The following is a 144,179-nucleotide window of genomic DNA, read 5'->3' as shown; positions in this document are numbered from 1 at the left end:
GATAAAGGCTTTCAAAATTTAGATTTTATTGAAATTGAGCTCGTAAGCTAAGTGAGTGCAGTGAGTATGCACTTTTGACTCAGGCGATACCGCTTGGCACGATTGTTCCTAAGGTCAAACACAGCTGATTTGGCGCGGTAGCCACGATATCGTACCGTGCCTACCCCCCAAAAAGGGAGGGGAAAGGGTCGGATCCCCAGGTCCAATCTAAGCTATATTTCTTCCTGCTCTTATCTAAGAAAATATCTTCTTCTTCCTTGCGTTATCCCGGCATTTTTGCCACGGCTCATGGGAGCCTGGGGTCCGCTTAGCAACTAATCCCATGATTTGACGTAGGCACTAGTTTTTTCGAAAGCGACTGCCAACTGACCTTCCAACCCAGGGGAGAAACTAGGCCTTATTGGGATTAGTCCGGTTTCAGGATGTTTTTCTTTACCGAAAAGCAACTGGTCAATATCAAATGATATTTCGTAGATAAGTTCCGAAAAACTCATTGGGACGAGACGGGGGTTTGAACCCGCGACCTCCGGATTGAGAGTCACACGCTCTCACCGGGCCACCAGCGCTCGGTTTACCGCTAGGCCACCATTTATTTACTCATATGAGCGGCACATTTATATTAAAAATACTTAAGGCTGCCTATAAATGCGATCAAAAGAACGATTCCGTCAAGTGTTTTGATCTATCAATTACCAGTTACATCATATCAAAATCGAGAATCCACTTTACATACGAAACCTTCAACAAAGACCCGTTCAAAGCGTATTTGCAAACCAAGTATTCGCACCGACACGAGGCTGGTCAGACAGTGGGATCGATTATTTGCCGATACAGGGGACAATCAACACAAATTTGCATGTGAGCCTTATTGAATTGAGACAAGCGACCGTTACGAGCGATCGTGATGGGGTGCCAGGATTCGGAAATATGCTGGAAGAGGCTCTCGTTTTTAATAATGTTTGATTAACCTTTCATATGTGTTTGGTGGTTTAAATCGTGAGTTTAAACTTCGTTCGTGCCCTAAAGAGCCGAAAATATCGTTTTAAATAAGCAATCTTTTTTATATCGGGTGACACAGAATGAGGGACTTTTATGCAAACGGGGAATTGTTTAGGCTATGTACTTTATTTTTCACTTTTTTTGAAGTGAAAACTTCTTTAGCGGCGCTGTGCACTTTTTGTGATGGGAAAGAATGTTAAACTCGCGATAGGTCACGTGACCGTAAGATTCGTAAGACGTAAGACGGACACGTGACCTGATCGAAAAACTGTTACAATGTCATTGAGTTTTCACTTCTGCCGGCACTCCCGGACTGCAACCCGTTGTTTTTTTTTTGGATCATCATGTTTTTATTCTATATTCTTATATAATATAATTATTAAATAAATATAAATAATACTTATTATATAATCACGTTAATATTTCTAATCGTTTGTGAGATACAGTTTGTTAACCATTAGTGCAAAAATCTGCATGTTTCAACCCTAGCAAGTAGATCCGAGCATTGAATTTTTACTATTTATAGTCTTTTAACCTATAATTATCTTTAAACTATAATTATTCTTCTAAGTCGGTATCTCACTGCTGAGGATCGTGACTCCGCTTGCTAATTTTCCTTATGGCAGCTCTCCACTTCTCCCTATCGTTTGCTTTGTGGAAAGCGTTGCTTAGTGTGATGTCCATCTAGGCGGATATTTGGTCACTCCATCTCGTTGGACTTGGGCCTCTGGGCCGTCTGCCGTCCACCTTTCCCATCACCACCAGTCTCTCTCCACTAAATTATAATAGGATCTCCATTATAGTTTAAACTAATAGACTTCACAGGTATACTGACTTAGTTGTTCCTAGTACTCGTACGTTACATAACATATTCCCTTTACTCTGGCACCGCTAGTAGCTTTATATCTTAAGATCCCAATTTGCAATTCAGTAATTTAGCGAGAAAGAGAAATATAGAGGTTTAAATAGGAGTGCCGCCATTTGAATTTAAAGCACTTAATTATGTCGTATTAAGTATTGTGATTTAATTAAATACAGCTGCAGTAATGTACTTACTGTCAAATAAATCTTGGGCCAATAATTATATCACGTTTATAAATACCTAGTACGTTTTTCTGGATAGTCAAAGTAAATCATCTGTGAAAAGTTGGTTGGCAAGTGAAATTCGGACAATAAGACTAGCGAAAAGTCAGAACACCGAAATTGAATTCAACCTCCGGTTTTTAAGTAAGTTGCACAGCTAACAACTCAGTAATAGCTTAAGTGGCATAATTCAGTTTTCCAAATTGTGTCTTAAAGTAGCGAGGTACAAATTGGCATCCCAATAAATTTTACTACGCTAAAATAAAAGCAGTAGCGTTTATAGCACTCAAGAGGAATGGATACTAAAGTTTCGTATCAGAGTTTGACAGCAAGACCTTATAGTTCTTTGCTGTTTTATCATCGAAAACATCGTTCTAAATTTAAATACTTGAAAAGGCATTTACTTTATTTCAAAAATTCCAGTCTTGAACAAATTAATTGATTTTTAGTTACAAAATTTACTAGAAGCAAACTATATACAGTTAGTATAACTTACGTATGTACAAGGAATATGTAGGACTTATTGTAACAAAAGAACATCAAATCCGGGTAAATTATTATTCAACAATATAAAATCGGGCAATCTAATAATAGTATACTGATTTATTTTACATAGAAATTTTAGTTGAGTTATAAGCTAACTAAACTCACTCACTACTTATCTATATAGTTTCTCACTTATTTAACGAAATTCCCGAGTGACGTCTCGGTAGTAACAGCATTCCATTTTATTTGCCAAAGTAAAAGGGATTCTGGCAGTTGTGATCAAAATGTAAATTGTATGAGCTCGCTCGTTCGTATCTCTCCTTATAAAATATTTTTGTCATAATAATATGTTTCCTGGATGTGCTTTTCGTTATGTACAATGTGTTGTATTTTCTAGCCCTCTCTTCATTTCACCTGTCATAAAGGAACATATGAGATTTTTTATCACACAATACGACGTATTTTTGTAAGCTTTCAGGTGCCTTTTTTGACGAAAATGTATTCGTCCTAAGCGGGCGCTTTTGCCAAGCACATTAAGCAGTTCTACCAAAATAATGAAATGCTTATACATATTGTTTATGCGATACACATGTCTTTTCATTGTAGGATTTTACTTTACAAATTAAGCAAAAGGTGACAAAGAACATAACATATAAATCATTAGCTAATAACTTTTAAATATTAATTTTAGCTAAAGAGTCATCATAGAGTCATCATACCTAAGGGTTGCAAAATTGCAAACCTTGTTATACTTTCAGCATAGATTCTTTGACAACATTGAATAGATAACAGACTTCATAAGGACGCAATCTTGCAGCGGAATATGAGATTTGTTTCCAAACTGGAACAAAATTATATTAGAGTTGGGCCGAGTTTACTTTGGCATGTCTCCAGGCATTTAGTTAGACCGACATAGTTTCTAGGCGCTTTTCGTTGGTTCTGATTTGGATACCTTTTATGAGATTTATGAACTTAATTTCTGTCCAATTTCCGGTTCCAATATGGAATAATAGTCATAGCATAGAAATGCTGCTAAGATGTATTGTATTGATTATTAGGACGAGGTCGCAAAAAATGTTGGATGTGGGCAGCGAAACAAAAATGCTTGTGGAAATGTTTGAGGAAGTCCTTTTTTGTATACATTGTAGTACCTACTTACGTAAAGGTATAATTATGTAGGTGCGAATTGTATAATCCATTCCAAATAATCCGCTGCATATTCATTGCATATGAATATAACTTTAGCGCAGTATAAGATGGGGCTTCGGACATGAACGGAGATGAAGATTATATCCGGAAAGCTCATCATAATCAACCTTGGATGCGGCTCTTGGAAGCCTCCAACCTCGAGAAGAAACAGGATTAAGACTGTCGTGCAAACTTGGGTCAATAAGATTGTGAATATTGTGATTGAACGGTTATGAAACAGCGTTAACCGAAGTACTAAGAACATTTTCGTTATTAAGCTTCAATATAATACCGTCCTTATTTTGGCGCTTGTGATGCATGAATGAAAAATACTTGGCCTCTTACAAGTTGTGTTTTATACAATATAATACAATACAATACAAATACTCTTTATTGCACAGCTAATTACAGAAAACAATAAAAAAATTACAGAAAAGAAGAGGCGGTATTAAAATCGCTATCCCGAGGGTTGCGTATCGGTTTTCTTCTTCTTCTTGGTCGTGACCTCATGTCTGAGGAACGTGACTCCTATGGGGTATTCTTTCTATCACTGCTCTCCAGGCCTCTCGATCTTCGGCCATCTGCATTGTGGCCTAGAGCGAAGTCTGGGTAAAATTTTGGACCACATCTGACCATCTACTGGGTGCACGCCCTCTACTCCTTCGTCCGTCGACACTCCCGGTAAAAATGCGCCTTTCTTATCGTGTGTGTGTGTGTATCGGTTTTATGTGAATAATATTACCTATATTACGAAACGTCTGTGACGACGGCCGATGTGGCTACGGGGCTACAAACATTTAGCATTCGCTTAGACCGCAGTAATCTTTACTGCAGGTTAACTGCGTAATTGTACAAGGGCTAAAACCCACGCATACGTGCGTGCCTACCACAAACCACGTTCGACATGTTGGCCCCCTGTCACACTTACGTACGAATTTACTGGTGCGCCAGAGAGGCAACACGTCGAACGTGGTTCGCGGTAGGCCCTCAGCATGCTCCGCACAGAAAATTGCCATTAAAAATGTAAATACAATACGGAGGCCATGGTAATGTTTTAGTCTTATAAAGTTACGACTTCTCCTTTCTATGGTAATATTTTTTTATGATCGTCCCTCGTAAAGTTTCGATGAATTATGCCTAAGATTAAAATAGGCATGCTTATATTCTCAGTTTCAAGGGAAACGGTGCTTTTAAACTTTTAACGTAAGTGAGCTTTTAGTTTGACGATATCCAATACTAAAACAAAGCCGTTAAATAAAAATGCGTCATAATTTTTTTGTCGCTGATATCAGCGACAAAAAAACGTATATACGTACCTACAAGATAAATACGTTTAAGTAAACGAAACCTTCAGGTTAAAAACTGAAAAAATAAAAAAACATTTAGATCGCCGTCTATAAAAAAGAACACGCTTGATTATTACTCGCTATTTATATGATTATGTGAATGTTTTATTTATCTACTAAAAGTAGTTATTCTTATGTGTTCCACGGTATCGTCGAGATTACAGCCTAGCTAATATAATTATTCTTGTCCAGCTTCAGGTGACACAGACTACATTCTTAATCGACATGGGAAAAAGATACTACGAAACAAATGGCTTACAGTTTTCAAAGTTATTACTCATTGTTTTAGAATGCAAGCTTCTGTGCTAGTCTTCATGACTGTATTCTGCTTAAAGCGCATTTTGACGACCTGTTTGGCCTAGTGGGTAGTGATCCTGCCTGTAAAGCCGATGGTCCTGGGTTCAAATCCTGGTAAGGGCATTTATTCGTGTGATGGGCACGGATATTTGTTCCCGAGTCATGGTTGTTTTCTATGTACTTAATAATTTATTTTATATTATAATATTATAACCTCTATATATTATATCGTTGTCTAAGTACCCACAACACAAGCTTTATTGAGCTTACCGTGAGACTTAGTCAGTTTGTGCAATAATGTCCTTTAATATTTATTTATTAAACGCTGTACCATTTGCTACCGTGCTGATGTCAATTTTATTTTAATTTAGACAGGATCCCGATTGCAAATGTATGCAGATTATTTGCGTGGGCCGCCCGACAGCAATCAAATTAAGCGTCGGCAAAAAGACCAATAGCGTGTTAAAAAGTTTAAAAACGTTTCTATTTTATTAGTAGCGGCTTTATCTGTTGCTATTATATAAGTACTTTAGCGTGGTAAGTGTACATATTATATTGAGAGGTTTTTACGTGTAAAGTATTTCTTATGGAACACTGATATTTTATTTTAATCCATGATTGTCTTGTACGGACAGCAACATACATGTGTATAAAGTTTTATAATTTGTATGAATAAATAGTTTACAAAATATATCTTAAATAATTGCTGCTGACTCTATGAATGTTAAAATGATTTAATATAAATAATTCCATCGATGTAATGCCATTAGTTTGTATTGTTTTTTTTTTTATAAATTTATGGTGGTTAATATTTTTACAGTCTTTCTCCAGCTTCTAGACCACGCACGTGGAAACATATGGAAATATATAAGCGTTTTTGTATTCACTAGAACCTAACAAGTGAAATTTTGGGCTATTTTGGTAGAAAAACCCATATTACCGTAGGTACATTATTTTAGTAGAAATGATTAAGCTACCTACGTATTATTCAGAAAGTGCACCCCGGTTACAGTGAAGCACTACCTAAAGTTAGATAAGTACACACAAATTCTATGAAAGTAGAACCACGGGTAAAAGCTTCTTAAAAGAAAACAACGCAAAATACTTATAAATATAAGCATAAAACTTAGAACAATTAGAAATACAGACAACTTAATCAGTTTAAGAGGATAGCAACGGCGACAAGCTGACTTTATTTACACGCCCAATTTAAGTAAAGGAAGTAATATTTTAAATTGGATTATGAGACTTAGCAGCACATTTCGTGAACAACCTAATTCCGGGTACAGCGACACTCAAAACAAACGAAAGTCTGATAAATGTTGCTATTAATCTCCGCGCGGCCTTGCGAGAAAGAGAACGAAACAATTAATATAAAAATCTGGATTTAGGTCAGAATATGCTGAGGGGGTGAGTTGGGTAAGTTATGCAAGTGGTATTAAAGGTATAAAGGTATAATGAGATTAGGAAGTCTGGAAGCTTAGTCATTATTATAAAACGCAAAGTGTCAGTGAGGACGCCGGCTCAAAGCTAAACCAACGATATATCTACAGCTTTTTTATCAGCTAATTTGTGACCTACAGCCAAACATTGGCATTTCCCATTATTATACAGAAGAAAAATGTTAGATGGGTAGATGTTTGTTGGAAGAAATGTCATATTATACGTTTTACTATTTATGCTAACTAGATGACCCATTATGGAAAGGTGTTATAACTGCCACAAAAAAGTATGTTTAGTTAAATAACATTAAACCAGTTTCATATAATTTATAAGTGTCCCAGGCAAACGGTTGCCTGGCTACAGAACCATGGCAACGAGTAACAAGAAAAAGTTGGCTCACCCAGATATGAACAAAATTATTGGCGCAGAACTCATAAATTTCACAAATATATAAAAAGAAACAAAATCTCTCACCAAAAAGAGGAAACAAGAATCACAAATTCTAGTAGGTAACAAAAACACGCATTCAAATTAACCGCAAAACGGATGCTCGTTAGGTAAGGAAACAAAAAACAAAAGCATCACGGACAGGTGAGGGAAACGCGGGGCTGGATATTATAATCATATTTCAGAGGGTTCTTCGTACTTGTTGCCAACCCTGTGCGATTCGACCTGACTGCCGCTTTCATATCATTTTGGGTTAATCATGGTTTTAATTTCACCTCGTTTGTAACCTTATTATGGAGGGTAGACTTTTCAGTAGGTAAATCAGGTGAAAATAAGAGGGATTTGCAGGAGGAATAATATTAAATTTAACCAACTTCCCAAAAGAAAGACTGTATTTTCGAAAGTCGGTTTTATTAAATTTTAAATTACTTATTTTATTTTTATTGTTAACCCTTAAACAGGCCTGACGCATTTCTTACTTTTGATTACTGATTCGGGTAGGTAATAGCTTAAAAAGAAAAGTAATTTCTTGATTTTTTTTATTACCCCTAATTCAATAAAAAAAACCCGGTGGTTTTTATACGCCCACTGCTCGTGACCAATGGTCCTACGTGGTCCTTATATGGCCACTGCCTTGTTAGCCATACAGAGTAGTTTTAAGGGCAAGTCATGTGCACATCACATTTGCACCTGCGTCACAAATTGCACTAACTGCCAGCACTTTCTTGGCTCGCATGGATGTCGTGGCTCGTAAGATTGACCGTTGAATAAATATTTAATTTAAAAACCAAAGGAAAATATATTACTTTTGTACTATGAGGGTTCATTCATAGTAATGAATCTTACCCTTAAATGTGATGTAAACTCCCTGCAGGGCAGAGGCCACTTATAAACCACTCGAACGTGCCCCAGACGCGCGGAGGTTTCATACGAACCACAAACTTTTAGATCGAATATTTTATCAGAAAACAATAACTAAGGTAAGTTATGACTACATTATCTAATAATCTACCATAAAAATACAAAACAAAATACTTACAGTACTTTTTTTGGGCGTAGCGAACTTAAACAGCGGGAGAAACGTACAAAAACTGCCATTTGCTGTCGATTTGAACTTGACAACTAAATTTAAAAAGAAATTTGTTTTGACACCTGTCATTTTTTACGTTCCGATATCACCCACTTAATAGACTTTACGGCAATGACATTTTGCGGTCGTTGTATTTACTCAGCTCGCCAAAAAAAGAAAAGCTATCCTAAACTTGTATAATAGTAATGATTTATCAAATGAATGGAAATGTTAGAATAAAATCGTATAGGTATTCTAAAAATTGTGTTTGGCCTGGCAGTTATAGTTCATTTGGAACATTGGCTCGCTTAAAAAAGGTGTTTGGTTTTTTACTTTCGTAAAATAAGCTGTAGATGGGTAAGTATTTAGATATTTGAGCCTACTTACATACTTTCGTATCATCTCGCCGTGTCATCAGAATTCGAGCCCAAACACAATCTTCCCCCGATAAGGTCAGAATATCAGTCGTTCGCTCTAAATGCAAATATTACCGTACCCCGGAGAGGTGTTATGGCCTCGGTTTTGAGGTAAAAAGGACGAAAACAGCGCTAAATGGCAAGAAAGCGCTTTTTATGCTGACGGAATTGGGTAGTTAAAGATAAAGAATGGATAGACCGGGAAGACGGGACGCTTCGTGTAATGTTTTGTTTATCCGAGATTCTACAAACATACGGAATTAAAAGCACGTGTGTTTGGTTTCAAAATTGGTGAATTCGACCATGTTTAATTTCTTAAAAATGCAAGAAATTCTCCTTTATGCGGCAAATAGCGTTGAATTGACCCCGTACCGCAGCAGTGTAAATATTTAGAGGTCTTTAAATATTGTTTTATATCGGTGGGTTATATAAGCTAAAACACTTATGCGTCGTTTTGGGGAAATTCTATATTTTATTAATTTTAGGACTAGGTACTAATACAATATTTTCGCTAAACTGAAGACAGTTTTTTGGCGAATAAATATGTTATTAACTGCGGATCTATATGTAGGTTCCTTTGTTTATAAATGAACTAAGAGATATAGGGATTCAAATAAAATTGTTAGCCATCGGTTAGTAGGAAAATGTATCCCATACTACACTTTACAGCCACTGCCTCGAACAATCTATGAAATGATTTCCCACCCATCTCCCGCGGAAACGCACAAACTCATCGGGACTTAATGAAAGCTGCGGGAAAAGTTCGCCTAACTAGTCTCAGTTAGGGCTTAGTTCCGCATTTTAGTGGGCTTTCAGCTACTCGCTACCTTCACCGACGAACGAGCTGCTTCGGCAATATTAAAGTTAGATGTATGAAGAATATTTCAGATCCTGGTAGATAGTCGTGGGCGGCTCGGCTAAACATCAGAATATTTTGCGTAAGGGCTTAATGCTTTCATAAAGTGGTTTAAAAACAAAATTTAAAAAATGCCGGATTTCTTTTTAGGGCTCCGTATTCACTAGGAAAGGATCCTTTATGGTTTCGCCGTGTCCGTCTATCTGTCCGTCCGCGAACATTAGTACTCCGTGATCGTTAGTGCTAGAAAGCTGCAATTTAGCATGGATAGGTTTAAAAATCAATATTGCCGACAAAGTGGTAAAATACAAAACAAGAAAATATAATGTTTTTAGGGTATCTTCACTTACACGTAAAGTGGGGAGATTTTTTTTTCGCTTCTACTCTAAGGTGTGGGGTGTATGGTCGAACTCGAGATAGGTTCTACAAAATGAAAAGGGGTCGACAACAACCATATTATTATTTTGAAAAAGTAAATAATTTTGATATTTTACAAGTGTATGTGCAATGCATAGTTTGGGTGCAATAATATATGCAGTACCACGCAGTACCTATTCGAAACGAGTCTCCCAGTTTTGGGGTTCCTATACTATTATGTCCTATTGGTAACGGTTACCGGGTCTGAACTTTGGTCCCACAAGGAAGAGCACTATAAGTACCTATAATTAATTTGTACAAAAGGTAAACGTGTCCAATGTTTTCGGTAAATAAAAAGTTTTATATATTGTGATTTTGATTCCTGTGCAATTGTGCATTGCATGAAAATTTAAAACCTATCGTTACGAATTCCACCTCTAAAGTTTTCGATTGAAAATTTTTCTCCACAAATTCAATTTTGCACGCACCGAGCGCTTCAGTGTAATTTATCACGAGTCCGCCCGAACACGAACCATATAGCAACTTCAAACTAAACACGGGAATGTCGTCTATTTTCTAAGCCATTGTGCTCTTGATAGAAGAAACTTCGAAACTGCAGGGAACAAGTTAAATATTGGAGTTGACAAACAACAAGTCAAGCCAGTCTGTTGGGCGTTGGATCCAATTTGACTGGTTTGCCTCAAAAGTTAAAAGTTTTAATAAGCACATAAATGAAGCAAGTAATTGGCGTTGTTCTTGTTTAGTTTCGAGATTTATGCTGTAGCTAAGTAGAGCAAAGCAACATACAGGTTCCGTAAAAGACGATTTCTGATATAAGTAAAATTAATTGGTAGTCCTGACTTCGTGTGTCCTTTTATGAAATTCTTCAGTTTACAAGTACTTTACCCATTATTTGAAGGACCCGGGTTTTTTTAGTTTTAATCCAAATATTCCATATAACAATTAAACAAAGTTTCCTAAGCCTTATGCTCGTTTTCATAAAAACTCGTTTTTGTGTGTTCTACTCATTATTTCACACAGTGAAGTTTTAGGTAAAAGTAGTGACAAACCCTCTTATTCATAAAAGTTTACGGGCCTGATTTAGTTAAATTATGTTTTATCCCTTTCTTATAAATACATAAGTCAATATGTCAAATAAGGACAAACGATTATTAGAAATTGAGATTTGTAGCGCGTTTATGAATAAGGGGATAAATATATAGTAAAAATGCTCATTCTGTTCGTGTATGTATTTCAATGAAGTAGATTTGAAATTGTTGAAAACTCTCTAATGAAATGTATTTAACGTTAACCTATTTTCCATTTGGCAAATGCATTTGTTTGATAAATGGTATTACAAATTCATAAATTAAGTCTCTCTGTTTCAACGCAGATAATTAAATAAATACGTTAGATTTTATGACTACACAATTAATGCACAAATGCTTTCAAGGGTTATACAGTAACTAGAATAATTAATTTTTATTTACACTAATAGTCGTTGTATCTGCACTAATTTAATGCCGCTTATGTACATTTCGATCGTTTGTTTAATTAAAATACATATTTACAGTAACAAATAGTTATATTGTCTATATACATATAATACAGTCTCATTGCTTTGTTACTGGCAGATAATGCACAACCATGAACATTCTTGTATAGTTATTATTTTCCGAGTTTAACCAATTATTTCTGTGAGTACACTCAGCTCCAAAAGTACATGGCCAGTTTGTGAATGACTTCCATGCATTGAAGTGTCCATGAAATTTTGCAGCTTGCTTTACATTGTACACACAGCTGCGAAAGTGCATACCCACTTTATGAATGGAATTATTTCAAAAAGTGGGTAGGTATGCACTTTTGCATCTCGCTGTACAAGCCTAGCCTATACTCTGTATCTTTAGGTATTTAAATAAAAGTAAACAAATCTACCCTCAAATGGCTCCTTAAGCCAGTTGAGGGTAGATGAAAACATTACATGATCAAATAATGTAGGTTAAAGTCAGGTCGTTCAGTGACAGATCCAGGCGGTTCGGTTTTGGTTGGTTAACTAATAAATGTTATAACTACCCGAAAAATTACAAATTGTTTGTTTAGGTACTTTTTAGGGTTCCGTACCCAAAGGGTAAAAACGGGACCCTATTACTAAGACTCCGCTGTCCGTCCGTCCGTCCGTCTGTCACCAGGCTGTATCTCATGAACCGTGATAGCTAGGCAGTTGAAATTTTCAGAGATGATGTATTTCTGTTGCCGCTATAACAACAAATACTGAAAACAGAATAAAATAAAGATTTAAGTGGGGCTCCCATACAACAAACGTGATTTTTGACCGAAGTTAAGCAACGTCGGGCGGGGTCAGTACTTGGATGGGTGACCGTTTTTATTTTTTCGTTTTTTGCGTAAGGGTACGGAACCCTTCGTGCGCGAGTCCGACTCGCACTTGCCCGGTTTTATTTAAATACATACCTAAAAATACAGACTTATAGTCATCATCATCATCAGCGTAGGCGTAGGATGATACGAGAGTAGTCTCGTCCACTGCTGGACATAGGCCTCTCTTATTGCACGCCATTGAGCACGATTTGCGGCAACTCTGATCCAGCTCTTGCCAGCCGCCTTGCGAAGGTCATCGCTCCATCTAGTCTGAGGGCTTACAGTATTTAACACTAAAGAACTGTTTATAATAATTCTAATATTTAACACTGTGTGACGGTGTGTATCAATGGTGAAGTTTAACTATTCATTCGGCACACATGACAGTAAATTACAATTTGTGACCGGGCGTTAACTTTCACGACAGATTTATTATTCGCATACACGTCCTACTTTATGTCACAGCTCATAAATATGTCATTAGATTGAGTTAATGTTATGCTTTGAATTAATTTCTAAGTAATGATTGTATCTTGGATCAGTCATGATTATTAAAAACATTAAATAGTGATAGTTTCCATTATTTATCACGGTAAGTAGTCATATCAAAGCAAAATCCCATAAAATACATATAATTCTCAGTATATATTGTATTGAATATGAAATCACGTTGAAGAAAGATTCCAACTTTTTTAATTATATAATAAAAGTGGGCACGTTTATAAATACAGGTACGAGCAGGAATATGGATATTTTTTTTAATATTTGGTTTTAATTATAGGTACTCGAGCATGAGCATCGGTATTCCTGTAACCTATTAAATATTAATTTTGTAAACCTAAGAATGAAAACTCGGTAGGTAGATCATAATAAACGTCTAACACAATGTAGAGATTGTAGAGCAATCATTAGTCACTTAATAAATGATTGTTAAGAAGCTCCCTTCATCTGGATTAAATTCATCTGTTAGAATAGAAGGTGAATAAGAAAATGCTTCCATAGATTCTGAGGAAATTAACTTGAGTGAGGATTTGAATTTTTCATCAAACCGACCTAATTAACTTCATAATTAAACTTGGGAATCTACTCGAGCTTTATTCCTCTATAGAGAATACGTTCGTTTGTGAATATCTATGTAGTTACTTTTACGGAATATCTTTAATTTGATTTCATTTCGGTATTTCTTAGTTGGAAATTGCTTTGAAGTGTTGAGAATAGTACTGGATTTTACTCGTGATTGTATTTCAATGCGAAAATTTGATATTAAGACTGGATGGAAAGCCATTATTTTTATGTAGGTACCTATATTTTTTTAATAACTATCGAAATCGTAAAATCCTGAGTAGATGCGTGAAAAATAGTGCAAAGCAAAGCCTTGGTCCCAGTTGACACCGTGAATGTTAACTTGTTGTCTTGCCATAAAACGTGGAGCTGGATCCATCGTACTGGGTTAACTAGAGATCAAGATCAAGACCTAAATGTTTTTCCAATCCCAATGGGCCATAGTCATCAGACACCAGATAAGATGTGAAAGAAATTTCAAAAAACTTGTCTGGATGTCTGGCGACTTTCGTGCGGGCGAATATTTCGCTCAGCGGCTAATAAGTCTGGCAATCCAGGGTGGAAACGCACCAATCGTCCAGGGGACGATGCCCAAGGCAACTTTAGGTTTTTAATGTTTAATATTTGTCTTGTAAAATTCATCATCATCATCATCATCATCATATCAGCCAGAGGACGTTCACTGCTGGACATAGGCCTCCCCCAAAAAATTACTTTCAATGTTAAATAACAGAATCTTTGAATCAAATTCCACAGCGTGAAATAAAATAAATCGGATTTCTTTAATTTAAAACATCTTGTAACAATCTGTTTTACTCAGAGCCACCGCGATATCACAAAGCCTTGTTAGAGATAAATGCAGGAATAGGCAGGAAAAGACCCCTCAAAATAAGCATTGTTAAATCTTTTTGAAGTCCCGACTTTCTGCCATTATGTACAATATAAGTAAAGAAGTTAAATGAAGTGGAAAAGTTGACCGACCAAGATCACCTCATCGGCCTAAGGGAGCACTTAAAACATAATTTCGGCGGCCCTTTTTCATTGAATGCGACATAGTAGGTAGATTTTAAGCTTTGGGGCCTGGATAGGAGTAACTTTTATTTTGGTTTGGTTAGAGCAAAAGGTAATACCGTTCCTATTCGTGTTTTTTTATTGGAAAATGTAAGAGCATTTGGTTATTTGGAATTAAAACACTAGTAGGATTTAGCTTTTTCAGCACGAGTAAAACAGGTAGGCACATTGAACGCTTTTAAACGCAGTTTGACAAACTGGCTCCCAGAGCGTTGTTTTTACAGCGTAAAGTCATATCTCGAATACCAGATACCAATATTCAAATTAGTGATATTTAGTTATTAATTGTATTGTGACATGCCTATTATGTTAATTTTTTCAATTATTTCAATTTGACATTTTATATTTATTTAAATTTATGATTATACTGATGAATTTGCACGCTTAGGTACATGATCTGTAGGTAACACTATATATTGTAACATCCCCATACTGTATCAATGCAAATAAATGATTTCTGATTGCTGATTTTGATTTTTCTTTGTTCATACAACTAGTGTGAAAACGACCTTTATCAGGCGTAATTACGAGTTGTTAAAAGTGATACTTACAAGATATCCACGCAGATGATAAAATGTTGACTAAATACAATTACAGGCAGCGGTCGAGATTAACGGCCCGATTCGAACTTTAAGTTACGTCAGTTAATAGATCTAGACGTTTCTTCAAACAAAAACATCACTTTTGACACTGACACATCTAATCCATATCGTTTCTAGATCTATTTATTGACGTATCTTAAAGTTCGAATCGGGCCATAAGACGTAAGAAAAATACCTACTTAATTTTATAGTAGGCACCTACCCTCGATTCATTCGTTTCACGGCCGCAAACAGCAGTAAAACATAATTTAAATGGAATATGAATATTTGCGCGCAATAATTTGTAATTGAGTGCGCCATACTATAGGCGTAGGCTGCTCGCAAAGTGAAAATCGGACGCACAAAACTGTCTATGGACTATTTGATAGTAAACTGAACATTTATTTCATATATAATAAGAAAAAGTGACCAAGGCCTCCGGTGCCCCAGGCTGGAATCGAACCAGCGTCCTCTGCTATGTCGCTCTGTTATTTCAGTTTATAATTTATATAGTAGTGTTTCTACTTGATAAAAACAAATTAAAATATTTTTCTGAAAAATAATGTAATTTGTTCAAATACTTCTAATAGTATTTGATAGTAAGCATTGAAAACCCCTTTTTTATCATTTAGCTAAAATCTGATATAAATAGCATAAGTAGACATTGTCTTCAGTTTTTAATTACTTATCATATAAAAATGTCAAAAACTCAAGAAGTTCATTTATGATTTCAATGTTGAAATTGAAATGTCAGTTTGATTTATTTGTAGCTACCTAGCAATTACAAAAATTCTTATGACTGATTTCAGAAATCACAAAATATTTAGCCGCTGCAAATTTAATTGAATAAATAATAGCCAACATTAGAATTAGCCGTTATTACACATGCAAGTATCTGCCACAGGCGATTTAACCCGTCCACTAATTGCTGCTAGGAAGTAGGTCATATTAGGAGTGTGCACTGTGATAGTTGCTTAATATGTCAAACTATGTTGACAAGGGTTGCAGAGGTCACGCCAAGCGCTTTATGAGCACCTTAACCGGAAACTTTAGTCAGCTAGGTATTAAATATGCATTAGCCCTAGAATCGGGAGTTTAACTGCGCTTTGTTGAAACGTGTCCCCCGGGACGTGTCGACTGGCAAACTTCATCTTTTAGCATCTAGTACAGCCATTACTGAAAGCTCTAGCTAGATGCATTGAAACGGAGTGTTTTATAATCCACTGAAATACACTCTGTTATAACATTTGTGTGGACTTTATTAATGTAGGTTAAAACCGGATTGATAAATCAAATTTGAAAACAACAAACATTTATAGGGAATGGTCCGTTTTCGGTTTAACCAGCTAGTGTTTCGTATTAAATATCTAGTGACAAATTCCACCTGTTTATTTAAACAATTTCATCGTGTTATGAAAAAAAAAATCTTCGCATTAGCTCAATATATAAAAATATTCGTCTCACACGCCACTAGCATAACATATAATCTTTACCAGAAAAAGCAGCATATTGTGTCCTTCGACACAAATCGAAATCACAATTTTTGCAATGCCATTGTAATATTAACGCAGTAGTAAGTAGGTAAACACAGTGTTGTCAAAAATGGCACGGATGTATATTCATATGGAAACTTGATGTTTGCATTTAAACGCCCATGTTTATACCTTTTCTTATTGTATAAACTTCACTGATCAATAGTAGGCTTTATTCCGTCGCAACACGGTTTACGTATGGTCAATGTCGTGTCACCTATAGTACTTTTACGTTGTTCTTGCTAGGATCGACTTCAGTAAAGAATTTATTGCACTCCCCTGCCCTGAGGGAGTGTCTACGTCCACCTTAGCAGGACAATGCTTGGCAACTACCCCCTGGTCACATTAACTTTAATTTAGAACTGAATTACGGCTCGATTCGGAAAATGAATTAGATTTCTACTAGACTTCAACAAGTTACGATACGGATAATTTATAGTACATTGTGCAACGTGGGGGGTAAGCGAGATTTTGTAAACGAGGTCTATAACTCCCAACAGCAGGCTGGAGGGAGTTAAAGACTCGAGTTTACAATATGCTTACCCCCGGAGTTCCACACAATGTTTTTCATCACACTTGCGAAGAAAAAACTAAATGTTAAGCGAAACAATTCTTAAATACGGTGACATTTCAAACATTCGTCCGCCATGTTGTCTTGTTTTGGCAGGTTAGGATTCGAAGGCACAGACCCACCCGGATTCAGCCATAATCGAAAATTGTGTAAAAAACAATTTAAACGGCTATTAAATTAATCAAATTAAATATTTTTAAACATACACATAAAAAATAATTTATAAACGTCACTATTTTCAATGTAAAACTCATTTAAAACTACTTTTATCGTATAAATTAGTGACATAATTAAAAAAAAAGCTATAACTCACGAGTGAGTTATGGCTTTTTTTTTCAGAATCTATAACTCCAGCCGGAACAATATAGGCCTTTGTCCTTCAGTACACCTGCATGAAATAAGATCTTTTTCGAGCAAGTGTGATGAAAAAGATATTTGTAAGATAGATATATTATGTCAAATTTGACGTTTCCGCGATTCTGGAGGTCCTCTTGAACGATTTCGATAAGTTATGACTTAGATATCCAAGTCACATCTAGTCGATATCTAATGTACATCTAGTTGATCTCTAAATCGTCTCAAGATCTTGTGAATATCTCGAAATCCGAATAGGCCTGATAGACTTTTTATTGACGGGATAGTACTTCCAGTTTATTTTGTAGGTAGTGTGTTGGCGGTTTTAATATTATTTGTAATTAATCTTATGTGTTTACTCTCTTAATTCATTCAGTTGTAATACTAAATTATTATTTATCTCTCGTCTGAGAAAGTCCCTAAAATATGTTGGAAAATTAACTGTAAGCCTTAAGCATAACATTATTATAGTCGAAGTTCTAATTCAACTGTCGTTAAAATGTATCTCTTTACGAGAAAGGATACATCAAGCCGAGATATATTGCGTCGAGACCCAGTAACGAAGCGGAAAGAAGATTAAAGTGAAAAGTTCGTCAGCATTAGAAGGTCATCTTTCCATAATTTATCAGAGACAGAATTACAAAATTTCAAATCCTACCGAGGAGCTTCAATTTGTAACTGACTGTAGCAGAAAGTTCCCGGCTCGACTCCTCCCTCTAGTTTCATACAAATTGATATTTACGGTAATAGCACGAGTTTTTCCACGAGAAGGCAAAGTTAGAGTATAACAGGCTCAGTTGGGTACGGTCCGGAATCCAAATGGGCAAAAACGTTGAGCTAAAGATGTGAAAAACGGATCCACAATTTTCCGCGGCCGGAATTATTCAAGATCAATTTAATGTTTTACGAGTGAGCTTCTTGTTGCGGGCTTATTTAAGAATTGAGAGTCGGCGCACCGTGGAAATTGTGTTTGCCTCGATTCATGTAAATGTAGCCGAGCAGCAAATAAAGTCTGCACAGTTGTGAACAGAGATTGAGTTCATATTAAACAGTCGCAGTTAGAAACAACCATATTTTTCTCTGCTACAATAATAATATATAGCGAAACTAGAATATATATTTTATTCCAAAACTAGATTAGTAGGTAAGTATATTTTTTTATTCTAGAATTAACAATATCATTAATATTCTGACTTGTACACAACATCTTAGCTTGGACCTAGGTATAATTCAACTATTGCAATCTAAGAACCGATTTGCAACGTCGGCACGTAAATATAAAGCCAGCAGTCGGTACAGTCGACTTAATAAATTATGCGGCCGACCGCAGCGCCGGGCGGGAGGACGCCTGTCGAATCCAACGGAAACCAATTAGTCGTACTGGAGAATATTTATTTCCGGTTTTCTCAAACAAGTGGGCACCCGAATCGTACACACTCGAGACTCGTGACTCGAATTCTTTATGTGGGATAGTGCGGTTAAGCCTTATCGATTGATGTTGAAGTGTTGCTGTTAATTAATCCTTAGGTGTGAAGACAAATGAACGTACAATTACCTAGCTACCCTCGTGCTGGGGCCATTTGAAACTAGTTTATAAGTAAAATATGTCGCTTGTTGTTTTGTTTTTAGGGGCATGTACCTAGCCCGTAAAGACGGCTCATGGTGCAAGTGGATATCAGCCAAGATCTTGGGGAGAGTAACACCTAGCAGGAAAGCCAAAATACGTTGTTATGACGATATCAAAAGAATATAGTATGAATTATCTCAGGTGATTTTTTCGGGCTCGGGCCCTAATCTGTTAAACATAAGGTATTGTTTGGTTTATGCAGTGGTTACACTGCTTAGTAGCTAGTAGCGCCGACATAAGTAACGGGAACAAGCCCGTTTAAAAAGCAAATTTACCTTTCTAATTATATGGTTCAAATTCACTAAACAGCCCATTCGGAGATAACACGTTTTGTTATCTCCAAAGCCAAGACCCCCCTGATTGTTCTCTGAATCAACTGTCACATGAATTTGAACCTTAAGACTATCATGATAGATGTTTTTTAAACGACATTGGCTGATTTGGCATGTGCTGAAGACCGCTCTTGAAAGAAACAAAGGCTTTTGTTTAACGGATTAGGGCCCGAGCCCGAAAAAAATCATCTGAGATAATTCATACTATAGCTGGATCGAAATGGCTACAAAGAGCAGAGAAAAAGAAAAGAATGGCAAAAATTTAAGGTGGCCTATATTATCTCTTATCTCTAAGATCAAAAAGGGCTGAGAAGAGAGATCGTTTTTTTTTTCATGATAGGTACTCTACCTCTACGTTACGGAGACGAATGGACGACCAGTCTATAAGTATTTCCATATATTATTTTCGTAAGTCAAGACATTATTAATGATGCTGTCCTGGGATCTTTCTAAGCTGCTAGCTCAATGATTAATAGAATATTATAAAATTCACCATCATTGGATACAATTACTGATACCTAATTGGCCGACGTTTGTGATTTAACAAATTGTATCTTACTGTAATTCTTCGGAGTCGAAAGACGATTTTTTAAAGTTTTTCTTGCAGGTAACTGTACCTAATTAGGTAACAAAGGTAAAAAAAAGGTAGTGTCGGTTTCAAATTCTCTTAATCTTGTGTTCATCTAATGTGAAATTCTGCAATGACATCGTTGTTGTAAACTCAATGACTGCCTCAATAATTGTAAAGCCAGTCGCAGAATTCCCTTTAAATTTTTTACTGCTCATAATTACCAAGTCCAAGCTATAATCTCAGTTCCTAAACATTCTCCATTTAAGGCATTTCCCTGACTATTACGTAGATAAGTACTGATTGTAATTATGCAGTACAGTGTAATTGTCTAACAGTAAAATTTAGATTTAGTACCACTATAAAACTGGATTCCTACTTTTCATTTGATACGTTATAAATGCTAAACGAACGGTTGTTTTAGTGTGTTTCACTGTACCTAGGTAGATTTATTAGAAATAAAAACTCCTATAACGAATTTATAAGACTATAAGAAATATAAAGGTGTGCAAATTGTTACGACTGAAATCTTCTAGTTGGTTTTTATACCTACCTATTTGGAAGAAGTGTTTTTAACACAAATTTTACGTTTCTTGTAAGTACATAATATTCTAATCACCTATCAATTACCTATATAAACACGATTGCATTCAGTTACACGATTATTACTGTTTCAGAGCTATTTGTGCAACGTTTTTACTGCGAGTGCTAATTTTAAGTGTAAGTAATCGAATTTTGCTCACTGTTTTAAGGCATCAAAGCTCCCTTGGTCGGCCTGCGGAGGTAATTTTTTTTTTCACCTTAATGGTGGTCAAATGGTTTGAGATCCTTATTGTCCCTGGCCTATCTAGTCCCACTCTCTGCTGATATGTATGTGAAAGTATACTGATGCCCTAATAATTATAATTATCAAACTGTGGAGAGTGTATACAGTCCGTAGATTGTGTCTCCAGTAATGGGTTGTCCACAACGCAATTGGATCGTAATCATCGCGCCATCAGTTTTGCGGTGGGCCTGGCATGTCTGGTGTCCCAGCCTGGTGCCGTTAATAATTATTATACACCTCGAAACCTTATATCGTATTAAGCTCCTCTAGATATCAATATTAGCTTACATTTCAGATTAAACTAATTAATTGAGTTCGATTAATGATCATTGATCACACACTTACGGCTACGCAAAATCGTCCGAGACGGGAAAAAACGCAATGCGATTAATTTTATTTTAATCGATCCTTATCCATAATGTCATCATTGGATTAAATTCGGATTATGAGCGTTCATAAAATCAGTTTTTTTTAAATAGGTACCTACGTCCTACATATTTAAATAGTTGTTAACGACGAAATCTTTTGTGCTTGCCTAGCTAGTTTGTAAATGTTCGTACATTATGTCAAGGTAGCAAAGTAAATGGAATAAATTTGCAACTAATTTGTAACACGCTTTAATAAAATATTTTAGGTTTAGAACTACAATAGGAGGTCTGACGTAATTCCACTGAAAAGAGTGAAAACGGAAACAATGTGAAATTCGTAATCTAGTTGCGTGAACACGAGCGCCGCATGCTATAATGATTGACACGGGGTATTAAGCTCATACAGTACAGTTAGAAGCCGTAATTGCCTGGATAATGAGTTTACTTTGTGTTGATACCATAATGAAGCCATCGCACGTTCCTTATGGTTCCTAAGGTTGGTAACAATCAATTCACAAAATGGTTTGTTAGTGCATCGCGGAAACAAATGCTCATAGCGCAACTTTAATAATAAACCAAGAAATTATTTGCCAGCAAAATGTATCAAGCAAAGTCAGAGAATATATGGTAGACCTCTTTTACATCAAGGGAATAATAATCTGTTAACAGGCAGTCAGTTTTCTATGTTCTTAATTGATTTATTTTTCTTCTATGAACTTAACTGCCGTGCTATTACAAATTCTCTGTTTTGGTTTCCACGATCCAATAACCAATACGTTAAAGTAACACTGACATTATTGACATTAAGTTACTCTAAGGTATTTATCTTGCCAACTGTAAGAGCACATATTGGTTTAACAATCGCAAAAGGATGTCGCTATTCAAGAGCGGGTCACGCATGGACTACACGCGACGAGTTCTGTATCCAGGGAAACTCTATCCCTTTTGGAATACAGGTCATAATACATTGAGACTCGACCCATGTCAGCAAGACGCGTGCTCGTAATACTATGATTGATCGTTGTTAGCACTTAGCACACACGGTATTAAAAAGTGAATTGTGACGATCAACGAACACAAAATGGGGAGATAAAACAGTAAGTAAACAAGTGGTAAAAAGCTGTGAGCTCTCATCGATCTTGTCTGTATGCGTAGTGGTCATTGTTCGTGTTATTCGTGTCACTATGCCATTCATCACATTAATCTTTCTATATGTGTATGATATTGTAATTGTAACTATAACAATCTAAGTAGAGGTGAAAACGACTATGGACATTATGTACGCTGTTATTTTAGTTCAGAATCAAGGAGTTATGGAGCTAGAAGCCCAAAAGCTATTTGATGAGGGGTCTGGCTAATAATATACTGGTCAGCTGGTGTTGGCAAGACATGAAGTGTATGGCCACTTTATGAAAGGATTTCATTCAAGAATTTCTTCATTTTTGTACTGATTCTAATGATATCTGAGGTTAGAAAGGTCCCTTTATACGAATTTGTTAAATACGGCCGCCATCTTGAATTGATTCATTTTTCTCCCAATCAAAATGAAAATTAATATCTGAGCATCTGAAAGGCAGTTTAACATAAATCCATAGTCGAAGATTATCTATTCAAAATCATTGTTATTCCGTGAATATTAGATACTTATCCGGCGATAATTATTGCACATCTGTCTTTGTAAAAAGACCATTGGCTGTTTACAACGATTTCCGAATACTGGCGATCGTCCATTAATCATCGTATTTATTAAGTGCCGCTTCATATCAATAAATACTGGACTTATTGGACTTAATTAGTCTACGTCAAATCGATGACATGCTAACTTTGAATAATGATATTTTATGACAAACGTCACAAAAGTGACAAAGCCTCACGAAGCCGAAGTAAGTCGACGGCCCAATTCGAACTTTAAGATACGTCAATTAATAGATCTAGAAACGATATTATGGATTAGATGTGTCAGTGTCAAAGGTGACGTTTTTGTTTGAGAAAAGTCACATTTGACACTGACATATCTAATCCATATTCTTTTCTAGATCTATTAATTAACGTAGCTTACAGTTCGAATTAGCGAGCCTCTTTCCGCAGACTGATGTGTAATTTATCATCGGGTACTGTAACTGTCTTATGGATCCACTCTATACAATTCTCTGGTCAAAATACTTTTTCAATTGCAAGTCATAGGGGAATGCGAGTTCTTATTTTGGGGCGAACTACTACTTTACCAGTTTATTATAATTTATAATCATTGACAACACAAATAAGAATTCCCTAAGTGTAGGATCAACTTTGCTAATCAAAGGGCTATGACTTAATTTCCAAGTTAACTCTGAATTTTAATACGGTAATATTAACATTCAATTTCCAATTTCGGGAAAGGTATTTTCTTATATTTGCGAACAACCTATTATGTTAACTGGGTTTGTAAAAGAGCGAAGTGGAGAAGAATATAAACAGCTATTTTGTTACCCCCTCTTTGGCTTTAACCTAATTTAACTTTGGCTATTGAAGGCTCATTTCGTGTTAACGAAGTTAACGCAGGGGTGGCAATCACGTTCGTTGTTCTGTCTGTGATGACGCTGTAACCGCTGTTCTTTTAGATACGAAAAACGTGAGTGCGCACTCTTGAAAATTTCTTAAATAAGGTAACTTACGAAGTGGTTTGTTATGTATCCCGTTTTAAAAAAAAACAATGAATCAACACAACAAAACTTATACCTACAACTTATTTATTAGGTGCTACAAACATGTATCATCGAATATGATTATTTGTGATTAAAATATTACCTACCAACCTATTTTTAGATGTCGAGAATTTTAAAACGAGTCTGTCTGCAAGTAGATTAAAATAATATAATACCAGTATTTATATTATCACATCGCATTAGCAGTCGATTCAGCGGGTGAAAGACTCTTTCAAAATGAGATGGCAAGTAATTTTGTGAAACCCGGTTCTAATATAAATTATTCATTGGCGACGAAACGCCTGAAGCCTCGTATTCATTTCATTTCTGAATCTGAAATTCCACTTTTCTTTTCGCCTTTTTCTGTATCAAACCTACCTTCAATAAATTTTAAATAAGATCTCCGGATTAGAGCGCTAGGGAGTAACTACGTAATGCAGCCTCGCTGGTTCACGATTTGATGTAACTGTATTTTCATAAATAATAGAAAGCTTAGTGCCCATTTAATATTGTCGACACTTTTAAAGAGTTACGGTCAAGCGCTGTTAATTTTAAATTTGATTCTTTAAATGAATTGAATTGTAAATTATTCTGATACTAAAGTACAACGACATCTGATGACGACATTAAATTTGATGTTGCAATTAGAGCATTTAGTTAGTCCTTGCGGTATCTAGTTTAAAACTGTACTGCCCGATTCGAACTTTGAGATACGTCAATTAATAGATCTAGAAACGATATGGATTAGATGTGTCAGTGTCATAAGTGACGTTTTTGTTTAAAGAAATTAAGTTAACTGACGTAGGTATCTTGAAGTTCGAATCGGGCCGTTAGTCTGTGGCTGTAACCGGTAACCTAACATTACCTGTACAAAAAGCTACTATTATGCCGACAAAAAACATTAATGGATGGAAAAAATAAATTGATGGATGAGGCATTCGCCTCATAACATCAGCTGGAAGACGTCCACAGCTGGGCATAGCTCTCCTAAGGAGGTCCTTAGGAGAGCTATCTTCAGCTGTGGTCGAAAATTAGCATTTCGCCGTTTTCTACCATTTACCGAGTGACTAAATCGAACGATCGAAATTTTTAAATCGCCACTGATTATTTTCCAAGGATTCATTAAAATATATTCGATTTGGTCACTCGAAAATCAGTGGAAAACGGCGGAATGTTATTTTTTGAAATACGAGCAATAGAAATTGGAAACCTAGTGGGGTATTGACCACGCGTTTTCAATTTTATTAGTAGAATTTAAATGTCTAGTGGAGATATTATTAAACGAAATACAGGTCGATTATTGATCCATCGTAGGGTATGTAGTATTGTATCGAGGCTGGTACTTACAAATAACCAGGTTTGGCATTTCATAAATCTTGTGTCAATAGGCCTAAAAGCGAAATATTTTTCAATAACCACGCTGATATCCACGAGCATGCATACATTTTAAACGAGAGCAAACTTAGGCCGTAAGGGTTATCGGCACTCCTAATAGCCAGCCATCGGCTCGCTTTCAAACTAAACTCGTTCATGGGATCTCAAAATATTACGGTCTATAACGTGCCTACGATAAGATAAAGCTGTGAGAAATGTCAGTTACTGTTTCGAATTGCTTTTAATAGGCCTCGGGCTATTTGGATAGGATTTAAGTGATATGTGGGGAGCACATTACAGCACGTTACGCATATTATGAAGTTTTAGTAATAAAGTAAACCGAAACTGAAGTTCTGAATTACAACTGGAGGGTATAAATCTGAATTTAAATATAATGGCAGCGTATAATCATTCATTCCATTTATATTATTGGGAATTATAAACGCGAAAGTATCTCTGTCTGTCTGTTACTTATTCACGCTTAAACCGCTGAACTGATTTAGATGAAAATTGGCACAGTGATAGTATTTAAATGTAAGCGGGATATGACTAATTCTACGCAGGCAAAGGCGCGGGCAGAAGATAGGGTAACTGCTATAGTTTTTGGCCAGTATATAGTAATTGGCCACTCCTAATAAAAAGGTTTCAATTGGCTTGTTTCTTTCTGATTTGTAAGGAGTGGCCAATTACTATATATTGGCCAATAACTATAATAGCTGTAGTCACCCTACTGTATGTACTTAATGAGATTTTATTTGTATATAAGACTTAAGAAAATTTAGTAGGTATTTATTTTATTTTACTGAAGCAAGTGTATAGAAACTGGTTAGTACGATATATTTACTTTAATAATATGTTTTTGGCATCGCATGTTTTGGACCAAAATTTGAAACAGCATGAAAATGTGAAATCATTTAGGCAGCAACAAAAACGTAGCACGTTGTCAGACATAAACATGTTCAAAGCCTAATTTAATTATTATTAAACCCGTCTGAACTACCTAACGCTACTAGTGAAAATTGAAACCATCTATTTTCTATCGGTAATTGGGTCTGTAATTAGACCGCCATATATTGTGTTTGGCATTTTGCTGTGGTTTAATTAACAATCCTAGTAACAACGGCGTTACTCAGCGGTGGCTGACGTGAATACGTGGACACAAAACTCGCAATGTTCAATATCACTGCCCAACAGCCACCGCGAGCCACGTTCGACGTGAAGCGTCTCTGTCGCACTAGTAAATTCGTACGTAAGTGTGACAGGGAGACAACACGTCGAACGTGGTTCGCGGTAGGCCCTCTGTTTCATTGCGCTGTTCCTTTCTATCGCTACGCCGTAGCGCGTAGCCAGTGTTTTCCAGTTTGTTATCTGCGAAAATCTTCGTAGCTATAACACTGTTGTGTGTCAAGCCATAAGAAAAATAAATTTAGTTAACTTTGTGTTTGCATCATTACAGGTCATTATTATCTAATCATTTTCGTCTTACAGAGAATACCTGAGACTCCTTGAAATTCGGATTTTGGATTTTTTTTAAGTACGAGTACATACACATATTGCATTACTTACGTAATGTACGCTTCATAATTATGTATACATGTAAAAAATAAAAGTGTCCGTTATTGGTTCCTGTCGGTCATTGGTGCCACTACGTTAACCATTTTATCATCTCAAATTACTGTGGCTATTCCTACACTTGATACTGGAAACTATAAAACAAAAAGTATTAAAATACATACAAAGAGTATAAACAACAAAATGGCACATCAGACAAAAGTGATCCTATCAGACAATAGTCAGCCAGCCATAGGCTAACAAAATGCAATTTCAAGTACCGAAATTATTAATTAAATTCGATGACAACAATCTATCTCATCATAAAATAGCAACTCAATTAATTAATTACCTAAAATGGAACAGCGAAATAATTTCTACCTCTATTAACTTGAACTAGCATCATTAACAATTAGGCCGACATGTCATACAAGGTCGAAATATATTACCGCTTCTGATTAATGATGGCGGTCGCCTTAGAGGATATAACCAAACGGAGTAGCCATTAAGGTGGTTCGCTTTCCATACAAAAAACAATTACGTTATATTAAGTAATTACACACTCTTACTACATAAATATGTGCGCATCTATCTACTTTCGAATGTTTATTTGCGTTAAATTGATAGTTAAACTTTGATTTATACAGAAATCACGCAAAAAACGTTATTTTGGTGTTTTTTTTTTTTTTTTTTTTTTTTTTTTTTTTTTTTTTTAATTTATTTAGGAAACAAACAGTCGCATACAAATATGTTTAAGCTTGCAGATATACAATAAAGACCTATAGTTCCATTAAATATAAAATAATGATATTGATAATAAGCAGAAACAGGGCTAGTTCGGTTCTGCCTATAAGTAGGAAGATGCACAGAAGTAACAATTGGATACACAACTCATAAAGTACCAAGTATCGATCATGCTTACAGACGTAAGTACATACATTTCATAAGACTGTAAAACTATGACTTTTTTTTTTTAAACTAAGTATGTAATAACATTAAACTAAAAAAAAATTGCATTGATAAAAAATAAAACGTTTTTTTGCGTGATTTCTGTATAAAACAAAGTTTTACTATACATTTTGCGGCAAATAAACATTCGAAAGAAGATAGATGCGCACATATTTATGTAGTAATAGTGTGTAATTACTTAATATAACGCAACTGTTTTTTGTATGGAAAGCGAACCACCTTAACAGGCGTTCCCCTCTGTCGAAAATAGGCGGGCAATGGTCATACAAATTGTATGGACTGAAGTTTATCTGACATGGCTATTTTTCCGTTACGTATACATTTGACGTGCCCCCCAAAAATCGGCAGACTGTTTTGTACCGAATTACAGACAAGGCGTCTATTGGTTATATCCTCTAAGCCGGTCGCCGTGTAGCGAAACCGGTGATATCTTAACATGACAAGGTTGACACGAGTATAATTTACTTACACACGAACCTTAAAAAACCGGGCAAGTGCGAGTCGGGCTCGCGCACGAAGGGTTCCGTACCATAATGCAAAAAACATCAAAAAAAAAACGGTCACCCATCCAAGTACTGACCCCGCCCGACGTTGCCACAGATTAATAAATAGTTACTACGTAACAGATACTTCATTCCCAAACAAAAGCAAAAATACCTACGCTATAATAGCCTACAAAACCTTAATAATAATACCTGCTGCTCAGGACAAGAAGAAATGTACCATAAGTACGCGCACAAAGAGTCGAGACTGTGTTGCCCGCCGTTCGAGTCACGTGCCAACGCGTCCTCGTAAGAATGCGCTAGGGTTGTAGCTACCCTACCTATGATTATTGTAATAAAACGAATGTTGCGAATCAAATATGTTTTAATATAATGATTTATAATTTTTTCACTTCTCGGAATTCTCTGTTATTAAAATTTTATAGTTGAAAATATGTATCCTAAACCGCGTAAATAATTTTAATAAATATCCAGGAGCAAAGCAACGGACAATCAACGGTTTTTAAAAGTTGTAATACGGTGCTACCAGGCCGATTAATTATTACGTCGTCAAAATTATTAAAAAATACTTTTTCTAACCCTTCAATAGGTATAATTATTAAACGTTTCAGGTGGGACCTTTAAAAAGATGAATTTTTATTATATTTTTCACCCATCTACTGCACAATAATTACGTGGTTTCGGCATTTCGAAGCATAAGCGCGGGAAACGCGCGGTGCAATGCGGTGCGAGCGCTGAGGCGGGCGTTCGGCGGCCCTCTGTCGGTTGTATCGTCGACGATACGCCGAGCGGTAGGCATATAGCGCGTGGCCTTGAGCGTGTGACGGAGGCCTGACGTTGCTTAACTTCGGTCAAAAATCACGTTTGTTGTATGGGAGCCCCACTTAAATCTTTATTTTATTCTGTTTTTAGTATTTGTTGTTATAGCGGCAACAGAAATACATCATCTGTGAAAATTTCAGCTGTCTAGCTATCACAGATCACGAGATACTGCCTGGTGACAGACGGACGGACGGATAGACGGACGGACGGACGGACAGCGGAGTCTTAGTAATAGGGTCCCGTTTTACCCTTTGGGTGCGGAACCCTAAAAATGTGCCTGTGCGTGAAAATGTTTTTGTCAAGTATTTCATGCGATTAGTAATGGCTTGGTGGAATGCAATTCTTTTATTAAAAGGTTGGTTTATCAATTGACATCCATAAACATAAGTTGGCTTATTTTACCACTACCTAATGCTTTGTACCACTGCAAATTAAGAATTTATTTTAACTGTACGGCTACCACCAGTTTTGACATTGACAGATTAACTCGCGTCTACGTAAATTACTTTCTATACATCTCGCTTGCACTAATATGCGAGTACGAGCGAGATGCATAGAAAGTAAGTTACTTAAACGTGAGTGAATATGTCAATGTTAAAACTGGTGGTAGTGCTTCTGATATACAGTTTTATCAGTCCGAAGTCGATTTAATTTTTTTTTTTCAAAAGTATGGTACATTTCAAACTTATATTATTAGGTTCGCCAAACTTACGTTTAACGGCGACATAATGCACTTATTTTCAACGTTAGTACCTTAATCTAACTTATACATGATTAATGGTGACATTCCATTTCTAACTGCAGCTGCAATACAGTCAATTTTACTATGGAACTTGACAATGACAGCGACGCGTTCAGTACCGGTAGTGCAGCTGCGGTTAGAAATGGAATGTTACCATAACTTACATTTCTAAGGTTAATACATAATCACTCTAAGGATCGCAAGTCAAAATGTCAATTATTTAGTTGTTATTTAAATTAAAACCTAAATTGTACGTTCGAACTGGGGAAGATTGTCGATACCTTATATTTTTAACATGTCTAAAATGCCATTTAACTTGACATCTGAACACACAGTATTTCCCGAGTGATATCATAATTTCCCAAAGCCCACTTACGTTCACCGTATACGCTTTGACGTTGTTGTCCATTCGTCACACGTATCGTCTCAGTATCGTCGTCACGTACTGCGAGAGAAAACTTTTATTACTTTTACTTGCCAGTTAGACCGCACAGGACTTCTAGACGCAGACTAAATCTTTATCCGTTCTCTCATTAGTCAGCTAAATATATTATTTGTACAATATTAAATTTTAAAACAAGACGAGCACCATGATAGATAATTTAAAATGTGATTGATCTGTGACAAAATATAATACTATATCGTGCATTTAAAAGTATCTAAGAAATATTGTTGGAGTCCTTGTTTAGAAAGTCTGCATATCGCCGCCTAGAACCTCCTGTATAAGCTTTGCTTAGCTTGGTTCGACCTAGGTCAATCTGTGTAAATTTGTCTCCAAATATTTATAATTTCATTGTTCATTTATTAAAAATAGAAATACCCTTCATTTAGGTACCTTACTGACCGCATTGAAAAAAAATTCCTAATCTATATAGCTTTAGTTTAAACATGCTATTTCAATATCTTGCGCAATATCTAAATCAGATGTGAAATGTACGACTATGCAGCAGTTTCATATCTAAGTTCTGATGACCGTGCAAACAGAATAACGCTGGCATGGAGTTTGTAACAGTATTAGTGAAGCGACCCTAGTCCCTAGGTTAGGAATGCAAATCTCAGTGCTCTCATGCTCGTTATGTATTGTTGTGACATGCTTTTCAAGTTGTCGTTAAGAGTGGAGTGCTTGTTCAAACTGCTTTAGTATGGATGTACACTTATTGTCCATTAGTGTTTCCAGTGCCACAGTAACATGTTGACTTATTCTGTGAGCATTTCTGTTATTTGTGCTAATATTCAGTGACAATCAATTCAATTTCCTACTAGTTTAACAAAGTTGCGCAATTAGGTTTACTTTGGCAGAGGTGTTGGGTTGGTTGGAGCCGGTGTAGCTTTATTTGACGTTCATAAGCGCATAGTAATATGCCTACTTGAATAATAAACTAATCTTTATCTTAGCTTTATCAGGGCAGAGGAGTAACAACGAACTAATAAACATTTAAGTTTAGCGACAGCTTCATTTCATAGCACTTTAAATTTGATAAACCTACTTCGTATTTTTTTGTTTTTTGCATATTGGCGCTTACTGAGGTTACCAAGATTAGTATTGAACTCTCAACGCCCAATATAGCCGACGATAGCAGTTGGAGAAGGTAACTGGTCTACTGGCGCCTCGCTCGAAACCGCAGTCGCCCCAGCCTACTAGATGCCCATGTGCGAAGCCCTCGACGAATATCTTCAACCGCCTCGCGTTAAGAAATAAACTATACGATTCAAAAACTGACTTTTATTTACGCGGTACAAATATAAAATACTCCTATAACGATTAGGCGGTACAGCTTCGGATCCCTCAGGTCTTCCTTGGTTTTCTTCCTTTGGTTTTCTTCCTTTTGGTTTTTCCTTTTCGGCTGCTCCTGGTGTACTGTACGATCCGAAGCGGTTCCGTCTTACTTTTATACGAAAAATCAAGAAAGAGAGTCACCTACGATAGGGAGATAAAATCATGTCTTAATTCGCGGAATTAATCGGCCTGTGATTGGTCGATTACGTCATACGGTCATTTTCGGGTGAATTTTCATTATCCCGCTATCGTTCTGCGACTCATATTACATACATCCGATTAATTACTAACTTAAAACTATTACAAATAGTTAACTACGTTCATTAGTTATAAAAACAAACGATAACAAGTTCACTAGTCCTTACGACTTGGCTTAAAATAGATAGGAAAGCGGCCGAAATGAATACAATGGATGGTTTATGGCCCTTTGCCGACTCGCAGGCCTTTGTCTACCTGTGACTGCCTTATGATTCTTATCTTTAATTTAATTTAATTTAATCATAATATTTTATTATGTAATTAGTTTTAAATGTTTTAATCACATATGGATTCACATTCTGGAATAAATTAATTTCATTCATTCATTCATTCTTATCTAACTAGGTGACTAGGCTAACGACCTATAATATCTACAAATATTGTTATGATGTAACTTTAACAGGTTACGAATTAATTAATGAAACGTGTATGTTTCTAAGTAAAAATTACGCTGTATCGGAGCGCTGAGCTCGAATTTGGTCGACCAATGAGAAGCGGTCAGTCTGTCCCTTTCATATTGAGACTTCCTTGTCTTGATCCGCCTTTCTTTGGTTAACCAATGACAGAGCCTACATTATTTTACCAAGTTTATAGTGATTACTTGGGAATTGGGAAATAGGTTTAACCATGTTTTTTCCTAACTTACTGGGTGACCTAAAACTTATTACGAACCTACGACTTAAATAACGGATATTTTGAATACTTATGACTACTGACAATCTAATCGCGGTTTTCCCTACCTATCAAATAAATCTTTATTGAGAATACAGTCTTAATCGAATTTGATCTTAATCTAACTTATAATTATCCGCGTCTTGTCGTAGCGTCGCTAACATTTTGTCCCCGCAGTCGAAGACTCCTGGTGCATGGGTTGCGACGCGATGACCGCCAGCTTGCAGCTCGGCCTGCGGGATCTATATCTGAATCCCTAAAATCTTTTCTCCTATCTTTCCATTCCCTAATATTGTTTGTCATAATGATCAGATGTCCTAACGCGCGTATTCCCTAATTTTGGTTTCCCTATTATCGAATGGGCGATTTTTTTTTGTCCTAATATCTTTTTCCCTAATGACACTTTCCATATTGAGTATTTATCCTAATGTTATGTAGCATACTTCTTTTTTTGCCTAATTATTGTTAGGCCTAAAAATTATATATCCTAAACATCATGTTACCTAATTTCACTTAGCCTATCGTTGCTTGACCTAACACTCGTATGCCCTAATTTTGATTTCCCTATTGCGTTTCGTTTTTACAATGGTCGCAGTTCTAACCTAACCTAACCCACTTTTGTGGCAGAAGTTCGTTTTTGCGAGGATCACAGTTCTAACCTAACCTAACCCACTTTTGTGGCAACATTTCGTTTTTACAATGGTCGCAGTTCTAACCTATCCTAACCCACTTTTGTGGCAGCAGTTCGTTTTTGCGAGGGTCACGGTTCTAACCTAACCTAACCCACTTTTGTGGCAACAGTTCGTTACCATTCATTATGGAAAGTAATTGTTATGATAATTGATCAATAGGAAAAGTAACTGTTATGACGATTGATCATTAGGGTAATAGCCATTAGGTCAAAACAGTTAGAACATGTTATTTTATGTCAAACATTGTTAGGGATTTCGAAGAATATGGTAAAAAACATTAGGGATCTTGATAGTTATGGTACAAATGCTTAGGGCAAATGAGTCTTAGGCTAACCATTACATTATGGAAAATAATCGTTATGACAATTGATCGTTAGGGCATGTGTCCATTAGGACAAACCAGTTAGGGCAAGTGACTTTAGGACAAACGTTGTTAGGGATTCAGAATGACACCCCGGCCTGCGTAGCGTCCCGTGCCTCGTTCTGACGTCTGCGGAGCGAACCCTCCCGTCGGGTCCATGATAGACGGTCTCGACGACTCCTTTGGGCCACACGCTGCGTGGTCCGTTGGGCTCAGAAATGATGACAACATCTCCCGGCTGGATCTGTCGCCCTCCGTCGTCGGATGATTTGCGTGGTGCCAGCAGTGGAAAGTACTCCTTGGTCCAGCGCCACCAGAAGTGGTCTGCTAGCGCCTGGGCAGCCCTCCATTGTCGCTTGTCGTTCTCTTCGTAAGCGCCAATCATAGGTAAGTTAGCGTTATGAAGTAGAAGAAAGTGCGCAGGTGTGAGACTTTCTTCGCTCTCTGGGTCGACGTTCACGTGTGTTAACGGCCTTCTGTTAACGATATTCTCGATCTCTGCCAGTAGAGTCTCGAACACTTCGGTTTTCGGTGCTCTAGTGTTGAAGGTATAGAGCATCGCTGTCTTCACGGTGCGTACCATCCGCTCCCAGGCTCCGCCTGCAGATGGGTTGCCGGGGGGAATGAATTTCCAATCCATTCGTCGCTGCACGCCGTAGTGTTGCAATTGCGGAAGCCATTGCGTGTAGGCCTCGCGCAGCTCGTTCGATGCCGCCTTGAAGCAGGTTGCGTTATCGCTATACATAACGCTCGGCCATCCTCTTCGTGCGGCGAAGCGCCTTAGCGCCAGTAGAGCGCTATCCGTAGACAGGCTATGTACAGTTTCGAGGTGAATAGCCCGGGTTACTAGGCATGTGTACAGACACACCCAGCGTTTCTCTCGTCGTCGTCCTATGGTCACGTACATAGGCCCGAGGTAGTCTTGCGCGGTGTAGGTGAATGGCCTCTGGTAAGCCTGTAGCCGCTCGGGTGGTAGATCGCCAAGGGGCTGCGCTCGCGGTGAAGCTCGACGTAGCTTACACAGCGCGCAGTCTCGCGCTACAGCTTTCACGGTAGGTCGCAGTTGTAATATCCAGTAATGTTGTCGTAGCTGATTTACCACTGCCTCGTTATGAATGTGCGCCATTCGCCTGTGTGCGCGTTGAACCATTAGTTTGGTAAATGAGTCCTTGCCGTCCAATATTACGGGTCGTACCGATGTGTACAACACTGGAGCGTTTCCTAATCTCGTCTTCATTCGCAGCACGCCGTCGTCGCACAGCTCGGGTGCTAGATTGTATATTCGCGATTTCTTGTCCAAATCGCGTCCTGCGCTTAGAGTGCGCAGCTCGTCCGGGAAACTTCTTCGTTGGCTATTCTGTAGCCACATATGCTCGGCTCGCTTTATGTGGTTCACTTGCAGCTGCAGCGTTTTGTTCTTATTTTTCATCTTGTCTATGAAAAGTAGAACGTAGGCCGTCGAATTCATTAGCCTATCGTAATTACTGAAGCGTCGTATGTCAGGTAGCACGCTCGACGGATCTGACTTTGACGTAGTAGTAGATAACGTAGTCTCTACTGTGACTCCGCTTTTCCTTTCAGGAAGGTCTTCAGTCGGTCTGCCTATTTCTTGACTCGGCCACTCCACTTCTGGTCGGTGAAGAAATGACGGTCCTTTGTACCATTCGTCGTGAGCGGTGATTTTCCTCGCTGGCTTCCCTCTCGTAGCGTGGTCTGCGGGGTTCACGTCGGTTGGCACGTACATCCACGCCCGCCGGTCCGATTTTTCAGCTATTTCAGCCAAACGGTGTGACACGAACGGCTTGTAGTTTCTTGCGTCATCTTTGATCCATCCCAGCAATACTCGAGAGTCCGTCCAGTAGATAATTTTCTCGACGTTGTATCGTTGCTCCTTTTTAATCGTCTCGGCCAGTCGAACTCCGATTACTGCGGCTGTGAGCTCTAGTCGTGGTACTGACAATACTTTCAGGGGGCAAACTCTGCTTTTGCCCGCTGCTAGGCTGACTCGTACATCTTCTTCGTTCTTGATACGCCAATACGCCACGGCGAAATAGGCTTCAGTTGACGCGTCGGTAAAAACGTGTAGCGTGTATCTCGTAGCTCCGCCCGGTGACTCATACCTTCTAGGTATGCGTAGCGCCGCTACGTGTTTCAGTGCGTTCTGCCACTGAAAAAAGTCTTCAGCTTCTTTGTCTGGTAGCGGTGCGTCCCACGTAGTGCCTTTTGTCCAAACTCGCTGAAATATCATTTTAGCGCTGATGACGTAGTGAGCGATAAGTCCCATGGGGTCGTATATGGACATTATCGCGCTGAGAAGTTCCCTTTTTCTCGGCGGCCGTTCTTGCGTCTTCACAGCCTCGGGAACTCGCAGCATTTTCGTGTTGTAGCCCAGAGTGTCCGTCCTAGGGTCCCACGTCATGCCTAGAACTGTAGGTTGACCTTCGCCCAGATGCGTCGGTCCTTGCGCTGCGTGTAGCTCGTGCTCGACGCTTGCCAGCATTCGCGTACTGTTGCTCGCGTAGCCTCGTAGATGAAAACTGCCCTCCGCGTGCGAGTCTCGCACTTGTTGCGATACTCGTAGCAGCTCATCCTCGGTCTCGTACGATGCCACGTAATCGTCCATATAATGATTATTGTGGATGTCGTAGACCGCGTCCGGATATTTGTCCTGGTTGTCGAGCGCGTTCCTATTACGCACCGAATGCGCGAGGAAAGGCGATGACACGTTGCCAAAACAAACTCTGTTTAGTTTGTACACCGGCTCCATATCTCTTCTAGTGCCGCGCCACAGGAAGAGCTGGCTCTGTTGATCTTCTTCTCGCATTTGAATTTGCAGGAACATTTCTTGTATGTCCGCGACCACCGCGAAATTCCATTCGCGGAATCGTAGCAAAATTCCTAATAGGCTTCGTAGTAGGTCTGGCCCCGATAAAATATAGTCATTTAGACTATTTCCTTAACTTTTTGCCGCGCAGTCAAAAACGGCTCTTCCTTTGCCTTTATTTAAATTAAATACATTGAAGTGCGGCAAAAACCAGGTTCGGTCGGTCTGCGGCGGCTCCATGATACGTTCCGCGTATCCTTTCTGTAGTAACTTCTGAATTTGGGCTTCGTAGTCTTCAGCGAAGTCCTTGTTGCGCCGCATTTTCATCTCCAAGTTGTGTAGCCTCGACCGCGCCATTACGTAACTCGGTGGTAGCTTCACGTTGTCCGACGCCCACAGTTGACCGACCTCGTACCGGCCCCCTGCAGTCTTGCGTACCGTAGCGTTGAAAATGTCGATGGCTCGCTGATCGCTCGGACTGACGTTTTCTTTATTCGTTACTCCTAACGCTTCAATCGACCAATGCTTCTTAACTTGATCGATTAATTCGTCGTCCTCTGTGCGGCAATGAAGTACGGTTTGCTCGATCGTGCGAATGATGCGCGGCATTCGCCCAGAACATACCCAACCCAAGGGTGTCTTCATTGCGCAAGGCTCGTCCTCTCCGCCCTGCCTGATCTCGATGGGAGTTTTCAGGTGGCAGAAATCGCCTCCAATCAGCATCTGCGGTACTCCTGTACCCACGTAGCATTCGTCGCCCAAATCTTCTAAGTGTTTGTGCTTCATCAATTCGGCCTTATTGAGTGATTGCGATCGTATGCCAAGTCCTTCTACGGTCTTCATGACGATCTCGTGCACGGTGCCTCCTCGCAGCGGTCCCACTTGCGCCTTTACAGTTTGCGTGATAGATGTGTGCTTCAGGTTTCTTATCCCACGTAGACAGAGAGGTTCGTCTTCGCCTACTGCTCCGATTTCATCTGCGACGTCTTGATCTATCATGGAAAGCGTTGACCCGTCGTCGAGGAAAGCGAATATTTGAGCCGTACCCTTCGGCCCCGTGACTGTTACAGGCAGCACCTTCAGTAGCACGTTGAAGTTTGGGGTTGACGACACGTAGACGCGCGGGTCGTTGTCCTCTCGTTCTGTAGGCCGCGACTCCGTTTCGGCCGCTGCCGCAAACGATGACGTCACTCTCGGTGAGGCGACCGCTCGATGCGTCGACTGAGCTACCGCTATTGTAGCCCCACTGCTGTTGTTCGCCTGTGTAGGCTCGGTGTGCAGCAAACGGTGATGCGTGTGCGGACAGCCTGTCACGCCGCACCCTTTCGCGTTGCATTGCGACTTCAAATGTTTCGCGTCCATACATCTGAAGCATATACGATTGAGTCTTGCCCATTCCCATCTAGCGCCTATACTCTGTGCGGCCAGCTTGCGACAATCTGTAGTAATGTGATTGCCACCGCAGTACAAACATGTGCTCTTCGCTGTGATTTGTCGAGCCGCATACGTCGCCTTCTGCCCTCCGCTGCATCGATTTGCGGCCGGAGCTGGAGTGGGGATGGGATAGCGCGGCGCGGGCGCGTTCAGGGAGAGCCACTGGTACCTCGCACGGACGCACCTCACCAGCACCAGCTTATCCGGACAACGATTTTCTGCGAAAATTGAAGCCGGAACGCGCCCGGCCCCGCCGGAGGAGAAGCCCAGCTGCACCCAGAACCCACTCACCGATGGTCGCCCTGTTCAACAGGACCGACTGGCGGTGACGCGTCGCGCAGGTCCCGCATACATGAACAAGAAGCCACCGATGTCCCCCCCCGTCCCTTCGGGGCGGGTGGGTAGACAAGAAAACGGATTTTACAATCCACCCGCAGCCACAACAGTAAAACTCGCGACCCCCCCGGTCCCCGCGGATAGGGTGGGTAGTACGCAACGCGAGTTTTACGAAGTACCCGACGACACCAAGACCCCTGAACCCGCCTACGGCTACACAGAGCCGTGGAAACCCGACTTCGACGCCCTCATCGAAGCCCTCGGACGTCCCTACGCACCAACCCCGCGGGTAGCCCCAGCCCCAGACCGACTTTCCCCTCGCGGGCAACTGGATCGTGACCGATCCAAGGTTGACGGCCTGGCGCAAGTCGGTCTCCCTGGGACAGTAGAGACGCCCCCGGAAGACGCTCAACCACAGCGCCACCAGGACGAACACCCGGTCACTCTTCGACCTTCGGTAGTTGAGGAGGAACCGGAGTGCAGCCCGCTCGACAAGCAGGAAGAGGCCTGCGACATCATCACCCCGCCACCCACGGACCCGCGACTCCGCGCCAGCCCCGGAGACGCCCCGCAGCCCCACAAAGGCCCTTCAAAGGGCCCACAGAAAAAGGACACCGCACCCACAGAGGCCCCCAAGTTGGGAACCTCCGTACCTGCTCCCCCGGACCCCGCGCCAGCACCTGCTCACGCGGACGCCGGCCCCATCCACGCAACCGTTGCAGCCCCACAGCTGCGCCGGAAAAAACCGCAGAAGCGCGCCGAACGCTCGCGTCGCTGCCACCTAACGGGCATTGCGCCGCTCCACGCGCGCCCCCCGGACACCCGCCGACAGCGCCAGACCCCCCAGGGCATTGGTGCCAGAAGCCGAAGGAGAAGACGCCGCTCAACGGGCACTGCGCCGCTCCACGCACGCCCTCCGGACAGCCGCCGACAGCGCCAGTTCTCCCCCCCGGGACGCTGGTACCAGAGGCAGAGGAAGACAGCCCACAGCAGCTGCGAGGCCCCACGGCCACAAAGCCGCTGACAGGCTATAGAAGAGGAGAAGAAGAAACCAAAGTCATGACAGGCCATTCACGGCTAGTCATGACGAAGAAGCCATCGCCCTTAGAATAAGGGCACTGAGAAGACCCGCCCGTAGTTACGGGCGGCGATTTGAAACCGCCAAAAATCCCCAAAAGGGATGGGAAGGCATCTCATGCCTCCCTTCGGGAGGCATGAAAGAAGCAAGAGAGGGCGCGTTCAGTCTAGCGCCAGGCGCGCGCGCGTACGGTGCTGTCATCGGTCCCTGCGCGCGCTTCGCTGGTGCGCGCGCGTGACAGAATGACATCTCTAGCTCGCTCTCTTCCATCAGAAAATCAGCCAACTGCAGGATCTCGGGGTCGTCGGTATCGCGATGTCTGTTGGCGTAGTCGCACCATCTGCTTCGTAGATGAGGCGATAAGCGATCAGTTACTTCCCGTATCAGCATCGGATTGTCGGCGTAGTGTCTTCTATCTATGTCCATGATAGTAGATACGACGTTCATAATCTTGATCGCAAACGTATTGAGGTCGTTCGCGCTCGGCCCCAACGGTGGCAGTCTTCGTAGGTCCTCGATTGCTTTATCCAAAAGCACCTCGCTTCGGCCAAACTGCTTCTTCAAAATACGTATAACCATGTCTGGACGAGTAGCTGTAGACAGGACATGTGACACGCACATCTTAGCGTCCCCGCGTAACGCCATACGCAGTCTTGCAACGTTCTCGTAGTCGGTGAACTTGTAGCGCTTCGATGTCTCGATGTAGGTATTGTAAAAGCTTCGCCATTCGCTCACATCTCCGTAGAAGTGAGGTAGCTCGAAGATATCTTTAGGTGCCGGACGAGCCGCCATCTGCATCTTCTCGAACAAATGCAGCATAGACTCCGCAACTGTGCCTTCCTGCGTGTGTTGCGTACGCGCCGTGTGCGGCGTACGGGGCTCCTCCGGTGGCGATTCCGATCGCCGTTGACGTTCCTCGCGGCTCGGTGAGCGGCGTCGCATATGTCGCTTGTCCCGCAGAGGCCGTCTAGGAGTCTCGTAGTCCGGTGGTGGCTCGTTGGCTAACCTCTTCTTAACTGGCTCGGTTATAGTCTTGTCATCCTGAGAGTCGTCCATCCACTTCAGGATTCGTTTCTGTTGTGGCTCGACGTCACCCGCATCTGAGACTGCGCCCGTGCTTCCTTCCGCTATAATCTGTGATTTCTGCGCCTCTAGCCTCTTCTTTATTAAGTCGGCTTCGATCCGCAACTCATTCGCTGAATTTCTGCTAGACGTTCGCTCGCCTCAAGCTCCACTTGAGATAGCCTTGCCTCGATGACCGTACTAGCGCATGAGTGCACGGACTGAGTAGGGGCAGGTGCATACGGAGTGCTCGACTCCATAGTGCTTCCCTGCTGCGTAGCTGCGACGTCCTTGAGTTTCGTTCTCGCCCGTCGCAGTGGTAACGGTGTGGGCCTCGCAAGTCGTCGTAACCGCTTGCGGAGCTCTCTGCTCCACAGCAGTGTATTTACTTGCGAGGGAGACCCCGGTGGCCTCGTGAAGTCGTCCGACCTGAGGGAGTGCTGTGGTGCGGCCGCTACGCCAAACGGCTCGGCGCTAGCAGTCGGACGACGTTACAGGGGTGAGGAGGGGGCGCGCCACTTCGGCGCCCTCTGACCTCTCGGCGTCCGCGCGGGCAGCCCTCTGAGCCGCCGCCGCGCCCTCCGCTAGGTAACGCCGCCTGTCTTCGTCGCTCTGCATCGACGCAGCCTTTCGCGAACGCGTACCGACCATTTTATCGGTCATTTGTGACGTTTCTTCGCAGCAACTGTAGACTTGAGCACGACGTCCCGGTGCGCTGACAGTAGATCCGGTTCGAAGGACCAGAAAATATTGAACTCTCAACGCCCAATATAGCCGACGATAGCAGTTGGAGAAGGTAACTGGTCTACTGGCGCCTCGCTCGAAACCGCAGTCGCCCCAGCCTACTAGATGCCCATGTGCGAAGCCCTCGACGAATATCTTCAACCGCCTCGCGTTAAGAAATAAACTATACGATTCAAAAACTGACTTTTATTTACGCGGTACAAATATAAAAATACTCCTATAACGATTAGGCGGTACAGCTTCGGATCCCTCAGGTCTTCCTTGGTTTTCTTCCTTTGGTTTTCTTCCTTTTGGTTTTTCCTTTTCGGCTGCTCCTGGTGTACTGTACGATCCGAAGCGGTTCCGTCTTACTTTTATACGAAAAATCAAGAAAGAGAGTCACCTACGATAGGGAGATAAAATCATGTCTTAATTCGCGGAATTAATCGGCCTGTGATTGGTCGATTACGTCATACGGTCATTTTCGGGTGAATTTTCATTATCCCGCTATCGTTCTGCGACTCATATTACATACATCCGATTAATTACTAACTTAAAACTATTACAAATAGTTAACTACGTTCATTAGTTATAAAAACAAACGATAACAAGTTCACTAGTCCTTACGACTTGGCTTACAATAGATAGGAAAGCGGCCGAAATGAATACAATGGATGGTTTATGGCCCTTTGCCGACTCGCAGGCCTTTGTCTACCTGTGACTGCCTTATGATTCTTATCTAACTAGGTGACTAGGCTAACGACCTATAATATCTACAAATATTGTTATGATGTAACTTTAACAGGTTACGAATTAATTAATGAAACGTGTATGTTTCTAAGTAAAAATTACGCTGTATCGGAGCGCTGAGCTCGAATTTGGTCGACCAATGAGAAGCGGTCAGTCTGTCCCTTTCATATTGAGACTTCCTTGTCTTGATCCGCCTTTCTTTGGTTAACCAATGACAGAGCCTACATTATTTTACCAAGTTTATAGTGATTACTTGGGAATTGGGAAATAGGTTTAACCATGTTTTTTCCTAACTTACTGGGTGACCTAAAACTTATTACGAACCTACGACTTAAATAACGGATATTTTGAATACTTATGACTACTGACAATCTAATCGCGGTTTTCCCTACCTATCAAATAAATCTTTATTGAGAATACAGTCTTAATCGAATTTGATCTTAATCTAACTTATAATTATCCGCGTCTTGTCGTAGCGTCGCTAACAATTAGTAAGTTAATACAATAGAAATAGAAATAGAAATAGTTTAGGCATTCTCAGAGTTTCTATCAGTAGTAGAGATTCTATCAGCTGTAATCTCAGACGGCTTAATGTTATATGACTAATAAAAGAGACAAATTATTGTCATTTGTAAATCTAAATGTACCTACCGCTATTCATATCATCCACAGAAATATCGAGACATGGTTATCTTAGGAGTTCTTTGAATTGTAAAAAAGACTGAATAGGATATCTACGATTGAAATAGAATACAGACGCACGGTTGTCTTGTGTTGAACAATGATAGAACACGAAGATTGCATGTCTCCCCTAAGCCCCTGGGATATATCCTTTAATTACTCAGCAAAACTAATTACCGCATCGGATATTGCCGGGGATCCATGCCGACCGATGAAAACACTTTACAAGATAACTTGGCTCATTGAAGATTTATGTATACTTTATTGATAAACTTCTGGGAAGGGTTCTGTAGCTTTTCCTCGGGATCAAGTTTCCCAGGAAGAGCTCGTTTTCGCGATACTGTTAATTTTATTTTCTTAGGTTCAAGTTTAGCGGTTGCTGTTAAGATACGGTATATGTTAAATGGCTTTAATTTTTTAAGTAATTTTGCTGTAGGGATTTGTATTTCGTAGATCTGAACTGAAAAAAGTCTGAAGCGTTTGTTATAATGTTTTACTCAAGTGGTTTGTTCTGTGTGTTACACCTTACCTTACCCAACCTTAACTTATATTACTGATTATTCTCGTTATTATATTTTCATTTATTACATTACGAAACCTTACTGTACGAAAGCTTTCTGTTTAGATAGTTATATATTTATTAGGTACATTATTTTTTATTGCTCACTAACAGCTTTTATAACCGTGTTCAATTTGTTATTCAGTCCATTTTCTACGAAGCCGACATGCACAGTTGAAATTGTCACATTAACAGCACAATCGCATTGTTGGAATCGATTGGCGTGTTGGTATAGACAAATATTGTCATTGACATAATGACAAAACCGCGGTCCAACGGGGACTGGCGAGCGTGCGGCCTGCCGATTGCAGGGATGACATTCTAGTCGCTAATTTAGTAGAGGAAAGTCAAAACCTTGCAGAAACCAGTATAAGAGCATTCTGTAATTATAACATAGTTGTTATTATTCTAGAGCTCACGTTACACTGGCTTGGATGAGAACTTGACTCGCCCGCTCAAACGAAATGAATGACAGCACGGCCAGCGCGAATCGGTTTATGTCGTTTGTAACACTCTTAAAGCAGTTATAGTAATGACGAGCTGATGCGATGAGGCTTTGCTTTGCATGTGAAAGCCATTTTGAGCCGACGCATCGGTATAATTCGGAAATCGTTTGCCCTGTGCTGCAATCTGATTGCTTACCCAAAACATTTTGTGCACGAGATTTTAACATCCCGTGTGTCTAAAATAAGTGAATAATTTTTGATAAATGATTATACATATACTTTACCATACCTATCAAGATATCGTTTAAACATTCGGATGGAAGTATTTTTGATCGACAATAACGAAATGTATCATCTTGCGTAAGTACCTATTTTGATTGTAAAATATGTTTAAACGAAAAATAAATTTAGGTATCTTAATAGAGACAGCCTATAAAAACAGTGTATGTAGTTGCTACTATCAAATTCAATGATTTGAAGACTTTTAATTATATCTTTAACTCGATTTTCATAAAACCAGGACGCGTTAAAAGTGTTCGATTGAACACTAATTATATTCGAGGTCCGACTACCACTTGAAAAGTTTTCGATTGGTACAATCAGCGCTCACACAATACGTAATAGGTACCCACGACGAGGGTGGCAAGGGCGGCTGGCAACTTAACGAATTGTTATTTTGAGGCGTTCATTCGGAAAAACAATTGCCGTTAGAGTTCGCAAATTGAAGAGACAAAATTAAATGTTTATTACGGTTCACGGTGAGCAGTCAAACCGTCTGAAGATACGCGGTTGATGTGATGTGGTGACCGCTTCTCATCAGGCGGCTTGTTTGCTTTACTTAACTAGAAAAAGTCAAAGTGTTCTTTGTCCAATCAAGACTAATCTACCGGACTTGTAAGTCATAGTTACAATAAATGTCCTATGCGCTTTTTTACTTGCGACGTAGGTAGGTCCCTAATAGCATTTTCTTGTAGGGATTTTGTTGGGCCTTTGTTTACGTATTAGTTGGGCAACCGTTATATTTGGCCGTACGATTTGCTGGGGGGCCCTCGACAAAGGCCCTCCCGAAGATTCCCAACAGAGGGCCATAAGAGTAATTTTTTCGTTGGGCCTATTTAAATAAATCATACAATTATTCAACGGTGGTGGTTTTGGTTGGGCCGTGGTTGGGCCTATACACATTTGTTTAATGGTTGGTTAATTGTTACATTTGGCCGTACGATTTGCTGGAGGGCCCTCGACAAAGGCCCTCCCGAAGATTCCCAACAGATGGCCATTAGAGTAATTTTTTCGTTGGGCCTATTTAAATAAATCATACAATTATTCAACGGTGGTGGTTTTGGTTGGGTCGTGGTTGGGCCTATACACATTTGTTTGATGGTTGGTTATTTGTTACATTTGGCCGTATGGCTTGCTGTAGGGCCAACTGCAAAAAAATAAAAAAGGGCAATTTTTTCGTTGTGCTTTACCCAACGGCAAGTCAGGTAGGTCGGTAGGTAGTCGTGCACCAGGTTGAAGGCCCAACACAGCTTGTCCCACAAAGGGCCAACATTGTAACTTTAACGTTGGGCCTTGTGTAGGATTCTTACAATACTACCGTAGGTAAATAGTTGTGTAATTTATAGTGTGCCTACAGTCTAATTATGTAATGGGCTTTTATTTACGAGTCCTACAGTTACCCTACGTTAAGTAAGTGGTTGTGTAATACGACGTTGGGCCTTTGCTGATAAATATTACAATTACACTACGGTAGGCATTGGTTGTATCCACATGAAGGCCCTAAGGCTAGGCAGCAATTGTTGTTAATCTTCTCTGTATCGTTCCAATTTTAGTATATGTACTGCCGAAGCAAGTACACTTACTATACACTCTAATTTGTATATATACTAACCGCACTTCGAAACTTCGTAAGCGAGATTTATGTTTTTTGAGATTTAAATTGAGAAAATGTTGGTAAAATACAATTTTTTAAATTTATGTATAAATTTTATAGTTATAGCTATTCGATTTATAAGTTACTTTAAAAAAATATTATGATCATATCCGGAATAATCGAGAAAATAACTATAACTTCGATGTTTGAAGACAGTAACGCCATCTAGTGACGCCACAAGCAAACTCAACTGGTATTGTTGGGCATCAGTACTACAGCCAATGTTGGTAAATGCGATATTTGTGCTCACTGGGCCAACGAATGTTATCGTTGTTTAGCCACCGGTACCAAAATACACAAAGGCCCATTGTTAGGCGTCAGTGCCACAGCCAATGTTGGTAAATCCGATATTTGTCGTCATTGGGCCATCGTATGATATCGTTGATTAGCCAACGTTACCAAAATAAACAAAGGCCCATTGTTGGGCATCAGTGCCACAGTCAATGTTGGTAAATGCGATATTTGTCATCATTGGGCCATCGGATGATATCGTTGATTAGCCAACGTTACCAAAATATACAAATGCCCATTGTTGGGCATCAATGCTACAGTCAATGTTGGTAAATGCGATATTTGTCGTCATTGGGCCATCGGATGATATCGTTGATTAGCCAACGTTACCAAAATAAACAAAGGCCCGTTGTTGGGCATCAATGCTACAGCCAATGTTAGTAAATGTGATATTTGTCGTCATTGGGCCATCGGATGATATCGTTGATTAGCCAACGTTACCAAAATAAACAAAGGCCCATTGTTGGGCATCAGTGCCACAGCCAATGTTGGTAAATGCGATTTTTGTCATCATTGGGCCATCGGATGATATCGTTGATTAGCCAACGTTACCAAAATACACAAAGGCCCATTGTTGGGCATCAATGCTACAGCCAATGTTGGTAAATGCGATATTTGTCGTCATTGGGCCATCGGATGATATCGTCGATTAGCCAACGTTACCAAAATAAACAAAGGCCCATTGTTGGGTATCAGTGCCACAAGCAATGTTGGTAAATGCGATATTTGTCATCATTGGGCCATCGGATGATATTGTTGATTAGCCAACGTTACCAAAATACACAAAGGTCCATTGTTGGGCATCAATGCTACAGCCAATGTTGGTAAATGCGATATTTGTCGTCATTGGGCCATCGGATGATATTGTTGATTAGCCAACGTTACCAAAATAAACAAAGGCCCATTGTTGGGCATCAGTGCCACAGCCAATGTTGGTAAATGCGATTTTTGTCATCATTGGGCCATCGGATGATATCGTTGTTTAGCCAACGTTACCAAAATACACAAAGGGCCATTGTTGGGCATCAATGCTACAGCCAATGTTGGTAAATGTGATATTTGTCGTCATTGGGCCATCGGATGATATCGTTGATTAGCCAACGTTACCAAAATACACAAAGGCCCATTGTTGGGCATCAATGCTACAGCCAATGTTGGAAAATGCGATATTTGTCGTCATTGGGCCATCGGATGATATCGTTGATTAGCCAACGTTACCAAAATAAACAAAGGCCCATTGTTGGGCATCAGTGCCACAGCCAATGTTGGTAAACGCGATTTTTGTCATCATTGGGCCATCGGATGATATCGTTGATTAGCCAACGTTACCAAAAAACACAAATGCCCATTGTTGGGCATCAATGCTACAGCCAATGTTGGTAAATGTGATATTTGTCGTCATTGGGCCATCGGATGATATCGTTGATTAGCCAACGTTACCAAAATAAACAAAGGCCCGTTGTTGGGCATCAATGCTACAGCCAATGTTGGTAAATGTGATATTTGTCGTCATTGGGCCATCGGATGATATCGTTGATTAGCCAACGTTACCAAAATAAACAAAGGTCCATTGTTGGGCATCAGTGCCACAGCCAATGTTGGTAAATTCGATTTTTGTCATCATTGGGCCATCGGATGATATCGTTGATTAGCCAACGTTACCAAAATACACAAAGGCACATTGTTGGGCATCAATGCTACAGCCAATGTTGGTAAATGTGATATTTGTCGTCATTGGGCCATCGGATGATATCGTTGATTAGCCAACGTTACCAAAATAAACGAAGGCCCATTGTTGGGCATCAATGCTACAGTCAATGTTGGTAAATGCGATTTTTGTCATCATTGGGCCATCGGATGATATCGTTGATTAGCCAACGTTACCAAAATACACAAAGGCCCATTGTTGGGCATCAATGCTACAGCCAATGTTGGTAAATGCGATATTTGTCGTCATTGGGCCATCGGATGATATCGTCGATTAGCCAACGTTACCAAAATAAACAAAGGCCCATTGTTGGGTATCAGTGCCACAGCCAATGTTGGTAAATGCGATATTTGTCATCATTGGGCCATCGGATGATATCCTTGACTAGCCAACGTTACCAAAATACACAAAGGCCCATTGTTGGGCATCCGTGCCACAGCCAATGTTGGTAAATGCGGTATTCGTCACCATTGGGCCAACGAATGTTATCGTTGTTTAGCGAACGGTGGCAAAATACACAAAGGCCCATTGTTGGGCATCGCTGCCACTGCCAATGTTGGTAAATGCGATATATGTCATCATTGGGCCAACGAATATTATCGTTGTTTAGCCAACGGTACCAAAATACACAAAGGCCCATTGTTGGGCATCTGTGCCACAGCGAATGTTGGTAAATGCGATGGTGGGCCAATACAAAATTAATGTTGGCTACGGAACGAACCTCATCCCAACGTTTTCCCTACCGTTGGCACCGTGGGCCCCAACGAAAATGCTACTAGGGGTATGAGTAGATACGCGGGCGAAAGTTGCCACAAGAGACAATTGTAAACTTTGATACTTTACATCTATACTGTTTAACTCAACTTTCATCGATATGTTTAATCATTAGTACGGAGTTTGGAGTGTCAATAATTATGTAACTACCACGAGTTGCCATACAAATAATTCCAACAGACTGGATTCACTGGAGAAACTCGGGACGGCGTTTTTAACCTTTTAAATATATTTTAACCCTCAATATCCGCGTAAAAATTGTTTCAGCACGTTCAACTGTTCCAATCCGTATAATAAAGTAATCGTCGCGGAGGGCTCTCCTCTGAGGTGCCAGTTAACGCCTCCAGGAGGGTTAAGTGAGGATAATTTCCCTTTGCGTGCCCACTCCTAATGACGGGGGGTTCTCAGGGAGAAGGGCTTTAGCTTTGCGTGACGGATAGATACTTCTGATTTTTTTTTCATTGCTAGCTGTGTATGTATTTTTAATGAGATGGATAGTTCTTGGGTACATTTAAATGTGTCGCCTCGTTGCAATTTCACAACAATATCAAGAATTTTCTACAGCACTGAAGTTTGCGGATCTGAAAATAGTTCAGTAATTTGCAAGTACATCAACTTAGTTTATACTATATAACTTATATTATGATGCGTTTTAGTGTAGCTTAGATATTTTTACGACTAGCTGTATATAAATCATTAAAAGTTAGACTTTCTTGCAAATAATATTTAAATAAATTCTTATAGTCAGACTAGTTACTATTTTCATAAATTTTTCATGCTTATAAAGGTGTTTAATTCAAGTTCGGTCTTACCTAATTTGAATCAAACTAATTTGTCATATTTATCGGTGTGGTATCTATGTAAATGCTACCGCTTCGGAGTTGTTCTGGACTTTTAACATATTATATATGACCCTGTAACTGAATAAAGTCGTAAAATGTAAATGTATAAAGTTGGAAATAACCAATTTGTTTGAACAATATAACCGACTAATAAATCCTTCGCTAACCTGAGTTGGGAACTCAAATAGCGGGCAAGTTACCGCGTTTATTACCCCGGCTAAACACCATTAGGGAATGTCCACATCCAGCCCGTGCGAGATATTCGCTTTAATTAAAACTTGGCCGAGTCCAGTTTGAGTGGACCTTTACATTGCTGGAAGGGACTGTTACGTAATCAGAAATATTTATTGTGTAAACTACGATATTTATGTGTAGATACAAAACAAGGTACATTTTTTGGTGAGTATTGACAGTTTTACCCTTTTCTGTCATAGGTACAATTTATTTTATCTTAAAATAAGTTTTAATATTTTATCTTAAACTAAATTTTAATATATATTTAGGTATAGAGTTAGGAATGGGTTTCATTTGCCCTATGTGTAAATGCAGGTTCATCGATGTAAACTTTTAGTTGTTTTAGATGATACTTACCTATTGACACAGGTAAATTATTCAGTAATGAAGACAACTTAAAAAAAATGTTCTATAAAATGCACTTCACGTACGTATAATGTTTATTCGTATTGTAGACAAATCTGAATTTTTTTTAAATAGGACGTTCTTTAAATTTTGCCATCATAATTATATATAAAATTGAAAAACCAGAACGGGATAAAAAACGAGGGAAGAAGCGAAATGGCGCCTTACAAATTTCTAAAAAAGTTTTTGACACGTTTCTCAAATACGACGCACGTATGATAAGAAAAAACTGTTCTAATCTATTATCTAAGTATGAGAATATAATTAGAGCATAAAAACTATCGCTTTCGATGCGTATTTAATTTACAATAAGCAAAAGAAATTTTCATAACATTCTTCATTTTACGACTATCGGATATTTTCGGAAACTCTCGGTTGGTTTCGTTTCGAACTTCAAATAACCAAAATTATGTTTGTTATGTTGGTATGCAGTGATTTCGGCCTTTTTACTCGAAGTAAAATAAAAAGTGCTGTCAACCTCAACCTTTTACCTTAGTTTATGCCCATACGAGTGACATGCCATATAATGACTGATAATGACTTATCAATATCAATAGTAATTTGTATTTTGTTGTTTTAAATTTCTTTTTATGTTATTCAGATTTACTTTCACAGCTTCGGCAAACAAATTCGTCCGGGGACCGGGCTGCCGAGATGGGCCAAAAATACAAAGTTGATAGCAAGTAATAATGTAGGTAGATAAAATTTAAGTGCATGTTCAGATATTTTTGAGCGAAACGACCTGGTGAAAATAAGCAAACGTACAGTCAGCAGTCGGCCAAATATCGTAATATAACTCTGTTGCTATAGAAATAAGGATGTGTTCCGATATACTGGCGGAATACCGAGAGACAAAAGTGGCTAAGCTTACATTGGCTCGGACATTTAGAGAGAATGGGAGAGGATCGTGCCGTGACGAGAGCGTACTTGGGACAACGAAATGGGAGACGCCCAATTGGACGTCATAGGTACCTACCGCTGGAACGACGTAGTTGCTCGAGATCTGCTTATCCTCGGCTATGGGGACTGGCGAGAGCTATCGCAAGACCGAGAAACATGGTGTGTTTTGTTTTGTCTTTTCTCGGAGGCCAGGATTCACATAACCGTAGTAAGTAATGTTAGTATTCAGAAAGGGAAATGGGGAGTACGTACGTTTGTACCAAAAGGCGATTTATGGGCGGTGGTCGTCCATATTCGTCTTAAGGCGGATATTAATCTAATGAACGTTTTTGCAATTAGGCTTATAAAAATAAATAATAATTTTATTTATTTATTTATTTAATACAGTTATGTTTACACGGCATTACAGTAAAAATACCAATGCGCCGAGAAACGCTTACAAAATATTACATTACAAGAAAAATATAACACAAGGTAGGTACAAGATACAACATACACAGGAAGACCAGAAATAAGCAAATAACAAATCACATCACATAACATTTTATTACCTATACACCGACTGTGGAAGGCCTGTCATCCATCGTCTCACAATACTTCAGACACTCACGGTACACAGTCATCCATCTCCAAGCAAACAAATCACAATCACAATATGTTGAAACGAGTTTTAAATAAATAACTACGTAGATGAAAAAAGTATAATTTTGCCTTTTTTTTTCAGATATTTTGCGTACTAAGTTATCCAAATAACGGGTACAAATAAGAAATCCCTATCACCGTTATGAACCCTGGCAGGGTTGACACACTCTTTATTTCATTTACGCGAGCGGAGCTGCGGGCCCGTCTAGTTACTCTATAAGTACGAGTTTTAGTTTTACGGCGTAGCATATGCTTATTAATGACGGAGAATTTTATTATTAAAACCATTAAAAAAACTATTGATTAGCAACAAAAAAATCTTTTTTACAATATGACTACGCTGAGTAAAACTTTTCGTAATAAATTGAATAAAAAGACTCTTCCGACAGTTGTACATCTTCGCCATCCGTGTCCAGTGGCTCAACAGTTTGTCTTACAACGGGACTCATTAAACTTCGAGTACCTTCGATTACGTAATTGTTCCCGATCGATTCAAATAAATGCCCGCGAGATTTCCGCTTCAAGATGGGAATGAAGGGTAATATGGAGATTTTAGAGGAATGGGTCAGTTATAAAGATATCCATACTAATATTATAAATGCGAAAGTGTGTCTGTCTGTCTGTCTGTTACCTCTTCACGCTTAAACCGCTGAACGGATTTAGTTTAAATTTGGTATAGAGATAGTTTGAGTCCCGGGGAAGGACATAGGATAGTTTTTATGTCGGAAGTCATCCCTAAAGAGGGTGAAAAGGGGGGTGAAATTGAGAGAGTTAATGAATTGCCTGATAATTGATGTAAGCTTAAGCTTATGCTCAAAATATATGATTGCTATTACACTTTATCCAGGCGCTATACTTACTCTAGTTGCTGTTACTGATGCCACGCAGACGAAGTCGCGGGCAAAAACTAGTAGTTTTATATAAATAATACACATTTTTGTAACGACCCTGTAGCACAGCTAAATTTAATAATAATACACAACATATTTAACACTAATAACTGATTACAAAATTGACGATTTGCTTTTGCAACCAATTTTACTGTCGAGAACAGGGAGGGCTGAAAAACAAATTACGTTGTTTTTTGTACTCTTTGAACTAAGATCAATCAGTATACATATTTAGGAAAGCGATTCGACAGATATCAATCCATTTCGTTTGACTCAGAATTTCTTATATGCCAGTTATCATAATAAGTCTGTCAGCGCGTTCTCCATAAAACTGTATTGGGTTTTCTTCTTTTTCTCTTCTAGACATTAATTTGATTTCATAAAGCATTTAGGTTATTACCATATCGCGCAACAATCAGCCCGTTATTAGGCAACTAGGTAATCATTACAATAATCACAAACAAGGCGAGGCTAACTAGAAAATTGCCGCGACCCGGAATAGGCAATTTATTATTTTTGACGGCCACAGAATTACTTCGGGAATGGAATACAATAATACCTCTAGCTGTGCCAGTCTGACGTTACGTGGGAAAACGGTATTTTCTTTTTCCCCTAGTGTCCCAGACCGGAAAACGCACGTCATTCGACCGTTCCGGCGCCGGGCCGGAGCCGTTAGTTCGTGCTAACTAATACATTTCTTTAATATCGTGAGCCACGAAATATTTGGAAGAATTTAGTATCTCAGGAAAGCGCTCATTAGTATAATTAACAGCGAAAATATTGGTTACCAAAATTATAGCTTTTAGAAATATATATTTTTGTATTTTTTTTATGAAAAAGAAAATTGTTTTGTCTTATATTTTTTTTTAATTTTCTAAGCTAATTATAGCATGCGAACAAGATTAAAGACACACAAGAGAAAATTATTATCATCATCGTCTTATAAGTCAAAACTCCACTGCTGCACAAATATTTTTAAAGAGACCTTCATAATATCAAGGATATTGTCCGTCCACCTTTTTGGCGGCGGAAGGCCTACGTTGTGTCAATCAGGATCTCTTACTTGACTTGTAGGTATTATGACTTGTCTTCTTTTTTTATGAATTCGGAGGCAAACGAGCAGACGAATCATCTGATGGTAAGCGATTACGTCGCCCTTGGACACCCGCAACACCAGAGGGGTTATAAGTGCGCTGCCGGCCTTTGCGGTGGAAGTCCTTTCTTTTCTTGAAGGTTCGAAGGTCGTATAGGTCCTGAAACACCGAAGGCGATTCGTCATTTGATGGGCAAGTCATTCAATTAGGTATTTAAGCGTTCATTAGGTACTAAACTTACCAACGGTACCAATGAGTAGCATAAATACGCGTTAGTTTATTATAATCGCACAATTAACGTCACTATCACAGGGCGCCCTCGAGTAGATAAGCAAGATAATTATCTAAAATAATTTCCATCACGTGACGGCACCAACTTTCCCCCCGTGCGGCGTAAGTCGTTATAATTGTTGAATAAACTGCTAAACAAGCGTTAACCCTCCTCCTATCGCGATGTATGAGCCGGCTTTATACGCCGGTCGGGTCGTAACAAACAGCGTTAGGCGGCGCCCACCAGACTTTGAAATATCACCATTTTACTAATGAAACCCTTATTAGGAATATCGGTATACTGGCACGTATTCTAAACTCCCATTACAATTATATTAGTGGCGATTCGTATTCATAATAATTATATGAAATACAAAATGATTAAATACCCACAATGTAATACCTATTCTAACGTCATGATTTTTATCGGCTACAGCCACATATAAGTTACGACTAAAAACCAATGGTATTTTTATAAATCATGAAAATCTCGCAACGAGTCATAATAATACGGGATTTCAATAAATAACTAACTCTTACGTGACTTGAAGATAAACAAGAACGTCCCTACTCAAATAATACCTACACGAACACATTACATACTAGGTATCTACATTAAGGAATGAGGAACGTTCCTTGATATTACATAAAACAAGAGAATCCGAATACGCAAATAGGACTATTTATTTGGGAGTTTTCAAAAAAAATGGTACCATTTCCATTTTTTCGAAAAACCATCAGCTTTTGGGTTATTTAGACTCAGAATCACGACTACTATTTAATGAGACAAAGAAAAAAAGTGTCCCCAGTTTTTCATATAAATTTTGGGTGTCATTTTTGTAACGGTCCATACAAATGTATGTGAAAATGCGTTATAAAACTGACATTATTTGGGACACATTTTTTCCTTTTTAAATCGATAGTCCTCATGTTTCTGAGTAGAAATAACCCAAAAGTTGATGGATTTGGAAAAAAAAAGTAAATGTAGGTGTATACGTTTAAGTGAAAATGCCCATTTATTCATTTATGTACTTGGATGGGGTTGGCAACAACTGTCAAAGGTACCACACCAGCATAGGTTTTGCTTGTTTCTAGTTTTGTTCTATGGGATTAGGCTTAAAACAAAGAATGCTGGCACCATCTGTAAAATACTTCGGCTAACCCTATCCGTGATACAATAATCCTGTGTTTTTTTTCTAGATAGTTAAATAATGAAATTGAAAATCCGCAAGTTTGACTACCCCCTCAGAAGTCTTGTCTTAAGTTATTGCCTTCTCTGAGAAGAAATATTATTTTCAGTGATTTATGATTACACACCAAAAAATTAAGTCATAATTGGCAAGGTCTCTATTCAGGCTCGCCGATTTTATTTACATTAACGTTTTTGCCTCCTTTTAACACAAACTCTACAGCTAAACCATTGGAACCAAACAAAATCTAAAACCAATATTATCGATAAGTGACTTCACTGCACTTTTTATTCATTAATAAGTCAACAGAATCAGTGTGAACGACGCCTTAGGGAGCCACCATCCATATTTCACTCGTTCGACGGGTGTGTAAGCATTCGCGACGCCACGTGGCCATCCAATGGATTAATGGCCTCAGCATTATATTTTGCTAACGTCAAAATATTGGGAGCACTTTACTGGACTAATGATGTATTAACAAGGTTACATACTATGTACATATTTATATCTATAGAGAGGACTGAAGCTGCTGCATGTTTTTTTTATTATTAGATATTAAGCACCCTTACCATGAGTCACTGACAGTGTCAAAACTGTCATAATACGCTAACGTCTACGTAATTCACTTTCTATACATCTCGCTCGCACTAATATGCGAGTACGAGCGAGATGCATAGAAATTGTAAGATAGGTACGTTCTCGATAGCGCTTATGTCAGTGCCAGATTCAGATTCAGATTCAGATGTTTTATTGGTAAAAGGCAATCATTTTACAAGTCAATAAATATATGTACAATATCCAACTGTTATTTTACATTTCAGGTATTTGCTGATTAATTATTATTACATATTGATATTAATATTATCTGAATATTATATATTTACATTAATTTTTGCATTTAATTGTCTCATTTCAAACATTGTCAGAGATAATCATATTAAATTATCTTTGTCTTACACTAGAAAAGAAAAGGATGAGTGTAGTTTTTTGTTCTTATTTACTGACAAATTTTACCTATATTTTTTGGATTAGTGATGATATTCTATGATTCGAAAAAATCATCAATGCTATAAAAGGCCATGCCTAGAAGATATTCTTTTATTTTTTTAAGAAAGATTGCATCGTTTGGTGAATTTTTAATATCTGCTGGAAGAGCATTATAGATTTTAACGCCAAACACAGCGAGCGACTTGCGAGTTTTGGCTAGGCGGGCGCGCGGCACGAGCAGCAGGTGCGGGCGGCGGCGCGCGTCGCAGCCGAGACGCTGCGCGGTGGTCATGTATGAGCTTAGATTCAGTCTGACGTATTTGCAAGCCTCAAGGATGTAAATGCTATGCAAAGTTAAGATTTTGTGTTTTTTAAATAGTTCTTGTGCCGGGTATTCAACAGGTTTTTTAGCAATAACCCGGATGGCACGTTTTTGGATTTTGAATATCCTGTCACGATCGGCTGCGGTACACCACAAATCAATTCCGTAGGTTAGAATGGAATTAAAGTATCCATAGTATGCTTTTTTTAAATTATCTATAGACAAACTGGGAGCCAACCTAGATAATGCATAGGACGCTGAAGACAGCTTATTACAAGTTTCATCTATGTGTGATGCCCACGATAGCCCCTCGTCAATTACAAATCCTAGGTATTTTACGCTATCAACTTGCGGCACAAGTACATCATTCAAACTTATATCGAGCATACTGTTGTTAGTTTTGCGCAGCTGAAAATGAATTATATTGGTTTTGTCTACGTTTAGACACATACCATTGACTGTGAACCATCGAGATATTAGTTTCATAACTTCTCTCAGTTTGGATTTTAAGTCTAATAAATTATCTGCATTAACTATGATGCATGTATCGTCCGCGAACATAACATATTCTGGGCCGATACATGCTGATGTGCCAAACTGGTGGTAGCCACAAATTTATATCAAAAAATCAAAAAATTACATCAAATTAATATGATATCTTTGTTACGTTAATTTCGACAAATTTAAAAGTAAGTTACGGTTCTGAGCTCCAAAATGTGTGCCAGAACGAATAAAAAGTGGAAAATATTGTAATTGGACGCGTGAGTCATAAACTAATAAATAAAACCTGGTTTAGTCTTGGCGATTACACAGAAATTGCACAAACGTCGGGTGTTACAAATCATACCGGTATAAAAGCGACACTTAACGAGTGCGAAATATTAATTTTAATTTATTCAGGCTGTAAACTCAGGCCACGGCAGTTAATTAAGTAAGCGGAAGAAAGCTCATTAATTTTTGGCCGGATGCGGCAAAATTCACATCCGCGTTAAATACACAACCCGGCAAAAGGCGTACTTTACCGTTTCGAGTCTTTCAGTTAAAATTTAATTTCAGGCACAAATTACTGTCTTTTTGTTGCTCGCTTTTGGAATTTTAGATGACTAGATTAGCAAGCTGGCTTATCATTAATTCATATGTTCGTGTGTAATTGAGATTAATTCATTTATTTATGAGTATCTTTTAACTTTGAAGTAGCGTATACTTGATGCGTATTTACATTTGTATTAATTTTAATAGCCACCTCCAAAGTTTCAGTAGCTCCAGTGTTTTATGCCTAACGGAATCTTAACTAATAAATATGTAGGTAGGTATTACAAAATCCACCTAGAAGACTAGGCAGACATTTCCATTTACTAATTCTCCTCATCTAATATCTTAAACTGTCTTCTCATTTATGTGACACATTTGTAGGTAATTACCTAAGTCACTCAGAAATCATATTCCACAATTTATTCTACTCCAGCATATAAATCATTCCAAGACAAAGAAACACAAAATTAAATCACAACACAGATCCCCACTAAACCCGCACTGATTAATATGACGTAACAAAGAACACTTGGAACAACAAATGTCCACATGTTGGACTATTCATTAACCCCAACGGGCGTATCGCACATCTAAAATACAGCACCGAGCCAATTAAAGTTGACCCCGTGGCTTCGTTCCGCTACTGTACTCTTAATCAGAGACCAGATACACGTTTAATTAATGTGATCCGCTTTTATGTACGCTCTGAAAATGGGATATTTATATACGCAGCGATCGTGATTGTGCATACACGCTATGGTCTTGCGTGTACCCTTTTTTCGTACATACACGTTTTGGCTGCTCATGTTGGTATGATTAAGGAATTTAAGGATACGTAATGAAGTGTCATTTGCATTCTTGGTATCGTGTAATGACTTGGCTTTTTTCGGGTACATTAATTTCGCTTTGCCGTATTTTTTGCAAGCTATTACTTATTTATGTGTTGGAAAGAATCGATAGGGTATTTTAATCGAACTTGTAAAATAATTTATTACTTCTTCTAAGTAGATGAATTTCCGTGTCTTGTAAAGTATGACTATAATGTTTATTGTACACTAGTGATTTTTTTATTAGGACGTTGGCAAACAAGCGTCTGGCTCGCCTGATGTTAACAGCCACCGCAGGCTATAGGCGCCTTCAACTGTGGAATTACACTCGCATTGCCGAAGTTACAAGCTTTCAAGGATTTCTCCTTGGGAGCACTCTTGGGAGATTTCGGCATTATTATCAAAATAAATGATGAGTTGCACACAAGTCTTACTATGTCCACACTGATCACCGACGTAGTGCCCATAACAGTTTTTCAGCCAGGAGCCACTGAACAAACACAATCACGGTTAAAGTATAAATGACGACCAATTTTACTAAATAGTCTCCTATATAATAGTCCTGTACTGACCCTGAATCACGAATTTTCACCAGATTGGTTACTTTATACGAAACGGATACAGTGAGCCGAATTAAATCCAATACGTGTTCCATCCCCATAAGGTGAGTGACCACTTTTAATATAGAGTTAGACCAAGAAAAGTCTGCAGCGATTTTGATGGCCCACGTAGTGCCAGTGTTATTTTAAACGTCAAATTTCTATGAAATTATGACGTATAAATAATACTTGCACTGCGTGGGCTACCAATATCGATGCAGACTTTTCTTGGTCTAACTCTATTTAATATTATTAGTGATGTTAATTTATTTGAGTAGGTAAGAGTCCATTACATAAATAACTGGTATAATTAACTCAGTAAACATTTTTCAAGAACCTGTCACGTAAAAGAACAAAAGGAATAATTAATTATGTTATTCTCTTGAGAAGTTCTGCACTATCTCAGAGAATTTCTAAGTTAAAAATAATAATTGATGTAGTTAACTAGCTGTTATGCTTTTAAACATATTTTCCAACTCCATTAGAATTGCTAAAAATGTTTTTTAATAAGGAGTTGCTTTTATTGTATACTAGTGGCTCTGTGAGCTGTAGACCTCGCGAGCAGAGCTTTAAATTACATGGTGCTAAGAGCTTTAAATATAGATTTTTTATCATTTATTTACATACAATATATATAGTGGTACTACTAAACTAAATCAATAACTAGCTTAAATCTAAAATAGGCCCTTGAGGCATTGTACCAAAGATGCTGGCGGCATTTCCTCGCTGTATCGCAATGCTGATACGTTGTGCGAGGTAGCCGCCAGCTCTTCGGTCACCAGTTACGTCAACCAGACGCTTCGCGATTTCTGCGAACAACTTATGCGCGCTGGGACCCCATGGACCTAGAGTTTCAACTCCAAATGGTACAAAATGGTACTCTCTACCGAGGCTCTTATATTTGTTACGTTTTAGAATTTCGGCGCTTTCCGCCGCTCCGTCCGCTTTTACACTGTCCGTTGGAGGTGGGACGGTGCCAGTGTGTCTACGCAAATGTAAATTAAAAAAAACAATACGAAATTTAAGTGTAAAAAAATAAAAAAAGTTATATCCCAGCATACAAATACTGGGGATCGAACCCAGACTCTTCGGTGCAAACAAAAAAAGCGAACGTTTACAAACTGAGCCAAATAGTTCTTAGATAAGTTGACGAAATTTAGCTACTCATTCTCAAATTAAAATTAGTTAAAATTAAATATCTCAATACCTCCGAAACCAGCGAAATAAATTTTCTGAATTTTTGGCCATTTAATCTATAAACATATCTCAAAAAGAAAAAACTCTTATGATATATCTATACGACTATTTGTTTAGGAGCGAGGTATCACGACTCCGCCATTTTTTAAAAATTCGTAAAACTGGATTGACATAAAATTTTTATTTAATCATAGAATCTGGTCACAAAATTTCACGAGAATCGGTTGAGAATTGTGACCTGTAGAGGAGAACATCTGGACGGACATACGAAAGCAAAATGCCCGAGTCAAAACGTAGACCTTCGCTACGCTTCGGTCAATTAATTAGAAGTTAGGTCGTAACTACAGAATATACATGCAATATTTTCCGTTATCAAAATTATCTCACTTTCGTAGTTACCCTAACGCACCTTGCTGACCTAGATAACCGGTCAGCAAGGTGCGTTAGGGTAACTACGAAAGTGGGATAATTTTGATAATGGCAAATATTTAATAAAATAATAATAATAATTCAGCCTATATACTGCTGGGCACAGGCCTCCTCTCAATATTCCCCACACTAACCCAAAGCGGATTGGGGACTTCACATACACCTTTGAATTTCTTCGCACATGTATGCAGCTTTCCTCACGATGTTTTCCTTCAGAAAGGTAACAAATGATATTTCGTATATAAGTTCCGAAAAAGCCATTGTTACGAGCCAGGATTTGAACCCGCGACCTAAGGATTGAAAGTCGGACGTCATATCTACTCGGCCACCACCGCTCCTAATATCTACTGAACTAGAAGCTATTTCTACTGTAGCAAAAGTAAGCAAGATGCCTTAAGCGTTGAAGTAGCATAAGTGTTGCTAAAGTCTAGGTAGGGATGAAATGCTTCTGCCGGCCTAACCAAGGTTACAATCGCTATCGCTTCAACAACGAAAAGCATTATGTCTCTCTATCACTCTTCCATATTAGTGCGACAGTGACAGTTGCATTTCGATCGCTACGGAGCGTAAGCGATTGGCATCTTGGCTTCGTGGCCTGGTTTTATAGACGCCTTTTTCAAAACTATCCCGCTTTTGAAGTTACCCCAATTCACCTATTCAATTAGTGTAATGATTCAGATATTATCTAAACTGTACCTAGTACGCTGGCTGGTATTCTTAAACAAACACCTAAGTATTACTTAAAACATTGACTACGGGCTAAATAGCCACTTGGATTAATTGCTGGTATTTCTCTGTTATAAGTACGTTACTTCCTTACAAAATTGCACATAATAAATCACGATCAGAAAATTCACTTTAGCCATACCACAACATTAAATGAAGCTTATTTTTTGACGTTGATTATAAATATAAATACGGACTCATCGAACTTTTAAAGTAGGTACTCGATAGTAATCGTCTTATAGTGAGGCGACTAGATTGCCGCCACGATTGATGTCGCGATCTATCAAGGCATGTAGGCAGCCGAGGACCGTCCCAGATGGTGTTACATCGATTGCATTTCGACACTTAACGACTGTCGCTAAGTAGGTCAGAATCTTATAATCTTCTCATGGCTTGGACAATTTTAACAATCATTATGAGACATAATATGTTAAATTATTAAGTAGTTACATCGCTTCATATACTTTTTATTTTCCATCCCGTCATTTGGCTTTGGATAAATTATATTTCCGCCTTACTTTACAATGCTTATACGATTATGTGTCCAAGTTGTCCGGTCATCTCCTATTCATTAACATTGTAGAACATTAACAAATACATCACACACGCTTATTAAATACTATTAGTTCGCCCCGAACTGAGAACTCGCAGTTAACCAAAAATTATTATAGAGCGATTGACTTTGTTGCACCTACTTAGGTATCGTATAGTGCGTCATCAAATAGTAGAAAATAAATGAGAGCACCACTTTCTACATAACTGTCAAATTTTTGACGTAAAATGCTTACACATGGCAACAATTTAGTATGGACATTTTTGAGTTCCATTTTATTCAATTTCTACTATTTCATGTCGCACTATAGGCTGCAATGAATCAAAAATCTGGATTTATTGCAAGGTCTGTGGAGCCCTTGACTTTTAGATTTAAGCAAAGAGTAGTTTGTAAGTAGTTTTCTTGTCACTAGTTGCCATGGTTACGGTCTCCTGGGTCACTCTTAAAATACTAGTTATTTCGTATTTAAATGAATCAAACTTGAATTTTTTGGTAGTTATAAGGCCTTTCCATAATGGGACATCTACTAAGCACGTTTGTAGAACATGGTACAGCAGTTCTTCTAACAAACTATGCTACTATTGTCTCCTGGCTGATGGGACAGAATAACAATAAGAAATAGTTGATCGACCCGTATAATATATAGGACAAAGAGAGCCCTCTCGTGGAACTTTGCATCCATTTTGAACTGCCATCTGTAATTCTTAACCAGAAATATCAACGTCAATATAAGGGGGGGGGGAGCCATAAATAGCGTCTAAGTATGTTGCGAACGTAAAAAACTTTGACTTTGGAGAAAGGCTTCAGGATATTTATTAATACACGAAAACAGATTAGATACTTTTAACTTGACTGTTGATGTTAATAAATTACCTATCATACACGGCTGGAGTAACACACAATTGACCACGAAACACAATTACACGCAGCAGGTTGTGAATCTACCCGCCATATTTTTTCTAAATTTTTTAGTAATAAAGTTCTCAGCAACTGTGATGGCGTATGAAAACTTTGTTTCTTTTAACATTTTAAAACTGAAAGTATTTTTATTTATCTGAATTATGTCGTAGTACAGACAATAAATGGGGTGTTTTAATAACAAAACTTCCGTGAGTGACCCGTATTAATATATTTAATAAATGGGGTGTTATAATATTTTGAGTTTTATGTCACAAAGTTGTTTTTTGTGACTATCGCCTCCATGGCAACGATGTTCATAAATAATCTGTTCTAACAGATGTTTTTTTGTTTGATCCATGCCTTAGATACAAGACTTTTAAGACGTTCTGACGAATTAAGTGAAGCCATATTAAAAAAAAGTTTAGCGTTAAGTAATATAGATAGAGAATAAAGTGCTTTATATACGACTGTCCCTCCCCTGGATTTAAGTCATCATAGAAATCACAGAGATTAAAATAAACTGTATCTGTGCTAAGCCGAAATATTTCCTGTCAAATGTCAAATACCTATATTATGTTTATATTATTTTATTTTTATCTTGCTAATTATTTCAAAAAGGTAAATTTAAAAACGATATTATGAAAGTGCAAACCGAGCACTTTCATTTGATACTAAATTCGACCATGTTTTTTGCAAATAAAATTACCAGAATAGCTAGGCCTCTCACAAACAGCTTTTTGGCCTTCTGAGCTCTTCTACCTCAATAATCCCTTAATCGAGCCTGCTCATAATTTAATCACTAAAATATAATGCCCTCAACTACACGTTTATCCAATTTCATTTGAATTAGAACAAATTTACTTATGTTCTTGAGTATCAAACTATCTTCTGACAGTTCAGCTTAAAAACATCGAAATGCCGGGACGTGCTGCTAGCCAGCCGCGTGATCCAAGTCGAATGTAAGAACTTCGCTTCGCTTCGCTCGCTCGTTCGATAAGAACTTCGCTTCGCTTCGCTCGCTCGTTCGATAAACATTTCAAACTTTAAATAACCGTTGTCGTAAAAATAAACAAATATTTTCCTAGGCTATGTATCTCAGAATCTCTGAAAAAGTTCGTTGACGCGTTACCAATTGCAATATTTCCAGGGGCATGTCACGCCGTCACTCACCGCCGTTGCGTGACCGCCATCACAATCATGCCCACACTGACTAATATTTACCGTTAAAGAATACGTTACTGTGGGGGCAATCCGTGGTAGGCACCTTACGGTATTGACGGTAGGGTATAGAGTAAATATTAGGAGTAATACATGACTATTGTCATGCATTCTTTATTATTTATTATTGCACTACAGTGCAGTACATTGTAAAACATGTATAAATTACTACTCCTACCCCTTCTAAAAATGTTAGCAAACTGTTTTTAGTTGACTTCGTCCTATGCCACTTTCTTATCTAGATCTGTCACTCTAACAACAAAAATAAAAGTACTTTGAAATGGACAGATATAGTGGCAGCAACAACGACGCTGCTTGACATGTGAACGTCACCTTTATGATTATTCGACTTTTTATTGCACACTGAACCATTCTTCAAATACAGTCAGCAGCAGAAGTTGCTAAGAGGGCGAAGTGATCAAAATTACCTTGACACGCTCTTATTCTCTTAACAATAAAGTCGCGTCAAGATCATTTTGAACACCTGGCCCGCTTAGCAACTTCTGCTGCTGACTGTACAAAGTAACTTTGCAACGATTGACAGCTTTCCTTTTCTTTTCTATTTGATATACGAGTACTTAACGGTAATTAAAAGTAAAAAGTTTAGGTTCCTAAAAGCCTTTATTTATTAGTCACCCTTCGCTTCGCTTTTCACCCGTCAATATTCCCAAAAGTGTCGTGATAAACCTTCACAACATCAACTTATATGAAGGGGTCGTAATAATATTAAAGGTTCTGCATCCGCTGCATTGGGGTCTGTCACTCAATCGGTTCGTTATTGCTACGTGCTTGCAATCCCTTATTTTGACGCGACTTCTTTGACGTTGCTTCAATACACTTTGATGTAGCGGCTTACGTGATGTTTGCTTTCTAGTCTTATAAATTGGACGCGGATGTATGTTTATATACATATATATAAATTTTTGCATGTACGTACACCGAATCGATGGATCTTAAATGTAATGTGTAGTTAATTTGTCGTCATATTTACTTCAAGCGCCGCAGGAGTGACAAAGGCACATTTTTAAATCTTAGATCTAATAACTTCAAATAATTGAGGCTTCAAATATTGCGGCATTGTGCCACTATATCCATGATTCAAAGTTAATAACAAAATGTCAAAGGTCTGTTTTTGTATAAAAGTAACTACAATATAAATGTTTGTCGTTCGACAAACGATTTCGTGGAGCTGGATTTATTTTTTCGCAAATTGTTTGCGGTTGCGGCTTGCTATCGAATTTAAGTATATTTAAGTGAATTGTATCTAAATGTATGCCAACGTATTTATTCACAAATACGAGTACCTACTTTATCACAACAAAACGTGGAAGGTGGAAGTATATCTTGTTCTCGGTACTTCTTGCAACTCGGAACAACAATCAATTATAAAGTTCCGTCTTTTTCAGTAGCGTGCCTGGCTGGAAATTAGACCTCGTGCAACGATATAAAGTATTGCTTTAACTTTCTGTTGCATTGCGTCAAAGGTAAAATAAAGTTGGATCATAGTATGTTTACTTGTAGGTATCTATGTTATTATTACAATAATGCTTTTGGCAAATTAAAATACATTTTCTATAATATTGATTACAGACGTGTGAGACTTGTAATTGAGTTTTTAAAGACATTATTGGGACCCCAATTTTATCCGAGAATATTATAGAAATGGTATCATTAATGATTATCTCGATTACAATTATAACTAATCCGTTCTTGTACCTGACACAAATCCTCAAGCAGTATAATTGTCATACAGCTTCATGTATTTTTGTCTGCTTATTTAGTTTCACCTAAAACAACAGTACGACAATGCATGTAGCTCCGTGCAAGTAAACATTTAGAGGCATAAGCCCTGAAATTGGGGTAAATCCTAGTTTACTCAGGTCGTTTTTCTGATAGCGGCACAGAGAGCACAGTGCCGGAATTGGCTCAGGTCCCGGCGACGCCAAGGTTTATGCTACAGGGGAGAGCGACACAGTGCTGTGTCGGGACGTGTTGGAAAACACCATCTGTGGCAACTAGCATGCGTTATTTGAATGTGTAATCTGCATACTAGCGCGTGCCAAGGATTTCGTGGATTAGAAATATCAACGGTGTTGCATTGGGAAATATACATGGATGCTATTATTGTTAGACGTGACTTCGCATAGATGGTTGTGTTTGTGTGGTTGTATTTTGTACTGCAGCTCTGAGATAATCTGATTATTTCTATATTCACTATAATTCACTACATAATATAATTATGTATTTGAAACAGAACTACATCTGATAAAATATGATTATTTGAGTGGTTGTGTTAAAAACGTTTCGCAAATAACTACTTCATGCGAATGAGATTATTTCAGGTATAACATGTCAGTGTTGTATTTTAAAATTAGTTTCGAACTTAAATCTTTGTCGTTATATTACACTACAAACTACGATACAATGTAAAAAGTTTGAATAACAGTTTTGAAGTTAAGCCACGGTGTTTTTGAAAATGTAACACTAGTTTATTGTGGTATAACTTTTCCAATTTGTGTTGTTAAATCCTGTGTTGTATCCTATACCCTATGTAAGTGGTTTACATTGTAATTTGGTTGAGATTGCGTATTTAGATATTTAATTGAGTTTAAGTTGCTTTACCTAGGTAACTTTCGCCTACATCTAAAGTTAAGACTCGTGGACTACTCGTTGTGTTGCAACTTTGGTTTTCATTTTTATGACTGTTTTATGTTTTCTTTATTTTATTGTTTTTTTTGTAGCTACTTTTCATCATAACAAATGCAATGCAACCAATGTAATTAAATAATCAAAAGTTACATAAGCATGAGTAGTTGTATTTAATCGTTTAGTTTAGATATGATAATTGTATATTGATTATGATAATTATTCTGATTTAATAAAAAATTTCATTCCCATAAGTATAATAAACATAATAAAATCTCAACTTCAAAACTACTCCATTTTCCCTGGCAAGATTTTTTCCAAATACTGACGTATTGATGACGCCGCAACAAAAAAGTCCGAATGGCAGGCCTAAGAAGCGTTGGATAGATTGTGTAGAAGAAGATCTTAGGAAGATGGGAAAGTTTACCAGCTGGAAGAAGGTCGCCAGGCACCGCGACAACTGGAGGAAGATTGTGGAGGAGGCCAAGACCCACAAAGGGTTGTAGCGCTAACGGAATGTGAATGAATGAATGATGAATGACGTATTGATTTGATCTGTTCAACGCTTAAAAAAAATTGAAAAACATAATGGGTCCGGCTCGGCTTGTCTATAAATATATTAGACGCAACGCCACTGCAACTAAGGGTAACATTCCATTTCTGACCGCAGCTGCACTACTGGTACTGAACGCGTCGGTGTTATTGTCAATTTCCATAGTAAAATGAACAGTAGTGCTGCTGTCGTTGGAAATTGACTGTCACCTTTACCCATAGCTGAATCACAACACGTCAGCCACGGTGGAGTTATACCCGCTGTCTTCAAATTGCATCCTTCACGTTCTTACTGTGATAACTTTAATCAAGTCGATGGAAATTTGTCTTACTTGCAAGTTCCGCTCACGTCTCGGGCAAGGAACAATGAGATTTGCCTTAGATAAATTCCTCGCTTGCTACGCTAAGTAAGCGAATGTGTCTTCGGCAAAGGCAATTTTTTACTTAAAATAATTTAAATGGAAATGTTGCGAACCCCTTTCTGAGAAGTAATTTTAAATTTTATCTTCAAAATTGCGGGTAATTTGTAAGGTTGAGACAAATTATTCCAAGTAGATATATAATACCGTGTTCGTTCAAATATACTTACACGTAAAAGTAATGAGTGTTTGTTTCAAAAGTGCGAAAGAAAAAATTAAAAAATCAAATAAATAAGTACAAACAATGAAGATCACCCGTGACTAACTCGCATAAATACGAATGCGTCATGCCTATTTTTGAGTTGAACTGAATATATTACGAGCAGGTACTTGAAATTTGTGTGCATTTCGAGTTTTATATTTTAGTTTGTGAGTTATTTTGAGCAATTAATTACGTGTGATGGTTTCATATTGTGCTAAACTTCTAAATATGTACCTCCTTTGGAACCGAGATGTAACATCGTGGGACTTGAGAGATGTTATAGATATCGCAGCTCTGATTCGAGTGTGGTTGTTCCATCGCTACGTTTTTGGCATGCTCTATCTATATCCCCAGTCCCAGTATAGTACGATTTTACTTTTACCTCACATTGCTTTAAAATATTAACACTCTACTATAAACAAAATTGAGGCAGCATGTAGGTACAGTCTTTGAAATCAATTACCAACTTACAAATTGAAATTGAAAAAAAATACTTTACAAAATGTTTTAAATACAAAGGTACCGAATAAAACAAAAAAAAATTAAATTAGCTAACTGCAAAAATCAACAACAAATTAAACAAAAGCGAGAAAACAAGTGAATATTACATTAAACGAAAAGGTTGAAAAGGCCAGTTGACACGAGGCCGCGTGCAGACACCGCAAAACACGTAATTATGCACACCCAGCCTGGATAAAGTTAATACATTATAATGAAATGCCAGCCCATTCTTTACGACTCCATTAAGTTGTTGGAGAAAAAATAAAAGGGAAAAAGAAAATGGCAACCACTCAGTCCATTCCCTCGTCAAGATCGGACCGGGGTGCGAAAATTCTTTTCTCAATCGACTGACTCCATGAATACTAATGCCCTAGGGTGGGAAGCACCAGAAACATAAATGGCACTACTGATAATGGCAGTAAAGGTGAGACTCTGTTTACGAATGATTCCGAAGCGAAGAAGCATTGATTGCGGCGGGCGTGTTGACTAACTCAGGATAACAACTCCTCAAGCAGCGGGATATAAGAAATTTCAATGTAAAATAAGCTAAATATACGTTGAAAATATTTGGTCTTACGTCTTACACCATGTATTTAATTATAGTTAGTGTTGTAAAATGATTATATTTATGTTTCAAAACTTATCCACAAACTCGTTGTTATTATGTTTGGAACTTAGGAACAGGGTTTTCATGCAACAAACGACAACAACTACCTATTCTTTTTTCTGCATGGCTTAACTTGTGTAAATGTGTTAAAAAAATACGGTTTGTGTAAGTACCTATACTTTTAGCGCCCTCAAGCGACGTAAAAATAAACTAAGTTCATACAAATACTCCATTGTAGTATTTAGCCCTTAAGTCATTAACACTTCAACATAATTATTTACTTAGGCAAATTTAGAGGGATATTAAACCTGAAATTTTAAAAAATGCTATGAAAATGACATACTCTAAGATGCGGTATGCACCATGCACCATTTTACGTAAGTACCTAGTTATAATGTACATACATACATACATACAGTACAAACACTCAGCCATGCCATGTAACTATGTGCCAACCAAATAGATTAATGATTAAGTTCATGTATTCTGAATTATAATCGTACGTTCCATTTTTTCATACATAGAGTAGGACCCTACACATTCTCTACCCATTTATTATTTATACATACGCTAGCATGTGTTAGATAAATGAATAAATTTTTAAAAATATTAAATATATTTAAAACTCAAAATTGATAGTAAATATTATTTTCAAAGATAAAACTTGTCAGGAAGTTATTTATTTACTTTGATTCATAATTATGTTAAACTGCTTAATCAATAACTGGATACTATTTAAGTTTTAAGCAAGATAAATAAAATAATAAACAGAATGTAATTGAAAATAAAACTGTTTTATTAAATTGAATAATACAATTTATTCACCTTATCATCAACAACTAATATATACAACCACTATTAGTTTATAATTCAGTAAGAGATTATTTAATTAATTATTAATTAATTAATCCATCTAATTAATCAAGTAGGTACATAATTATTACAATAATTACCAACATAGTATTTACTTAACTTTCAATATTCCTTTGGCGATGATTAACTCAGTGCTGCAGGGCAAGGCAGAATGCAGAATCAGAATGATCAATAATGGATCGGTCGGTCCCTTTTATACCCATTTCTACCTGGCAACTGGTTGATCATGCCACTTGTCATTCGATAAGTGACGTCACAGAAGTAGTTTCTCATGTACCTCGTCCATTTATCGAATCATGCAGAATAAAACTATTAGAATATATTTTCAATAAACTCCGTTATACATAATTATTAATCAGTAATATTAATTCAAAATATAATTACTTCAAAGTAGTTTACAAATTTAAGTAGTAAGTTAACAGACTTACTGTTTCTCTTGTCAACGGTCGTTTCGTATCGTACCTACCCACATAAATAGCAAATTCTGTAAAATTCACGTAATGTTGTGTTAAGTGTTTAAATAGTGTAATATATTATCAACATTGAACGTCAAAGAGAAACAGGTCAGTTTTATACGTAATACAATTTGTACATAGAATAACAATATTCTAACACGGCCATACTGACGTATACTTCGTTCTCGAAGTACACAATTAATCAATAATCTTAACAATAATAAAAAAAAACACCATAGCATAATCATAGGATAGTGATTGATTAAAATCATATTAAATTTGACCACTTGCCAGATATCTAGACATGTTTGTCCCATTCACCCGCTGCTAATGAAATGAACAAACACCAAACAAATGGCCGACCAGCGGAGTGCTTTAACTAACTCAACACTTTGCCAATCATCTCGACATGTCAATCTCATTCACTCGCTGCTAGTGAGACAGAAAAACACCAAATGAAAGGCCGACCAGCGAAAGTGTTCAACTTCATCGCTACAAATCAAATAAAAAAATAATCAATCATCGAATAACTTTAATCAATCACTTTTAAGTGATTTTGACCAATAAATATTAACAATACGTATAATCTTTGCATGATCACTATTCCAATATAGATATAAATATTTACCTACATAACATAAAGATCGTTCGGCCAATCTGACGAATCATTGCACATTGTGTTAAAAATATTAATTACAGTTGCTACACATCTTTCTACTTGACCATAGCTTCGTGGTACACCAGGACTCTGCTCCACTGTCGCTTGTAGCGGGTTAAAGGTGGGCAAAGCGATGTCCTTGTTTCTTCTGCGAGCACCGGAGACAGCTTTCAGAAGGCTTCCAAATTCGTCTGAAATTATATAAGTATATATGTAGTGTAGCTGGATACAATCCCACTTCTGATGTTAGATAAATGAATAAATTTTTAAAAATATTAAATATATTTAAAACTCAAAATTGATAGTAAATATTATTTTCAAAGATAAAACTTGTCAGGAAGTTATTTATTTACTTTGATTCATAATTATGTTAAACTGCTTAATCAATAACTGGATACTATTTAAGTTTTAAGCAAGATAAATAAAATAATAAACAGATGTAATTGAAAATAAAACTGTTTTATTAAATTGAATAATACAATTTATTCACCTTATCATCAACAACTAATATATACAACCACTATTAGTTTATAATTCAGTAAGAGATTATTTAATTAATTATTAATTAATTAATCCATCTAATTAATCAAGTAGGTACATAATTATTACAATAATTACCAACATAGTATTTACTTAACTTTCAATATTCCTTTGGCGATGATTAACTCAGTGCTGCAGGGCAAGGCAGAATGCAGAATCAGAATGATCAATAATGGATCGGTCGGTCCCTTTTATACCCATTTCTACCTGGCAACTGGTTGATCATGCCACTTGTCATTCGATAAGTGACGTCACAGAAGTAGTTTCTCATGTACCTCGTCCATTTATCGAATCATGCAGAATAAAACTATTAGAATATATTTTCAATAAACTCCGTTATACATAATTATTAATCAGTAATATTAATTCAAAATATAATTACTTCAAAGTAGTTTACAAATTTAAGTAGTAAGTTAACAGACTTACTGTTTCTCTTGTCAACGGTCGTTTCGTATCGTACCTACCCACATAAATAGCAAATTCTGTAAAATTCACGGAATGTTGTGTTAAGTGTTTAAATAGTGTAATATATTATCAACATTGAACGTCAAAGAGAAACAGGTCAGTTTTATACGTAATACAATTTGTACATAGAATAACAATATTCTAACACATGCATTTACAAAACGCTCATAAAGTTTCGCGCGCTGAAACGTGTTAAAATTTTGCTCAATTTTCATGCAGAAAATTCCATGAAAATGCACAAGGGGAGAATGTTGTTCTTATAATTGTACAGGTGCACCACCTTGGTCGTGCGTGGCATTTCTAGAGCGTTCCATTAGCATATAAATAAGGGAACCCCTGAAAGCGGGAAAGGGCGACTCAGAAACCGCACAATTTTTACATTTTTATGACCGGAAATCCAATTATCACAAGCAATTATCGAGTCAGCTAGATAGAAAAAGAATTGCTTTTTTTAATGCGATGCAATTTAGATTTCAATTGTGATCGTATTTGTCGGATGTAGGTAGGTGATGCAAACGTCGAGTTTCGTCGAATTGGAGTCACGGGATGGGAATGCTTGGCGGAATTGTCGTCATAAAAGCCGAAGCTCGTGTTACTCGTAGTTGTTAACCACACAAACTAGTTATATAGTTTAGGAAATGTTTTTGTTGTGTGTATATATCTAGTTATACCTAAATATACTAGATGATAATTATATGATATGGAAATAACAAAAATGTAGTAAAGATCGTTTTAAGAGTACAAGAACATAGAGTAACGTTGACGTAAAAAGCGTGAGACATTTGCAAAAAGGGGGTGATAATCGAAATTAAAATAAAATACCTATTTAATATTTCTTGAATATTAGACAAACAAAAATCCTTCAAATATTTGAGTAAAAAGTATGTCTTTTCAATGAATTTAATTCGTAGTAGAAAGTAAAAGATGTAACACGATTTAATAATGATTTTGTAATCAAACAGTAAGTAGGTACTAAAACTAAAGTGAGCTGTCTTCAAAATGCATCGAATAGACCCACTGCACAGTGAACATGTATGTGGACGTTCATATAAGTACGGGGTAAAGGTTATTAATTTAATAAAATTTTAAAAGGATTACATCATTAACATAATAGGTAAATTAAAATATTGAAATCTAAACTATTATAGTGTTCTATTCCTAGGCGTAACATTATTTAATACCGTAATTTACGACCAATTAGACGACTTCCTAAGTTTCCGTTGGTCAATAAAGATTGAGGCTCGATCTCGTTGGCAACAAACAAAGGTACTCAGATCAAACAACGCTGAGTGGCGAAATTTGAAATTTTATAACGGTCATAAAAGAGAAGGTTACATTAGGAGTTGGTGGAGCGTTTTAGGGATGTTTCACACGCTACATTAAAGCTACTTAAAGAACTTATACAACTTTAATTTAAAGTATAACTTTAAAGTATAGTGTAAGTACCCGGTAATAGACGTAGACAAAGTCTTAAAATGTACGAAATATATATTTCAACATTTTTAAGATGTTGACACAAAGCGAACTTTACCTTTGTAAAGGGGTTTCTCAGTCTAAACGCTAAACTGTCACTGACTGACTTTTACCTTTTCATTGCTTAACTGTAGAACTGATTTTGATGTGTAATAAAGTGATAATTATGTAATAAATTTAAGCTTAAGATTTTTACATAGATAAGAAGTGATAATTATGTAATAAATTTAAGCTAAATTTTTTACATAGATTAAAATCTGTTCCGTAGAAGCAGTGAAGGATAGTGATCCAGATTCAATTCCACGTGGGCGGAACCGCGGGTAAAGTGGAGTACCTAACTTTTGTGTTGCAATGGTGTCTATGAATTGATTGCCTTTTCGCTTGTTGCTATTTATTTATCAATAATATATTTTATGATTTCAGTCTCATTGTTAATGTTGACAGCCTAAAAGCGGTACCTAAAATACGCGTAAATGCCAATGCATTTCGTTAATAACATATTTTCTTTATTTTTTCCAAAAAAATGATAAGGTATCCGAATTTTGATAAGGGTTTTTCACGCCAACGATATTTTTAGATAACAATAAACCTTCCTCAGCCCCAATCGCCGTAACGAGCCCAACAAACACACCAGTGAACTGCAAGTTGTTTGTTCCAGCTGAACAATGTGGGACTATGTGAACCCCTCCTAACCGGGTTTTATATCGCACGGGGCTGGCTAATGAAAGCAACCTTCCATGTTTTATTATCCACTTAACTGCGGATGGCGGAGTTTTAGAGTCAAAACACTGCGCAATCTTCGGCGGGATCGACAAATATGAAGCACGCGATGATGAGTTCGCTCAAATATCCCGATTTTATTGCTCATCAATTTGACGACAAATAAATACGACAATGTAGAATACAGCAGGACTTTTCCTATTTCCAATGCTCACTTTTCTAACTCGTACTATGTTCATGAAGATAATTAGAGGTACCTAATGTAATGAGATAGGCGGTAGGTGACCAGCTAGAATAGCTTTAATGAATGACAAATAGATCTTTAATTAACTATAAAATATGTTGTTTCAAACAAGTAGTTTAATTGACAATATTAAATGAAGCCCTGCCATATTAAATATGTACCCATGTGTCATATAAAGCTGCAACATTGTTCACATAGATACTTTCAATCATTTGATAGATCAATTCCTGAATATCTAAGTCAAGGATATTTCGTTTCTTTAAATAAATAAAATAAAATTTTAAATAAAAATATCGTCGATAGAAATAATAATTAATAAATGACACTAGCTCATTTGACAAACATGAAGAATTTGAATAAACAATAAACGTTATTGGCAATTTCTTAAGCTACTCTTAAAATATGACAATTGAGCATTCCTGTTCGATGTTATTAAGAGTAACGTTCCTATTATCGATGCTCCCAATTACTTTTTTATTGCATGTGATCATCGCGGTACATTTTAATAACAATAGCAGCGCACCACGTAGGCGCAATAAAGATTTCCGTGATCTCATTTTTCACGCGAAAATCGAATAACCCTTGTAATACACGTTCCATCAATATTCAGGCAAACATTTTGTTGACATGTTGTACGTAATCACCCTGAGCAAAAATAACACAATAATTCATACCTACGTTGACACGATGGCCGTATAAACTAATATTTGTATGCTGGAAAGTTGGCGCCATAAAGAAGTTTGACATCGTATCTTGAATTATTGGCGGGTCGAATAAAAAACTTCCCCATCGCGAGAGGCCGGGACTAGTTTTGTTACATTTGTAAATAAATGTATGACATCCTAATAATAGTGCTTGCAATATAAATATTACCTAAAGGTGTTCCGCAATATTTTTGCGTATAGACGTTGTCAATAGAGAGAGTATACATTGCACACTTTATTAAAAGCCGCCAAATTTCCTTTGTCATGTTACTTTTATTAGCTAATACATTTTTATATTTATAGCAGAAAGCGAAACCGCGTTTGTAAACTTACAAAACATCACTGGGGAAAACTGGTAGATTTAGCAACAACCCACGCTCACCGATTGATTGTGATCATAAGGTACAAATTATTCATTAGATAGGCTTAAATATAGGTACTTATTTTATCAGAAATATCAGAACAAAGAACAACCGTTGCTTGAGGCAGGTACTATGTAGGCGGCATTTCAAGGATTACTTAGTACATTCAACTGTAAGGATATGGATGTAGTCAACTTATTCAAAAATATATCCCATACCTAGTTCTTAATTCGCTGACATAAGAGCTATGGGACATATTTTTGAGATGATTTGTGCACCCATATTTTTACAGTTGACTGTACCTATTATGTTGTATTTCCATATATATTGATATAATCAGGTGCACAAGTGTAAACGTATCTTTGGTATTATCTGCACATGAATGCAGGCATTGCATAGTAGTCTTTACCTTTAAAAAATAGGTCTCGACTCGAACAGGTTTGTAGATTCTATTACTAGTAATATTGAATCTAACTCAACCCTTGGTATATCTTAGCACTGATCAGTGTATCTCTGTAATCAAATTAAACATGTCAGTCCTTTTATGAACTACCAAATTTGTCATTAAATAGAACTAGTATCTAGTAGGTTTACTCAAGGGTCTCCAAAATCCAGGTACACAGGTAGTACAAGTTTTGGACTGGTCGTTAAGGCGCAATTGACAGAGCTAGTAGGCATCCATAGACTACAGTAATCGTTTGCCAACAGGCACTAAAAATAGGTAGAAACTTGAATTGTTTTATGTTTGTTACATTCAGTCTCTTTCCAAGGAAATTGTATCTTTACTACGGAAATAGCTATGATTGAATGAGATAGCGATAATGTTATCCTTATGTCTTTGCCAGCCAGAATTCGAGCTCAGGCAGGTAATAACTATACGCTAACTTCAACATGGGAAAGGAAGACAAATATTGAATCAAACTTAGTTTCTTGGAGAAGACAGAGAGCCCGCACCCTGTGTTAATTAATTATTAACTTTGGGTTCAAATTAAATGGACTTCCCCTAACTTCTCATAAGAAGAATAATTCATTTAAAGCTATGCCATTTTGAACGCTATTTAAACAGAAGCTATCAATATAAAAACATGTTTACCAACATTTTGGAAATAAAGCAAACCTTTGCTGTCATTGTTACGATAAGCGGTGCAACACCTAACTTCCACGAATTATTCAAAACAAATGGATCCCAAAAACGTGAAACGCCAAACGTGGCGCCAAATCATCCGTTTGTCCAACGTGTTAACTGAAATTTGCATAGTTCGACGAAACTTCGCGGTTGGAAGTTCCCGCAAATGTTTTACAGCGACCAATTTGAATAATGTAGACGTATTTATGTTAGGTACCTAGCCGAAGGCCATAATTACGTTTCCTAATCAAATAATGCATAACTAGCGTTTCGAAGTGATTGTGTTTATGTGCGTTGCTGTCGGAGCGCGAAATGGCGGGGCTTATTGACTCGAACTCGCTCCTGACAGATTCAATTGGTATTATTTTTAGATCATGAGTACTTTTCTTGATACTCTCGGTTAGTAGGTAGGTAAAATATACCAACACGAAGTGATCTTAAAAAGTTAAATTAAAATGCGCGATGAATCAAAAATTTACAGCGGCCGACTTTCCCCCCGATTAAAGTAACATTCCATTTCCAACCGCAGCTGCACTACTGCTCCGACATTACTGCAGCGGCCTGAAAGCGTCGGTGTCATTGTTAATTTCCATAGTAAAATGGCGATACCGACTGCACGTAGCATGGTGATTTTAGCGAATTTCTGTAATGCAGCTGCAGTCAGAAATAAAGATAATATATGTAACTACCTATCTATTAATTCAGAAATAAAAAAACGGATTGCCTAAGTATTTTCAAATAAGTACCTACTTTAGGTAGGATTTTCTTATTATTGTCTTGTGAAAATTAAATGAGTACCTTTGGTCCTAACTGCAATACGAGCTCAAATTGACTTGATATTCATACTACGCTAGGGGTACGTGAAGCGGGCATATGGTTCGCTATAATCGTAAAATTTTATCGCCTTCGATGCTGAAATGATACACGAAACAATCTAAATTACAGCCCCGTCGCCTGGCAACCGGCCAGTGTTTTGGTAATCATAACTTTCCAATTTGTAACTGAAACGTAATAGATCACGTAAAGGTATCGAATTACTGATTAGGTACGTTTTAAAATCTTGGACGTGCAAAGAAAAATTTTAGTCAAACAGCGCCATCTATGCGGTGGCTATAAAATTAATCCCTTTATAAAACGATAAAGAAAGTGTATGTAGAAAATATAAATAATATAATTATAATATAATATCGAAGTTTTTGTTAAATTTAAGCTTAAGTAAGTATAATTTTGCATGGTATTGTGTATTGTTTGAGCACAAAATTATCTGCTCTAAATAGGTATTTGTAAAAACAAGCAGAATAGCAAACATATTTTACACGTTAATGTAAGTACGTCGTCTGTATTTTCATAACGGGGATGCGCAAAAAATACAAAATACTTTTAGGCACTCTGCCAAATTTAATAAAGCAGTCAATATGTTTTCCACGGCCACCTATATCCAAGCAAGCAGGGTTAAGAACGTTCATGCGCCGTCTACAATATGCCTAGCTTGTATGAAAACTGTTCCTGAGCTTATCTTCTTACTTGGTGGCTTTGAGGCTAAAGGTGCCATATTGAGCCGCAAAAGCGGAGACATTTTTCGGTTAAATTACCTTCGTGCTTGAATGTCGTCTGCTTTTAAAGGTAATCCTGGAAATTTTGTTGTGTAGGTAACACACGTTTCTCTGCGTTCTCATACTAGCTGATTTAAGCATTTTTATTTGTTTTTAGGTTAAGATTGTTTATATCGAGTAGCTATTACTACCTAAAATATTTCTCACCACACCAGCTCGGAAAGGCTTACTTTGCACTTCAAAAACTGATAGCAAAGTTGCATTTTATTCACATGTGAGGCAAAGTAATCAAATGAAAATTTTGAGTTGTTTTCTTATGTTTGCTGGTAGAATTGACTTTTAAATGATGATTTTGGATGATACATATTTGATAACATTCATTTGGATTTAATTTGGTTTTAATTTTGTTTGATATTTTACATTTAATATTTGCTTTAGGTTGGTGTGGTGAAAAATATTTTGTTTAGTATTATTACATTTTTCCAAGTAAACATATTTTTTACTCAAATTCCTTTCATTATTAAAATCCTTATTTTTATAATTTTAGATACAAATGTAACGTATCCAAAAAATATATCTAGACACATAACATTTTCGCCAATGATGAGTTGTGTATCCATAAACCATGTATGAAATTCATTTTTTTTTTACTTCAAGTACCAAGAACAGGCTGCGAAGCGACGTTGTCTTCCTTTACATCAAACAGCCCGATCTGTGTAGAATAACAAGTGCCTAATTTTCTCTCAAATTAAATAAGCAAACACAATTACGCAACCCACGAACCGCCATTCCATTACAAACCCTATCACTAACAGCAAAAATAAACCGCAACCTCTCAAATCCGTACCAATGATTAACCCTGTAGTAGCTATTAAAAATAGATAAAACAAAAATATTGTTGGAGCCGTTCTCAGGGGGCCGTCGCACGTGCCTCCGCCGGCGTCCGCTAGACTGCAATTCAATTACGTAGCTTCTGTACAATGTACAATGTGCGCTAAAATCGAATAACTGAAGCCAAGCCGGCACACCTTATCATTGGGGGTTGAAACGGTTTTATTTTAAATTGCGTGCATTACCTCCGCAAGATTGTCGTACGTTCGAAAATGCAGGCTTGCTGATATTCTTGCGCGTCTTCATGGCTCATTTTTATACTTAAATCAGAATAAGGCAGCAGTCAATACACATTAAAATTACTTCCTAAACAAGTCATTGAAATTTACCACCAGAAAAGCTTTGTAGTTTTACGAGTCAATTATACTAAGTAATCAACATTTTTCTTGCTGTATAGGAAACTGTATAATTATTTATATTGCCCATGAATAACCGTTACGTTAAAACTGTCATATTTAATGTATGTACGACAATTACTAACGGATTTTAATCACCGTTGTCTGCCAAACAGAGAGGAATTAATTTTGCATCCAGCAATCTGCGAATGCATCCGCTGCAGCTGTTCTGACACAGACTGACCGATTTGATATGCACCCTTCTGTTTATCAGACGTAGCATATATTACGTTATGATCACAAATATTAGACAGCTACATAACAGTACCTAACATAACAATACTGTTGGAGAAACAGCCGGTCTTATTACCAGATACATCAAGGCTATCTGTTTTCCACATATGTTTATGATATTTATATAAGTAAGGGGTTAGTAATCATAAAATATATTGTAAATACGGTGGGATGTTTGCGGGAAATGCTTCTGCACGTATGTATGTATATTTTATGCAGTCTGATGATCCAAATGATCATTAGTAACATCTCAATCGTATATACATAATTTATAACAAAGTCTATCTTAGGACCCACTGGAACCTCTTAAATATTAAATGATTGGTGCACTCAAAGATAATTTATTAAGTGTCAAACGACTATTTTATTTTTAATTAAAATACATTTATATAAATAGCTGTATATTTTAAAATATTCAATCTAGTTAGGTTGGTACTCGTATCAACACTTGCAAATTCGTAAGTTTTCCGTAAACAACAGTGGCAGCAAATTTACGTACCGTCGAGTGTCAGTACGAAATTAAATCGTTATACCAATTGCATTAATTCAACTGCATAAAAATCAGCCAATTATTCAAATACCGGAATGCTGTGAACCGAAGAACGTATCGATGAATATTTATTGTTTTCCACTGAGAAAAAAGTAAAGCGAGAAAGTTTTATCAACGAACCTACCCTCGGGGACAGTAGAAAATACCGATATAAACACAAAAAACAATACACAGGCAATGAGAAGCTGGAGTTAAAAAATAAAAACTGTTACGATGGTACCCATCTGTATATCGATCTACTTACTTCCTTGTATTTGTGTAGTCATCCATTTGATAAATTTAAATATTCATTGTTATGAGAATTAAACACAGGCATACAAAAGACAATTAGTAGATACAATTTTCATCAATTTTCTTAATAAACTGAGTAAAGGCACCGTTTGGATTCAGATTACCCCAGCACACAGACAAGACATCCTCCAGACTGAGCATAGTAGCTCTACCCCCTCTGCCACAAATACGGTAGTTTTACTCCATTTTCGAGTTGAAAGTGTCTTACAGGCCTATTCGGATTTGGAGATAATCAAAAGATCTTGAGACGATTTAGAGATCAACTAGATCTACATTAGATATCGACTAGATGTGACTTGGATATCTAAGTCATAACTTGTCGAAATCGTTCAAGAGGACCTCCAGAATCGCGGAAACGTCGAATTTGACATATCTATCTTATAAATATCTTTAAATTATCCGTATCGTAACTTGTTGAAGTCTAGTAGAAATCTAATTCATTTTCCGAATAGAGCCGTTAGTGTGACGTCCGTGTCTTTGAACGGACCAATCACGGCACGGAACCTCGCTCACCTCGTCCCCCGCACCACCGTATTTTTGGCAGCATCGGTTTCATGAAATAATTGCTCTAAACTCCGTCCAGAGGATTCCTAGTCTATGCCCCCGCATTACTGCAGCAGTATTGCAACACGATATCACTGCTAACTGCACTGCTGCCTTAAATGTCAAAAATCCGAGCAGCAATATCGATTTTGATATTTACGGCATAAATGCAGTCGGCAGTAATGATGCGCTCAAGTTCTTAAGTTAATTTTAATGTATTTTGTATAATTAAGAGATATTTTAGTTCAGTATAAAATGTACCGTTCATTTAATGGATCGGAAAACTTCAGATTGCTTAATACTTGGGTAAGTATATACAAAACATTTGTCGAAGATTAGCTCTAACCTCGAAATTAAAGTGATACCTACTAGCTATTAACTTAATATAAAAGGTAAAGGTAGGACCTAGCCGGGTTTTGAAAACATCAAGAAGATTTCATTAATAAAATCCTTCGAGCATCTATAGCAATGTCGTTTTCTCGTAATTGGTGACACTTACAAGATAGCAATTAAAATGATACTAAACTTGTATTGCTTGAGGGAGTTGTAATTAATTCAAACTATTCCTTTTACGTAGCTCAGCGAATTCAGCGATATAATAATGGGCAAGCAGATTTGGGTCGTATAACGGCAATTTTATTCTACTTAATTTGTAGGTTGGTGTTTTCTTAGATATCTAATATACAGTCAGTAGGAGAAGTTGTTTAGTTAAAGAGGTGTTCAAAATGATCTGAGTACCTATGTACACACAACTTTATTGTGAGATTAAGAGCGTGTGCAAATTATTATTAGTAGTGCACGCGCTTAGCCACTTCGTTGGCTGAATGTACGGAAGAAGAGCATGGCACTTTACATAAGATTACATAATTATGATATAATTGACCGTGCGTAGCAAAGGTCTCCGTTTCAGCTTAGACAAAAATACTTTCCTATGTCCGGAGGTTCTTCCCTACACGGTCGCCATCTCAACCGATTCTCGTAAAATTTTGTGAACAGGTTCGTTATTTAAGTAGAACGTAGAACTTTTTTGTCGATCGACTTTTTGGGATTTTTTTTAAATGGCAGAACCATGAAGGTCTGTACGATGGCTTCTATACGTAAAATAAAACCATTGTTCATTTTAAGTGCTTAGGTAATCGTTGGTACTGCAGCTGTTTATCTCAATTCGCGCTTATACAAGTAGATAAAATAACTCAAATAATTAAGGTACCTACCTAGGCATACATTTAATGATTTTAAACGGAATTTCCAAACCTTTACTTTTCTTTGAACACCGCACCGCAAGCGTTTGTACTCGTTTGCTACACGTGCACTAACACAGCATTCCCAAACTTCGAAGGTATCCGTATCGCTTTAAAGCTAGAACATTTAATATATAGGTACATTTGTACGTGTCTTCCGACGTATCACCTAAGCATTATCGTGTTTCCTAATGATAATGGAACTTTCGAGTGACTGTAACCCGACATTAATTTAACTTGTACTTCAGCATAATGGCGTCGGTTTCACTAATTGCGAGTTAGAATATATTGCGCGCGCATATGCCTTTAAATGGATTTCACGCACTAATATTGGGGTGTTACATGGAAATGTATTTAAGGCAACGTGTCTGTATAGTAGCTTTAAACTAAGCATCAAGGTGGTGCGATGCATTTACCGTGTAGACTTAACAAGAGCAGGCGCAGGTTAAATACAAATGACAACTGCATCAACGTTAGGTATACATAGGTATACTGCTGCAGTGTTGATCAAGATCATGTTTTTGTTTGATTGCGTGGCTGTAGTCGCCACATTGCTGTCCCGGTTAGAATTTACTTTAAGCTTCTCCGGTCTTTTAAGATTTTTATGGCTTCAAGAAGGTAGAAAAGAGAAGGAAGCTAGCTCGTCAGAATCAGTGCGGTTATTGAACCCAACAATTGTTACGTCCTGCAATACCGAAGACGACGTATGTGTCCCGTCCACACTACCTTACGAAGGTCGCTGACATCGTAAAGTATGTACGAGTGAAGTCCGAATTCGTCTTGAGGGTTGCGAAGTTGGAATCTTAATACAATGTGAATTTTAATTACCTATTTTGTGGTGAGCGTACCGACTTAACGTCTAGCGATCTTAACCAAGGAGGAGTTTTGGCCGACGGGTGTCAAGTTCTGGCGGTTCCGCAGCCGTTTCTCTGACACTGTGTAGGGTGACGTAATGGATCGCAGCCATAACGTATTTTATAGTTTTAAGATATATTTTTTATAATAAATTTTAAGGTAGGTACCTACTTGTCTATGGGCTCCTAGTTGCCTGAAATAAAGCATTACATTTACTTAGTTTCATTTCATTACACGTTATATATAGAAAACCGCCAAGGTTGGTCTGTGTACGCTATTAAATAGTAAGTACAGATATTTTTGATGGTTACTAACTGACTATTTTGCGTATTTAAACGTTAAATTGATAAATCTTGTTTAATCTTTACTAAAGGCTACTTTAACAGGTTTAATATACATAATATTATTATTTCCGCCTGGAAGGTTTATTAGTTTTATTACGGGACTGACACTTCTACGAAAACAAAATGACACTATACCCGGCTTTCTTGGATTCATACAAAAGCATCATTCTGTCCTGAATTTACGATTACGCAAAACTACATTAAGTTACCTTAATTCTTATTCGTATTATTTGTATTGCAGTATTTTTATTATAATAATAAAACATTCTTGACAGTGTGTAATGTGTAATCAGAGATTAACAATACCAAAGGGAAGCTGATACATATTCTTTTGCTTATAAGTAACTACACTTGTACAACATTAGAGTAGATATATCGCGCTTTCAACAAGTCAAAAAGTGTTAGTAAGTACCTACTAGTGCTCGTAGTTAGGAGCCTAATGGTTTCCTAATGGTATTCAATGCTAGACGGCGTAAATAGTTACTTAACTCAAATCTGCGCTGCCGCCGTTGCGCTAACTAATATGATGACAACCTTGAAAAAGTAAATTTTCATCTTGCATCAAAAACCTGTTAAAAAAATAATAATAATAATTTAGCCTATATACGTCCTAATGCTGGGCACAGGCCTCCTCTCAAGCTCGAAAGGGTTTGGGCTATAGTCTCCACGCTAGCTCAATGCGGATTGGGGACTTCACATACACCTTTGAATTTCTTCACAGATGTATGCAGGTTTCCTCACGATGTTTTCCTTCACCGAAAAGCTAGTGGTAAATATCAAATGATATTTCGTACATAAGTTTCGAAAAACTCATTAGTACGAGCCAGGATTATAACCCGCGACCTCCGGATTGAAAGTCGGGCGTCATATCCACTCGGCCACCACCACTGTTACCTACCAAAAAACCTAAAACCTGTTACTTACCAAATACCGGGATAGTTAAATAAGTCTTAATTTACTAAACTGTTTTTAGATGCTATCATTATTTTGATTTTATACCAACTTTTATACTTTGCGGGTGTTTTCTATGAAAACAAAATGAAACTTGGGTAAAGTTTCATTTTGTTTTGTCTTTCTTGGATTCATATAAAAGCATCGTTCTGTCCCGAATTACACTCGGTCACACATGAATAATCTATGAAACAAAAGACTGCATGAGAACTCAAACATTCCTATTTCGAAATTTCCGTCGATATAAACTAAGCAGAAATATTCCCCATGCTATACTTATGACAAGCAAGTATTTACTGGCCGCAACGGGCGGGAACAGCGTCTTCTGTGCCAATATATATTGCTTTCTCGCGTGACGTCGTTACACCCAGCTGTTGCAGCCTACTTGTTTTTGCTATACGTCTACTTTGCTACGTTTTGTTGGAAGTTTGTTCGGAATTGATACTGCAGTGGTATTTCAAAGTTTATAGGGATTATAATAGTTATCGTTTGGTGACACGGAAGGTTGCAGTCGAACTATTTGTGTGTGAGAACTTTGACGAGTTGTTTCGATATTCCATTATTTTTTATTCATGCGCGTGTTCGCTTTTGAAGTTGTAAATGTTTGTAAAATAATACGGATACCTAGCAAATATGAGCTTCCAGTTTTAATGAAAAATACATTACTAAGGCCTAACTAGGGTGCACAGTAAATATGTTTAATTGTTTATGCGTTTTGTGAGTAATATTAAGATATAGACATTTTTAAAAAGTGAATAGTAGAAAAATGCCCATAAAGAGGCCTAGACATTTAAGTAGGCACTTCAACTAAACAGAAGATACGATGTTACCCGAGGCCAGTACTATTAAAGAATCATTGAAATGTATTCACATCATCGCCATCAACACATATTGTGGAACTTCTATTCATTCCTTTTCAAGTTTTGAGCAAGAGCAAACATTAAACCGTCAATCCAACCGTTCGCACCCCGCGAACGTAAGTCGGCCGGCTTGTAAGGCAGATTTTCACAGATAATAATATCGCAAGCTACTTAATGTAACAAAACCCGAATCATAATAAATTGAGCGCAGGTTGAGGGATAAAGCGAGATTGACAGGGGTCTTCAACTCGGCTTGAACGCAGTCAAAACTTTGCAGTACTTTGTCTTGATGGATAAAGGGTAAAAACCACTTGACAGAAAAGTGGTCTAAAAGCAGTCTTTTTGCCTTTACCATTACGATTTTTTCATTATATGTATGTAATGCACATATGTAATTTTTGTCAACAACTTTAGGACTCCATATTTTACTTCGGTTTCACAAACAATACTTTTTATTAGTTACAATCCCTACATTCAACTGATTTTTCTCTCCCCCAATGCAATTATGGAAGGAATGGTGAATTTATAAATGAAATTGTGAACACAAGTAAAGATGTACAGTCAGCAAAACTATACAACACTACATAAATACCTACATCTGTACAATCAACTGAAACTGGATATTCAACCAACTGGGTAATGAAGGTTTGCTCCAATAATTACTGACAAAATCATAACGTTTAAAAAAGTAATTCAAGTGCAATCAACACAAAATATACCGTTTACTAACTCTCTCTTTTTCGCTTTTGAATTGTGACTGATTGAAAGTTCCATTTTGAAATCTATCTCACAAATCCAGGTTGCAATTCAAGAGGTTTTTTGTACCGCGCCATTCAGTAGTCATAAGAGTCAAATTGAAAAAGGCTATCACAACATTATTCAAAGGGAGTCCGTGTGAAAATGGGGCCTCTAATAGCAGTGCGCCGTGTGATGACGCCCCTATCTTGCCCTAAATCTAGACTATTACCTTGCGGGATATACCTAAGTTCGAGTTTGTCTAAGTATAAAGTGTTAGTCTGTTGGGTTCAGTCGGAACTTATGACAGTTTTCAGTTCAAATACAATACAGTATGTTGCACTGAACTGATAGGTAGGTAACTAATCTAGTAAATCCGTAAAACCTAGTCTATCTTATATTAAAATATATAGGTATATATATTTATACATTATTATTTTGAATGTATTATTTAGGTACTTTATGATTTTAAAATGCTTTTGAAATTTTAATGTTGCTAGTTTCTTTCAAATATGTAGATCTTAAACTTTTTTGTTTTATAATAATAAATTATTAAATATTGTCAGTTTAGAGATAAATTACGCTAAATATAGAATGAATAGGACGACATGTAGGTAGTTGACCGTCATTGAAAGTGTTCTATGCCCTAAACTAGCTTGTTTTTGTTTAAATAATGATCATTATAAAAAATAAACTTTCGTTTTAACAAAGAATCTCTACTAAAAACTCGAATCATAAATCAATTACGGGTAAATTATTCTTACATTAAATTCAATTTGGAAAGTAAGGTATGCCGTTCAATTTATTTTCCGTCCGCGTTGCCTTAAGTGAATATTTGCATGATGTTAATAAGCTTCCCAAGTATTATTAACTTTCCTACAGAGGCACTGTAGATACGATCGAATGCAGCAAGTCTATTCTGGTACACGTAATGATTTTAAAATAATTCCATCGAAAACACAAAAATAATCGAATTTTACTCGTATCGCCATTTATTGTAAGTTCATCAAGACGATGATCGTAACCATAAGGAGCACGTTTATTTATCATCGCTCTGTATTTCCCTCTATTTTGTGCTAGATGGGTCACATGGGGTAAAACATCCTGGATGGCGCCAGGCCATTGTGGATACCAATATAAATATTTATATGTATGAAATATGTACCTACCTATTTTTTCATCGCTTACCGAACTGTAAGAGTAAGTTCTCTGAATACATACAATAATATATATAATTGCAGAGTAAATGACTACAACCAAATTAATAATTCCATAATTATTGTACCTACACACAAAAATAGCTCTACAGAAACAAAATCAACTAACTACGTACATAGAGCTAGGTACATAACAAATTAACGCAGCTCTCAGCGTTTTGGAAGCCACAATGCTTTAGATTACTTCTGACTGGATCGCGCATTATAATCTAGCATTCGATGATTTGCACTTGCCTATCCCCGCTTGCTTTTATGTGCACTCATGCTGTTGTGGTAAGCAAATTGTGTAGCATGCTACTAAACGCTGCGGCTTGCGATGCAGTGTTAAATGAACAGTTAGTTTCTGTCCATAGGGTTGTGATTTCTACTTCTCATGCTGTGATGTTACAAAACTATGCAACTTGCGGTGCAGTGTTCAATAAGTGTTACCGTGCCTTTGGGATACTAGCAGCGTTACTGCTGAGGCGTGGGAACGGTCACTGTCACTGTCAATTTCCTTGATAACGAAAAAGAAAGATGTTTTTAAGTTGTAGACCAAATTTTAGATTTCACTAGCGACCCGCCCCGGCTTCGCATGGGTTAGCATATTATACACTTAAACTTAACCACTTAACTACACTCTATTGATAGGTGAAAACGGCATGAAAATCCGTTCAGTAGTTTATGAGTTTATCACGGACATACAAACACATAAACGGACAGACGCGGCGGGGGACTTTGTTTTATAAGGTGTAGGTGTGATTATTAAAAAAGATGTGTAAGTGATCTGCACCACAACCGAAAGCCGAATCATAACTTAGGGTATCCACACAACGTGTGTGCAATATAAATTACCTACGATAGTAAGGAGCCGATGTGAACAGTTGGCGTTAATGGCCGCCCTTACCCCAGGGAAATGTGCTCTTGATAATGTGAACAGTAATTTTATGTAGCAACAATAGTTCTATCTGGTTCGGAGATCGAGATGCGGAATAAATTAAAAGTGAGATAGTTTGAAGTGGGGTGCGATTTTAATTGGCGGGGTAGATACAAATTTTCATTCAACTTTCTATGGGTGCATTGTATTCACAATTTATGCTGAAATTTCATGGAGTGGACAAATTTATCTTGTAGTATACATAGGTATGTATAATAATAAGATAGGTAGGTATGGTATAACCTACTGGTACTGGTACTGGTACTGTGTTAATATAAAAATAGATAAGTTTAATGAAATGTAAGAAAAGAGAAGAATATCAACCAGAAATAGAAAACACGCTGTAAAAAAACGTATGGCGAATAAAAGAGTCTGCACCTTATAGGAAAAAAAGATTTAGATTTAATGAGAAAACATTATCGCACTTTGTTTCATTTATAACACCACTGCAAAAAAGTTAATCAACATTATTCCCTACTGAATAAAAGCTTTTAATAAAGATGAATTACCTACTGTAGCATAAATGCATTGTTTGTTGTTTTGTACACGCTAATAGGTTGACCGCAAAACGGAACATTATGTAAACCGCTGTTCAAAATTACCAGGGGAATTTAAAATATACTGGAGTTTGTTTGTTTAACTACTAGCAAATGTTTTACCTATATATTTTATTCAGGTTTTTTATACATATTTATTTAGTTTATATTTATATTTAATTTTAGATACATTTAGGTTTAGTGATTAAGTTTAGTTATTAATTAGTTTTATGTTTAGTTTATGTTAATTGTTATTTCCTTTTTGTATTTTTCAGCTAATTTGGTAAGTATCATTGTATTTTGTAATGGTTTCGTGGGTACATAAATGATTATCGGCAGATGCTCCTAATTAGAGTAGGTAATAGGTATTCATTTTGTTACAAATATGTGGTAAGTTGACTTAAAAAAGAACATTAATGGTTGCTAGTAACCAAAGACTTAAGAGTTAATTAATGCATGTTTGACACTAAGTAATATATGTAATGCAAATTAGCACGTAAGGTTTGACTCTTAGTGCTTATTGATTGACATAGATAAATAAATGATATGAAAAAGTCACGACCACGCAGTTATGAAGTATGAGCTGGTTTTAAAACTTCATATCCACCGAAGCACTCTTTGCACTCGGGCACAATTGAATCGATTTTAGACGTCCTTGCAGTTCTAGCTCTATTATTTAACATCAATAATGGCTTGTGTCAACTGCACACAATACTGCAGATATCTGTAACATGGCACCTGTCTAGAGTTCGCTGGGTAATCTTATCTCATGCCGGTTATGGTATCTTTGGCTTGTGTATGTATTGGTATTCTAGACGTAAGATTAAGCATGTGATAGGTTTTTACCCTACCTATTCCGTAAGTATACGCGGGTTTCAAAGTTGGATAAAGGCCTCTTGGAATCTTTCGTTTTAAAATCTATTTATGACTTAGATAATAATATGGATAATACAGTAGGTACCTATACACTTTTAAATTTATTAGTGTCCCTTTTGGCTGATGCCTGAGAAATTTATCTGAATCGTACTTAGTTGAAGATATTAATATTTAACAGTATAAAGAAAATTATTTGAGTAAATATGCTTTTATCTAACATACCTACAACCTTGCCCTTTTGTAAGTGCAATGATAACATACAAGTCAAAAACCATACAACATCAAACGTTTGCTCGAATAAGTACCCCCATCATAGCGCACATAGATGTCAAAGTTCAAAGATAAGTATGTAATGGTAACTTTGTAGTTCCTTTAACAATAAACTAGGAAAACATCCGGTATAGATACAGGGAGTAGAGTTCCGTAAGACAACATACTCGTACTTGGCCCTTTTTTTTAAACTTTGATTTTACGTTTTTAGAATGGAACTTGTAACTTATGAACATCTTTTTAAATAATATAAACCCAGCTGCAAAATTGCAAGGCCACTTAAATGAATTCATTTATAAATTGGCCAACCAATATTGCAGCTCGCTGTCCTTGTGAAAATTAAAATATTATAATAAATAAAGAAGCGAACAGGGGTATAAGTAAGTGTTAGTAACATGCATGTGGCAAAGTCAGGTTGATGGCGAATTAATTTTGTATAATTCGCTCCATTGGATAATTGAAATGAAATAAGTAATCTCTGGTCATATGTAGAGACATATTTTCTATGTTTATTTCTTACTTTTTCTAAGTTGTATTCCATCTTGATTATTTGTCTCACAAGAAAATGAAATCAACAGAACCACACAGAACCCTGGAAATACATGCACTCTCCACTGCAAACTTTCAGTCGAACGTGCCCCTTTGCGAGCGTGTTATCTACCCCCGCTTTGAAAAAGTAAGTACTTATGCTGAACTCTATAAATCACAGGGCTTTTTAGACATTTATCACTCTACTGTAATAAAGTCGTACGTATGTTGCATACACTCGGACGTTACGACGTTTTTCTTCTAACACATTACTATCGCGGGTCGAAGGGCGTTCACGTAACTAATGTGTTTCAAAATTCTTATTTAGGGTTCACTGGACTCCTTAATCTGTAATGTGCGCTATCCATCATGCTCAGTGTTAAGTCTGCTAAGCTTAACTCTACGACTCGTTTGTTAAAAAGTTTGCGTGTTGAAAGAAAACGCGAACGCGCAGTCACTTAATCAATTTCACTCTTACCTTTCAGCGTACTTTTCTGATTCTTAAAATAAATACATACTCGTATTAGAGGAGATTCTTAGACGCAACTCAATCTTAATAAAAAAATTGTCAATATATCGACAATATACTATTTTAAACTTTAGTCCAGTGACACCTCTCTCAGCCCTCATACCTATTGCTTTTGTTTGACCTATCTCGCTTTTTGTGGGGACGAGTCACCGTCTGCCGGAAATAAAATTGCATACCATTTAGACAAGCATTCGGTGTTATATCCCATAGCCCAGGAGTCCATCGCTTTCACCCAAAAGCCTAGTTGATTTTAGATTCCATCAATTCTCAATAGTCTTTACAATCTGGCGGGTCCTGCCTCTGCATACGTCCCAAGACATGAACATCCGCTAGGCTAGGTGTACCTTCCGTCCTACCGTCTTAGATTTAAAGTGTCGAAAGTGCCGAGCACGCCTCCCAAATGTCCGGATCCACTGTTACGTGATAGGTAAAGACATATAAATAATAATAAAGAAAATAAAGATTTTCATCAAAGACAAAACTAGGTTACCTACCTACCTACTTCTCGGAAGAATTTTTGATGAAGCACAAATAACAGTGAATAGGTTACTCATATTAACACAGTAGTAGGCATACCTATACTGTATAATTATTAGGGTCCTAAATCAAAGTTGGGTCGGGTCAAAGTTTCCGCCGGTCCTCCGGTTATAAACAAGCGCCTACTAGAGACAAGTGAACAAAAGACTTATAATACCTGTATTTCATATAGGTACGTCGTTTTTTTTTAATGATGACGATGGCAAGCAAACCTACAGCCTACATTTATATAGAGCACTACATGTAAGTGTAAATTAGAAAGGCTAGATTCATGTAGATATTTTTTGTCTGGGCGCATCTTAGCAGCGATAAACACGCCTTACATATTATATAGAACTGAGACCACGATAATGTACCGCACTTGAAAACAATTATAAAATAACGCCTCGTGGTATGTGCAGTCTCAATAATTTCGTTATCTCTGCTACCTACACATCCAAGTTGTAGTTCAAGTCTCCGTTCCGGGCGTGTCAGGTACTCAGTTACTAACACTGACAAGCTGTAACATAAGAGGGTTGTGTGTTTCAAAATTGAGATAACTAATTTACCTACAACATGTATATGTATGTATGTGTATGTTTGGTGTGTGTATGTAACAATTGGCGAGAGGTCGCACAGGACCGAGAAAAGTGGCGCTGTCTTGTGTTGGAGGCCAAGTCTCATTTTGGGTCGCTGAGCCAATGGAGTTGGTAAGTAATGTACAGTCAACTGTAAAAATATCGGTGCACAAATCATCTCAAAAATATGTCCCATAACTCTTGTCAGTGAATTAAGAACTATGGGACATATTTTTGAGTAAGTTGTCTACACCCATATTTTTACAGTTGACTAAGGAATTATTGCGATACGTCAAGTTTTATTTACTTTTATAATTCTGTAAAAGAAGATTGTAAAAATCTGTATTTGTCACCACAAAATACTTACTGTAAAACAAATCTAAACAAACGATATTAAAAGTTTTATCATTCAAAATGATCACTTAAGTCGATTCCACCAGCCACATGACACAACTGAAAAATTGCATAAAGTTACTTTGCCACTCTTGTAGATAAAAATATTTTTTCCCATCTGTAAGGTTATATGATGGTCGTTCATGTCTACGTGACAGCGTGATAAAACGATGTCCGTCACTTTCTATCCAACGGTGTTAAAAAGTGACAGTTATTTTATCACGAGGATAAAGATGGATAAAGCTATCCATAATACGCCGGCAGTTTAGGAATATAATAAAGAGAGCCTTTACGAGTATGGTAACAAACATAATTGTAGGTACCTAGTTTCCGAACGAGCGAACCTTATTTGATAAATACATAGTAATGTTGGCTACGTTTATAGTTCGTTTTTTTTAGCATTAGAAAGAACTTGTAAGAAAGTTAGGCGATCTTGACATGTCCTTTAATTGAAAAACGCTTTTTAAAAATCAGTAACTATTACTTATGAAAGTAGAAGAATATAAATGATCGTATTAGATTCATAATTGTTACATATTTGCCGTAACTTATTTTTAAAATGTGTTTTTCAATTAAAAGACACGTCAAGATTGTTTACCTTATTTCTAATGCTAAGAAAAACGAACTATAGCTGTATTATTTTTTTAGTATTACGCATGTCACAGAAATTCTTACTATTTAAATTCGATACGTGATTAAAAATGAGCGTCCGAGATTAAAATTCCTAAGCTTGAGATGCACAGCGTATAAACTGCAAGCAGTGGTACACAACAAGAACGATGTTCATAATTATTATTTATAGTTACCTACTTCGTAAAATTCTATGACATAATGCTTTATATTCTGATTTTACCTCAGATTGTAATCTAGAACTAAAGTGAAAGCGATCGAGATTACTGATATAAATAGGGCAATAAAATATAAATAAATAGCAAATAAGTTAGTGTACTTCTAAATATCCCTATGCTATAAATGGACTATGTTACACGGTGAAAAAAAAACAATTATGCAGGAAAAATAAGATCTATGCTAAGCTTAAAATAAGATCTACTGACTTTTTCGAACTTAAACATCATACTCGAATAATATAAAATTACTGTTTGTTTTCCTTTACACCAACACAGCCGTCATTAACAATTCTACACGCATAAATTAAGCTACCTACATCTTTGAAAATAATTTAATGAGTAGCTGACCTACGCATGAGACACAAAACTGTAAACAATACACAATATAATTATAGTTACGTAACTGGTTACTACATGTAAGTACCTACATGTATTACCTATCTTAAAAGTTGTGTTATTACTGGAACTACTGTTTTATGCTCAATACGGTATGGCATTAGCCCTAGACAAATAAAATAACACAAGGAGGGGCGATACTTCTGAAATTCGATACGCATTTGTGATTTATTGAAATATCTCAAACATCTTCGTGTTAGTATAAATCGCACTTAGGAGTTAGGGGAGATAAAAAAACCCCGTGTATCTCAAAGCGTGATCCTTTTACAAACAATAAATCATCGTGTCATCCGGTAGAAACAGATTTTAGGTGTTAAGTTGCACGGATGATGAGATAAGGCAGGTAAACTTAAGTTATGGGGATTTTAAGAGAACAGTGTCGGTGTTCTTTTCAAATTAATTAAAAAAACGCAGCTGTGGAAAATATACTTACTCGGCTATACCATAAAGAAAAAAATACATAGAGTGCTCATGCTCACTCCATACATCAGTTTTAGTACCAAAACGACTATTATTTTCGTAGTCGACAATCGACATCTAGCATCGAGTAGCGGAATTATCAGTACTGTTACTTGACAATAGATGTTCCGATGACAGAAAAGTCTAATGCTCAACAATTTTCAGCTAATATTATAACCGGATCAACCGGAACTCTATTAGGGTTCCGTACCCAAAGGGTAAAACGGGACCCTATTACTAAGACTTCGCTGTCCGTCCGTCCGTCCGTCCGTCTGTCACCAGGCTGTATCTCACGAACCGTGATAGCTAGACAGTTGAAATTTTCACAGATGATGTATTTCTGTTGCCGCTATAACAACAAATACTAAAAACAGAATAAAATAAAGATTTAAATGGGGCTCCCATACAACAAACGTGATTTTTGACCAAAGTTAAGCAACGTCGGGAGTGGTCAGTATTTGGATGGGTGACCGTTTTTTTTTGCTTTTTTTTTTGTTTTTTTTTTTTGCATTATGGTACGGAACCCTTCGTGCGCGAGTCTGACTCGCACTTGCCCGGTTTTTTTCAACTCCTTCTGCTTTTAATATTCGTTGTAAATGGTTATTCAATACAATTTTCGTGAGTCGCGACACTAGATAATTCTAAGTATCAAGTAGGGGCACTGATAATTCCGCTACTCGATGCTCGATGTCGACTGCGAAAATAATAGTCGTTTTGGTATCAAAACTGATGTATGGAGTGAGAAGTCTATTCTTACTATATATCTCTATGGCTATACTTATTTAATGACAGAGCTGCTGTAAGATTTTATACCATACCTATTTTCCCATTCTTTATCTCTCTCTAGAAGGCATACCTACTGATTTCGCGGTAGTTTCTCAGTCTTATGACTGGTATGTAACAGCGGACTACTAAACTGGAGCAGTCTCGCAGTCTCTGCCTCTCAAACACCGCCCCAAAGTTCTTATGAGTATTTTGGCCTCCACACATCATCATCAAGGTCTGGTACCTAAATATTTTTTTGTTTGTTTCATGAGTAAATTGAACTTTTTTTATGTAATTACAGGGCCTAAGCTAACCTATTAACATTGTATAAAACATAACTAACAATCCCGATGACCTACTCTGATTGTTTGCGCGGCCCGAAGTTGGGAAGCCATGACCGCCGACTCGTTTTTAACAGTCAAACACTGGATGTTTGTACTAACAAAGTAAGCAAAGTAGCTGCGGGCGCGATACGGGTCCTCATTATGTACCGACACGGCTGCTGTGTCCACCCTCGTCCCACATTTCAAGTATTTCGAAGCTAATAAAAATGCAAAAAATGCTGCCGAATTATCAATTATAATTAGCTGGCTACAGCGTTAATTAATTTAGGCCGCTTAGTGTGTAGAGATGTGCTCTCGAGAACATTTGCGATTCTAGGATATGGAGGTACCTAATTTACTAACCAGGCGTTCTTTGGAGCTATACAATTTTAGAAGTGAAAACTTCTTTAGCGGCGCTGAGCACTTTTTGAGGTGGGGAAAAAATGATAAAATCGAGACAGCGTAACGCGTAACGCGCTGACGTCATGTGTGACGGACAATGTTATTCACTAAAGAACTTTAGTCATATTATCATAATCAGGTCAATTATTTAAAACTGGACTTTTATATTAAGCAATAAAGCTCAATGTTCTAATCTTGTACGGGCTGAAATACGAGGATCTCACAGTTACATAACTTTATATCACTCCAATATAATTCAATAAAGCTACATCTTGATGAAATCGCTAATAAAAGTGAACTCTAATACTGGTGAATAAAACTCAAAATATCATGATCAAATATATTTGATGCGAGGTCTGCAAGGTAACTTTACAATTTATATTCGAATTTTAAACAGTTAACGCTACAAATTTAAGCTCACTGGCCAGCAATTTCGGAACTAAAGTTTTTCAATAGAAAGGAGGATGGGTCAATTATACATAGTGCTGCAGACATTTTGGACTAGTCATTGTGTTTTCACTTCTGTCGGCACTCCCGGAGTGCAACCCGTTGTTTTTTTTTTAATAGAAAATGTCATCGTAGAGTCACGTCGAAGTTCCCATCTCTAAGAGTAACATTCCATTTCTGACTGCAGCTGCACTACTAGTACTAACGCTTCAGTGTTATTGTCAATTTCCATAGTAAAATGAATGGTAGTGCTGCTGTTGTTGGAAATGGACTATCACCTTAAGGCCCACTTACACCATTCCACTAACCCGGGGCTAACCGGTTAAACCTGGAGTTACCATGGTTACCAGTACAATTTGACACTGGGTTGACGGTTAAACCGCTTAACCCCTTATTAGTGGGATGGTGCAAGTGGGCCTAAGTCGCCGTTTACCATGACATACATGTGATAACCTTTGGATAAAGCATTTTTTTGTGTAATGGCACTTAAGATACGTAGTAAATCGCAAATAAACAGACGGTCCATGTTTAAGCCTCTCGGCTCGATTCGGAAAATGAATTAGATTTCTACTATATAGACTTCAACAAGTTACGATACGGATAATTTAAAGATATTTGTAAGATAGATATGTCAAATTTGACGTTTCCGCGATTCTGGAGGTCCTCTTGAACGATTTCGACAAGTTATGACTTAGATATCCAAGTCACATCTAGTCGATATCTTAGTGTAGATCTAGTTGATCCCTAAATCGTCTCAAGATCTTGTGATTATCTCGAAATCCGAATAGGGCTGTCTATTGTCAATCCATTCCATTCGTTCATTAAATTTATCACCCTCTGATTTGGAACTCTAAAAATGTTATGAAACCAAAAGAAAGTTAATTTCAAAGAAAATACAAGTTTTATTTATCGGATTTGTGTATTACTGTCGTATTTATCCTGGGTTGAGAAATATTCACAGGAACGGGAATGTTGTGGAGCACATCACTATTACCGTATCCGTAAAATGTAATTAAAAAGTTGTAAGGGATGTATTACGGGTGTACCCACATTACCACGTTTTTAAGCAAATTAAATAAATTAAAGGCCATGTTTATGAGGCAAACATTATTGTTGCTTTAAAAAGCCTAGTAATTTCTTTTAATATTATTAGAACAAATCTGTCAAATATACATTTTAAAATACACCAGTTATATATAAAAAGTATGAAAGTACCTACTTAAGCACGTACTTAACTATTTAGGTACAAATAATCCGATTCTACAATATTCAATGTTTGATAAGTGGAATATTTAAACATATAAAGTTGACAACCAAACCTATTTAATCTATCAATACTCGAAATATTAATTCTAGTGTTAGTGTTAAAACCTCAGTGATTTTAATCTGTTTTTGATGTCACCCAATATTTTGTCACTATTTTTATGTTGGATTTTATAAATTTACCTATAAACAAAATTACTTTAATCCCGTATGTAAGTGTTATATTATAATCAATAGAGTTACGAGTAGGTAGAACTCGCAGAATCCTAACATACGGCCAGCAGTTTAATGGGTAATACAATATTGCACCACTGTTGATCGTAAGAAGATTTATAAACGATAGCAAGCCATAGCGTAGGCGAAACACAAACTGGACGTCACATATATCAATACACCTTAATAGCTCCCACTAAGGGCCAAAATTGAAAAGCATATCTAAACCTACAAGTGTTTGAACATTTGTCTCGAAAACGCATAGATTATTCCGTACCTTATGTTTGTCAAGTAGGCAAATATTTTATTACACTGTTAAGTTGTCGACAGATTACATCTACAGTGCTTTGCGTGTACAAATTATCATAGCTGTAATAATCTGTGAGTCACACAATGACGTTATCATATATTTAGAATTTACAGCTTAATTTGAGTTTATTTACTTACGTTATTATGCGTAGGTATCTTAATAATACGATCTAGTTTACTCTGGACAAGCGATTTAAGTAACTCTCTTCTCATTTGAAAATTATTAAAGTTAGTAATGAGTCGAAGAATACAATTTAATATTTTGCTTAAACAAATTAAATTACACGTGAAAATATACGATTTAAAGCATATATGCCAATTTACACTACTAATTTAATTATAAACGGGGTATTTACCATGTCCGAATGCGAATCCGAAAGAGGGTAGATTGCTATTTTGTGTACCACATGTATACCATGGTATAATAATATACTCCGCCTGGTACTCCATTCCCGTCTTTTCTAGGTCACCTAACTGACACGGGCCTACGTCATCATGCGACAGCGCTATATGATAATATGCGATAGCGCTATATATAGCGGCCATGTTGTTGTGACGAAGGCCCGTGTCACTCTGGGAATGGAAGACCATGTTTTATTAGACTATGATGTATACAATTAAAACTTGCAGTAGGTACGAGTAGGTACTAGAACTAGATACGTCAGTTAATCTGAGAAGATGTGCATCTGTGCCGATCATACAATTGTGATAGACTTCAATTATTACGAAATAATGTAACATAGCTTACAAACAAATTCCTATTAAATTAAAAAAAATAGTGGCTTCTATTCGTAAAAATTCTTCTTTATAATGGCTGCCTTTTTGTACTCTATGAAGAATAATATTTATTTCGGGACTCTCTGTCAGTTAGGGGCTACATAAATAATTGTCCTTATCGGCATATTAAAAGACAATATTTATATTTTACACAAGCCACGACTGCGTCTTTGATTCGAAATACACATACTCGTATATAAAAAGACAAGCATTTTAGATGGATTTACTCAACTTTATAAATTAAACGAAAAAATCCTCCATTTTAAATATCTCCTTGCTAAATGAGCCCGTATACTCGTAGTTATATAAAAAACAACGGGTTGCACTCCGGGAGTGCCGGCAGAAGTGAAAACTCAATGACATTGCACAGCGCCGCTAAATAAGTTTTCACTAAGTAGGTATGTATAATTGAGGTTAACGCCACCTAGCGTTATTTCGTCGCATTACTTGAAACCCCTAAGCACATCACTGTTAGTACTCGAGTTATATTATACCAGTTAGAGGGAAACTCACTATTAGATGGCATTTAAATCAATAAGTAAAAACTCAATGACACGTGACGTCACGTCTTACGTCTTACGCTCTCGCGAGTTTGACATTTTTTCCCCATCACAAAAAGTGCACAGCGCCGCTAAAGAAGTTTTCATTTCAAAAACCTAATGCGGTTTATTTGCAAATAAACAATAAAATATAAAACTCCCAAGTCTCTAATAAAGCAATTGCGCATTATCTGCTTCGCAAGCGAAACCCGTCAACCGAGGATTATTATAGCCAAAAGGAAGTAAAAGATAGCAACATTACTTTTCAGCAAAAATAAAATTCAATCTCAGGCTTCGCTTAGCATGCTTATCACAGGAATAAAGCAAGAAGGCAGTGAAGTGGATAGCATGGACGGGCAACAGGCATAGCCCACACAGTTAGGCTGCGTTTACACTGCCTCCGGGTCACGACGGGTTTCTACATTCTACACGTTGAATCAAGTTAACACACCGTTAATATAAACGTCGATCTGGCAGTTCTTGCATGAATTTCGAGTCATTTGAATAAACTTTTTTTGATGATGTGATTATTTACAATACATTTTGGATATGCGAACAGTACCTAGAGTTCGTAGCCTTTGAATTATCTTGAATTTTAGGACAGTTTTATTTTAGGTAGGTATTTATTTTAGGACATAATTGAGTAACATAGGCTAATATACAGATATAATGTACGGTTTAACTCACGTATTTTTAGATACTAGCGCGACAGACTCTAAAGGGGCCCACTGATTACCAGTCCACCGGACGATATCGGCCTGTCAGGTAAAAGAAAAATTTGACAGCTCCGAACAACTGATAGGCCGATATCGTCCGGCGAACTGGTAATCAGTGGGCCCCTTTACACACTGCACTGTTCGTGCTTGAAAATGGAGACCTATTAGGTTCTCCGAAACATGTCGCGTGAGTGACTAAAAATACGTCAGTTAAACCGTATTAATAGCTTGTTAGTATGACTCACGACAATTTAAATTAAATCATTGAATAAGTGTTTATTTACTATCAGGTGGCAGGTACATATTTACCTTAAAACCAAACGCATGTGTCTAAAATATCACAGTTTCTCAAAAAATATAGAAATGCCATAATCCTTACAAGGACTAAATAAACAAAACAATCTGTATTCCGTCTGCACTGTAAGCATACAGTTAGGCTCAATTTTAAACAATTACTGTTGAGCGAAGGGTAAATGTTTGCGTTCGACTTAGAGCGGGCCGGGATCGCCCACACGCGAGCCTGACAGGTACTCATTACGTACACGATGCATTGCCAACAACTGCAACGAAATAAACCCTTTTTTTCTTAAACGTGCGCTGAAATATTATCCTTATCGTAGGATGACAATAAAAACTCATTAAGTTACGTATAATGGAACCATGTAGGAAAACGTAAGGGTATTAGTAGCTTAAGTAGTTTTACTAAGCTGACATGTGGTCCAAATAAAAACTCTGCTTCTTAAGCAAAATGTTATATCCAGTAAGAGTTTTATGAAACCAATAAGTTATAGATTGCAGAAGAGAGGAATGTCTAGTTAGATATATTATAATATATGTCCGTGTGATGAACTTTACGCAGGCTGCAGGCTTTAATTTGTTCTTCGGTCTTTATTTACTAAAGAATTACTTAACTACTCGTACTTGCACTGTTTTTCAGGTTAGAGATTTTTTTCGCATAGGTGTGAGCATTAATTTCACATAAATTCGAAGCTCGTCGCTCGCAATAACTTGAGTCCGTCACCATACGCACCAATACGTATACATATTTATATAACTTACACCAATACGTGTTTACAGGTAAATATGAGGTGGTTATAGGTACGTGCAGCTTATCAACAAGTCCAAAGGCGCTTAAAACTCGTACATTCCATTGCTTGAGGATCCACATTCTGACAAACCTCAGCCAAAACAGGTTAATTAGTCAAAAACGTCAACATTTTACAGCTCAATTAATAGAGTTATCAAATGAATGATTATGGATAGGTATTAAATTAAAATTAGGCACGTTCATTTTAAGCCACCCGTTTTGAATAAATGACTAGTGTCCAGGCTACTAATTCGATAGTAAATTAGGGTATTGCGGGGTAGTGACGGTAGGTCATGTGGAGTATTAGTTGATTTATAATGAACTTTCCGTATATTCCAAAAGCTGACTGAAGGTGGGTGAGCCGATAACCAGTATAAATTACTGAGCGAACGCGTACTAACTTATCCTGGTTAACGTGTGTTCGAGCGAGTTCGATCGAAATAGCACAATTGCCTTTGGGATTATCAGGATTGTCATCTCTAAGCCACACTTTATTAGCTTTAAAAATGCTTAAGTGATAATTGATTCACGATCTTGAGAGTTTTGAAATTTACGGATTATGAAACGAAGGTGTCATTTATGCAGCACCGTTAGTTGGTGTGATAATCTTATAAGATGGACAAGTTTTTGTAAATTAATAAATTTACGATGTTTAATAAAACATCGTACCTACCTGTAAAAATTAAATCACGCATTCAATGGAATAATTCATTCGTCAAAAGTCCGTAGTATTAACCACATATTTATTTTCATGGTTCCTTGGTATACCTATTAAATACACATCCAACCCAACCCATCTGAATCTTTTATAAAATAGGTAGGTACTCAAACTAATCATATTATTTTCCTGTTCATAAAAGCTACGAATATATTTCTCATGAAACTCCAGTCCCAATACTGTTTCTCAAAATGAATATTATTGTAAGATAAATTTATCTAGCACATAACAAAAAGAACTAATAAAAAGAATCAGCATTTTGCCTTATAAATGGAAAATAGAACATGATCGGGGGTTGAAAAGAGTACAATACCGCGGAGCCAGCGGACCGCTTCGATTGCACAAAAGACCATTGTTCTTGCCACGTCAAATGTATCGGCCGAGAACGACGATACGTGAACTTTAGTTCTCATTAACAACGAAAAATTGGCAGGAAAACGCGTAAATAGATTCTGATTCTTTTCATCAAGAAAGATAGAAGATATTTTTGTCGCGAACATTCTATGACCGGGATAACGTATTAATAAGGCTTATATTTTACTCTTTTTTCGTCATACAACATAAAACTATAATATTTATATGTGTATAATGGGGTCCCTTTGTTGAAGTCATAATGTATTGTTTGTTAGCTTTTCAGGATTTTCGTAAGGTTATCCTATAAATAGGTTAGGTTTGTATTATAGCAATCCTGAAAAGTTACGCATTTCTGAACCAAACAAATTATGACTAACGAAAATGCGGACAAACAATACATTATGACTAAAAACTTTTTGGGAAACAATAGAGACCCGTGTATAAGAATTTAGGTACCGTAAAATGGGGTGAGTTGGGTGAAATTTGACTTTCATACCTCTACATATGAAAACTGAATGGTGTATATAATAAGTGGTTCGGACGTTTGTATTTTAGTTTGTATTTTCTTTTGGGTAGTTCCATTTCATAACTTTGACGATAAAGATTAAAACCCACCTCACCCCGTAGTGCCTCGTATTTACAAAGGTGATTTTGGAAGATTGTTGGATGGTTTTTTTTTTATTATGCGTATTACTAATAGCCCCATTTTAAATTGGAATACATTATTTTTGTAGCAGTAGCCTTAAAATCCCTTCTCACCCCCCTCTCAAACCTTCTCTCCCCATTCATAACCCAACTCTCCCCGCGAAACCTACTCACCCCGTTTTACGGTACCTACTAAATTTACCTCTATCTACTCGTCTTTGCCCGTGACTATATCTCGTCGAACTCAGGAACTCGTCTCAAATTTTTCGTCCCTAATTAACTCACGGACAAATTACGAGGTTATGGGTTTAAAAGAATATTGGTGGTAACTTACGCGAATGCTTTTTTATCTACAAGTCAACAAAGTTTTTTCAACTGTTAGCTGGTAAAACAAGATACTTGAGAGTTATTAAATTTCAAGAATCTAGTTTCTCGAGACTATTTCTTTGCCTGAGCAAATGATTTAGCGGTAGTGAACGCGTAGTTCAAGTAAGTAGGTAAAGAATAATAGTCATAATATTACTACGTAGGTATTTACTGTTGTGTTTGCTTACCTCACTAAATTTCATAACAGTATACCTACCTAAATATTTAAAAAAATTACAAAAAGTATGACTAAACAAAATGCGCTATATCGCCTATATCCAAAATATTTGTATCGTAATAAAAGTGTAGGTATTCTACTCTTAAAGATTAATTTTTAAATTATACTCGTATATATAATATTATATGCATTGTCTAACGAATTTATCGTTAGATTATTCATAAGAGACCTATAACTTAATATAACTATCTTTTTCTCTAGCCTTTTCTCATTACGCTTCAGAAAATTACTTGATTCTATTTTATTACAAGTAAATACAAAGAAAATATTATAACATTATCTTATTTGTAGCGGTATTCAGAATGATAAATGATCACTCATTTTTTGTGACAACATAAACCAGATCGATTGGCTCAACAATTCACTCTATTGATTGATGTCAGGCCAAGTTACACTCACTGATTGAAGGCTGATTAGGTTGTAATTTTATTGATATTATCCAGCTGTTGTTAGATCTAATACAAACTATATTAAAATTACAAGTGTCTGACGATGTGCTTTACAAAATTGAAGCTGAAATGTATATCATTATAACAGTTGTTTGTCTAAACGTGATTAATAATTCAACGTACCACGTCAAGTTTATTTGCTAACAAAACAATCCCTATTCATAAATTATAAATATGGAATTAAAAACAGACAACGAAGCAGCGCTACTGCGGGTCATACATCATACCGCTCTAATTATTGTTGCGGCCAGTCGAAATCAATTTAGTCCCGTTCTCGGCGGATTTACAACGTTCCTATAATAAAGCAGATTTACATACGCCAAACTATGCGACGCTATAACTTTGACTCTTAATGGCGCATACACCTCTGTTATGACATTTAATAACTCTCTAACCTTTTGCTTTAGTTGTTACAAAAATATCCCGGCTATATTCAATGGCACAATTGAGTTAGGCATACTAAATTATTTAGCTAGTATTTACCTCAGTCGGACTTGCGCAAGTAAATAATGGGTGGAATAGCGGGTGACCTACGGTCACAATTTGGCCCGGTAATAGCCGTCCTCCTTGCTTAAACTTCGGTAACATTATTACGTCGCCCCTGCCTCCCTGGAGGCGCCGAATGACCCTACATCTGTTGGATAAGTCCGACTATAAAACTGTAGCGTAGTTCACAATCCGCAATTTCATTTTATAGGTATTGCACTATAAATCATGATGAGCAAGACTTTCATTCGGTTTCTTCTTTCCGTTGTTAAGAGCCAACGGGAGTGGTCATTTCTCCATACAAACGTACTCCTCGTTTTCCTCCGTGGTTTTTGAAGCTAGAGCAATGATTTTTTCAACACAGATTAATATTGTCAATATCTGTGTCGGACCGTTTTGCTTTTTTTGATATTTTTGTTTTTTAAGGCGCTAGAGCCCTTCAAAAATGGCCAAAATGGCCTAATTGACTATGCCGCAATGAGAGGCGTGGCATTCAAAACTAATATCAATTAGCCGAAAAAACAAAACGGTCCGACACAGATAATTTTATAATCATTTAGATTTTCAAATTTGGTTACGATTGGTTAAGTTTTGGAGGAGGAAACAGAGGAGTACGAAACCTCGATTTTTGAGATTTTTACGCAGGATTTTTCGCCTTGTCCTTATCGCACTAATTTTAGGTGCCGCTTCCGTTAGCGAGACGGGTATATTTACCTAAAATATTTAAAACTCAGCTCCTGTCTCGTCTTAAGTCCGCTGTTAAGCGAAGCGAGCCACCGGCCGATTGAAATTGAAAAACTGCAGCCCCGTTTTCTTGGAGCTATTGTTTCAGCTGTCCTTGTTTGAATGGGGCTCCATTTTTAATATTGCAAATATAACTAATTGTTTGGCCAACGTAGATATCTGTATCTCGCGGTGCAAGCAAGCAAGAGGGTCGCACTGACCAGAATTACTCAATTTATCTGTGCAGGTTGCGTTTCCCAGTATAAAATGTTTTCCTATCGTCTTGCCCTCCGGCAATCCGCTCGGGTGAATGCAGCTAGTCGTCTTATAGAGTTAGCCAACGTACTGTACCCTGCGTCCCTTGGGGCAGTCTTATCCCCTTGATCCCCCACTACAAAAAATTACATTATCTACTTTTGTGGAACTTTCGTTCTCGTTAACTATCTGAAGGTGTTCTGTCAAAAAGCTAAGAGAGCTCAATAAGGTTTTAGCTGTAGGTATCAAAGCCCAGTTGTTTTCCGTAGGTGTACAATGTTGCAACATTGAACACTTTAGGATTCATAAATAATATGCTAACGACACAACTCGAATCATAAACGGGAATAACGGTTGACGTTATAGCCATGCTTTCATTTACCTATTTTCGCGAAATGTTCTCTCTAATGCGTTTCCAACAATATGCGCCATAAAGCTCGTTTTCACTTATAAACAAATAATAAATGCTAATAAAATTCGGTTAATGTGATTATTACCAATACGAGAATTCCTTGTTGCCATTATGTGAAATCAGCACGTGCCCGTGACATAAATATTCGCATTATTGGGCTACCGTGTTACGATTTTTTTGGTTCTATCGGGTGTCCTGTTGTGCATTTAGATATAAAGGGGATTTGGGCGTAACACATCGGCACGGGGAGCGTCGAGGGTGACGCGACGACGAGCGCATCACCTACTGTTTGCCATTATTTGCCATAATGTGGGTGAAATTTAGCTCGTTCCGACTAACAGTCCTCTGTAATTGTCTCCGTTCTTTTATTACGAACGCTTTTATTTATAACTTCGTGGGGTCCGCATCGAAATCCCGGATTATTTGGCTAACAAATTATATCGAATCTGTTCGGAATAGTGCGCGTTTGTCAATAAATCAAGTTTGGGATTTATTGATGAAAGAACATGATTTCTGGGGAAAAAAGCTTTTTTGACCTATACAATACAATGAGCTATGTAACTACAAATGCGGTTCCGATTTTAATCTATTACTTTTTTATTGGATTATTTTTATTTGTAAAACGTTTTTATAATAGTAAAATGAATTCAAAGGGACCTATTCACTGATTAACATTTACAATGGGTTTGCCGGTGTCACTGACATTCACTATTATATTATTAATAGGATTTTTTATTCAACCTTTTTTCCTTTCTATTTTTAGACTGCTGCGTCAAGTCGATGGAATTATAATAAAATGCTAATTAAAAAGCATCTTTATTTAATTTATTTGGAAAACTGTTGAACGTGTACCAGGTACCTAAATACCTATACTATACTATATAAAAATAATACAGACTCAATGATAGGACCTACGAATATAATTATTCTCATTTAATTTTGAAGAACAAATATTAAGAATTTCAACTTTAATTGTAAGTTGCTACAACGTTTTGAAAGAAGGAAAGTTTCGATGTAAGTAATAAACATTTGATTCACACGGATGCAAATATGAGCTCTTTGATAAAATATATGCTGTGCAGGTTTTAAATTAACTTTTATGTATTTAAAGGAACTTTATGTAATTACCTATCGTTCATGAATTGATTTCTGTATTTGTAGATAATATGAAAGCCGTCAGGAATATTATCGTCTCACAGTGATGAATGGTATGAAGAGGCTCAGGCCAAAATGCCAATTGACACTTAAATAATGTATGGAAAGCATTTACGTGTCTTTTAGTCACATGTGTCATTCCGATACATTTCTACTTTTCGATTGGCGTTTGTCGTGAAACGTTTGTCATCTTGTTTAGTGATATCACTAGGTATAATTTTTTTTATTAGCCTGGTTTAGTGTCCCACTGCTGGGCAAAGGCCTCCCCTCGCTTCCTCCACTCAACCCTGTCTTTTGTAGTTTCCCGCCAATCCAGATAAAATGCGTCCAAGACGTTCCGCCATCTCCTTCTCGGTATAATACGATATATTTTTAACTATTTTCGGGAAGTTTCGTGCTGTTTACTTTTTTTTTTCGTCTATTTTTAAGTTATAGGTCCTCGTTTCCAGTGTTGTTTACTCATATCTCCGTTGACATTTTGCTAGGACGTCAGTCATCCGTGACCCGTGACCACAGCTGTATGATGGTCGTTCTTGTCTACGTGACAGCGTGATAAAACGGTGTCCGTCACTTTTTATCCCGCGGTGTTAAAAAGTGACAGTTATTTTATCACGTGGATAAAGATGGATAAAGCCATCCATAATACGCCGGCTAGTGCAACTTAGCTGAAACGTGGGATAAGGTAAAAATAATGAAATTATATCGCGTTAGACCCGGATATATCACTAAATATGTGTACAAAACGCGACAGGTTCATGTATTATGTTTGTCATCTTTGCTGTTATCTGTTCAACTCATGATTGATTTACCTATTAATAAAAAATATCAATTGATTAAATTAGGTCACTTTCTATTTATTGGGTTTTCTAAACGTCGGTTCATAAATGCATAAATGTTGTTTTAAGTTTTAACATCAATCTACCCAGCAGTTTCTTTCTCATCCAATGAAGTCATAAAAACTAACACGTCACTTGAGATCTTTCAACCGAGCTTCCAGAATAAGGGTGCGGCCAACCACCGGGCAATGAGTTGGCATATTCCGGTAATAGAGCAACGTCACTACCTATCCGCAAGATGAATTGTGACAAATATACTGTCATTAATAATGACATTTTGTACGTAGCGAACTACATTACAAAAGAAAGTAGAAATGAGAGGTTTTGTGCGTGAATTGATGAGAATAGGAATTGTTGGAGGATTATCATGAATTATTTTGGTTACATAAGATAAAGATAAATATTTGAACGCCTTATGAAACTCTACAATGATTTTAGCTTTATCAAAATAACTCATCAAGAGCAATCAGAACAGGCACATTTAGCAATGAATGTATTATATTTTGATTTGCCATTTTTTTTGTCGCGTGTTTGGCATTGGTCCCATAATAAAAGTTGTTCAGTGTGTCCTATAAAGTCACTACGCAGAGTATGTAAGAGCAGGTGGTTAAAATTTCAGTCTGTATAAATTCATATTAATTAATTCATGATAATTTAATTTATATTCTAATTTTATAATATACGAATAAAAATCTAAATATAGTGATTATTTACAAACGCATTAAGTCTACCTTATAATCGAATTTAGTCTAGTTCTCGTATGTAGATATGTACAGCCATGGACTTGTTGAGCCATTTAGGGTTTAAACTTTCACGATTATTAAACATTATCAAACTACACAACGGGACTTAATCGCGTATTTAAGTTTTAAGATTTACCTCCGACGTTTCGAGGACGGCGTTGTCCCCGTGGTCTCGGAGAAGACTGGCTTAAGTTGACATCAACATCTTCTAGCCGCGCGAGTTTTTCGAACTACCCGCACTTGGTCTTGTTTATTAGTTTGAACGTTTTGCGCACTAGGGATGTTACTCTGTCGACACACAACACTAACGATATTCGATTTAATTCGATTTGCAATTTTAATCGGGACGAGGGTTTTAAGATCTCATCCACGTGGAATCCAGTCATTAGTAAATGTAAGCGGAAACGAATATCGACAGTCGATAAATCGAATATCGTTAGTGTTGTGTGTCGACAGAGTAACATCCCTAGTGCGCAAAACGTTCAAACTAATAAACAAGACCAAGTGCGGGTAGTTCGAAAAACTCGCGCGGCTAGAAGATGTTGATGTCAACTTGAGCCAGTCTTCTCCGAGACCACGGGGACAACGCCGTCCTCGAAACGTCGGAGGTAAATCTTAAAACTTAAATACGCGATTAAGTCACGTTGTGTAGTTTGATAACATTTAGGGTTTACTTTACATTGGACATTTCATACCGTTAGTATTGACAACCAAATTAGCTTGAACCATAAAAGGCTCAACAATTAAAGTATGTGACTGTACTCTCATGAAATTGCAAATATTATCTTGCCTTTCCTTTGATATGTCTGTGTTTCATTTCGAATATTTCAGGCTTACTAAATTTCACACATTGCCGGCGACTTCGTCACTTTTAATTATACCGGCCATGTCAGTCGACATATCTCGAGACTCTCGAGCTCTCATTAAATAATGTTTAATTTATGTATTGCCACGGAGACGATGAACTGCAATGAATCTAACAACGTCCCATATTAAAATCAAGCATGCTTGTGCAAAATAAATTAATATGCATACAAAACAATATTTGCAAGACATATCTCTTTTTATCAGTCGGGTATGAGACAATTTTGCAAGTGAGCGCTTCTTCAGAAACCGGTTTAAACCGCTTACCCTGTACAATGTTAGGATTTACTTGAAATATTCCAGTTTCCTTGCAACGTGGACGTCAGCTTTGTATTCGTGATAAATTTACAAACGTCCCGCGACTCGAGTGACACTGCCCCTGCAACATAACAAAGTAAAATGCTCCAGATTCGTACAAAGGCTGACGTGGAAAAACAATTCTTTCTCTGGTTAAATTTTAAAGCATAAGTCTCCAAAAATCGGACTTGTTTTCTAAGGAACGGAAAGCAGATGCCGAAACATGTGTTTAAGACGTGAAGTATTCTATTTTTGACCCCTGTACTAAAATTTTGAGACTCTAAGGTGCATCCACACCGCAGTTAACTTTTGTGAAGCAATACGTGTAACACGGTAGCATTAGGTAACTTACTGAGTCACTTACTACTATACTTAATGGTAACATAATGTTGATCCTTGCATTATAGCTTCTTGGCAAGGCCAACCACATGACAAGAAAAGTGATCTCGAGCTACATGGATATCCGTCATAAAAAAATCCTCAAAAGAGATCGCTCTGGAGAATAACCCCAAATAGGTGTGGAATGAGTCCTGAAGAAGAAAAAGATAACTTCTGCGCAAGTAGGGTTACCAGATACAAATTTAGAATTTCCTGACTAAACTCCTGATTTCCGAATATTTTTAAGTTTTATTAATTGTATTAATTTAAGTCAATAAAAAGGTACTTTATAAAAAAGTCCATCAATTCAAAAACTCCTGACATTTTCGTGTTCCGTCCCCCATTCCTGACAAAAGGCCAAAATTCCTGACATGTCAGGAAAATTCCTGTCATCTGGTAACCCTATGCGCAAGGGGCCGCCAATCCTTGTATTTGTGGTTGTTAGCTTACGTCGTACGTCGCAACTTCTGATTATCTTGTGGCAAGCCGTTATTAAAATAAAATATGTCAAAGTCCTTCCAAATAATAATCGTTTTCTGGTAAAAGCCATATGGTTCAAGTCATAAACTCATATTTCAAAGTTGACACCTTGAAATCCAACCTCACAGTTCATGCTCATCTTAAATTAATTTAATTCTCACAATACAAACAAAAAGGCCCAAGTGTTAATAAAGCGATCTCCTGGATAGCACTGACTAGTGATGTAACTATTTTTGAGAATATTACTGACTAAATGGAGTATTGGGAAATTTTGACCGTGTATTAACTTCTGTAATGTTTTTAACTATGATATGAGCTTTCATATAAGTAATTTAGATAAGCAAAGTTTCATATAAATATGCTGGAAAGATTTATGTGCTAAACCACCTATAGTATGAAAAGTTTTATAAAGTATTTTTGTCCTTCAAAAGCAGAAAAAAAAATCATGTATAAGTACCTATTTTAAAATTACCTCACAATCAAATAACTTTGTTCTAAATTTTATAAGAACAAAGATTTAAAAACCCACAATTTCATTATACTCGTATCTTCTTGCTAAGGTATTCAATGTTCTAATATTTGTTAGGAATATTCCTTGAAACTATTTATATTTTGAAACTATTATTTTTGGGTACATTATTAGAACGTATGGGAACAGAATAACCTCCCGCACATCACTACCGCCATCCCGTCCGCCGTAAGTCATAATGCTTCGGACGCACCATTACACAGCGAAATTACAACACAACCGGACTATATGTCACCCGGCTTTATAACGCAGATACGTTGTAAATATCCAACGAATTTAGAACTCGATAAAGTCTTGAAATAGTAGTTAATGCCATAGTCAGACTGAAATAATTAGATCTCTTAAAATTGTCTCATTTTCAACATAATTGTTCCAGAGTAAATCGATAAGAAATCTAAGAACAAAGAGCATTATAATATGTTGAATAACACTCTAACAGGTAGAGATACCTCAATAATAAATATCTTGAAATCGTAGTCTTTAATTAAGAACCTTATTCGTAGATTACGTAATACTAATAGGTATGACAATGTCTACACATCAAGTGTAGACTTTGACTTCATTAACCCGTGGAGCGCCCTAGTATCACGCGTGTGATACTAACTCAATTTGGGTCATAGCGATTCAGTATCAGACTTGTGTTACTACAGATCAATGCCGGTCAAATTGCTTTGCATCAATTTGTTTTATGATGGTCGTTCGACGGGTTAATCAGTATAATTTGCACGATTATGATTTCTTCCTAAACACGCATAGCAACTTGAAATTTATTGCAAGAAAATAGGGGAAAAAACTGAATGAATCTCAAATGGCACTTACGGGTATTCTTATTATGCTTGATAGAATAGATTTCAATTAACATTATATTATGTTTCTAACAAATGGCACATTTAGGTTTTAAAATACCATTATTATCACCTCTTATTATCACCTCTTCGTATATACCTTCATGCTAGTACACCGGAAGATTGCATTAATCTTATCTCATTCTTGTCCGACAGTCACCACGAGTCTATGTTAAGCCGTAACAATGCTTCTAAAAATACCTAATACATGTAACGTAATTCTTGAATGATTAAGAGCGCTAAAGGAAATGCCACCGTGATTAAGTAGCCGTGTCTTTATTAGGTACCGGATCTATTTCGGTTACAAGAAGTTAACATTTTATAACCCTTTCACAGTACACTTTTTATGGGCTGTGAATGACTTGAAGCATCTGCGGTAGATTTATTTCAATTTCCTTTACACTTCGAACTTCCGTTACTTTGGCCATAAATTTGGTGATAAAAAATTAACAACATACTTACTTTTCTTTTCAGGAACAATGCCCTAAAATAAGAAAATTACTGTTCTTATAAATATAAGCCATCAAAAGTGTTAGTCGTGAAATTGTATAAGTATATGTAGGTCTCAACGTACCTGTGCCTGTTAAATCCGAAGGATGATACATTTCATGACGTCGTTAAGTAACTTTATGGCTTTTATACATTTTATACTGGTAAGATACAAGGCCATGATTGGTTGGGACAGTAAATCGATATCCTAAAAAGAAAAACTAATTTAGGCGACTAAATGCACCAATTTATCCGATATGTACTCATTTTAACGTTTGGGATTTTTGGGCTAAGGTTCATGATTTTATTAGGTTTATTTATGACAGCCATTACTCGTATCATTTACATTTAGATACAAAATTATTTATATTATTTATTATATATAAATATACATTGCAGTGTTATTTTTTCGATATAGTACATACTTGCTCGAATAATTTATTTCCAAAGCAACCGCCCCAAATTTTATTTAAAGAATATTTTTTGTCCAAAAATTAATGTCAACGTTGACAAAACAATTTCGTCCAAACGTGCAACACAGTTGTCAGCGACGTCAGAACATTCGTTGGGACATGTGGGACCAATTAAAGTTCTTTCCGAAGCACCATAAAGATAACAGCTGAATAATGAGCCGTGGAGAACATTATACGACTCACTGCAAGTGACAAAAGTATAAATAAATTCGAGAGGGCATAGTTTAATTTCAGTAGCGTAGGTTATAAAACTCTAAGAGCTACTGTGTTTATATTTTTTAATGGTTAGAGAAGCTAATTCACAGTATTATTTGTTGCACGCTTCTCCTGATAAAAGCATGACCAAAAATAATATTAAAAATGGAAGGAAAAAGATAACAATCGGCGGTCTCTTCAATAAGGAGCGAAATCTTTCAAACAATTTTAGTAATGGAAAAAGAAAATCAAATGCAGTAGGTGCTTTTTGCTGAATTGTTACACTTTGTTAAGCAATTTAAAAAGTGACGCGCTCTTTACAAAACTCTATGGATTTACCAGTATGGACTATTGTTACCTATAACACTTATAACATAATATGGCAATGCAGCAACGACAAAGAAGACGACTTAACCAAAAGTTGGCATTAAATCACCACTCTTTCTATAAATATTATTCATAATCTGTATCAATATACATACATAATTATAAAATACCTGACAGTTGTACTTTAAATGAAAATATAATGAACTGTTTCTAATAAGCTTTGTAAATTAAAACAAATATAAGCACCTGTGTACCCCAAAGTTTAAGAAGTTATGTATAAATTTGTATGAATTTCTAAGCAAAATGAAGTTTAAGACGAAGGAAAAGTTTAAAAGGAGTGTCCTTGTTAGTTTACGTATTATAAGGGAAGTGAATTTGAACTTACATCATTAGACAGCCATTATAATATACGTTATTTAATATAACTTCTTCTTATTGAACTGTACTTTATCCAATGACCTTTTATGACTTTATCCGAACTTATACGCTCTGCACTAAATCCAGTGACATTAGCGTCACGACCAATAAACTTGTCAACGGCTTAAAATGAGTCGGCGTCGACATTTGTTATGAGTTAAAAATGCTACACTTACAAGTTAACTAATTTGTACAGTAGCCATGAAATATAGCGGGCAAGGTGCTCAAGAATAATGCACTTTAACGTCTTGATAATAGAGGCTTTGTTCAGATATTTGTGGACACCTTGGTCGCTCCGATATATGTATCTGATGGCGATTATACATCTATATAGGAAAATTATAGGTACAAGACTAAATTCAAACAACTAGGTCCCTATATAAAAAGCTAGTTCATTCTATTATGTTTTAATAGGTATCTACATAAATCCACAGGCCAGACTCTACCAGGCAGCAATTCACACAATGCCACCGCACTCTCAGCGATATATTTATGTATTAATCGTTCCGTGAGTAGATGACAATTGTGTTTTCATATCTCATGCTCTGAAAGTGGGTCGTTGTTGTTCTGAAAGGTGCGCAGAAAGTGATACGTTTATGCTCTAGCGCAGAAAAGTGGTGTACTCCTCTGCGTCCCCGTCCCACGAACAACTGGGTGGAAACAAAATGGAAAAATAGTGTCTTTATTTCCTCGCCTGGAACAATTGGTAATGGTTTAATTTTACTAATCCCACGTTGATCCTTTTTTTATAAAAAATGATGTACATAAATTGATAAAAACAAATTATTCTTGATTTCTTTCGTTCAATTCTATTTACTCGATTTCATAAGGCGGGAACCAAAAGGAATACACCAAAAATATTTTTTTAAACCTTACACTTGCGTAAATGAGCAAAGGCAGAATCTTATACAGCCACAGTTAAACGTTTGTACGATATTAAATTGGTTTTTAAAGTTATTTAGCACTATATTCATGAAAATAAAATAAAATACAAGATAAAAATTTCTTATATTATTAATTAAATTATTATTTAATATTTAAAATACTTTTATTATGTTATTACGTGGTGCGGCGTACCAAGGTCGCGGTGCGGTCCGGTAGTCTGTTGCGGGTTTTAAAACGAAAAAGTATAAAATTAAAAAGTAAGAGGCAATCCCGCTGATTTTCATACTATAATGAACAAATCATTTTAAAATTACTGCAGTTTGTTAAAAAATGTGTGTTTTCGTAAATATTGCAATCTAAATTATTTTCGCTAGGGGTTATTAATCTTCACACATGTAAAGTCTCCGATTGCAAGTAAGTCCTAAGGAAAAAAATCATGGCCGTAGGTCTATTGGGTACTTCAATTACTGATTTTGCGAAATTGCCTTGTCTTGTTTGGTTTCCTCGCATTCGATATGAAAAGTAGAGTGTTTAACTCGGGTGAAAGGCACCATTTCCGTCTCGGACTATTGGCGCTCTCACTGCGTTCGAGCGCCAAACTACCACGTCAGAAATGGGTGCCTTTCAACCCTTAGTTAACAATCTACTATTTCAGTATAGGAAGGTTTGTTAATAAAAACTTAGTACTTCCATACATTTTAGTCTCGGTAAATGTCACTTCGCTCACCTCAACTTATCTCTTTGTCATTGTAAGAATCGCCTGACACGTAAAATTTAAGTAATCAATAAAAAAAAGTTAGGTATCTCAAAACTTAACTCTTAAAGCTAATAATATGACCTCGAACCCCAAAGCCAGAATTCAATCAAGTAACCCGTCGCTGTCCCTATTTAGTGTAAACGCCTGCCTCTCGATGTTTTCAATTAAATTTATAATTAATTGCTCTCCCCGGAGCCTTGACAGGCCCACTGAGAACATCATCCACTTTTACATTTATGCGAAACCACTTGACAGGTGAGGAACAGAGCCCGTCACTCCTTATAAGTCGACCACATCAATCCCGGCTCCGGCTCGTTTCACAAATCAACCGATTTGTGAAACGAGCCGGAGCCGGGTTGTTGCTAAAGTTTAAGTCGTCACTTTAATTATAAAAAATCTTTCAAGCCTCTCGTTCAAGTCTCCTTGACACACAATTGGCCTAACGATTCTTGTTAGAAAATATGTAAAAAGATTGTCAAAAAATATCTCATTCCCGATCTACATACCGTAACAAAACTTATTGTTACAAATTAAATTCTTTGCTACGAGTTATTTATATATAGATAATCAAGATTGATTATCAATTAATTAATTGATTGATAATCAATCTTGATAAATGTGCCACCAAAGCTTAAACTTAAATAGCACATAACCTGGTTACAAGTAAATGAACAAGTAAAATAATATTATTTGTAGGCGCGGATTTGTAGGTGACATCTAAAGAAATTTTGATTTTCACGTCTTTAACGACTAGCTGGCAGCATATATAATTTCAGTAAAAATGCAGTGAAATATCATAAGAACATAGCCGCTGTCATACAATTTAAGTTACGCTCTCATTTTAAAACGACATTTTATTTAAGCATGTATTTTTTTAATGAGACTTGGCGGGTTCTTGAGACTCTTTATAGTTCCTCACTATTTAAATAAGAACTTAATTATTTTTAAATGTTTTGAGGTGTCTCTAAGCATAGTTATTGTATCTGACATATGTATATTTACAGCTTTAAGCCTTATAATTACGACTAAAGCCTTGAAGCTTTATAGTTATTGCCAATGACTTTTGTTAAACGTGTAATTATAAGCCTAGTGCAAGAGACGAGACCACAGCGGTCACGTTATACATTCAACAGGCCTGCATTCATGTTTATTTTACTGCAGTTTTTCATTTAAATGCTCGCGTGCAATTTTAATTATCCACCTAAATGTATGTAATGTATGTATGTTAGATTTCTTGGAAGCTTTTAAACAAATAACGCATTTATATTATGTGAAGTAAGTTGCAATTTACTCTAACAATGAAATAATTATTGATGTTTGATTGTTTATATTTTTTTACTATAGGTATGATAGTTCTTCTTCACCAAATCTTATAACTAATATTTATTAAAAGCTTACTTAAACTTCATTCCGGTTAAAATTGTTATATTTGCTTAACACATTCCATTAGGTAGTGAGGCATAGATTCATAAAATATTAAGTAACATGGATAATGTTTTGTAACACTAAATAGGATGCCATAATAAAACTAGATATATTTTGCTTGTTGGTTTAGGTACTTAAAACCAAATATTGTTAAATAAAATAATTTGATAAATACATGGGCATACACGTTAAACTAACACAAATTCACTAAATTAACCATTTTACATATTTGATTCGCACGTTTCCGACTAAACTCCTCTTTAAAGAAATCGTGACGGATCATACTCGTATTATTTATTATTATTCTCACAGTAAGTTATATGTTTTAACTACCTCTCTGTTACAAACCAACCGTTTAGGGTTTAGGGTCATAAAGCATGCTAAAATACACTGTGCAGTTGTGCATCATCCCAAGAAACTTTAATTTTTCCTTAGGTAAAAATCAACCCGACGGGAAGCAACCCGGCGGCGGCGGCGGGCATCCTAACTTGGACTCCTTTTTGAGAGGCTAGCCAGATATAACACAAAACATAGCCGAGTGGAAAAAGAGCGGGGAGGCCTTTGCCCAGTGTGACACAGTGGGCTCTGAATGAATAAATAAAATAAACATGTTGTTTACAGTAGCAGCAACTTGAATTCACTTTTATCCCGCAAACTTAGTGCATGTCATAATTTGGCAACATTTTCCAATCAAATGCTGACACACCGTTCAATAGACGTTTCATCAATTTTGCTCAGTAAATCGCTCAATCTTGTATAAAATTCATGGGGTGTAGCTCCGAGTAGAATGATAAATAAGTCGCAGCCTCGCCCGAATATTCTCATTTAATACGTGACTTGTTTTGTGAAAATATTACCCGATATGAGTATCCACGATAGATGGGAATAAGGAATATTGTTATCCTAACACACATTTATACATATTTGGTGCAGAAGGGTTCTGGCGTAGGTACTTACCTCAGGTTCTTATGTACATATATATTAGTGAACGGTGAAGCAGGGAATATAAATAAACCACTCTTCCGAAAATGCTTTACAGACCTAATGACTAACGCGTTTATAATAATTGCCCGTTTTTTTCTAACACGTATCACCTAAAACAGTCATGTATTGTAACCAAAAAGAATAGATAGTATAGAGGGGTCCTGTCATTGTAAATTTTGTAGTCACTGTAAATTTACTGCCATCTATCGACACACGACTAAAACTCAAAATGAAAACGTATAGAGTTATCAAAAAATGTATATATATGGATAAATGATTTTATTATTTTTATATCATTTTGATCCATGTTCATTCACTGATATCTATGTGTTAAAATTGTTAAATATGAAACGGTGTCGTCACGCCATCTAGCTGAGGATAGGCTAAAGGTGTGTGCGCCATCTATTCGAGAATGACTTTTACTTGAATTCCGAAGCACGTTTTTTCCTTAGACTTTATTCGTCTTATACGAAGTTACATATGTCTTTGATTGTAACTATAGGTGTAAATGAAAATAATCTCGATTTGTGATTCTCGTTTATTGTCCAAACAGAAGAATAGTTTAACGTCTTGCAACATATTTATAAATAAATGTTTTTCTATTCTATTCTATTTCGCACGCTAGATAACTAAAAGCTAATGGTAACATTCCATTTCTAACCGCAGCTGCACTACCGGTACTGAACGCGTCGCTGTCATTGTCAATTTCCATAGTAAAATTGACAGTATTGCAGCTGCAGTTAGAAATGGAATGTCACCATAAATGTGACGTCCCACGGGTAAAGGTACTTTATGGCGGTTGGCGCTTACGCTATTATTAACGTCGCTCCAATATTATTGCCGCGCTATGCGACGTAAGCGCCAGCCGCCATAAGGTACATTTTGCCGTTGAACGTCACAAATGTAGTACTAGCACTAAAATGGCTTAGTAATATCAAAGACATATGTAACTTCGTATAAGACGAATAAAGTCTAAGAAAAAAACGTGCCTCGGAATTCAAGTAGAAGTCATTCTGGAATAGATGCCGCACACACCTTTAGCCTATCCTCGGCTAGATGGCGTGACGACACCGTTTCATATTTAACAATTTTAAACATAGATATCAGTGAATGAACATGGATCAAAATGATATAAAAATAATAAAATCATTTATCCATATATAAACATTTTTTTGATAAATTTATACGTTTTCATTTTGAGTTTTAGTCGTGTGTCGATAGATGGCAGTAAATTTACAGTGACTTCAAAATTTACAATGACAGGACCCCTCTATACTATCTATTCTTTTTGGTAATATGCAACATGTGGTACCTGTTGACCCGGTTAAGTAAAATGTAAATTTAGTATAGGTACATAATACAAAACCGAACCAGTTGTTAAACTATAATTATTTACTATAGGTAAAATACCAATTTCTTTCCGGGTTTATTCTGGTGGTGAACTTTTATACCCATCAAGAAGACCCGATATTTACAAACCTAAAATAAAAATGTATTTGTGATGCTATGACAGTATTAATTACAGTTTCGCACCCAAATCGATACATCCTCGCAATGTTGGCATGGTGCCTTGTCGAAGCGATACCGGAAGTGCCAACTAACATCCGTTTCCGAAAAATGGCAGACAGTGCAAACGTGGCACGATTTTATTGTTCTGCGCCCAAAAATACATTGTAAAACGGATATGGTAAAGAAAAGATTTTATGAAAATGTCATAAGTACTATTTAGGTTTTTTCTAGTTTATATTTAGTATGGAACGTGATTTAATAGTAGAGGAGTTGTATGAAAACTTGTAGGTGAGGGACAAAATAATTCCCACAAAGACGGGGTTTGATTTTTTTAGTTCTATGTTTGTATCTTTTTGACATACTAAAAATATATCAAAATATAGTCATGCAAAACGCATTTATTGACATTTGAAATTTGAAAAATCAAAAATAATATTAAAAATCGTGTGTGGTATCAAATAACAGGAAATTACACGCTAAAAAAGATTGTGAGATTGATTTTACAAAATAAAAATAAAAAACAAAAGTAGTGGCTTAAAAACTGAATTTTTTTCAATGTTGAAAGTTATTTTCTACACTGAAAACAAAACTAAACTATTATAGTTTTACACATCAAAATACATTGTGTAAAAGAAAAGAATATTTAATTCATGAATACTTATTTTTAATTATATTATTATAATATGAAAAATATAGGCTCACAGGCTCTATATTTATTTAAAAGTTTTATCAATAAACTGAACGCACTTCAAAGGAGGTGATTGGCAGAATATAAAAAACAAAAAACGATTGTAGACTAGTCATCCGAATTTGCTCGATCGAATTCTTGGCCGGAAGTGAGATATTTGATATTAAAGGACTCTTTTTTTAGTATGTTGTAAATAATTCTTTAGTATGTTCTAAAACGGTGGCGCATAGCAAAAATGTTCTTATACATAAGTAATCTGCATAAAATTACCCACAAGAAAGATTCAGTACAATTTTTCGCTAGGATCAATATTCAAAGAGATATTAACGCGGGAAAGTTAATTATAATCACTTCTAAGGTCCCTTTTTTTTAGTTTTTCGTAAATAACTCGTAAACGGTGGCCAATATAAAAAAATGTTGTTTAATGTTAATAATCTACACAAAATCCTCTATAAAAAAGATTCAGTACACTTTTCGCAGGGATAATTACTTAAAAAGATAATAAAGAGGGAAAGTTAATTATAATAAATTCTAAGGTTCCTTGTTTTTATTTTTTCGTTAATAATTTGAAAAGTATGACTCGTAGCAAAAAAAATCTTGTACATAAATAATAAACATACAATTTCCTACAAGAAACATGTAGAACACTTTTCGCTAGGATCAATATTAGAAACGATATTAAAGGAAGAAAGTTCATAACAATTAATTCACAGGTCACTTTATTTTAGTTTTTCGTAAATAATTTGTAAAGTATGACCTATTTTGCTATGGGCCACAGTTTACAAGTTATTTACGAAAAACTAAAAAGGGACTTTTAAATTTATTATAATTAACTTACTCGCTGCTTTATTTTTTTAAATATTGATCCTATCGAAAAGTGTTCCATATGTTTCTTGTAGGAAATTTTATGTTTATTATTTATGTATAAGTATTTTTTGCTATGAGTCATACTTTTCAAATTATTAACGAAAAAGTATAAACAAGGAACCTTAGAATTTATTATAATTAACTTTCCCTCTTTATTATCTTTTTAAGTAATTATCCCTGCGAAAAGTGTACTGAATCTTTTTTATAGAGGATTTTGTGTAGATTATTAACATTAAACAACATTTTTTTATATTGGCCACCGTTTACGAGTTATTTACGAAAAACTAAAAAAAAGGGACCTTAGAAGTGATTATAATTAACTTTCCCGCGTTAATATCTCTTTGAATATTGATCCTAGCGAAAAATTGTACTGAATCTTTCTTGTGGGTAATTTTATGCAGATTACTTATGTATAAGAACATTTTTGCTATGCGCCACCGTTTTAGAACATACTAAAGAATTATTTACAACATACTAAAAAAAGAGTCCTTTAATATCAAATATCTCACTTCCGGCCAAGAATTCGATCGAGCAAATTCGGATGACTAGTCTACAATCGTTTTTTGTTTTTTATATTCTGCCAATCACCTCCTTTGAAGTGCGTTCAGTTTATTGATAAAACTTTTAAATAAATATAGAGCCTGTGAGCCTATATTTTTCATTTTATAATAATATAATTAAAAATAAGTATTCATGAATTAAATATTCTTTTCTTTTACACAATGTATTTTGATGTGTAAAACTATAATAGTTTAGTTTTGTTTTCAGTGTAGAAAATAACTTTCAACATTGAAAAAAATTCAGTTTTTAAGCCACTACTTTTGTTTTTTATTTTTATTTTGTAAAATCAATCTCACAATCTTTTTTTAGCGTGTAATTTCCTGTTATTTGATACCACACACGATTTTTAATATTATTTTTGATTTTTCAAATTTCAAATGTCAATAAATGCGTTTTGCATGAATATATTTTGATATATTTTTAGTATGTCATAAAGATACACACAAAGAACTAAAAACATCAAACCCCGTCTTTGTGGGAATTATTTTGACCCCAAAGGCTATATCCTCTCTACATAATATATGCAATAATTTAAATCAAGTATTTTGCGATCGTATCATTATATAAATTGCTAACGCCCCATGTTTTTATTTTAGTCTGAGAAAAAATTCGATTAATACTTAAATCACTGACATAGTGTCGAAAAGTGGCGTTTAGAATCCGACTCGAGAAGACTACATTGCTACCCGTCTTGCATGATTACTGTCCAGAAAGGAGCATAGAAAGTATATAGGATTCCGATTAGTATAATATTTTTTTTTAGTTTTTGGTACACTTTCTGATTAAAATAAATCCGTATAACTTAAAACTTTTTTTACTTAATTTTATTTGATTTAAATGCCATCTAGTGTGTTTCCCTCAAACTGGTATTAATATAACTGTAGTACTCACAGTGATGTGCTTAGGGGTTTCAAGTAATGCGACGATATAACGCTAGATGGCGTTAACCTCAATTATACCTAGTGCTGCAGACATTTTGCACTATATGGCGCTGTTAGTAATATTTTGAGTTACAATGTCGTTGAGTTTTCACTTCTGCCTGCACTCCCGGAGTGCAACCCGTTGCTTTTTTGTTACAAATCAGGTACATGTTATCTAAGTGAAGTTTTTATTTTATTTGTCTTAATATGTAATCCGAAGTAGATTAAATAATATAATATAATAATGTTTTTTGTAACTGTAATGCACCTATTGTACCTACCTCAATATCATTACATAGCAACACCATTTATAATATTAGTTTAATACAATTACTTTAGAAATTTGTAGGTATAAAGTTTACAAATCTATAAGATTCAGGTAGACTGTTGGTCTTGAGTAACTTGTGACTTGTGATATTAAATTAAGTCGTATCTCACGGATTATTGTCTTGAACAGATGCAGTCACTTTGCATTTTGGAGAAGTTCTTGTAGACAAAGTTGTGATTAAGAACACCGACTTAAGTTGACTGATCTCCGTACTTGAGGTTTATAATGGCGTCAGGTTAAGTTTTGTGTCAGTTGCTAAAGTGCACTCAAGAACAACATAAGTGGGTTAATTTTTGTACAAATGTAGTATAAAGCGTCAACTTTGCTTGAATAGACATAGGTATTACAAAATTATAAAGTGCCTAGTAAAGATTGTTTGAAAACACTATTTTTAGAATTCCGTATTCAAAGAGTAAAAACGGGACCCTACCAAGACTCCGCTGTCCGTCTGTCTGTCTGTCACCAGGCTGTATCTCATGAACCGTGATAGCTAGGCAGTTGACATTTTCACAGATGACGTATTTCTGTTGCCGCTATAACAACAAATACTAAAAACAGAATATAATAAATATTTAAGTGGGGTCCGGTACAAAAAAAGTGATCTTTTTGCCGTTTTTGCGCAATGGTACGGAACCCTTTGTGCGTGAGTCTGACTCGCACTTGGCCGGTTTTGTACGAATGCAGTATAAAGCGTCAAGTTTTGTTTGAATAGACATAGGTATAACAATAAGTACTTATAAAGTGCCTATTTGAATCATTGAAAGATTGTTGAAAACACAATTTTTCGCTCAATTATGAGTTCAATTAAATCATAAACTTCACGATATTTTCCGTCACTGATCATCGTTCAACGTCAACGTGTAATGAGGTAGAACGCGGAGGTAGAGGCAACATACATAAATCAGACGAAATTATTCACTCACGCCCCTATGCTTATGCATTTCGATGGATGTCGATGGGAGTCCAACTTTTTGCACGATTAAGTTGTTATCTACGCGCGGTATGAAATTGTTACGAGTTCATGGAGAGACTCCAAGTAAAGATTGAGTTTTTATGCCAACATACTGGTATGTTTCTGAACATACATATTCGCCGTTAACTCGGTGATATTTATCTAATAAGGAATGGGATGTACATCGCGCTGGTTGAATGATTTTTGTTTACATGGCCGCCTTCCAATTTTGGAGGCATCTGACAAAAAAGCAAAAATTGTATTGTATAATCAGTGGCAATGATATATTGGTGACAGTTGTAGTTTAGTGAATTGCGCCGTTGAATGATTAACAATTTGTACCTAAGAAATTTACCTACGAAACAAAATTACATGTAGAGCTAAATTCGTTTAGTTTAATGACGAAATCTGCCTTGCAAATATCATGGAAACTCAACTTTTTTTATATTTGTCTGTGTACGAGGAGGAGAGAGAACATACTTTTAAGATTAAAGGCCGCTAAAACTTTAGGTAGGTATTTATTTGAAGTATGTCGAAAAGTGATTGTTAATTGGCAGTTTCTAGAAAAGATACGTTTCAAAATCAATGATATTAATAAAATCATCTAGTCCTATGATACCAATAGTAATTGATGACTGTCGGACAATAATGAACTGATTTTATCTTGAATCAGAAAAGTCTTATTCTGAACAGGAAATGTATTTTATCTCATTTTTCTCCCCCAGAGATATACTTGTTTGATATTTCATTTTCAATGTTCCAACGCAACAAAGTAAACAATTTTCTGTATTACTTTGGCTGTAAAAATAAAAAGAATAAACGAGGATTGTAAATAGGTACCTACTGTTGTATTTTGTGGAAACATTAAAAATACATAAAATTCATAATTTGAATTAAAAATTTGTAGGTACTTTTATTTCAATATTTTTCTATCTCTCGTTCTTCCTCGCGTTACCCCGGCATTTTTGCCACGGCTCTTGGGAGCCTGAGGTCCGCTTGACAACTAATCCCATGATTTGACGTAGGCACTTCAATATTTTTCTAGAATAATGAATTTTTAAAGTACGATAATTAATCTAGCTTTTAATTTGATCAATAATTTAGTATTACTACTACTAAAGTACCAACTTTTTTTAGTGAGTGCGAACTGATATAAATAAATAAACAAATATAAATATTAGGGGACATCTTACACAGATCAACCTAGCCCCAAACTAAGCAAAGCTTGTACTATGGGTGCTAGGCGATGATATATATACAAGCAGAACTAATCCTGCACACTCAGTAACTGATAATTGATCGATCACCGTTGTATTTAGGTGAAACAACCACACTTTTTCCTATTTTTTAAGTTTTTGGTGAGGGCAAATTTAATTATCTACAATCATGGTCACCCTACAAGACCGAATTAACTTTAACCGCAATGACAACATTTTGATGACAAAGAAAATCAACTGTCAACTTGAGTGAGATACGAGTTTTCAAAAGTAAGCAGACCGTGCTGACAGTGATGACATTCAATTTGACACAGAATATGACCATGCATGTCGTAAATAAATTAATAACTTTTTTTTTCAACACAACTAGAAAATTTACGTTAACCTCACTAATACTGATACGAAACAGATGCTTATAATTTACGAAATGCGCAGTGTTAGTCCTGCTCACGTCTCCTGAATCACCCTGTATACATAGAAAACACCCATGACTCAGGAACAAATATTAATGTTCATCACACAAATAAATGCCCTTACTGGGATTCGAACCCAGGACCATCGGCTTCGCAGGCAGGGTCACTATCCACTAGGCCAGACCGGTCGTCAATGGATATGAACGTAGTGTTGAATAAAAAAAATATAAATGTCGGTGTACGAAAACTTGCTTTGATCAGAATAGGGACGTTCAACCCGTCGCCCGTGCAGCCTCGGGGCGCCCGCGATCACTGTTATTACTATCAGCTCCCGAGGTGAGCCACCGCAATTGATTTTTATCATTACGACATTATTACTAAACTAGATAAAAAATTAAACCCCGCTTATAGATTCTAAACCCACAATTTACAACGATAAATATCAAAAACCACAGCTTACGTTACGCGGTAAAATATCGTAGTTGACCATAACAGAACAAAAGTTATTGCATAAATTCCAAGTTCACGGGAAAAAGTAGTCTGGAACTGTCGAAGTGGGATTATCTGCGGGCTTCGAACCTCGGCCGAGACGAAACCAGACGTTTGACGCGATTTATACCCTAACTTTTGCGCGTTACTCGCGTTATCTCGGGCTGAGTAATCCGCGGTAATGTATGCACTCTATAGGGATCGTTGAAGCTCAGATTTGCTTAAGATAACTGGGAGCTCTTTGGCATTTTAGTATAAACTCAGACGCAAGTTTTGATGAGATAGCCGGCGTGCCTGGGATGCTAGGAGTAATATAATACCAGTTTACAGTCTGTGCATCGCTGTGGGTGGCGTTTACTCAGACCGAGCTTATCGCTAGCCGCTAATGACAGCTATTTGGTAATGGGCGCACGACTAACCCGGCGTACTTTTATGATAATTAGTACGATCCAATATTTATTCTTGTAGGTACTCATAGGGGCCGCCTTTCATCTCCCTGTTTATGAGTATTGCCAGCTTCCAGGTGAGTCAAGGGTAATTTAATGCTGTAGGTGAGTACATAGTTTTGTTTAGTTAACGTGGTATTTTCATAAGATAGCCTCTTTCGCGCACACTTATTTTATTTTAACCATTTTACTAGCTCTTTTATGCAGGCTGGTCCTTGACGTCCAAATTTTTTTTATATTTCTCACGTCAGGGTATACATACATATCAATTTGTATATGTCGGTATAATTAATTTTCATTTTTTTTCGAATTATGTTAGGTATTATAATAGCTTTGACTTGTGTCCACTCACATGTGTACCTACTCTACAAACTTCTGTTTAGCCCAATGGTTGACTGGTAAAGGCATTAAGTTCTCCTTATTGTTGAACTGTGCAGTAATTTTATTTCGATCTTCATTTTTTATGTGTAATGTAAATCGAATAAACTATTAACTAATAACTACTGATAGTATGTAGGGTATATAGAAAGGGTTAATAATCAACACCATTATCACCAGCCTACATACGTCCTATGTTCTTCCCTCACAAAAGGATCTGGGCTATGTTCCACACGCAAGCCAAATTAAATGTCCTTTGACGTACCTAATAAGGTCTTAAAATGATATAAAAGTAGGTAGTTTTAATTTTACTTTGTTTGATGCACGTCAAAAAGCACTAAGTAAGTGCCTACTATACTTTAATTATTTATTTATAGTTCCTTATCATTATAAAATAAATAGATACAACCCTTTAAATAAAATTTAAGTAAAACGACTAAAAAAGGAATAGATTCCGCCATCATCGGCCACCCGAGATTTGTTTACTTCACGGGACCGTAACGGATTAGAAACGGTAATGAAGGAATACAGATGAAGGTCAAAGCTATATCACTTTGTCTAATGTACAGTCAGCTACCGAAACAGCTAACATCACTCCGTCATTAGAGGTAATCGGAGCAATTTTTCACACATTTTTTCACGCGAGACTGCGTACACTTAGGGCATTAATTCATTCCCTTCACCTTGCAACGAAAAAAGATGATTGATGCTGCATGTCGGCTTTATCCAAAACAGGAATATGTTTTATATAGTTTTTTTCATGTTGACAAAAAATCCTTAATTCATCATTATCATCGCCAGCTTACTTACGTCCCACATCTTGTTTTCTGTCGTCGAAAACAAGAGAATTTGGACTATATCTAGTTACTATCCTTAGGGGGTAGATTGGGGACACCTTGAATTTATTGCAGATATACCTATAATTTCCAGACAATATTTTATTTTCTGTCTATAAAATCATGTGTTGGTAGTTAGTGCTAAATTAATACAAGCTTATCCACATATAATAATCTTTCAGAAATTATGACGAATATACATAACACAGTTATCTCCTTGTCAATTAATATTCATTAACATTAGTAATATCTATAGCATTTTTTCGTAATAGATTCCTGAACACGCAGTCTACTTTTTCGTTTTCTTGTGGACAACCGTACTACATTTGAGATTTATCTCCGGCTTTCGCCATCAACCAGTAAATTACGCTCCGACATCCTAACATCTCCTGAGTTTCATTTTATCAGTGCCCCGGCCAGACATCTGTGGGTAAGTCACGAAGTTCTAGCTATAGCTAATACCGCATTTTTGTACGTAATATCGTCCCGGCGGGTACCACGGAGTCGCATGCTGATGAGTGCTCTGCCGCTCTAAGAATGTGTATTCCTATTGGCACGATGCCCAACTTTTAGAACAAACCAGCGTAAGAAGATCCCAAGATTTGTTGCTGTCACGCGTACCAAAATTTTGCTCTAAAACTAAGTCATCTGAGCGATAGAATCGCCCGCGTTTGGAATGACATCCACACATTTTCGCTATATCTGCATTTGAAAACTCGTTTTATTATGTGTCTTATCATATGAGAATAAAGTATACAATTCAACGAGTTTTCATTTCAGATACAACGCACAATGTTAAGAGTGGTAGCGGTACAAACTAAGAATACGAAATGTGCAGTCTTCTCGATTTTAGAGTTGTTCCAAGTGGGTTTGATAACTGTATTTAGAAGTGCTACTTAGACGGCTGTCAAGTTTTCAGTGCTTAAAAGTACAGACACTGTAAAATCGATAGTAGTATTAGTTATGCTATGAGTTCTTGACAATAGTCCATACCCACAACGTACATCCGACAATATTGGATTTTTGTACAATTATTTTAAAGAACAAAAAATAACATCATCGTATCTGTAAGTATACAAAATAAGTCATAGTCATGTGTTGTGTTCAATAACAATTTATTCCATTAAAAAACTACATTTATGGCAAACAACCGTAAGGAAGTTTCAACTCCGAAGTACCTATGATATTTTAAATTTTGTGATTACTTAAATATATTCATTTCTTGAAAGATTCATCATAATGTTCATTCAATAAGTATAAAGGTACTAAAATACTCGCAGTTGCACAGTATACTTAAAATTTGCAATTCACAACGATATTACACACCACTTCAAACGTAGAAGCTTTCCAGTCCTAGTTAGGCTATGTAAATGCCTAGCTTACCTAATGCCTTGAAAGACAAGCTTAGCCATGCACTTAGTTCACATTTAGCGCCGTAGGCCACCAGCCTTGGGGTTAGGTTCTTAATTACCTATCCTTCGGAGCTGACCGCTTAGTAATGTGATGAGCCAGTATAGTACCTACAGCATTCAGTACAAGGGAATTCTCTTATAACATCGGAATCTTATAACATCGGAATTACGAATTGGAGTGTGCAAATAGAGATATAAATAAAGTACATAGTAGAAATAAGTACTTATAGGTACTTTGTAGCTTTATTACATTAAAACCCAACTGCATCGACTTAGTACATGTAGGTAATTTTTGAATTACCTACTGTAGGTATAATTGTATTTATTAGTATACCTACAAGGTGGTCCTGAAATAATCCAGAGGCCTGCCTACCTAATTTAAAAAGTTTTAGATGTAACAAACAAACTAGCGACAAACGTCGAGTTGACGACATAAGTATTCCTTTCCTATAATCTCATGTCATAAAATTTCTATACAAACAAATCCTAATTAAACGAATTCTTTGAATTCGACTGTTACTACGAGGATTATTATTAGGTACCTACCCTAGTTCGACCTAAGGCTCTGTATGAAAAAAAAAGTTTTATTTTGTTTTCGAAATTTGACCATAATATTTACATTTCTTCAAACATAAACGTCACTTTTGACACTGACATATCCGATCAATATCGTATCTTTAGCAAATTTTTGACGTATCTTAAAGTTCAAATCAGGCCTTAGGTCACATTGGGCAGTTGGCTACAAATACCGAGACGATACCACTTGATTGTAAAAACTAATACATATGTATACATTTTTAGGCATTTGTACAGCGGGTTTTAAATGGGCAAGCTCTTTAGCGTATCTAAATGTAGCTGTCATTTTTTTACAACAATAAAGTGCAAGATGACACAAGACAATATAAATGAAAAAAGTGCAACCACCATATTGGATTATTGGTACAAAGAAGGAAATGTTTCCTGGAAGTCTCAAAATGAGCTGTCAGGAAAGTAGGTTGATAGAAAATTCGTGTGAATAAAGCTTCCTCCTTGTAATAACATTTTATTCGTTCGTCGCTTAATTTTCTTAGCACGTTTCATGGCTTAGGCTGATAACAAAGTTCAATTTAAAGGCAAAAGGTGCAGCCGCGATGTTAGCGGGCGACCCTATTCCTTCTTTGTTATAAAAGTGAAATTACTTGTCAACGAAAGGACTTCCGAGATTATTAATATAAGCGTAAAGGGGCCCACTGATGAACAGTCTGCCAGACGGTATCGGCCTGTCAATTAGAATAAAATTTTGACAGTTCCGTACAACTGACAGGCCGATACCGTCCGGCGGACTGTTAATCAGTGGGCCCCTAGCATTTTTTCTGCGGAATGCTTCCAATCAAAACTCTACTACTCTATCTACTTTATTGTCAACAAGGCGTTTTGCCAGACGTATTTTCATAGAAATATTTAACCAAAGCTTGCTAGCTATAGCAAAGGTATAGCTTTTGGTTATAGCATCACATTTGCGTGTATTCTATTTATTATCATCATAAGCGTGTATCGCTACAACTCGGATCTCACCCTTCCAGTCGCCTATAGAAAGTATATTTATAGGTATTTCTTTTATAGCGTCATAAAATAATAAAATTTAAAATAATACAATAAAGTCATTTTACGAGTACTAAAATTACTTTATAGGAATTGATTAAAATATACTTCCTGTAAATTTAATGTTTAACAACTAAGGAAGCGATAATGAAGTTCCGTTAGTAAACTTGTTCTCCGTTATATTTTGGCAATAATGAAGCTTTAATAACTTTTTGGCTATTTTTAATTGGAACCCCGGTATAAAAAGAAACTTCGAATATTTTATACCATTGCATATATTAAGTTGCAGACTAATGCTTCAGAGCAGAAGAAAATACAATTAGATACTGTTAAACCACCCAACTATGGTCTACAAGTTTAATACGTAATTGGGTAAAAGGTAAAAAAGGTTGTTTTTGTTTTTTTCTGAGTTTTTTCTTCCGTCCATAACGTATATCGCCCCATAACTACGACTGCGATATATACGACATATAATTCAAATAATATTCACGCCTGAGCGAAGAAATTTGGGTTCATTTTGAACCATAATTTTATGGAGCTTTAGAACTATAGTTGAGTGGTTTTAAGGTACCTACCACGATGGTAAAGTGTCATTCTATGGAACTTGCTAACTATGTAAACAAAAGACTAGTAAATTCATCATTTTTGACAGTTTCAATATGGCATATTTGTTTTTGTTGTTTGTTTACATAGTTAGCAAGTTCTATAGAATGACACTTTAGGTATGGCATATATCGTAACCAAATGCGCGCGTACCTTCAGAAGTTGCTATATTTAAATAATTACAAACACAAATTAATTGTGTAAGTAATCTATTGGACCAATTCAAAAATGTTTTTATTGTAAATGCATAGGTAATGCAAAGGCCTTATCTGCCGACGCTACCCGGTGTGGCATATTCAGATGTGTTAAAAATATTTAAATGGGAAAACCAGCTCATGATTCACACTCATTATTTCAGACACAAATCTTTATTCTTTATTCATTTTATCAAAATCCGTATCGTTACCAATATTCTATTGCCGGACTTACTCTATTTACATACCTATATCGTTACCGATGAACTGCATTTGAATTTATATATCCATATTGATAAATTATTTACGAATGCTATTGAAATTTTAAAACAGATAACAAAGTTACGCAACACACGGGAACAGGCAATGGATCAGAAAGTTCTCGATAGAAACAACGGTTTGGATTTTATTTCATTGTTCGGCAGCGGCATGTATCATTGAGGTTTACGATGCACATCCTTCTTTATTCCCTACCTTGCTATTTCTAGCGGTTACCGACCACTCGCGTATTGTAACCGGTGTCAAGCTGTGATATCAATACCCGTACTAACAATGCTTAGTCAATGTTCACTTTGGTTATTCTGAACCTATGCGCTCTCGAAGCGGTGAAAGTAACGGCTTTGAAGAAGGCGTGCGGATTCGAATTTTATTCAAACAAATTACAACATTTGATTTTATTTTAAAGAAATATTACCTCTAGTGCTCGACTTTTAAAATGGATATAAAAATAGTTTTCATTTTTAACGTAAGTAATGATTGTATTTAGAAACAAACAGAAAATGCGTTGTTCTTAATGGTAACATAATTTTAAAAGTTAAATTAAAAACTTGATCGTTAACAGTAAAATTGTATTATAATTGAGTAATTGAAAATATTCATAATAACATTGCTAAACTTGTAAAGACCTTAGAGACTTTAGATCTGCTTTTAAAATTAATTACAAATGTAATTATTCTCCATCGTGACAGCGAATGCTTTAGTCTACTATTGCGGATTTATTTAGTAATCCGTAGGCCTACTCGTACACATATTTTGTTGAAATAATAGTGCAACTTATTTGATATACGATGATGGATTCATTTGTTCTAAAAATGCTTGGACTTTCAAATTATGATTTCATAAGTTCCTATATTTTTCATGAAAATGTGTGTCCCGAGAGTACGATATTGCATACAAATATCTTATTTTTGTTATGTTGCGACGACGAAAATAGATGTAAATATGTATTTTTAAATATGTTCTCATGTCAGTGATGTATTGTCTTTATGAGAATAAATGTCTTTAAACCTAAACCTAAATATCTACGTACTGCTAAATTGGCAAAAAAAATTCAACACTATTCAGATTATTACGAACGTAAAATGGGACTAAAAAGTTATTCTCTTAGGTCCAGATATCCACTCGAAACTACGCCGTGAACTCTTATTTCCCTAAACAACGCAACCGCGATTGCTGACCGTACTGCACACTGCTGAATCGGCAAACGATAAATAACACCGCGAAATAGACGTGCGTGCGGCAAGCCTGCACAACAATAAATAAATTTTATGTGTGTGTTGAGCATGGTTACCTACATTATACTGTTGTTGTGTTTCTATGCGGTTGCAGTGTAGTGCGGCAAAACTGAGAGCACAGTCCTAATTACAACTAGCGTAGTTAGATGGGTTAATTAACTTTTAGAAATGTAGTTGTCATGGTGACGTCTACTGTCACTGTCAAAAGTATTCACAGTACATTACAGCACTTTCCGTGCGTATGTCAAAAGTTTAAAGGACCATATGTACTGTAAAACGTAAGATACACGTGCGAATAGGTAATTCCTATTTTCCGCACCTGTATCGTAAATAACTATTATTTAACAAAGTAAATGCATCAGATAACTTATAATTATGACAGTTACATGCCAATTTCTTTATGGGCTATTTTCATAAGGTCATCGTCCAGCAATGGACTAGGTATTAATAAGTATTATTATGACCTCGGAGTAATTAACAATGGAGCCGCCATTAACAGGCATTACCCTCTGCAAAAGTCCTCGGCCGCCGGTCAAGGAGGTTATATAAAACTAGTTGCCACACGTCATACGCCATTTAGCAAACGTCAGTCTAAGCGGAATGATAGGAGCTGAAAATGCTGAATTGCAGCGTCACAGTATAGTAAATAGTACTCCGTCGCCACTCCATTGTTAATTACTCCGAGATTATGACATTCATTCGTCATGTTTATGTTCCGTGGTTTCTATTCAAAAATGAAAAAGTGGGTACCTGTCAAATAAAATGCAGAATACAAAATGTTTCAATAGACGTAAACAGGAAAAAACTATAAACTCTTGACTTTTTTAACTGCACGAAACCAAGCCGAGAAGTAGGGAAGGTTTGGGAAGGGTTAAAATACAAGCGTTAATTATCTCTGGCAAAATATTTTAAATAGAAAATATGCCTGCAGGAAATAAACAACTATTTTTATAACACTCGTGCATTTGGTTGTTAAATCTTATTCATTTTACTGTCTTTCTATATAGCACAAACAGCTATAAATTTAAATTAGCTAGTTACAACTACCAGTCATACAATTACGAGTAATTTATCATCTTGTTAAAATATTAATGGGCAAATGTATGCCTATTTCATTTAGTTACAGCAAAGTCGATTCCTCTAAAATTTGCAATTACTTCCTTAATTAAGGCTTTTAATTTCCTGCGAAAATGTAAATTGAAATTTCAAAAATTCTACTTAATATAAAATATATGGGAATATTTAGAACGTTAGATACATCACTATGCTTCATGATTAAATCTTTAAGCATTGCACCAGTAAACGTTTCAATGCGCCACGCAATGCACCATAAATAATTCATTTCGTTACAATTACCGGCTGCTCTCAGGGTCGAAAATCTATAATGACAGCGTACCGGCAACGTGCTCTATTGTTTTATGTAAATAAATCTTAGACGCGCAATCTGCGTATTGTCACAAATTACAGTGCGCGTCGCATATGGGAAGGAATCAAGGAGAATGGAATACAGATTTGAGACTTTGACGCGGAAAACGTCGTTTAAAATATTGGTTTAGGTTTGGTAACTTGGCAACTTTTATTATAAGTATGAAGAAATCAAAGAAAATGGGTTCCTAACTACGGACAAGAAAGCACCAAGCATTTTACGGCCGTGCAATTCTCGAGTATGAAGTCAAACTACCTACTTAATGCAAGCAAATCATACTCTTGTAAGCTCTACCTACATTTTTATTCACATCAGAAAGCTAACTAACTATCGGCATTGTTGTATGGCTACGAATGGCTTTTCATCAGGCAAGCCGTCTGATTTATTGTCAAATTATTCGCAATTCATCGGGGATGGTCGCAGTTAGAACGAGATTGATGGTGTCAGAACGTCATTTACAAATAAGTGATAATTTGTTAAGTATACGATAATGTGTAAAGACAGGTATGGTTTAGTGTATGATATTTTTATTTATGTAGTTTCAACGCACTTATTTGCATTTTTCGTGTCTTTGTTTTTTTTTGTTTTGTAGTTCGCAGTGTCTTAGTAGTAATACTGTAATGCTGTGTACCTAATTTGTATACCTATAATCAAATAAAATAAATCAGTAACTGTAATAGTGCGCTACAGAAGCATATAAGTACTCGTATATTATTTTTAATAATCGCAGAGTTCTCTTCTAATGATAAAACATTGTATTGAAGTATGTAAAAATACACCGCTTTCCTGCTATACATTATTATCACAATCACAACGAACAACCTATTAATTAAGTATGCAATTCCGTACCCGTTTTAATTTAAGTACATAAGATACTAAGTCGCTTTATATTTAAGTACATAAATATTTCGCAACTAGACCGAGCGTCTTATAATCAAGATGAATGCTCTGCAAACTTAGTCTGTTGCGAAGTGCTCTGAGACAGTCCTTAATAGTAGGTCAGAGAGCCCTAGACTAGCCCAGGGGCTGTTTGAGCAGAGGCTTTCTGGAGTAACTTTACTGAACAAGAGCATTAAGACATACTTTGAACTTGGACATAGATGTTTAAATCATTTTACGCTTGCGCTGTATCATTATGGCTTTTATGTATCAATTTTGTTTAGTTTGTTGTTTTGCTTGTCCATGTTCGTGTTGTTGCTTAAATGGAATGCTGTTATAGTAGGTAATGCTATTCTATATGGTTACTTAATTGCGATATATTTAAATTGTGCTAAAAATGTGTGGTTGTATTATTTAGTTTAGAAGATTACGGAGGTACAACGTGAGTGTATTTTGTCCCAATACACAATAAAAATTGTTCATTTTCATTGCTCTTTAGCGTAGGTAAGTAAGTACCTACAGAATGGGTAAGTATGGAATGTATTCACGCGTACAGACACGTTACTTTATAGAAAAGAGACGCTTTGAAACATTTTGAGATATTTTGAAACCTTAAGTTAACATTTGACTAAAAATGGCGATACACAATTACATTACTCATTTGGAAGCCACTCTAGGCAATAGCATGGGAATGTATATAGGGGTATAGCTAAACGAGCACAAAACCACAGGTGGTCGCAGTAATGTTACGCTCTGCAGTTCTAAACCCTCATGTCATGAAGGAAGTAAATGTGTCGTAAAAATAACACTAAATATTTAATATTTTACGATTGACTGGATGTACATTTCTGTGAAGTTCTTGCGAAGACTATTCTATTTTAACCTTCTCATAGTCATTAAATTTTTCCTTACGTAAAAAAGTGAATATTTTCTCAAAGATCGACACTTTTGTTCATATAGGTAAGTAGAATGTTTAAGTATGGATTTAAATTAGTTTTGTTATTGAGTCAAAATCAGCATCGAACACCTAAGTATAGGTTGTTTTTAGTTAGGTACAAAATACATTCAAACGTTAAATATCTTACTTTATGAGACATGTTCATATTTTGTATTGCGTTTTACCTTTGTCCTAAATAAGTGCTGTAAATGTTATACACAGATCTTGTTTATCATCTTAGATTCTTTCTTTTTTTTATTTGATTTCTGTTAACCACTAATTTCAAACCCCAATCATATTTCCGACGTCTTCAAAAAGCTTTCGAGTTGTTGTATCGCGCATCGCGGTTTAAAATAGTTACAAAATATAAAGACGTAAATAGTTAACATTTGTAAGTACTTACACAATATTTTTTGTAGATATTACTTTAACTCTTTCATGGACCCTATACATAGATCCAGTATCGATCGGTTGAAGGTTTGTCAAGTATTAAATAAACCGAATGGAGCGCCTTTTCTGCGCGAACGCGTAAAAATGAATCCATAAAATCACAGTCCAACTTTGTAGCAGATTCGCGCCGGTTCACGCATACTATTCCACACGAGACTTGAAAATTTGTAATAATTTGTAATTGTAATTGAGTCTGACGACTTGGTACGAGACATAAAACTTTACGACTGTTGTCATTCGTTGCAGTTTACGATATGAGCTAAAACATGCTTTCTTACATTACTAGGAACTCGCATCTTGTTCACAATGAATTATTTATTTGAAAATTCAGACTTCAAAATTCATTATGTCCATTGCTTTGTCTGCGAACGCACTGGCTCTTAAGCTACAAGGTGAAACTGAATGCGAAATTGTAATTCGTAACAAACGACCCATAAATACAAACTAAGGGCTTGTTTAACTTCAAAAAGTAAAAGCGTTTCTTGTCAGCTCGGCAGGTTTTTAATGACTAAATTTGTAAGCGGAGACTTATACATATGAAGTTCGAAGTTTTTGCAGAGCGATGAATAGGCAGTTTCAGAGTAATTAATGTTCGGCTCTCGTGAATATGGTTAAACTTGGTTCGTTCCTCTAGGGAGTAATAAGGTATTACAAACATGAGATCGTTCCCCGTCACGGTTATCATTTTAGCCCGCCCGGCCTCTCAGATGTCAAATGCAATATTCAAAGAAAGAGCACTCTCTTTACAAACTAGCGGGTCCTCTCCCGAGGCGCACCTAACTAACCGTGATAAGAGTCAAAAAGGGGTTACGAAATGAACCACCCCAAACTAAATCCCTGACCAATTTTCATAGATCTGTCCTATCTCCAAAATCATTCTATAAAACATCAGATAGAAGAAAGGATTCGTAAAACTTGCAAAGCTCTACTTAAATTGGACAGTTAAACAAATAATATTTTTCTTTATAATAAAGTCACAAAACGTTAAAATAATCCAGATAATTTAATATTTTGGTTATACACCAGTTAAATAATTACAAAATCCGTATTTAAAACGCAATATCCAGCTTTATCATGTAAATAACCAGTCGTTTAATTCACTGAGTTGAACATTTACAAAGGCGGCTACCGAATAGTTCAAATAAAACTATAGCGATTACAGTAATTGAGGCGAATCGCTGCATGGAAACTGGTTTAAGCACTCACCGCGCACTTTACTTGAGCTATATTCAAATAGTTTTATACCACTTACGGTACACTAATGCACTTTTTCGTTGAGGTGGCCACTAATAACGCAGTCCATTAGTTGTTTTGACCCAAGTAGGGAGCGGCGGTAGTACGGGAAAAAAAGTCGATAACAGAAAGTCGATAGAATGAAACAAAACATCTGAGATAACGCACAGGAAATATTCAGTTATTCGATGAACAGTTCTTAATTACAAAGATAATACAACTGATGACAGCGCCTACGCGCTAAGATAAACAATGATGTCCACTCCGTAAACTTTCTCACAGCGTGGATCATAAGTAAAATATTGTGACAACAACGACATAAGCTAAGCAGTCAATGTAAACATAGACTTCCCCGAATCAAAACCATCGACTGGGTAATAGAGTTTACTGAGTAGAGAGCAAATAAAATAACAAACGGTCGAGTAGTGTAGGCACCTACATTTGCAATGCTCCTACACAGACGGGCTCGTTACCAGCACCGGGTGTTTTAAGCATTCTGCTTCTTTTTCTTGTACTGCTCTACTAAAATGAAGGTTATACTTCAGTATTTTCTATTGAACTCCGTTATCATTTTGGTTTTTGTGAAAATACATTGCCTTCTAGTAGTTTTATCTCAGCTGATTCTCTCTTTTCCCAGCAAGCACGCATAAGTGATAACGACACCGAGATAATGTTTATTATTTTATTAAATAATATAGAAGTCTATGTATGTTTTTTTAGGTTTTCCTGGGTGCCTTGAAAACCAGTTTCATAATACACGAAACTGGTTTTCAAGGCACCCAGGGCTTATTATGCGGCATCCGGTTTGGTGTAGGTATCTGCAATTAATTACTTTCTTGTTTCTAGTTTTTATGTACCATGTTTTTTACGCCATTTCAATAGTTGTATTTCAATTTTTAATTTAATAGGTATTTAAAACAGAGTTGACTTACTCGTCGAAAAGAGTCGAATTTAGACATTTTGGCTACGGACCCCTAAAAATATCAGCGCTTCAAGGAAACCGGCCTTGATTCAGCTTTCTATGTTATTATCAGGTTTACATGATTGCAAAAAAAATTTCGAGGCTGCTAATCTGCACTGTTTAATGTAGTAGAACAACCCAATAAAGACATTATATAGGTCTTTATCTACTACTTTTATATTTTTGTCCAGTGCATTGAGTAACTTTTTACTCGTGAAAATAAATCTACTATTTAGTAAATTATTCGTCAACTACCTAATTTATTCCTCGCGTTACCAATCTAACAGTATTTTTAAACACGAACGGATTAACTCATTTATTATTCTAATTAGTGTTTGTACGGTAATATGGAAATAAGTCTTATCACGTTTGTAAGGGTAGCTTGACACTTTCACAATAGTAATTAGGGTACCGTTAATTTGAGGTCACGGAATGGCATAACTCTTATGTATGGTGTATTGTACGAGTATGTCACCATACCACGATTTTCAATATTCTGAATGTTATCGTAATAAGTATGTAGTATATTTTAAGTTAAAACTAGTTTTATTAAGTCTAATATTTATGTAAATCCTGACCAGGAATATATCACGCGCCATGTTGCGGAATTTCACTGGAACGAATTTTTTCATACTATACTGAATTGTCACCTCGTACAATGAGAAAAACAGCGCCCTCTTGAAAATGATCATATATTACTGGTCAGGCTTTATATTTATATGTAAGATAATATATATACATATTGTCAAGAAAAAATAACGGAGCACAAAAGTGAAGATGGGTCCCCATTAACATACTCAGTAATAAGAATCACTAAAATGAACCCTTGGCTTCAAATCGTGCTCCAAATTTTTAATTTTTCTCTCACATTAAATGAGGATAATAAAGGATTATGTAAAATCATACTGATTATAATCCTCGACAGCTGGCATCCAAACGTAATGACGACCGGACAGGTCCGTTGTAAATGTATATAGCGCCAATAAAACTGATCTATAGTCGTAGAATTTATATTAAGCAGCTATATTGAAACGTTAAGATAATTATTAACAGGTGCGATAAGACTTTGGCTCTAAAGGGACACAAAATAATTCTTGTGGATAAGATTTCAGCTTAACGAGTATGTCTACGCGATATAAACTGGAATTTAATCGTTTTTTTTTTCCACAGTAACGTTTACTATAATTAACTATCTTATTTCTCTTTCAGAGCTAGCAAAGCTTTTAGATTTTGTATATCCTAATCTTTGAATACTAAAACTTTGCTTCTAAAAAATAAAAAACTTGAATAGAAATGCTAAATGTATAAAACCCTTTCGACACCGTATTAAATTGCGTATCATGTGATCTGACATAATTATTATGTATCTATCAAAAACAAAACGTGTACCTAGTGTGAAAAGTAAAGTTGTTCATCCTTTTAGTTGAAGGTTCTCATAAGATCAAGTGGGCAAGTATTTATCACTATTATCGAATCCGTACACCCAATTACTTACTCATATTACAATAATTAATAATACTAACCCCAAACTTTGTCGGGCACCCTAATCTATAACCTCCACCATCTGATAGTGAACCTTAATATCTCATTTCTCGAAACCTCATCTTTACCCGAAGTCCTCCAGATATTTGTTTTCCATTTCCTCTTCATTCCCTGGCGTGCGAGTCGTTCATAAGGATTTTCTATACCATTAAACATGACCCTCTGTAATAACATTATTCAGAATAGATAGCTCCATATGTATAGGTCAGTTTGATGGTTTCGTGTTAAGAATATCTGAGGTTTATTGACTCGAGAAAAAATTGATCAAATTTACACAGGCACAATTTTTTTTAAATTTGGTAAAAATCTATCGAGAGTAAATTAAATCATTCAGTTACGTTATGAAGAGTAAAAAAAACACAATTATTCTGTTGACAAAATAAATTTTTATTTTGCTTGGCAGGGTTTGACGTATGGGCGGCTAGAGGATAAAACAACATATAGAACCAACACAGTGACAGCAGTCCCACTGCGATTATGTTGGATTGAGTTACATAAAAAAAATACAAAATTATTTCTTTGACCAACAAATCAGTATATAATTTAATGTTAACATAAAATAAATTAATTTCGTTGTTATGAATTGAATAAATCGGCGATTCCGTAATTTAATTGAGAAATTATTTCGAAGTTCCAACAATGTTTGGAAAATGACGGTACCAGACAAAACGTATTTACGGCTGGAACGTTGTAGAAACCGTCAACTTTCCCTAACTTGTGCGGCAAATTTGTCTTTGCCTTCAACTCCGACTTTGCCTGCAAATAAATGTGTTAATAAAAGTATAGTTCCAAGGTTGCTCAGTAACAGTTGTTCGTGTAACATTTTGATTTGTGTATGGGGTTGAAACAACTATTATTTCCAGTATGATTTTGTTGAAAGTAGAATATGAACCGACATTTGTATTTTCTATGCCGTAAAAGTAATATCCGCTACACATATTAAATCGAAGTGTTAAAGTTGTCATTGATAGTTACATGCTGTCTAACAGGCCTATTCGGATTTCGAGATAATGACAAGATCTTGAGACGATTTAGAGATCAACTAGATCTACATTAGATATCGACTAGATGTGACTAGGATATCTAAGTCATAACTTGTCGAAATCGTTCAAGAGGACCTCCAGAATCGCGGAAACGTCAAATATGACATATCTATCTTACAAATATCTTTAAATTATCCGTATCGTAACTTGTTGAAGTCTAGTAGAAATCTAATTCATTTTCCGAATCGAGCCGTATGACTTACAAAAGATAGGGGAGACCGAGGTGAGTTGTGACAGAGGAGAGTTGTGACACTGTCGATTTTTTGGAATCTAATGACTGTTAGCGAGCTCGCAACAGTGTGCGTTTGTTAGCTCGTAACTTGAACTAACAAACGCGCGCTATTGCGACCTTGTTTTTAGTTAATAGATTCCAAAAAATCAACGATGTCACAACTCTCCTCTGTCACAACTCATCTCGGTCTCCCCTACCTGAAAGAAGATATAATACGAGCATGTAAAAAAAGTGAATTACTAAAATTAATTTAACTATCTAAGCCATGTTTTAAACTCTCGCGTTTTGTACACATATTTAATTACACAAACGGGTATTATTAGGTATATTATTTTATTATTTCGGTAATTAAATGATAATTATACAGCTTTTTAAAATTCGTAAATCAGACCCCTCTGCTAGTTTTTCTTAACGTACTAAAAATATTGTCTACCTACTTGAAAAACAGGTGAATCCGTAAAATTGTATGCTCGTTTGGTCTCGTAAGGCTCGTGTGCAGCCATGCTATGAGACATGACATGTCATGGCAATGTTGCTCTGTCAACGAGCATGCAACGGCGTCACGCAAATTTTTAATCAATTTTGTAAGACGTGTCGTGTGCCAGAAACGGCAATTTTTCGTAGTAAACCAGCGTATATTTTGACTAAAAGATTTCAGATTTTGTCAAGTGCATACTAATTTTAGAAGTAATAACTCCTTGTGTTAAATGTTTGAATATTGATTGGATTTTAATTCAATATTCACCTTTAACTTTAAGTCTTTAAGTAGGTAGGTGCATGAAGTGTAAGTTTTCTTATAATAGGATTAACGAGAACTATAGACTTTTTGTAGTTATTTATTTAAGAAGAAGAAGAAGAAGAAATACATTTATTCCATAAAACACACATACACAGGACAATAAGATGAAAGAAATAAAATAATTAGAACAACAAAACAAAGATTTATTTAAACTCTATTGCACAAAAAATATACAACAATGTACAAATGGCGGACTTAATGCCAAATGGCATTCTCTACCAGTCAACCATAGGGACAAACAGAGATACCTACAATTGGTGCAGAGAGAGAAATATATTGAGTGAATTAAAAAAAAAAGCAAATTATACTTATAAACTACATACATAAATAAAAAATGCCTTCTGGGCACCATAACTCATGAAGGTGACCTGGGGAGCATTTTTTACTTATAAGTTTAGTTTAAGATTTGTTATATTTTAGTTTTAATTTTAACGATTAGTTATTTTTCACTTTATTAGAATATAACATTATTTCATTTATAACATAAAAATGCCAAATGTCAAAAAAAAATTGTACATTTGTTGAGTAATATTTATAAATATTTAATAATACTTTAAATCAATAAAAAATATATAAACTACCACAAATTTATAAAATACATACTATAAATATAATAGTGATGAAATATAGTTATTTACATATTTACCTACAGATTAATAGTGTCGATAGGTAAGTAAAAAATTTACACAAATCAATGCGATGTTTAAAATCATTAACGTAGAAATAAAAACATGAACACCCACCACGACGAACTAACGACTTGAAACAATAAATTTGTCGCAGAAAACGAGTTACGTTAGACTTCACTTTAATTTTGTATATTTATGTCGATTTTATACATGAGCAAATATTATATTATTTAGTCTTTTAATTATAATAATTCGGTTCGGGTAATTATGATACAAACTTATTTTTAGGGTACCGTACGAATAGGTTAATAATAGTTGTTACCATAGTCTAATAAAACATGGTCTTCCATACCCAGAGTGACACGGGCCTACGTCACAACAACATGGCCGCTATATATAGCGCTATCGCATATTATCATATAGCGCTGTCGCATGATGACGTAGGCCCGTGTCAGTTAGGTGACCTAGAAAAGACGGGAATGGAGTACCAGGCGGAGTATATTATTATACCATGGTTGTTACCTATTAGACTTGAAGATTATGATCTGCTTCCTGGGGGTCTACCGCGAACTACGTTCAACGTGTTGCCTCTCTGTCGCACTTGTAAATTTGTACGCAAGTGTGACAGGGAGGTAACACGTCGAACGTGGTTCGCGGTAGGCCCTCATAGGGGTCTTACAACATGGGGGCGTATTCGACATCCCAAAATAAGAAACGTACTACACTAAAATCTACTAATCAAAATATGCTATGATAAGATTATAGAATAGAGATAATGGTCAAAATAAAAATAATTACCATACCTACTATAACATATTCACTTATTCTTAGGTACTTTTTCGTACGAATATTTTGTTTCTACAGTAATATTCAAAGTAAAGTCACTATATCAACCTAAACTTATTTTTGACTGGTTCTATAATTTTATACCTTTAGAATTATATCCTATTTTATTTACAAAAAAAAAAACAAATTAGTTTACGGTGAATATTTATTCTTCTTAAGCACCCAGGAACGTCGCAGGCACACCTTTCTATTGACTTTAAGATGAAAAAAGAACTATGTATCTATAAAACCAACGCTCAATTCCGACCTTTTCCTTTAACCAAAATATACGGGGAGCGTGACGGGCTTAGGATTATTATTTATCGTCGTATTCGTTAGCGATCAATAAATTCTAAAAAAATGTTAATTTAGACTAAAAAAAGGAGTCACAGAGACACAGTTCGGATAGAGTTCTACACAATATCCACTCTTTAATACGTTGTAGGTTTAATAAAAGTTCTTTGTTCGCAAAATAACAGTTATGACTAATATTTCTACCTTCTGCTGTCAATAGAACAGGGTTTGAGCTGATAAGATAAAAGCGAGTCATATCATGACATGTAAAATGAGATAATGTTACGGATCTCGCATAGGAGCGCTAGCATTAAAATTGTATAATATTTCCTTAATCTCACAAAAGCAATTTAACTGCTCCTAAGGCAACTCAGACAACGCTTATTACTACGTCTGCGGGCCGCGTCCGCAAGCATGGTCATACTTCTTGCTTTAAATCAAACTAGATTGATATAAAGTAGTTTATCTCCAAAGCAAAATATTTGAAATACGCGAGCAGCGAGTAAAAAAAAAAGGTAACAATACAAGCTACGAAAACACAGCTAGCCTTGATTGTTCTGGGTTAGAGGAGAGCAGCTGTAAGCAGCTGTCGCATAAGCGATTAGAATCCTGAACGTGAATTTAAGAAATGTTCGAAGATCGATTATTACTTGTCGTGAGTCCATATACTGTGTTAGTACTTTCTATAAATGTTCGAAGATAGGTTACTTGTCTTGAGTTAATATACTGTGTTAGTACTTGCTTTAAATCCTAGCTAAGAATCGCTCTCCTCGGTCCAGTTTCTTTTACCGAGCTACCGTTACGAGAGCGGATTGTGCTGTTAGCTCCCCGAGATGCTATCAACTTGTCAAGTTTTGAATTATGACTTGAGTAACGTTTGAAATAAG

The sequence above is a fragment of the Cydia splendana genome, chromosome 14 (genome assembly GCF_910591565.1).
Source record: "Cydia splendana chromosome 14, ilCydSple1.2, whole genome shotgun sequence".
Lineage (NCBI taxonomy): Eukaryota > Metazoa > Arthropoda > Insecta > Lepidoptera > Tortricidae > Cydia > Cydia splendana.
This window is presented reverse-complemented; position numbering follows the sequence as displayed.